Source organism: Bubalus bubalis, chromosome 8 (genome assembly GCF_019923935.1).
Source record: "Bubalus bubalis isolate 160015118507 breed Murrah chromosome 8, NDDB_SH_1, whole genome shotgun sequence".
In the NCBI taxonomy this organism is placed as follows: Eukaryota; Metazoa; Chordata; class Mammalia; order Artiodactyla; family Bovidae; genus Bubalus; species Bubalus bubalis.
Window position 1 is genome coordinate 87,299,346 of NC_059164.1, and position 137,668 is coordinate 87,437,013.

At 38.8% G+C, this 137,668-nt stretch overlaps 2 protein-coding genes and 1 non-coding gene across 5 annotated transcripts; 1 reads left to right on the forward strand and 2 right to left on the reverse strand.

Moving 5' to 3' along the window:
* Positions 1-16,863: 16,863 nt before the first annotated feature.
* IQUB (IQ motif and ubiquitin domain containing) lies at positions 16,864-92,750 on the reverse strand. 2 transcript variants are annotated; one of them, XM_025291448.3, is made up of 13 exons: positions 92,479-92,749; positions 85,602-86,014; positions 81,948-82,082; positions 77,461-77,622; positions 77,200-77,372; positions 76,842-76,997; positions 65,323-65,533; positions 46,960-47,135; positions 35,975-36,145; positions 31,040-31,216; positions 23,662-23,910; positions 22,202-22,387; positions 16,864-17,246 (listed from the first exon to the last, which is right to left on the reverse strand). In XM_025291448.3, the coding sequence occupies exons 2-13, from the start codon at positions 86,008-86,010 to the stop codon at positions 17,064-17,066; spliced, it is 2,388 nt and encodes a 795-aa protein (XP_025147233.3). In that variant the 5' UTR covers positions 86,011-86,014; positions 92,479-92,749; the 3' UTR covers positions 16,864-17,063. The 2 variants fall into 2 exon arrangements, with proteins under 2 accessions (XP_025147233.3, XP_044802769.2); XM_044946834.2 differs by lacking the exon at positions 31,040-31,216 and having other exon boundaries at positions 92,479-92,750.
* LOC112586684 lies at positions 67,207-67,269 on the forward strand. The gene has a single exon (XR_003111177.1). It is a non-coding gene; the product is annotated as a U7 small nuclear RNA (small nuclear RNA).
* A 7,975-nt stretch (positions 92,751-100,725) lies between the features above and the next one.
* NDUFA5 (NADH:ubiquinone oxidoreductase subunit A5) lies at positions 100,726-119,295 on the reverse strand. 2 transcript variants are annotated; one of them, XM_006060576.3, is made up of 5 exons: positions 119,185-119,295; positions 118,835-118,879; positions 113,921-114,037; positions 106,597-106,662; positions 100,726-100,895 (listed from the first exon to the last, which is right to left on the reverse strand). In XM_006060576.3, the coding sequence occupies exons 1-5, from the start codon at positions 119,203-119,205 to the stop codon at positions 100,794-100,796; spliced, it is 351 nt and encodes a 116-aa protein (XP_006060638.1). In that variant the 5' UTR covers positions 119,206-119,295; the 3' UTR covers positions 100,726-100,793. The 2 variants fall into 2 exon arrangements, with proteins under 2 accessions (XP_006060638.1, XP_025147239.1); XM_025291454.2 differs by lacking the exons at positions 118,835-118,879; positions 119,185-119,295 and adding an exon at positions 118,693-118,820.
* Between the last annotated feature and the right edge of the window lie 18,373 nt (positions 119,296-137,668).

The window sequence follows — 137,668 nt, forward strand, 5'->3', positions numbered from 1 at the left end:
CAAAACAACTTCTGAATGCTGGCAGAGGACATCAGGCACCCAGAAAAGCAGCCCATTGTCTTCTAAAGGAGGTAGGAAAAAATATAAAAGATAAAAAGAGAGACAAAAGAGGTAGGGATGGAGATCTGTCCCGGGGAAGGGAGTCTTAAAAAAAAGAGAATTTTCCAAACACCAGGAAACACTGTCACTGGCAAGTCTGTGGTGAGCCTTGGAACCTCAGAGGGCAACATGACTGGGAGGAAAAATAAAGAAATAATTAAAACCCACAGATTACGTGCCCAAGGGTAACTCCCAGAGGAGAAGCAGCGCAGACGCCCACATCTGCCACTAGCAAGCAGGGGCTGGGCAGGGAGGCGCAGGCTGCATTGCTAAGAGTAAGGACTGGGCCTGAATGCCCCGAGGGCAATCTGAGGGAACTAACTTGAGATAGCAAACCAGACTGTGGGACAGCTACCCTGCAAAAAGCCCTAACCTAAGACACTGCCAGGCCCGCTCACAGAACAAAGGACTGACTAGAGCTATGCGAAAAGCCCTAACCTAAGACACCATCAGGACCACTCATAGAACAGAGGACTGAGCAGAGCTAGCTGGCTGCGGATTGGCCCATCCCCCGCTGGAGACAGGCAGGCAAGGGCAGCCAGAGATGGAAGGGGCCAATTACAGCCCCAGAGAGGCATCATTTACCAAACTGCAAGCAGGCTTCATTGCTAACCAAGACTTCCTGGGATTCTGGACGGTCAACATGCACCTGAAAAGGTGCACCGGTTGTACACCCAGAAAATCGAACGGCAGGGACAGAGGAGTAGATAGGTCCCAGCGACTGTGCTCACCAAACACCTGGCCACCTAAGCTGCTCGAACCTGGGAAGGGCACAAAACGTAGACCCAACCGAGTTTGCACCTTTGAGGACTACTCGAGTACCTGAACCTGAGCGGCTTAGACCTGGGAAGTGCATACAACCCAGGGTCAGCCTCAGACAGTTCCCAGCAGAGCAACCTAGAGCCTAAGAAGTGTAGACAGGGAAAGCACACACGCCGTGAGCGGGGACAAACCCAGTGTGGCCAAGACACTGCGAGCACTCCCCATACATGCCAGTGTTATTTGTTTGCAGTGTTTCTCCCTCCCCACAGCACGACTGAACAAGTGAGCCTAAAAAACTGTCCACCACCGCCCCCTTGTGTCAGGGTGGAAATTAGACACTGAAAAGACCAGCAAACAGAAGCTAAAACAGAGGGAACCGCCTTGGAAGTGACAGATGAAGAAGTCTTGAGGCTACTGTAAGAATAAGACTGAAAACTAGAGGCAGGAGGCTTAAGTCCAAATCCTGAGAACACCAGAGAACTCCTGACTCCAGGGAACATTAATCGATAGGAGCTCATCAAACGCCTCCGTACCTACACTGAAACCAAGCACCACCCAAGGGCCAACAAGTTCCAGAGCAAGACACACCATGCAAATGCTCGGGCAACACAGGAACATAGCCCTGAGCTTCAATATACAGGCTGCCCAAAGTCACTCCAAACCCATTGACATCTCATAACTCAGTATTGGACACTTCATTGCACTCCAGAGAGAAGAAATCCAGCTCCACCCACCAGAACACCAACACAAGCTTCCCTAACCAGGAAACCTTGACAAGCCACCTGTCCAACCCCACCCACAGCAAGGAAACTCCACAATAAAGAGAACTCCACAAACTGCCAGAATACAGAAAGGCCACCCCAAACACAGCAATATAAACAAGATGAAGAGGCAGAGAAATACCAAGCAGGTAAAGGAACAGGATAAATGCCCACCAAACCAAACAAAAGAGGAAGAGATAGAAAATCTACCTGATAAAGAATTCTGAATAATGATAGTGAAAATGATCCAAAATATTGAAAACAAAATGGAGTTACAGATAAATAGCCTGGAGACAAGGATTGAAAAGATGCAAGAAAGGTTTAACAAGGACCTAGAAGGAATAAAAAAGAGTCAATATATAATGAATAGTGCAATAAATGAGATCTACTCTGCAGGGAACCAACAGTAGATTAACGGAGGCAGAAGACAGGATGAGTGAGGTAGAAGATAGAATGGTAGAAATAAATGAAACAGAGAGGAAAAAAAGAAAAATGAATTAAAAGAAATGAGGACAATCTCAGAGACCTCTGGGACAATGTTAAACCCCCCAACATTCGAATCATAGGAGTCCCAGAAGAAGAAGACAAAAAGAAAGACCATGAGAAAATACTTGAGGAGATAATAGTTGAAAACTTCCCTAAAATGGGGAAGGAAATAATCACCCAAGTCCAAGAAACCAGAGAGTCCCAACAGGATCAACCCAAGGCCAAACACCCCAAGACGCATATTAATCAAATTAACAAAGATTAAACACAAAGAACAAATATTAAAAGCAGCAAGGGAAAAACAACAAATAACACACAAGGGGATTCCCATAAGGATAACAGCTGATCTTTCAATAGAAACTCTTCAGGCCAGGAGGGAATGGCTGCTGCTGCTGCTGCTAAGTCGCTTCAGTCGTGTCCGACTCTGTGCGACCCCATAGACGGCAGCCCACCAGGCTCCACCGTCCCTGGGATTCTCCAGACAAGAACACTGGAGTGGGTTGCCATTTCCTTCTCCAATGCATGAAAGTGAAAAGTGAAAGTGAAGTCGCTGAGTCTTGTCCGACTCTTAGTGACCCCATGGACTGCGGCCCACCAAGCTCCTCCGTCCATGGGATTTTCCAGGCAAGAGTGCTGGAGTGGGGTGCCATTGCCTTCTCCAGGAGGGAATAGCAGGACATACTTAAAGTGATGAAAGAAAATAACCTACAGCCCAGATTACTGTACCCAGCAAGGATCTCATTCAAATATGAAGGAGAAATCAAAAGCTTTACAGACAAGCAAAAGCTGAGAGAATTCAGCACCACCAAACCAGCTCTCCAACAAATACTAAAGGATCTTCTCTAGACAGGAAACACAGAAAGGGTGTATAAACTTGAACCCAAAATAATAAAGTAAAGTAAATGACAACAGGATCATACTTATCAATAATTACCTTAAATGTAAATGGGTTGAATGCCCCAACCAAAAGACAAAGACTGGCTGAATGGATACAAAAACAAGACCCTTATATATGTTGTCTACAAGAGACCCACTTCAAAACAGGGGACACATACAGTCTGAAAGTGAAGGGCTGGAAAAAGATATTCCATGCAAATAGAGAGCAAAAGAAAGCAGGAGTAGCAATACTCATATCAGATAAAATAGACTTTAAAACAAAGGCTGTGAAAAGAGACAAAGAAGGACACTACATGATGATCAAAGGATCAATCCAAGAAGAAGATATAACAATTATAAATATATATGCACCCAACATAGGAGCACCACAATATGTAAGACAAATGCTAACAAGTATGAAAGGTGAAATTAACAGTAACACAACAATAGTGGGAGACTTTAATACCCCACTCACACCTATGGATAGATCAACTAAACAGAAAATTAACAAGGAAACACAAACTTTAAATGATACAATGGACCAGTTAGACCTAATTGATATCCATATGACATTTCACCCCACAAATAATGAATTTCACCTTTTTCTCAAATATGCACGGAACCTTCTCCAGGATAGATCACATCCGGGGCCATAAATCTAGCCTTGGTAAATTCAAAAAAATTGAAATCATCCCAAGCATCTTTTGTGACCACAATGCAGTAAGATTAGTGCTCAGGAGAAAAATAGGAGAAAAACTATTAAAAATTCCAACATAGGACGCTGAACAACATGCTGCTGAATAACCAACAAAGCACAGAAGAAATCAAAAAAGAAATCAAAATATGCATAGAAATGAATGAAAACGAAAACACAACAACCCAAAACCTGTGGGATACTGTAAAAGCAGTGCTAAGGGGAAGGTTCATAGCAATACAGGCATACCTCAAGAAACAAGAAAAAGGTCAAATAAATAACCTAACTCTACACCTAAAGCAACTAGAAAAGGAAGAAATGAAGAACCCCAGGGTTAGTAGAAGGGAAGAAATCTTAAAAATTAGGGCAGAAATAAATGCAAAAGAAACAAAAAAGACCATAGCAAAAATCAACAAAGCCAAAAGCTGGTTCTTTGAGAGGATAAATAAAATTGACAAACCATTAGCCAGACTCATCAAGAAACAAAGGGAGAAAAATCAAATCAATAAAATTAGAAATGAAAATGGAGAGATCACAACAGACAACACAGAAGTACAAAGGATCATAAGAGACTACTCAGCAATTATATGCCAATAAAATGGACAACTTGGAAGAAATGGACAAAGTCTTAGAAAAGTACAACTGTCCAAAACTGAACCAGGGAGAAATAGAGAATCTTAACAGATCCATCACAAGCACAGAAATTGAAACTGTAATCAGAAATCTTTCAGCAAACAAAAGCCCAGGTCCAGATGGCTTCACAGCTGAATTCTACCAAAAATTTAGAGAAGAGCTAACACCTATCCTACTCAAACTCTTCCAGAAAATTGCAGAGGAAGGTAAACTTCCAAATTCATTCTATGAGGCCACCATCACCCTGATACCCAAACTGACAAGGATGCCACAAAAAAAAGAAAACTACAGGCCAATATCACTGATGAACATAGATGCAAAAATCCTTAACAAAATTCTAGCAAACAGCATCCAACAAGACATTAAAAAGATCATATATCATGACCAAATGAGCTTTATCCCAGGGATGCAAGGAGTCTTCAATATCTGCAAATCAATCAATGTAATACACCATATTAACAAATTGAAAAATAAAAACCATATGATTATCTCAATAGATGCAGAGAAAGCCTTTGACAAGATTCAACATCCATTTATGATTTAAAAAAAAAAAAAAACCCTCCAGAAAACAGGAATAGAAGGAACATGCCTCAACATAATAAAAGCTATATATGACAAACCCACAGCAAACATTATCCTCAATGGTGAAAAATTGAAAGCATTTCCCCTAAAGTCAGAAACAAGGCAAGGGTGCCCACTCTCACCACTACTATTCAATATAGTTTGGAAGTTTTGGCCACAGCAATCAGAGCAGAAAAAGAAATAAAAGGAATCCAAATTTTAAAAGAAGTAAAACTCTCACTGTTTGCAGATGACATGATCCTCTACATAGAAAACCCTAAAGACTCCACCAGAAAATTACTAGAGCTAATCAATGAATATAATAAAGTTGCAGGATATAAAATCAACACACAGAAATCCCTTGCATTCCTATACACTAATAATGAGAAAATAGAAAGAGAAATTAAGGAAACAATCCCATTCACCATTGCAATGAAAAGAATAAAATACTTAGGAATATATCTACCTAAAGAAACTAAAGACCTATATATAGAAAACTATAAAACACTGGTGAAAGAAATCAAAGAGGACACTAACGGATGGAGAAATATACCATGTTCATGGATCAGAAGAATCAATATAGTGAAAATGAGTATACTACCCAAAGTAATCTATAGATTCAATGCAATCCCTATCAAGCTACCAACGGTATTTTTTACAGAGCTAGAACACATAATTTCACAATTTGTATGGAAATACAAAAAACCTCAAATAGCCAAAGCAATCTTGAGAAAGAAGAATGGAACTGGAGGAATCAACCTACCTGACTTCAGGCTCTACTACAAAGCCACAGTCATCAAGACAGTATGGTACTGGCACAAAGACAGAAATATAGATCAATGGAACAAAATAGAAAGCCCAGAGATAAATCCAGGCACCTATGGACATCTTATCTTTGACAAAGGAGGCAAGAATATAAAATGGAGAAAAGACAATCTCTTTAACAAGTGGTGCTGGGAAAACTGGTCAACCACTTGTAAAAGAATGAAACTAGAACACTTTCTAACACCATGCACAAAAGTAAACTCAAAATGTATTAAAGATCTAAACATAAGACCAGAAACTATAAAACTCCTAGAGGAGAACATAGGCAAAACACTCTCCGACATAAATCACAGCAGGATCCTCTATGATCCATCTCCCAGAATATTGGAAATGAAAGCAAAAATAAGCAAATGGGACCTAATTAAAATTAAAAGCTTCTGCACAACAAAGGGAACTATAAGCAAGGTAAAAAGACAGCCTTCAGAATGGGAGTAAATAATAGCAAATGAAGCAACTGACAAAGAATTAATCTCAAAAATATACAAGCAACTCCTGCAGCTCAATTCCAGAAAAATAAATGACCCAATCAAAAAGTGGGCCAAAGAACTAAACAGACATTTCTCCAAGGAAGACATACAGATAGCTAACAAACACATGAAAAGATGCTCAACATCACTCATTATCAGAGAAATGCAAATCAAAACCACAATAAGGTATCATTTCATGCCAGTCAGAATGGCTGCTATCCAAAAGTCTACAAGCAATAAATGCTGGAGAGGGTATGGAGAAAAGGGAACCCTCTTACACTGTTGGTGGGAATGCAAACTAGTACAGCCACTATGGAGAACAGTGTGGAGATTCCTTAAAAAAACTGGAAATAGAACTGCCATACGACCCAGCAATCCCACTTCTGGGCATACACACCGAGGAAACCAGAATTGAAAGAGACACCTGTACCCCAATGTTTATCGCAGCACTGTTTATAATAGCCAGGACATGGAAGCAACCTAGATGTCCATCAGCAGAAGAATGGATAAGAAGACTGTGGTACATATACACAATGGAGTATTACTCAGCCATTAAAAAGAATACATTTGAATCAGTTCTAATGAGGTGGATGAAACTGGAGCCTATTATACAGAATGAAGTAAGCCAGAAAGAAAAACACCAATACAGTATACTAATGCATATATATGGAATTTAGAAAATGGTAATGATAACCCTGTATGCAAGACAGCAAAAGAGACACAGATGTATAGAACAGTCTTTTGGACTCTGGGAAAGGGCAAGGGTGGGATGATTTGGGAGAATGGTATTGAAACATGTATATTATCATATGTGAAATGAATTGCCAGTCCAGGTTTGATGCATGATACAGGATGCTCGGGGCTGGTGCACTGGAATGATCCAGAAGGATGGTATGGAGAGGGGGGTGGGAGGGGGGTTCAGGATGGGGAACACATGTACACCTGTGGCGTATTCAGGTCAATGTATGGCAAAATCAATACAATATTTTAAAGTAAAGAAAAAAAAAAGAAAATTCATGGGACCAAATCATCAGAGATATCCACATTTTTGTTAAGTTTTATTTCCTGGAGCTTTACAAGATTCTCACAATGAACACCAGAGAAAAATCCCCTCATGCTTCTAGAAAGCTGCATGGAGAAATAAATCATTTCACAATATGCCAGATTATTCTGTTCTTCTGAACATAGTCTGCCCTGTGGAGAAACTGAGACAGACCTACTAGGACTTTATCAGAGCCTAACTGACCGGGGAGAAGGGAAATGTCCAATTTCGTCTCACTCTAGTCCATCCTGTCCCACAAAGTGAAAAAGTAAAACAGAAACCAGTGAGTACCTGTGAAGTCACAAACCAAACTCACTAAAAGATTGGCACTCAATCGTGGAACTAGAGAATACTTCCCCTCCCCCCACACCTTATCACCACATTACTGAAGTCTTACATTACAGCAGTTCTTTTTACCCAATTAGTGCCCCATTACTAAAAAAAAAAAAAAAAAATTACAACACACACTAAAAGACAAAAAACCCAGTTTGAAGAGATACAGCAAGCATCAAGACCAGACCCAGATATGGCAGGGATATTGAAATTATGAGACCAGGAACCTAACACAGCTCTAAATAATATGCTAAGGGCTCTAGTGGATAAAGTAGACAATATGCACAAATAGATGGGCAATGTAAGGAGAGAGATGGAAATCCTAAGAGAGAACCAAAACAAAATGCTAGAGGTAAAAACACTATAATAAGTGCAGATAAAATCAAAACTTGTTTTTCTTGTTCTTAATCTAACAGATAAATTTGTTAGATTAGTTAAGATTAATTAATTAGCAAAATGTATTGACTATACACACATATATATATGCTTATGTATACTTATATACATAATACCTACTACTTATATACATAATACCTAGATACATTATATCTACTACTGTGGGCAGGAATCCCTTGAAGAAATGGAGTAGCCATCATGGTTAACAAAAGAGTCTGAAATGCAGTACTTGGATGCAGTCTCAAAAACAACAGAATGATCTTTGCTCATTTCCAAGGCAAACCATTCAATATCACAGTAATCCAAGCCTATGCCCCAACCAGTAATGCTGAAGAAGCGGAAGTTGAACAGTTCTATGAAGATCTATAAGACCTTTTAGAACTAACACCCAAAAAAGGATGTCCTTTTCATTATAGGGGACTGGAATGCAAAAGCAGGAAGTCAAGAAACACCTGGAGTAATAGGCAAATTTGGCCTTGGAGTACGGAATGAAGCAGGGCAAAGACTTACAGAGTTTTGCCAAGAAAATGCACTGGTCATAGCAAACACCCTCTTCCAACAACACAAGAGAAGACTCTACACATGGATATCACCAGACGGTCAACAATGAAATCAGATTGATTATATTCTTTGCAGCCAAACATGGAGAATCTCTATACAGTCAGCAAAACAAGACCGGGAGCTGGCTGTGGCTCAGATCATGAACTCCTTATTACAAAATTTAGACTTAAATTGAAGAAAGTAGGAGAAACCACTAGACCATTCAGGTATGACCTAAATCAAATCCCTTATGATTATACAGTGGAAGTGAGAAATAGATTTAAGGGACTAGATATGATAGACAGAGTGCCTGATGAACTACGGACGGAAGTTCATGACATTGTACAGGAGACAGGGATCAAGAGCATCCCCATGGAAAAGAAATGCAAAAAAGCAAAATGGCTGTCTGGGAAGGCCTTACAAATAGCTGTGAAAAGAAGAGAAGCAAAAAGCAAAGGAGAAAAGGAAAGATATAAGCATCTGAATGCAGAGTTCCTAAGAATAGCAAGAAGAGATAAGAAAGCCTTCTTCAGCGATCAATGCAAAGAAATAGAGGAAAACAACAGAATGGGAAAGACTAGAGATCTCTTCAAGAAAATTAGAGATACCAAGGGAACATTTCATGCAAAGATGGGCTCAATAAAGGACAGAAATGGTATGGACCTAAGAGAAGCAGAAGATATTAAGAAGATGTGGCAAGAATACACAGAAGAACTGTACAAAAAAGAGCTTCATGACCCAGATAATCATGATGGTGTGATCACTCACCTAGAGCCAGACATCTTGGAATGTGAAGTCAAGTGGGCCTTAGAAAGCATCACTATGAACAAAGCTAGTAGAGGTGATGGAATTCCAGTTGAGCTATTTCAAATCCTGAAAGATGATGCTGTGAAAGTGCTGCACTCAATATGCCAGCACATTTGGAAAACTCAGCAGTGGCCACAGGGCTGGAAAAGGTCAGTTTTCATTCCAATCCCAAAGGAAGGCAATGCCAAAGAATGCTCAAACTACTGCACAATTGGACTCATCACACATGATAGTAAAGTTATGCTCAAAATTCTCTAAGCCAGGCTTCAGCAATGCATGAACTGTGGACTTCCAGATGTTGAAGCTGGTTTTAGAAAAGGCAGAGGAACCAGAGATCAAATTGCCAACATCCGCTGGATCATCATAAAAGCAAGAGAGTTCCAGAAAAGCATCTATTTCTGCTTTATTGACTATGCCAAAGCCTTTGACTGTCTGGAAAATTCTTCAAGAGATGGGACTACCAGACCACCTGACCTGCCTCTTGAGAAACCTATATGCAGGTCAGAAAGCAATAGTTAGAACTGGACATGAAACAACAGACTGGTTCCAAATAGGAAAAGGAGTACATCAAGGCTGTATATTGTCACTCTGCTTATTTAACTTATATGCAGAGTACATCATGAGAAACGCTGGACTGGAAGAAGCACAAGCTGGAATCAAGACTGCCGGGAGAAATATCAATAACCTCATATATGCAGATGACACCACCCTTATGGCAGAAAGTGAAGAGGAAATAAAGAGCCTCTTGATGAAACTGAAAGAGGAGAGTGAAAAAGTTGGCCTAAAGCTCAACATTCAGAAAACGAAGATCATGGTATCCTGTCCCATCACATTATGGCAAATAGATGGGGAAACAATGGACACAGGGGCTGACTTTGTTTTTCTGGGTTCCAAAATCACTGCAGATGGTGATTTCAGCCATGAAATTGAAAGACGCGTACTTCTTGGAAGGAAAGTTATGACCAACCTAGATAGCATATTAAAAAGTAGAGACATTACTTTGCCCACAAAGATCCATCTAATCAAGGCTATGGTATTTGCAGTGGTCATGTATGGATGTGAGAGTTGGACTATGAAGAAAGCCGAGCGCCGAAGAATTAATGCTTTTGAACTGTTGTGTTGGAGAAGACTCTTGAGAGTCCCTTGGACTGCAAGGAGATCCAACCGGTCCATTCTAAAGGAGATCAGTCCTGGGTGTTCATTGGAAGGACTGATGCTAAGGCTGAAACTCCAATACTTTAGCCACCTCATGCGAAGAGTTGACTCATTGGAAAAGACCCTGATTCTGGGAGGGATTCGGGGCAGGAGGAAAAGGGGACGACAGAGGATGAGATGGCTGGATGGCATCACCAGCTTGATGGACATGGGTTTGGGTAGACTCTGGGAGTTGGTGATGGACAGGGAGGCCTGGCATGCTGCGATTCATGGGGTTGCAAAGAGTCGGACACAACTGAGCGACTGAACTGATACTTATATAAGGGAAACAAATGACAGCTGCAATACATGGGATGGAAGGGAGGAAATAGGATTATTTTGTTGTTATAAGTCACTACGACTACCTGTGAAGTGGTACAGTGGTATTTGAAAGTGGCCTCTAATTAGTTGTAAAGATATATTGCTAACTCTAGGGTAATCACTAAAGTGTGAAAAGGTTAGTTACTCAGTCATGTCTGACTCTTTGCAGTCCCATGGAATGTAGCCCGTCCAGCTCCTCTTGTACATGAAATATTCCAGGCAGGAATACTGGAGTGGGTAGCCTTTCCCTTCTCCAGGGGATCTTCCCAATCCAGGGATCAAACCTGGGTTCCCTGCATTGAAGGCAGAATCTTTGCTGCTAAATAGGGAAATCAACAACTAAATAATATGGAAACTATGAGAAAATTTAAAAAACAAGTATATCTGATGAGGCCATAAGAATATTAGAGTAAATATAACTAAGAAAGGAGAGACAATAGATTCATATAAAATACTAAATTAAAACCAAAAATAGCAGAAAAAGAACAGAAAACAGAGTAAGAACAAAGAACTTATGTAACAGAAAGAAGGTAGTAACAAACATGAAAGATATTAAAATTATTCCAGTTATATTAACCATCACTTTGAAAGTCACTGTTTTAAATGCACCAATTAAAAAACAGAGATTGTCAATGTGTATCATCAAACAATACCTACCTATATGTTGCCTCCATAAAGTGAAAGTGAAAGCTGCTCATTTATGTCCAACTCTTTGCAACCCCATGGACTGGCTCCTCTGTCCCTAGAATTCTCTAGTCCAGAATACTGGAGTTGGTAGCCATTCCCTTCTCCAGAGGATCTTCCCAACACAGGGATTGCAGGTCTCCCGCATTGCAGGTAGATTCATAAAACTCACCTCCATAAAACTCACTTTAAATACAAAGACAATTTTAATACAGATGAAAAGTAAATGAGTGGAAAGAGATACTCTATGCTAATACTAATCAAAAGAGAGCATGAGTAGCTACATTAATTTCAGATCAAGCAGACATCAGAACAAGGAAAGCTCAGGGATAAAGAGCGGAATTGTGTGTGTGTGCGTGCATACATATATGCTCAGTTGTGTCTGACTCTTTGCGACCATATGGACTGCAGCCTTCCAGGCTCTTCTGTCCATGGGTTTCAGGCAAGAATACTGGAGTGGGTTGCCGTTTCCTACTTCAAGGGATCTTCCCGGCCCAAGGATAGAACCCTTGTCTGCCTGCATCTCCTGCGTTGCAGGCAGATTCTTTAGCACTGCACCACCTGGGAAGCCCCATAACGAGTGGCATTACATAATGATAAAGGGGTCAATATCCAAGAGGACATAACAGTCCTTAACTTGTATGCACCTAACAACAGAGCCTCAAATTGCATGAGTCAAAAACTGATAGAACTGCAAGAAATAGATGAATCCACTTTCACAGTTGAAGACTTCAATACCCCTCTATTATAAATAGATCCAGTAGGCAGCAATTCAGTAAAGGACGTAATTGAATTCAACAACACCCTCAATCACCTGAATATAATGGATATCTACAGACTATATTCTCCAACAGGATATACATTTTTCTCAAGCCAAGAGCATCCACTACATTATTTTCTTTTCTTTTCTTTTTTTTTTTTTTTTTTGCTAAACTCTTAAAATTTTTAATATGCTTCTTTAACTGTGAAATAGTTTAAGTCTGAGAACTCTGTAAGAGTCCATGATGCCTCAGTACTGTACCTTAAATAAATTTTTTTCTGCCCTTCAGAAGTAGAATTTTTCTGCTTGTATATGTCAAATGGAACCATAGTAGGCTGCTATAGTGGATTGAATGGTGGTTCCTAAAACCAAGTAAATGTGACTTTATTTGAGCAAAGAATATTTCCAGATGTGATCATGTGCTGATGTGAAGGATCTTGAGATAAGATCATCCCAGATTAGCCAGGTAGGATCTTAATCCAATGACAGGTGTCCTGATAAGAGACAGAAGAGAAGACAGAGACACACAAAGAGGAGAAGACATAGTGACAACAGAGGTATAAATTGGAATTATGTGGTCAAAACAGCCGAAGAATGCCTGGAGCCAGCAGAAGCCAGAGGAATTCTCCCATAGGACATAGAGAGAGAAAGAGGCTCAGCTTACACCTTGATTTCAGGCCTCTGGCCTCCAGAACTATGAGAAAAGAAATCCCTGTTGCTTTAAACCACCTAATTCATGGTAATTTGTTACAGACTCCCTAAGAAACTATTCAATAATACAGCTGTCCATTTCATGCCTGTAGATCTGACTGATTACCAATTAACCATTGTTATAAATCCTTGCAGGGACTCTGCCCCTAGGGTTCTTATTATAACTCTGCCCACTGTTTTCCTGATGGTTAAGTTTCAACCTGGCTTCTAGCCCTGGGGATTGCATTATTCCCTTTCAATCAGGCTGTCAGATGTCACTGCAGCCACCACTGTCATCTCCAGTTTTCATGGAACAGCCACCACAAATTTTTCAAGGGGCTAGTAATCCACTTATGCTCGTATTTGTTAAAGCCTTGGTGAAGGTCCTCTTTTTGTGCAGTGTAGACACCTTTAAGACGTGTCTGAGACAGCTGCACGTAACACTGCAACAACTCATCTTCCTGAGTAATGTTTTCCAGTGAAGTTCAGGCATTTCAAACTCACTGATATAGGCTGAGTTTTGAGTTTGCTGCCACTGCTGCTAAGTCACTTCAGTCGTGTCCAACTCTGTGCGACCCCACAGAGGACAGCCCACCAGGCTCCGCCGTCCCTGGGATTCTGCAGGCAAGAATGCTGGAGTGGGTTGCCATTGAGTTTAGGCTCCAGGTAACATATCCAGCAATTCTCACGGCTTCAAGCCAACACATTAAATCCTGAATTCTAGGCAAGAACTTCAATTTGGCTTGATACGATCTTGTGTTTTACCCCTTTTAAGTCTCATACCCTTACAAAAATTCTTGTATGGACACCCCTGGCTCTAAGTAAGAATTGACACAATCCTGCAACTCTTTCGGTATACAGTACAGCCTAACTCATACCACACCATACCTTTTTCTTCCTCACTAGTACACTTACCTTAGCAGGAAATCTAACCTAGGTGCACATCTAAGTGACAACTCTACACACCTTACAGTTAGGTTCCAGGCTTAATCCTTAACCATCTCTTCTCCCTATAAACAGGAGATAATTTCTTTAAAGTTTTCTTAAGGGCTTTCCAAACTTCTGTCTGGGTCTGTGTTGGACATTCAAGATTTTCAATATATCCTTTTCTTTATGGATTCTCTCTACTGTAAGAAAGACCATCTTATGACACAATCTGTCATCAAACTAATTGCCTCAGCCCTTTGACCTCCCTAAGTTTATCTTCCATCTTCACCCCATTCCATGCCTCCACTGGTGATGCACTGAGAAATCATGATGTCATTGCACTCTCCATATTCAGTTCAGTTCAGTCGCTCAGTCGTGTCCGACTCTTTGCGACCCCATGAATCGTAGCACGCCAAGCCTCCCTGTCCATCACCAACTCCTGGAGTTCACTCAAACTCACGTCCATCAAGCTGGTGATGCCATCCAGCCATCTCATCTTCTGTGGTCCCCTTCTCCTCCTGCCCCCAATCCCTCCCAGCATTAGGGTCTTTTCCAATGAGTCAACTCTTCGCATGAAGTGGCCAGAGTATTGGAGTTGCAGCTTTAGCATCAGTCCTTCCAGTGAACACCTAGGACTGGAGTTATAGGAGGTGTCTATTTGCATATGATGGATATAGTGTTGCTAAATATCCTTAAATGTCATTTTATTGGGGATACATATCTGGCACACAGCTTGTAATTCACTCCTTTGATACCACATGAGAATAACTGTCCTTTACTAGAATTTTAAACCATTCAAATTTATGCACTGTGATATTTTTAATCTTGTTTTTCTCTCATGTATACCTCCTTCCTCTTAACCTAAAAGACAAACATACACACAAAACCTCTTTATTTCACAATAGTTCTCCTGTTTGCTGCTGTCCCCTTGTCTCTCTAGAAATGTGGGGTTTATAATTCCATTTCATTCTGCTAGGAGTTGCCTTTAAATTTTTTAACTACATATTTGAGTATCTTCTTTCCTACCTACTTATCCATTTGCTCATCTCCCCTTGAAAAGATCTGGAACACTTTATCCCCCTGGATCTTCCTACAACAGAATTTAGTTAGAACACTCAGGGTATTTTTGTTGTTTTTGATTCAGATTTTTGTTTTTTGCAGTAGAGACATTTTTTGAAAAATTATTTGTGTTCATTACTTTGTTCCATAACCATTCAAGTGATGATCCTTTAGAAAGAATCTTGAAATTTTAATGCTCACCACCATTTCTCAAACAGACTATCAAGCCCAGGTCATTCCTCCACAGTGTCGAGGTCAGCTGGAGTACAGAATGAGTCCACACAGACTGATGATATGCCTCTTGCCTAACAATGTCTTTCTGTTGTTTTCATCCTCCCGCCCCCCCCAAAAAAAATTGCCTGAAAGTAAAACTCTCAATTCATTTTTTTACACTCAAAAAATTCAAAATTCTTCAATAGAAATATTCCTCCTTTACTTTTTGGTATTTAGCACTGGGGAAGATAAATCTAATGCTATTGTTACTGACTTTGTGTGTGTGTCTGTGATTTTTCCTCTCCAACTTGAATGTTTATAGAACTTGTCCAAAATTTTTGAAATCCAGAAATGTCATGAAGTTGTGTCTATGTGTGTCTCTATATCAATTTTCCCAGTTCTTGGTAGACACTTTATACAGCTAAGGATATTTGTCTTTTTAGTTAGGGAAATCAGTTTTAAATCTTCATTAATTGCTTCTCCTTCTATATTCCATTTTAGGCTTATGCTATTTCTGGGGTGGACAAAAAAAAAAAATCCGTTAAACTTATTGTTTTGCTCATTTCTCGAAATTTTCCTCTGAATTTCAGGGGACTATCTTATGGTGAATCACCCAATCTCCGTGTTAGTTTTAGCTTTCAAGTACCAGATCTGTTCTTAAATGCCATCAGTGTGTTTTTGTGATTCAGCAACTATTTATTTATTATTTAAATAAATAATAAATATTTATCTATTTGTTATTATAATTATTTAAGTAATAGTAATTTTTCCTAGTATTTTTCCCAAAGGATGAAAAATGCTATTAAATGTCCTTAACATAGTTATGAGATTTGTTAAATAAATATGTATTTTCACTCCTCAAAAGGATCTCTTTGATTTTTGAATCTTTGCGTATATGGTGACTCTCCTTTCTTTATCAGCTTGTTTTGTGATACTGGGATATACCACTTTGCTCTGTTCTGTTGTTTAGGCGTATATGGTGACTCTCCTTTCTTTATCAGCTTGTTTTTGTGATACTGGGATATAACACTTTGCTCTGTTCTGTTGTTTAGGCCTTTATCCATATAATACAGTCCTCCTAAAGGAGAAGGAAGGAAACCCCTTCTGTGGTTTTTCATTTGTTAGTGGGCTAGGGGAGGCATGCTCATCAGGTAATAAACTAGAGGAATGCAGATACTTTACTTCAAAGGCAGGGGGAATTAACTTCTTAGCTGGTTGCTTTCAGGTATCCTGAGACCAGGGTTCTGTAATAGCAGGCCACAAGTGAACTTCTTCCCTGCTGATTGCCCTCCAGCCTGACGCCATCTCTCGCCCCTTCTGCTGTGGATATTCGGAGATTTGTATAAAAAGACAGCTGTAGTTTCAGCGAGATGAAAAAGAATTTACCAGAAGACCTGACTTTATTAAGGAAAGTCTCTCTGCTGTTGAGCCTATCTTTTTCACTCTTTGTGGTTATTTTCCTAGCCCTAAATTGAGGTGCAGCCCTTTCTCATGTATGATCCAACAGCTCTGGTTGCTCCCCCACCTCAGTTGTACTCCTCCAGTCTCCCATCACTGTGAGCAAGTGCTATATAGTCAGATGCCTTACTCCAGGGCAACAGAGGAATGCTCACAGTCTTGTACTTGCCCTTCTCTGATTGTTTGTACATTGATTTTACCTCTAATATGATGTACATGAAACTTTAAATACATTAATGTAGAAAAAGTAAAAATAAAATGTTCTCTTTGAAATATTAATTTCAGTAACAAAATTATATTTAAATTTCACAGTAACAGTAGAGCAATGGGGATGTTTTCTCCATAAAACTTACGACAGTATAACAATTAAAATCAATAAAAGGATAAAATTCTACTTCTGTATTGTGTGACCTCTGTATTACTCTATTAGCAGTGGACAAAAATTCTGATCATCAAACAAAGAGTCCTGGATCTTCTAAGGACCAGGCCTGTGGACTTCTAAAATCTTAGTTGTTGGTTCTGACTGATGCTTCTTTCTGATTTCCTCTACTTCACCATCATCAAGTAAAAATGAAGCCAGTAGTGGAATTTGAGAAAAATAGTTCTTAGCCAGGAAGTGTTTGTGTTTGATCTTGTGAATAAACAAGGGTTCATATCCCTGAAAAGAAAAAAAGTCAGATTGTATTAAATGTCACAGATAAATCTTGCCAAACAAAAACACTTTTATGCCTCAGTGCCTTTGCTTGTCAGTTCTTTCAGCTCAGGAAACTTTTTTTCCCCTCACTTTGTCCATCATTTTACAGGGCTCAGCTTTTGATACTTAAACCTGGAAGTATTTCTAGATTTTCTCTCTGACCTGAGTCCAAATTAACCCCTCCTTCTTCCATACCTGCAAGAACTTTCATATATTTTTAAATGTAATATTTAATTCATTCTGCCTTGGACTTCACTATCTACTTGCAAGTCTCTTCCATGATAATAAAGTTGGGAAGGTTCCCTGGACAAGGGAAAGGCTACCCACTCCAGTATTCTGGCCTAGAGAATGGTGCAAAGAGTCGGACATGGCTGAGTGACTTTCACTTTCATATATGTGTGTGTGTGTATATATATATATATATATATACACATATATATGCATATATACATACACACATATATGCACACATATATATATACATGGCAGAAATATATATATGTGAATATATATACACACACATATGTATATGTGTATATTTTTTAAAAAGAAGTCACTGGATAAAGCTTACAGGGAAGCTCTTTGGGAGTGGGAAGCCTCACCTGTCAAGTACCTTTAGGCTTTTGCTGTATCTAGGAGGTGGGTATATTGCAGGAGATAAAGTAGCTATCTATCTCTAAGAGTACACAATCATTAGGATTAAAGCCAAAGTTTAAATATGGTTGTGGAAGAAGTTAGAGGGCCTGGATTTTTGAGAACATTGTAGAGCTACCATACAACCACCCTGTCATTGCCAAACTCTGGATTCCTGTTATATAAGAAAAGCAGCCCCATATTTGGTTAATTTGTTAAATTAACTTTCTTGCAAATTGCTTAATTTGTTATTTACAGCTAAGCTCAAATGCAACTGAGATGGTCAAGAATTGTGTCTATTAGATTTCTCTGTTTTTCCTCAAGCACTCATCATAGTAACCCTCAGATTCAAAAGCAAATTATGGTTGAATTAACAAACACCATTTATTTTCTTTATTAATTTTACCTGACTCTTCTTTTCAACCAAATCACAAAGACTACCTGTGCCTCCTCCTAAAATTTGTTTTCTGAAAGGTCAGATTATTTCCTTCCTAAAGATGCTTCCACAGTGTTAGGGTAAAGAAAGCCCTGGAGAAAAGGAGCCAGAGGACATAGCATTCTTACAGAAAGCATTACATAGAAGTATCCTGGGCTTATTTTAAGGTTTCCTCTCTAGGGTATATATACATATACACAATGGAATAATACTCAATTAAAAAAGAAAGAAAAGCCACCATTAGCAACACAGATGGACCTAGAAAATATTATGCTTAGGGAAATAAGTCAAAAAGAGAAAGACAAATACTTTATATTATCACTTACATGTGAAATCCAAAAAATAAAGCAAATATATATAACAAAACAAAACAGAAACAAGTCATAGATACAGAGAACAAACTAGTAACTACTAGTGGGAAAAAGGAAGGTGTGGGGGCAAGATAAGATTAAGCAACACAAACTACTTTGTATAAATAGATAAGCAACAAGAATATATCATACAGCATAGGTAAATATAGCCATTGTTTTATAATGACTTTAAATAGAATATAATCTATAAAACTATTGAAACATGTTTTACACTTGAAACTAACTACAATGTTATAAATCAACTATACTTTAATAAAAAAAATTTTTTCTCTACAGACAAATTCACCTAGGGAGTTCACTGGCATTCCAAGGGGGCATGGGTTCAATCCCTGGTCAGGAAACTAAGATCTCACATGCTGCACAGTGTGACAAAAAAAAGAAAACAAAAAAAACCTCATCTAACCTCCTCCCAGCACTTCTTAGTCCATATTTCATTCAAGGAATACTGACACATTTATGTTATATTAATATTAATACAACATTAAACAATACACATAGATAACTTTATAGATTTTCAAAGTGCATAAACAAAGCCAATCATTAAAGATGAGAATATCACATTATGTTACATACAATAAAAGGAACAATAAGTAACTCTTAAAGAATAATATATGGAAAAATATCCAATATTCATTATCCCCATGTTATATATGCGAAAACTGTGGTATTGAGACAGTAACAAACTTGCCCAACTTCTTGCAACTCATAAGTGATAGAGTCAGAATTCAGGCTAAGGCTACTCTTACCCTCTGTGACTTGCCTGGTGGCTTAGACAGTAAAGAGTCCACCTGCAATGAGGGAGACCTGGGTTCGATCCCTGGGTTAGGAAAATCCCCTGGAGGAGGAAATGGCAATCCACTCCAGCATTCTTGCCTGGAGAATCCCATGGATAGAGGAACCTGGCAGGCTACAGTCCATGGGGTCACAAAGAGTCAGACCCGACTGAGCAATTAAGCATAGCACTCTAATCCTCTATACCAGATTCATGTTTTTAGCTAACGTTTATAAAATTTTACAAAGCAAAGAAGGTAGGTCCTAATGTCCTGTGGATCCTCAGTGACAGATGGGGAAATACTGGGTCAGGTCTCCTGACTTTAAATCCACCATTTTCCTACTTTGGCTAGTGTACACACTGTGAGAAACTGATCTGCCTCATATACAGTTCAGAGAACAGAAGCCTTTCTCCATGCTTTCCCTACAATTTGTGTCATGACTGACTGTAGGAGTCAAGATTATTTTAATTGTTAAGTATTTTTTTTCTCAATGAGATAGCAAATGTGTGTTAAGCCACTTCAGTAGTGTCCGGCTCTTTGCGACCCTATGGACTGTAGCTCACCAGGCTCTATCCATGGGATTCTCCAGGCAGGAATACTGGAGTGGGTTGCCATTTTCTCCTGCAGAGGACTTTCCCAACCCAGGGATCAAACCTGCCTTTCCTATGTCTCCTGGACTGGCAGGCGGGTTCTTTACCACTAGTGCCACCTGGGAAGCCCTTTGATAGCAAATAGCTCTGTGTATCTAGGAAATTCTGGAAATGCTTTATTTTGCCACAAGACATAAACTGTTCTTTAACTAGGATGAATATTAATACTTAAAAGATTACACCAGTCCCAAACCATAAAACAGCAATTTATTTTAGTTTGTCTGAAATAACAACTATGTTTGAAGTCACTTCTTTATTTACACTAGGCTTACTTAGTGTAAATGGAGCTCTATTTACAGAAATTCAATAAGATCCTGAAATTAGAAATGCATGTGAATAAAACATTTAATTTGATACTGCAGTAACTTGATTAAATACACAAAGGGAGCTTGCGCATTAATTGTAGAAGCAGTGGAATATCACCTTGGGGAATGAACTTCAATTCCACTATGGTTCCTATATGAAATGATTCTGCTAGCATTGGCTAGGCTTCCAGTGATTGAATATTTATGGGGCAGCTTAGTTCACTAAATATAATATTTAACACAGCTTCAGTTTGTTACCCTTCACTCCAGTCCCTAGAGTGAAATTTTTCTTATCCTGGCATCTACTGGAAAATTATTCAAAAAAGTGAACAATTTAATTACTTCCTCCTCTTTATACCTTCCCCCTCCCCAGTAAAAACACCTACAGGGAAGAGCACGATTCAAAATGACTATTATGTTTGAAGTCATTTCTTTATTTTCCCCTTAGCTGACATCTTGCATCAAATAAGTACAGCAATTTAATAAGTGGGAAGCAGAGATTCAGTATCAGCTGTTGGGATCATAGGTTTACTTAGTGCAAATGGAGCTTTCTGAGAACTCATCAGGGACCCATCAATTCTGTTCATCAAAATGTTTTACAGATTGCATCTTGTAAGTTACTGAAATTAAATGGTGTTTAATTTTTATAGCACTTTCCCCACTCCTAGATAGTTGGAAGCAAATGAAAAATTAAGCCTCAGAACTACACCCCATCAGTAGGATTGCCATTTAGGACACAAAATTATGAACAGAATTTATCTGAGAAGTTAGTATGCTTTTAGGCAGACCTGTGAAGAATAATCAAAGGACAGATTCTAGGTTCCATAATACCTATCTGGTGATAGTATTCATCTATTCACTCAACAAATACATATTAATTATCTACTCTGTGACACTGTTATAAGTATTAGAGATATAGACACCAAAAAACTAAACAATATCCCTGGATCTTGTGAAATTTACTGTGGTACTAATGTGCTTGAACTTGCTATTATTAGGAGGGAGTGGTTTCATGTTAGGTACTTGTAAGACTTCCAGATGTCTTATCTTTATCTCTTATGTGCCTTGCTGCCAAGCTGCTGCCAAGTCACTTCAGTCGTGTCCGACTCTGTGTGACCCCATAGACGGCAGCCCACCAGGCTCCCCCGTCCCTGGGATTCTCCAGGCAAGAATAGTGGAGTGGGTTGCCATTTCCTTCTCCAATGAATGAAAGTGAAAAGTGAAAGTGAAGTCGCTCAGTCATGTCTGACTCCCAGCAACCCCATGGACTGCAGCCCACCAGGCTCCCCCATCCATGGGATTCTCCAGGCAAGAGCACTGGAGTGGGGTGCCATTGCCTTCTCCCTTATGTTCCTTAACCTCCTTTAAATTTCAATCTCTGCCATACATACCATCCAGGTATTTGTTACTGTTATCCATGGGTTCTCTGTTGCTTAATCCAATGAAACTATTCAAATTATGCATGGAATGTAGTAAAAGGCAGTCAAGTGAAAGTGAAAGTTGCTCAGTCATGTCCAACCCTTTGCGACCCCATGGACTATACAGTTTATGAAATTCTCCAGGCCAGAATAGTGGAGTGGGTAACCTTTCCCTTCTCCAGGGGATCTTCCCAACCGAGGAATCAAACCCAGATCTCCTGCATTGTGGGTAGATTCTTTACCAGCTAAGCTATCAGGGAAACCCTAAAAGGCAGTCAAGTTACTTCTAATAATTTCAGTGATCAAACTAAGGTCACAAATTGATTTTCTTACCTCTTCAATACTCTTTAGCTTGAGATGAGTCACACCTTCATCTTTGGTAAGAAGAATGCAGTTCCAGGGAGACCATTCCACAGACTTATCCCATCTAACCATGACCAGATCATTGAGATCCTTCCAAGCACTGAGCACAGACTGGGATGCCCAGATATTCTCTGTCAGGTACTGTATATCTTGTAGCTGCATGTCAAGACATATTTTTAAAATAAAAATATTCTAAACATAAAATTTTATTCTAACCATAAAATTTCTTTAAGATTATTATATTCCTTGAAAAAACAAATTGAGTGTATTTTTTAAAGGGAAACATTATTCATGAGGTTTTCAGCACACATGGTGGTGGTTGTGGTTTAGTCACTAAGTTGTGTCTAACTCCTGGGACTCCATGGACTTAGCCCACCAAGCTCCTCTGTCCACGAAAATTTTCAGGCAACAGTACTAGAGTGGGTCACCATTTCCTTCTCCAGGGGATCTTCCTGATCCAGGGATCAAACCTGGGTCTGCTGCATTGCAGGAGATCTTCTGCATTGTAGGCAGATTCTGTACCAACTGAGCCACCAGGGAAGCCTTTCAGTCCCCATGTGTGTGTGCTGTGCTTAGTCGCTCAGTTGTGTCTGGCTCTTTGTGACCTCATGGACTGTAGCCCACCAGGATCCTCTGTCCATGGGGATTCTCCAGGCAAGAATACTGGAGTAGGTTGCCATGCCCTCCTCCAGGGGATCTTCCCAACCCAGGGATCGAACCCAGGCCTCCCGCATTGCAGGCGGATTACTTACCAGCTGAGCCACCAAGGAAGCCCAAGAATACTAGAGTGGGTAGCCTATCCTTTCTCCAGGGGATCTTCCCAACCAGAGAATTGAACCAGGGTATCCAGCAATGCAGATGGATTCTTTACCAACTGAGCTACCTGGGAAGCCCAATCTCTGCTCACTCTGCCCAAACTATGTTACCAATCTCACAGTCATGACTGCATCCAGAGAAAGCAGTGTGTATTTCTTCCAACATGCTAATTTTACCTTACATTTATATGGTATTAAGTACTTTCTAAAATTCATTAGTAACTTTCAGCTTATCCTCAGGGTTATTTGCAGATCATTTTATTCCCATTTTAGAAATTAGGAAATTAAGATGTGAAAAAGAATAAGCAATTCAGTTAGTGTTATTAAAAACATCATTGTTTTAGTGAAAAAAAAAAAGAGGGAAAGGGGGGAAATGAAATAACTGCTTATAAACTTTTTAAAAATTTAAAGCATATTAGCTACACCTCTTGAAATGACTTTTTATCAAGAGGATTGCATATATAAACTTAGGACTGCCAGAGGGGCAAGCTTCAGAAAGAATAAACACAGGAAGAAGAACCATTATTTTAAAGGCTTGGATGGGAAAGAAGAAATCTTTTCTGTAAAATCAATGAACAGGTTTCATCCATGATTGGCAACATTTACTCATCATACCTGTATCAGGAAAGCAATTTCAGAACCATCTTCATAATCAGCTTCTGAACAGTAGAGCCGTTGAAGTAAACATTTGTACTTCAGATATGATTCTCGTTTTCGACTCTCATTGTCAAGGTTAATGCACTGACGACATTGGTAAATGCGGTGTGAGGTGGATGATACAAGAAACTCTGCAGAAGGCAAATACAGCTGGCAACTGTGGCAAAAGTAAATTTTCTTATAGAACTTCAATGGGTCCTGAGGGACCTAAACAAAAAAAAAAGAAAGAAAAGTTTAATAGCCAGGCCAAATGTTAAGGGCTAACTTATCTTCAGTTCAGTTCAGTCGCTCAGTCGTGCCCGACTCTTTGCAACCCCATGAATTGCAGCACGCCAGGCCTCCCTATCCATCACCAACTCCTGGAGTTCACTCAGACTCATGTCCATCAAGTCAGTGATGCCATCCAGCCATCTCATCCTCTGTCATCCCCTTCTCCTCCTGCCCCCAATCCCTCCCAGCATCAGAGTCTTTTCCAATGAGTCAACTCTTCCCATCAGGTGGCCAAAGTACTGGAGTTTCAGCTTTAGCATCATTCTTTCCAAAGAAATCCCAGGGCTGATCTCCTTCAGAATGGACTGGTTGGATCTCCTTGCAGTCCAAGGGACTCTCAAGAGTCTTCTCCAACACCACAGTTCAAAAGCATCAATTCTTCGGCGCTCAGCCTTCTTCACAGTCCAACTCTCACATCCATACATGACCACAGGAAAAACCATAGCCTTGACTAGATGAACATTTGTTGGCAAAGTAGTCTCTGCTTTTGAATATGCTATCTAGGTTGGTCATAACTTTCCTTCCAAGGAGTAAGCATCTTTTAATTTCATGTCTGCAATCACCATCTGAAGTGATTTTGGAGCCCAGAAAAATAAAGTCTGACACTGTTTCCACTGTTTCCCCATCTATTTCCCATGAAGTGATGGGACCGGATGCCATGATCTTCGTTTTCTAAATGTTGAGCTTTAAGCCAACTTTTTCACTCTCCACTTTCACTTTCATCAAGAGGCTCTTTAGTTCCTTCACTTTCTGCCATAAGGGTGGTGTCATCTGCATATCTGAGCTTATTGATATTTCTCCCAGCAATCTTGATTCCAGCTTGTGCTTCTTCCAGTCCAGCGTTTCTCAGAATGTACTCTGCATATAAATTAAATAAACAGGGTGACAATATACAGCCTTGACATACTCCTTTCCCTATTTGGAACCAGTCTGTTGTTACATGTCCAGTTCTAACTGTTGCTTCCTGATCTGCATACAAATTTCTCAAAAGGCAGGTCAGGTGGTCTGGTATTCCCATCTCTTTCAGAATTTTCCACAGTTGATTGTGATCCACACAGTCAAAGGCTTTGGCATAGTCAATAAAGCAGAAATAGATGTTTTTCTGGAACTCTCTTGCTTTTTCCATGATCCAGCGGATGTTGGCAATTTGATCTCTGGTTCCTCTGCCTTTTCTAAAACCAGATTGAACATCAGGAAGTTCACGGTTCACATATTACTGAAGCCTGACTTGGAGAATTTTGAGCATTACTTTACTAGCGTGTGAGATGAGTGCCTCATGTGTGAGACCACCTGACCTGCCTCTTGAGAAATTTGTATGCAGGTCAGGAAGGTCTTGTATTTATTATATTTTTTAAGTATCGAAATATATAGTTGATGTACAATATTATGTTAGTTTCATATGTTCTACACAATGATTTGACAAAATGATTTGGTGAGAACTGCCAATACCATGTTGAATAAAAGTGGCAAGAGTGGGCATCCTTTTCTTGTTCCTGATCATAGAGAAAATGCTTTCAGCTTTCTACTATTGAGTATCCTGTTGGCTGTAGGTTTGTCATATATGGCCTTTATTATGTTGAGGTGTGTTCCCTCTATACCCACTTTGTTGAGAAATTTTAATCACAAATAAACATTGAAGACTGTCAAAACTTTTCCTGCATCTATTGAAATGATCATATAATTTTCATTCTTCAATTTGTTAATGTGGTATATGATACTGAATTGCAGTGTTGAAACATTCTTGCATCCCAGAGATGTCTCTCTTGATCATGATGCATGATCCTTTTAGTGTGTTGTTGAATTCAGTTTGCTGACCTTTTGTTGAGGACTTAAGCATGTATGTTCATCCGTGATATTTGTGTGTAATTTTCTGTGTTGTCTTTGGTTTCAGTATCATGGTGATGCTGTCCTCAAAGAGTGAGTTTGGAAATATTCTTTCCCCTTCAGCTTTTTGGAGTAGTTTGGGAAGGATAAATGCTAATTCTTCTTTAAATGTTTAATACCATTTCCTGTGAAGCAGTCTGGTCATGAGCTTTTGTTTGTTGGGAATTTTTGATTACTGATTCAATTTCATTACTGGTAACTGGTCTGTTCACTATTTCTATTTCTTCCAGATTCATTCTTGGGAGACTGTATATTTGTAATATTTTATCTATCTCTTGTAGTTTGTCTACTTTATTGGTGTATAAACTGTTCATAGTAAAATCTCTTATAATCCTCTGTATTTCTGTAGTGTTGGTTGTAACTTTATTTCCTTTTTTATTTCTGATTTTATTGACTTGGTACCTCTATTTTTCTTGATGAGTCTGTCTAATTTTATTTATCTTTTCAAAGAACCAGCTCTTAGATTTATTATTAATCTCTATTTTATTTATTTCTGCTATGATTTGTATTATTTCTTTTCTTCTACTAATTTTGTGTTTTGTTTGTTCTTCTTTTTCTAGTTTGCATAGGTGTAATGTTAGGTGGCTTATTCTTTTCTTATTTCCTGAAGTAGGTTTGTATCACTGTCAACTGTCCTCTTAGAACTGCTTTTACTGCATCTCATTAATTTTGGATCATTATCTTTTCATTTTTATTTGTCACCAGGTATTTTTTTAAATTTTATGTTTGATTTATTCAGTGAACCATTGGTCATTTAGTGCACATTGCTTAACCTCCCAATGTTTGTGTTTTTTGCAGGTTTTTTTTTTTCTTGTAGCTGATTTCTATTATCATACGGTTTGAAAAGATGATTGATAGATTTCAGTCTTCTTAAATTTATTGAGACTTGTTTTGTGGCCTAGCATGAGATCTATACTGGAGAATGTTCCATGAACACTTGAAAGGATTGTGTATTTCACTGCTTTTGGAGGGGATGTTTCATATACATATATCTATTAAGTCATTTGGTCTACAATGTCATTTAAGGCCACTGTTTCCTTATTGATTTTCTGTTTCAATGATCTGTCCATTGATGGAAGTGGGGTGTTAAAATTCCCTACTATTATTGTGTTACTGTCAATTTTTTCCCTAATGTTTGTTGCATTTCCTTTATATATTTAGCTAATCCTGGTTTGATACATATATATTCACAGTTGTTATCTTCTTGTTGGATTGATCACTTTATAATTATGTAATGTCCTTCTTTGTCTTAGCACAGTCTTTGTTTTAAAGTCTATCTTTTCCCTGGTGGTTCAGACATTAAAGAATCCACCTGCAATGGAGGAGACCTGGGTTTGATCCCTGGGTTGGGAAGATCCCCTGGAGGAGGGCATGGCAACACACTCCAGTATTCTTGCCTGGAGAATCCCCATGGACAGAGGAGCCTGGCGGGCTACAGTCCATGGAGTCACAAAGAGTCAGACATGACTGAGCAAATGAGCACAACTAAGCATGCACTCCAGTTTTCTTTTTGCTTTCATTTGCATGGAATACCCTTTTCCATCCCTTCACTCTCAGTCTGTCTGTTTCTTTAGATCTGAAGAAAGTCTCCTGTAGGCAACATATACATCGCTCTTGTATTTTTTTATCCATTCAGCCATTCTATATCTTTTATTTGGAGCATTTAGTCCATTTACATTTAAAGAAATTATTGATAGGGATGTACTTATAACCATTTTGTTTATTGTTTTCTGGTTGGTTTATGGTTTTTTATTATTGTTTTTGTTGCTCCTTTCTTCTTTTGTTCTCTTCCTCTTATAATTTGATGACTTTATTTAGTGTTATGTTTGGATTTTCTCTTTTGTGTGTATATCTATTACAGGTTTTGGCTTGTGGTTACCAGGAGGTTAATATACAACAACATATATTATTTTTAAGTTGATGTTCCCTTAAGTTCAAACATGTTCTAATATCCCTGTATCTTAATTCCACCAGCCACCAATGCCATTTTTAATATTTCTGACATTATATTTTACATCTTTTGTTTTTTGTATCCTTCAATTACTTATTGTGGATAGATGATTTTACTACTTTTGTCTTTTAACCTTCCTACTAGTTGTCTAAGTGGTTGATCTACTATCTTTACTGTATGTTTGCCTTTACTAATAAGATCTTTGCTTTCATAATTTTCTTATTTCTAGCTATAGTCTTTTCTGCTTAGAGTAGTCCTTTAAAATTTCTTGTACAGGTGGTTTAGTGATGCTGAATTATTTAAGCTTTGGTTGTTAGTAAAATTCTATCTCTCTTTCAAATCTGAATGATAGCCTTGCCAGGTAGAATATTCTTGATGGTAGGTTTTTTTTCCCCTTTTCTCACTTTGAATATATTATGCCAAACCTTTTCGGCCTGCAAAGTTTCTGTTGAAAAGTCAGCTGATAGTCTTAAGAGTTTCCTTGTACGCTACTAGTTGCTTTTCTCTTTTTGTTTTGAATGGAATCTTTTTTTTTTTTTTTTTCTTTTTTGAGCAGTAAGTCTCAACAGTGTGCTTAAAATATTAACATTAACTAAACCATGGTTGGAAAAAGATGTGCTGTTATATAAACTTTTGTTGTTCCATTTACAGAGCACAAGCAGAACAGCTTGGTAATAAATCTTAAGGGCCCCTAGTATTTTCAGAATAGTAAATGAGCACTGGCTTAAACTTAAAGTCACCAGCTGCATTAGCTGAGAGAGTCAGTCTGTCCTTTAAGGCTTTGAAGCTAGGAATTTGACTTCTCTCTAGCTATGAAAGTCCTAGATATCATCTTCTTCCAGTATAAGGCCATTTCATCTATGCTAAAAATCTATTGTGTAGTGTAGCCATCTTCATTAATTATCTTGGCAAGATCTTCTGGATAACTTGTTGCTTCTACGTTTATGTTATGGAGAGCTCTTTTCCCTAAATCTCATGAACCAACTGCTGTGAGCTTCAAACTTTTCTACTGCAGCTTTCTTACCTCTCTCAGCCTTCAAGAAAATGAAGAGCATTAGGGCCTTGCTCTGGACCAGGCTTTGGCTTATGGAAATGTTATGGTAGGTCTGATCTTCTATCCAGACGACTCAAACTCTCTCCACACCAGCAACAGGGCTGTTTCAATTTCTTATCACTCATGTGTTCACTGGAGAAGCACTTTTAATTTCCTTCAAGAACTTGTCCTTTGCATTCACAAGTTGGCTAACTGGTGCAAGAGGCTTAGCTTTTGGCCTATTCTCATTAAGTTTAATCATTTCCAGCTTTTGATTTAAAGGTAAAGGTGTGCAACTCTTCTTTTCACTTAAACCATAAAAGGCTTTTCTAAGGTTATTAACTTGCCTAATTTTCAATAATGTTGTGTCTCAAGGAATAGGGGTTGTCTGAGGAGGAGGCCTGGTGTGCTGCAATTCATGGGGTCGCAAAGAATTGGACACGACTGAGCAACTGAACTGAACTGAGAAGAGGAAGAGAGAAGGAAGCACCACCAGTTGGTACAGCAATCAGAATACACACATCAGTTAAATTTTCTGTCTTATATGGGCAAGGTTTATGATGTCCCAAAACAATTACAATAGCAACATCAAAGATCAACAACCACAAATCACTGTAACAAACTTAATAAACATGAGAAAGTGTGAAACATTCTAAGAATTACCAAAATGTGACACAGAGACACAAAGTGAGCAAAAGCTGTTGGAAAAATTGTGCCAATAGATTTGCTCAATGAAGGGTTGCCACAATCTTCAATTTATTTTTAAAAAAGGAAGAAAGAAAAACAGCATCTGCAAAGTTCAATAAAGTGAAGTGCAATAAAACATGGTATGCTTGTACATATCATACGATTCCATTTATAGGACAGGGTTAGGTATAACTACAGAAATAAAATGCTGAACAGTGTTTGCCAAGGGTTAGGCATCCTGGGGGACTGATTATAAAGTAGCATAATGAGGGAATTTCAGGGAGGTGAAAAGACTATTTTATCTTGATTGTGCTATTGGCTGTTGATTACACAACACTGTATTTGTCAAAACTTATCAAAAACATTGGATTTTACCAAAGATAAATTTAAAAAGTGAATAAAATGGTATAATGTTATGTGAATGTATAGAACACTGAATTCTATTATACTGCCGTGAGCATATGAAAATTGTGTTAGTCCATAGAAGACTAAAAAGTAGTTTGGAAAAATAGAACAATGATAAATAATTTGATGGTCAACTTTTCTCTTGGACTTTTGTTATATTTTAAAGTTCTCCTGAAATATAATTAAGTTTCAAAAATTCATTAAAAGAAACAATATAAAAATCAAACAATTTTACTTTTTCTAAAAGATTCTACTGAGATTTTTGCTTATGTTAAGAAAAATAGATGTTTGGTCAGCTTCTCAAATTATTAGAGATTATTACTCTAAAAATACTCATTGGAACAACACTATTAATATTTCAAACTCTTTAACAAGCCCCTCAAAAAATTTACTAAAGGTGTTTTAAATAGTCTTGCAAAGTAAGACAGCAAAGCTTTGAGAAAGAAAAATCTCCAAAGATGGCTAAGCATATTGGAGTTGGAAAAAGTAATTTAATTCAAATAAATATTACATTTGAAGTTCTTGCAGGATATCTATGTGAATCACTTCAGTAATAATTATAACTATGTGGTAAGTATTATAAAGGAACACAAAGGTGCATGTAGAATCTCAGAAATGAAGAGTTTAACTCTCTCTGAGGCCTAATGAAGAAGAGTACATGTGAACTGAGTCCTAAAAAATAAAGAGGAGCTGGCTGGGTAAAGTCAGGGACAACATTCCAGGTGGAAGCAACAGAATGTGCAAAAGCTGGAAGGTGTGTGAGATTGTGAGGTATTCAATATAGTACAGTATTCAACTGGACACTTGATCCAGAGAGTAAGAGAGAATTCAAGGTTGGAAATACAAACAGAAAACGTTAAATGGTTCATTTATCAACATAAAAAATATCATTCAAAGAAAATTTCATCAATAAGATGATCTTCCACATGGACCCCTAGTAAAGTACTAAAGAAAATTTGAATATACCTCATTTTACTATAGCATGAAAAGTGAAGTCGCTCAGTCATATCTGACTCTTTGCTACCCCATGGACAGTAGCCTGCACCAGGCTCCTCCAAGCATAGAATTCTAATAAAGGAATACAGGGGGGAAAAAAGGTAGAGTACCTTAAGGTGTCTTGCAACTTCTGGATTAAACAGAGGTGTTTTGATGTAATGAAAAAAGAGTGTTGCAATCCTTTTTCTGAGTCCTTCAAGATTCTGATGTTTGACTCCTCTCATCATAAGGTCAACCTCCCTGTCAATCAATTCCAGGATTTCCTGAGTCAGTTTACATTCATGTTCCTGTGTAAAATACACACACATATTTTGTATAGAACATTAAATATCATCAAGTTAGCTTTTAAAGTTATCACCCAAACAAGCTAAATCTAGATTCCAAAAGTAATGAACGATTGCTAATGTAAGTATAGATGAAAGTGAAAGTGAAAGTCACTCAATCATGTCCAACTCTTTGCAACCCCATGGATACTCCATGGAATTCTCCAGGCCAGAATACTGGAGTGGGTAGCTGTTCGCTTCTCCAGGGGATCTTTCCAATCCAGGGATTGAGCCCAGGTCTCTCACATTGCAGGTGGATTCTTTATCAGCTGAACCACCAGGAAATCCCATAAGTATAGATGGATACCACTAATTTGGAAAAGAAATTGACATTATCTACTGGAATTTAAGATATCCATAATCTACAACCCAGCAATTCTACTAAAGTGCTTTAAAGAAATGTGCACGGAGTCATTGTTCAAACCAGTTCAAAATCAGAAATAACCAAATATCCATAAATAAATTGATCACATAAATAAGTGAAAAAGTAGGTGGCTCAGATAGTAAAGAATCCACTACAACACAGGAGACCCAGGTTCAATCCTTGGGTCAGGAAGATCGCACGGAGAAGGGAATGGCTACCCATTCCAGTTTTTCTGCATGGAGAATTACATGAATAGAGAAGCCTGATGGGCTACAGTCCATGGGTTCGCAAAGACTCAGACACAACTGAGTGACTGTGAGTAATTAACACTTTTGGCTCATACAATAAAGTATTATCTAATATACAGAAATGAATTAACCAGAGTTATATACAATAACAAATTTAAATCTTACCAATTAATGTTTAGCAAATGAAGCAAGGCACAAAATAATACTTACTGTCTCATTGCATTTAAATAAAATTCAAAAATAAGCAACACTACAGTATATTACTTAGAGATGTATCAGTTCAGTTTAGTCGCTAGTCGTGTCTGACTCTTTGCGATCCCATGAATCACAGCACACTGGGCCTCCCTGTCCATCACCAACTCCCGGACTTTACCCAAACTCATGTCCATTGAGTTGATGATGGCATCCAACCATCTCATCCTCTGTCATCCCCTTCTCCTCCTGCCCTCAATCTTTCCCAGCATCAGGGTCTTTTCAAATGAGTCAGTTCTTCGCATTAGGTGGCCAAAGTACTGGAGTTTCAGTTTCAACATCAGTTCTTCCAATGAACACCCAGGATTGATCTCCTTTAGGATGGACTGGTTGGATCTCCTTGCAGTCCAAGGGACTCTCAAGAGTCTTCTCAAAAACTACAGTTCAAAAGCATCAATTATTTGGCGCTCAGCTTTCTTTATAATCCAACTCTCACATCCATACATGACTACTGGAAAAACCACAGCTTTGACTAGATGGACCTTTATTGACAAAGTAATGTCTCTGCTTCTTAATATGCTGTCTAAATTGGTCATAGCTTTTCTTCCAAGGAGCAAGCATCTTTTAATTTCATGGCTGCAATCACCATCTGCAGTGATTTTGGAGCCCCAAAAAATAAAGTCAGCCACTGTTTCCCCTTCTATTTGCCATGCAGTGATGGGACTGGATGCCATGGTCTTAGTTTTCTGAATGTTGACCTTTAAGCCAACTTTTTCACTCTCCTCTTTCACTTTCATCAAGAGGCTCTTTAGTTCTTCACTTTCTGCCATAAGAGTGGTGTCATCTGCATATTCACTTTCTGCCATAAGAGTGGTGTCATCTGCATATCTGAGGTTATTGATATTTCTCCCGGCAATCTTGATTCCAGCTTGTGCTTCTTCCAGGCCAGCATTTCTCTTGATGTACTCTGCATATCAGTTAAATAAGCAGGGTGACAATATACAGCCTTGATGTACTCCTTTTCCTATTTGGAACCAGTCTGTTGTTCCATGTCCAGTTCTAACTGTTGCTTCCTGACCTGCATACAGGTTTCTCAAAAGGCAGGTCAGGTGGTCTGGTAGTCCCATCTCTTTCAGAATTTTCCACATTTATTATGATCCACACAGTCAAAAGCTTTGGCATAGTCAATAAAGCAGAAATAGATGTTTTTCTGGAACTCTCTTGCTTTTTCAATGATCTAGCCGATGTTGGCAATTTGATCTCTGGTTCTGCCTTTTCTAAAACCAGCTTGAACATCTGGAAGTTCAAAGTTCATGTATTGCTGAAGCCTGGCTTGGAGAATTTTGAGCATTACTTTACTAGCGTGTGAGATGAGTGCAATTGTGTGGTAGTTTGAACATTCTTTGCATTGCCTTTCTTTGGGATTGGAATGAAAACTGACCTTTTCCAGTCCTGTGGCCACTGCTGAGTTTTCCAAATTTGCTGGCATATTGTGTGCAGCACTTTCACAGAATCATCTTTCAGGATTTGAAATAGCTCAACTGGAATTCCATAACCTCCACTAGTTTTGTTCCTAGTGATGCTTCCTAAGGCCCACTTGACTTCACATTCCAGGATGTCTGGCTCTAGGTCAGTGATCACACCATTGTGATTATCTGGGTCATGAAGACCTTTTTTGTACAGTTCTTCTGTGTATTCTTGCCACCTCTTCTTAATATCTTCTGCTTCTGTTAAGTCCATACTATTTCTGTCCTTTACTGTATCCATCTTTGCATGAAATGTTCCCTTGGTATCTCTAATTTTCTTGAAAAGATCTCTAGTCTTTCCCATTCTACTGTTTGGTAACTATGAAGAAAAATCAAGGAAATGACTACCATGAAAAGTAAGTATGGGATTTCTCTGGTTGTCCAGTAGTTGAGAATCTGCCTGCCAATTCAGGGGACACTGGCTTGATCCTTGGTCCAGATGGATTCCACAAATTGCAGGGCAAGTACGCCCACACACTTAGAGCTTATGTTCCTCAACAAAAGAAGTCACCGTAATGAGAAGCCTGCACACCTCAACTAGAGTGTATCTCCCACTTGCCGCAACTAAAGAAAGCCTACATGTAGCAACAAAGATCCAGAGCAACTATAAATAAATAAATAAACAACATTTTTTTAAAAAAATGAAAAAGAAAGCATGGTAATTATTTTTAGAGGATGAGAAGGTAAATTGAAAATATGAAGAGAAAGGAAGATGCTGACAAAGTCCTGTTTTGGGCCCAGGGGGGTGGCAACAGGGTTGGTAGTTTTACATTTGCAGATATATACTTGATATGTTTATTTCTGTACATTTATATAATTCACAATCATTTTAAATAAAATACTTGAAATCATTGAATAAGAAAGGCCAAATAAGAGTTAAGTGATTAAAGTAGAAGTATTTAGAAGTAATCAAATAGAATTAAGTTGCTCCAACTTCCCAAGAGGGACTACAAGAAACATAGTTTGAAGGCAGGAATCAGAAGGTAAAGTCAGCAATTATAAAATAATGTTCTTCTTTTTTAATGCATACTTGGTATGGCTAATAAAAGAATCTGCATTGGTGGTCTTTGAGAGCACATTATAATGACCTGGAATGATTTTAAAAAATCTTAACATTGCTATCACACTTGAGGATCTGATTGACCTGTTCTGAAATGGGGTCTAGATATCATTCCTATTAATTTATTCTCATATTCTCTCTCCCCATTTCTCTGTATAACTCTTTATCTCTTTCAAGCTGTCCAGATGATTCTAATGTATATTCAAGTTCAAGATTCACTGGTCTGTATGAGCAATTGTCATCAAAATAATACCTCTTATTTATTGAGGGCTCCCTATTTGTAAATATTGAGACATACAAATTATATATTTTATATTGTATATACAGATGTATGTACAAGTATATACACAGGTATATATTTATATCCTCAAAGCAACTAATTTTACAGATAACAATAGTTTCAGAAATATTCAATAACTTATCTAAGGTTGTACAGCCACAATAAATAGAATCAGAATTTGAGTTATGCTTAAAGGCCTTGATCCCTCATCAAATATCATTCAGTAAATATGTGTGTGGTTATGTTAGGTTAAATGTATTAAGATATGCACAACTTATCTTTTATGAGTCTATCCTCTGACACTCTTAATTAACCAGCTAATGGTCCTAATTACATCAGGTAAGAGGATTTCTACTGTACTCCCTACCAGAACTTTCTTTTTTCCAGTCTGGTCATTTTATTGCGCTCTAGAGATATCATGTTTATTTCCTACCTCTGAACCTACTGCTTCTCCCTCTCCTCCTAACCATCTCTAACTTCAAAGACATAGTTACGAGACATACATCTTTGAAAACGCAGCCAATACCTACTTGAGTTCATGCCTTTGCTTTCAAGATGGGCAGTAATGTGAAAGAACTATGGAGACTGACCTTCCAATCAGAACCATTTACTCAACTACTTAATGTGCCTTAAGTCAATAACTGATAAGGAAAAAGAAATAAAAATACTTATACAAATGCTGCTTTAAAATGGATAAAAATAAAATTTTCATCACGTGTCAAAATATATAGACAATAATTTCTGTTTTATTGAGTGTTAATCTCATGTTATATATATCTGCATTCATTAGAGAGACATTTATATTTAGACTATTCACTGTGTGATATTTACATTAGTATGTACCATAATACATAGTTTGAGAACTTTAAGATAAATACTAATGCATAAACTATATCCTCCCCAAATTGTACCCAAATGATATATTGCTGACAAAATAAAATTAATAATTTATTATCTTTATAATTACTTAATAGAAAACATCTTATTTATATTAGTATTCAATATTTTTACTGATGATGTGACACCCAAAAACTAAGAGAAAGTTAATGTACCTTTACTGTATGTTTAAGCGTTAAGAGTACATCCAGCCTTTCATCTTGAGAGACATTCTTCAGCATGATGCAGTTATAGATGTTTTGCAGCTCTCTGGCTCTGATGGTAAATTGTGTATCCATGTCAATTATTTTGCCATCAAATCTTCTCCATGTCTTTGGAGCTGAACACTTAAAAAATAATATTATGTTTATAACTATCAGTAAATTAAAGTTTCAAAAATAATTTTATTCTGTCTACTGTAAGTTAACCTTATTATTGGGTGCTTTATGAATAAAAATATCACTAAAACTTTGTTGTTCAGTCACTAAGTCGGCTCTAATTAGAAAATTAATTAAAGAATTTGTAGACCACGGGAAAGTAAAACAATTTAGGGGAAAAAATATCAGAGAGCTTCAGTCTATAGAAGTGCAAATATTTTCTCAAGATTCAGAATTTGCTACTAATTTGTACTAACTAGTATGATCACTGGGTTTCCCTGGTAGCTCAGTGGTAAAGAATCCGCCTGCTAACATAGGAGACACAGGAGGCTCAGGTTCGATCCCTGGGTCTGGAAGATGCCCTGGAGGAGGAAATGGCAACCCACACTAGTACTCATGCCTAGGAAATGCCATAGATGGAGCAGCCTGGTGGGCTACAGTCCATAGGGTTGCAAAAGTGTTGGACGCAACTGAGTGACTAAACAACAACAAAGCATGATGGTTAGCTTGATGGATTTGTGAAATAACTCATTAGCCCCTTGGGAAAAACATGCTGTTTAGAATGCTAAAAAGATAATCTACTTGGTTCAATTATATTGAATTGGATGAATGTGCCTCGACAATTGAGAAAAACCTTTGTGGAACAATTGTTACAATCCTCAGTGTGTCAGACCTACAACTATAGTGAAATGGAACTCAGTTATAGTTCTGTTTCCCATAAAAATAAATCCATAACAAGTTCACAGCTCTTTACAAAGCAGATGTCCACAGTAAAACATCTGTATTTAGCTATCTTAGCAGTGCTTTGGCCCCTGCCTTCCTGATGATCAGTAAGATTCTCAGTTTCTATTTCCAGATCTGGCTTGGTGCATCTCAACCTAGCCCACCTCCTGAACTGAGGGTCAAAGATGGAGTTAATTTGTCCTGAAGCTCATATAGGGAGTCCCACTCTAAGAATTCAGAGGCAGGAAATAGTGAGTCCTAGCTGACTCGGGACGCCAACAGAATATTTAAAGGCTATGTTTGCCAGTGCCATTGTTCCCTCCTGCCGAGACTCCCAAAACTTTAAGAGAAGATTTGCTGACCTAGAAAGAGCACAGTGAAAACTCAGCGACTCTTCTACTTTAAGGTATAAAGCTGCTGGGTTTCTCTCCCTGATTATAATTTATCAAAAAGGTGACTACGTTGATCAGGACTTCTAATCATTCAATGCTGTATTTTTTGTAGACTAATAATTTGAGGCTTGGGAGACCTGTAGTTCAATTTATGCCATACTTGCAAGCATTTCAATCTCAAATTTGATACAGTTTAAAGCTTAAAGAGAAGCCCACATATTGGAACAAATCATCAGGAATGTAGAATAGCCAGATAGAGAAACTATACAAGCCTATATTTATTTAGTATGACAACAGTATGAGGAATTTTTAGTTACAGCCTCAATTTACCTTTTTTTTACATTTCATATTATCTCAACTACAGTGAAAACTACCAAACTACTATTTAACAACAAATGTATTTCATATGTTTTCAAAGTAATGGCATCATTTTCTGATCAAAGATAAAGTGGATGTTGAACAGAGCTAGGAATCTTCATTAGAAACTTTAGATCCTCAGTTCTAGTTTTAATCTAGCAAATGAAAAGCTGCAGCTCTCTGATTAATTTCTATTTTTAGAGCATAAATATAATATTAAATAGTGTAAAGTTAATTAGCAGACTGATAGAATTAATAAGATTTATTAAGATTATAAGAGGGAAATAGCTCAATAAAAATATTTTATGATTTAATTATTATCACTTGGAAATTTTAAAATATATTGTTTTCATGGATATACTCTTGTTTGGGGTAGATCTCAGAGTGTTATTGAAATGTAATATTTATTGCAAAGCTCTTTTTGAAACTTCTAAGGAATAAGCAATCTTAGGCTACATTTCATATAGCAATCTTCTAAAGTCTAAAACCTTAATCTGCAGAGTTTTCCTCAGGGAAATGCTATTAAATGTAATTTCTTTTCTTTTCTTCCAGAAATGTGAACAATACCTTCAGCTCTGCAGGCTGATAAGTTATTTCATTTGTAATAATCCAAGTGCAATAACCTTTTAATGAAATGCTTAGTTCATCTACTCTATTGTGGTTCTTCTAAGCTGTGGTGTTGGTTTAATTCTACCTTTCCTCCAAGTTTTTGGTCCCATTTAAGATACTACAATATAGTAATACCTTGTATTTTTTCCAAATATATTCAACATCAAATCCTTTCTACCCTTCAATTTTTAACTTAAATCCTAACTTTTTTGTAAAGATTCTTAACCATGGTGGTATGAAACCACTGAAATCACTACTACCCAAAGTTCTATTGTATTCGTTAAAAACAAACACACAAACACACACACAGAACATGCAGTATCTATATTTCAATAACTCCAGGAAATGCAATTTGGGTCCAAATAGTTCTATAATTATTTTGCTTGCTAATTCTATTTCTCCTTACAGACTATAAGAAATAAATTTCTTATGTAGTTGTATGTATTTCACAGGGCCTACAATATTCACTCATTCATTCAAGAAATATTTACTGTGTTTACTGTATATTATTCCATGTACTAGGTAGCAAGTAGATAAATTCCAATTTCATGAACTCCAGTCTAAGGGCATAGAAAAATTTTAAAATAATTGAAATAAAAGTTGATTATGCTTCTGATGCAGGTAAACAGGTAACTTCAAGTTGATATGAAGCACTTAACTGGTGAAAAGAAAATAATATCTAAGATAATACTGAAGAATAACTAAGAATTAGCCAGATTAAAAGTAAACTGAGTGATACAATCAAAGAGTTCTAGATTCAGAGTTTGAGTTCCCTAGTGTCAACACTGAAAAGATATTAAAAAAAAAAAATCTGTTTGGCAAAGTTGTTTTGCTACTTGGATATATTACTGTCAACACGGATAACGTGGTCTTCAAGTCTAAGCTTTTTTGATTTCAGTCTTTAAGGTATTTTTTTGTATTACTCTGATGCAGGAAAATGTCAACTTTGCTTACTTCTCTTTTCTATTTTTTTCTTCCTTTGAATGTTGTGGCTGTAATAACAGATGTACAATAGTCATGTTCTTAAATTGCTTCAGAAAACAAGAACATAATAAATTCCATTTAGGTGCCAACAGATGAGACAGCATAGATTCTGGAGGAGAGAAACGGAAGAACAGCAGGAAGACACACTTTGAGGACGGGCAGGTGGTGAGATAACAAAAACCCTGAGAGCAGCAAGCTTCCACCAAAGAGAAGAAATGGCTACACTATGAGAGGAGGCCTTTATTTTTCCCTAAATTAATACTCTAGTCCCTCAGGGCACACATTAAGAATAACACTAACCCCCAGAGCTACTGGGTAGTGATCAACTTTGCTTTTACACAGCCAAGGGATTTTGTTCATCCACGGTGGACACCCCTGTGTACTGTGGTGCTGAGAGAGAGGCAAGAGCGGGTTGCATTTTTCCATCCCATTAGCTGCTGGCCACCTGAGTAAGGAGAAAAACAAAACTAAATGACACAGCTAACACAGACTGCAGCTTTTTAGCTTGTGATTGTGAGACACGGTATGTGAATCAAAGAGATTCAAAGAAATAAATGGCCTTGACCCCAGGGAAAACCTCTTGCAGAAATTCAAATTCAAATTGTCTCTTTACACAGTTTGGATAAGCAGCACCCAAGATATATTAGAAACTAGTTGATGATTTTTCTTTAAAATTTCTTGATCTGAATTTCTTCACCTCTGTCAATTTGTGAGTTTTTAACATTTGACAACCTGTGGCTGTCATGTTTGATAGGATAAAATTAGACTGTTTAAATAATGCTTCAAAAATCTTAAAGGGCTAAATAGATTAACCCTTTTATGGAGAATATAGGCTTAGTATAGAACCCCTAATAACTGATTAGTTCAGTGCTTTTATTGGACTAATTCAAAACAACAATCATTCATTACTCAAGAGAAATTCTGTGTCCTTGACAAAATATAACTATTAATTCAATATACTATATAACACTTAGACACATTGAAATTAAACTACAACCAAACCATGATATTTTATTTTCCAAAGTTATTTCCAACTTATAGGAAAGTAAATATTCTCTTTATATATCCATATGTTATGGCACTAAATGTGGATCTTAAAATCCACATCATGGCCCTGGTTGTTAGTATTCACATTTCAAAATGGTCTAGCCTTAAGGATTAATTCAAGCTATTTTTTTCTTAGCAATCAAAAACACCTATAGAATAAGTTACTTCAAATTTTATGAAATCAGTGCTGACTCCTCCTGAATACTTATTAGAGACATTGCCAGGCATGAGTAGGGTCAGGTGGGAAGAGACAGGCATGAAAAGGAAGAGAACTGGTATTAGAATTTATAACAAAAAAAAAGAATTTATAACAAAGGACTAACTATAAAATCTACCTTAACTGTTTTCTACGATGTTCATTACGGCACCATATACAAAAAGGTTATTTAAATTAATTTTGTGTTAGAATAACAAAGATTTCACAATTTACTATAGGAGGTTAAAAGCAGGCCAAAAGCCACCATTAGTCAATATTTTTAGAGAGTGGATGAATTATATTATCTCATCGAATGAGGATTGACTTCAAGTGTAGTTGTTCCAGTCCATGGTTGTGTTCTTCTTGCCCTGTGTAACATTTTGGTCAAAACTGAGGCAAAATTCTCTTATATCAGCTAAAACGTCCATTTCTTCTGAATCTTAGCCTGGAGATTGGTGAGATTAAGTGGTTTATCAGCTGGGGTAACCATAGGTTCAGGACCCCAATTCTAAAACCTCCAATCCACAAAAAACCTTTTTCGTGATTTCTACAGGTTCTTGTGGCCAACTTTTTCATCCCTTTTGCAATCTTCTGATCTTGCACCTTTGTGTGTTGCCCTGAAGCAGTCTGGATGTTAAGGCCTAGTCATTTCTCTTGTTCCTTTTCCTCTTACATTAAAAAAAAAAAGAATCCTCTTGCACTAAATACTTCTGTTAGTGATATAATTAATGAAATTACAGAAGCCACACTGTGCCCCACTGACTTCTAACTGTGTTCTCCCCTTCCTATCTCTCCAGCAACACTCAAAGACCTCCATGTTTCTGGCACAATTATCTAGCAATTCTTCCTATACTCAGGATCATTGAGGGTCTCAGATGTTACACTCAAACTAATCAACATATTTACCAAACAACAACAACAAAAAAAAAACGACAACAAAATAACATCTTCTTCACAGGAATTCTCATGAACAAAATGTCCCCATCTCATCTTTTTTGGAGAAATTTAAAGAATTTCTTAGCTATACTTGACAACAGGAGTAACCATCATCAACTGGCTCCAGAAGCTCAGATCATGAACTCCTTGTTGCCAAATTCAGAATTAAATTGAAGAAAGTAGGGAAAACCACTAGACCATTCAGGTATGACCTAAATCAAATCCCTTATGATAATACAGTGGAAGTGAGAAATAGATTTAAGGGACTAGATCTGATAGACAGAGTGCCTGATGAACTATGGACAGAGGTTTGTGACATTGTACAGGAGAGAGAGATTAAGACCATCCCCATGGAAAAGAAATGCAAAAAAGCAAAATGGCTATCTGAGGAGGCCTTACAAATAGCTGTGAAAAGAAGAGAAGGAAAAGCAAAGGAGAAAAGGAAAGATATTCCCATTTGAATGCAGAGTTCCAAAGAATAGCAAGAAGAGATAAGAAAGCCTTCCTCAGCAATCAATGCAAAGAAATAGAGGAAAACAACAGAATGGGAAAGACTAGAGATCTCTTCAAGAAAATTAGAGATACCAAGGGAACATTTCATGCAAAGATAGGCTCAATAAAGGACAGAAATGCTATGGACCTAACAGAAGCAGACTATACTAAGAAGAGGTGGCAAGAGTACACAGAAGAACTGTACAAATAAGATCTTCATGACTCAGATAATCACAATGGTGTGATCACTCACCTACAGCCAGACATCCTGGAATGTGAAGTCAAGTGGGCCTTAGAAAGCATCACTACGAACAAAGCTAGTGGAGGTGATGGAATTCCAGTTGAGCTATTTCAAATCCTGAAAGATGATGCTGTCAAAGTGCTGCACTCAATATGCCAGCAAATTTGGAAAACTCAGCAGTGGCCACAGGACTGGAAAAGGTCAGTTTTCATTCCAATCCCAAAGAAAGGCAATGCCAAAGAATGCTCAAACTACCGTACAATTGCACTCATCTCACACGCCAGTAAAGACATGCTCAAAATTCTCCAAGCCAGGCTTCAGCAATATGTGAACCGTGAACTTCCAGATGTTGAAGCTGGTTTTAGAAAAGGCAGAGGAACCAGAGATCAAATTGCCAACATTTGCTGGATCACTGAAAAAGCAAGAGAGTTCCAGAAAAACATCTATTTCTGCTTTATTGACTATGCCAAAGCCTTTGACTGTGTGGATCACAATAAACTGTGGAAAATTCTTCAAGAGATGGGAATACCACACCACCTGACCTGCCTCTTGAGAAACCTATATGCAGGTCAGGAAGCAACAGGTAGAACTGGACATGGAACAACAGACTGGTTCCAAATAGGAAAAGGAGTACATCAAGGCTGTATATTGTCACCCTGCTTATTTAACTTCTATGCAGAGTACTTCATGAGAAATCCTGGGTTGGAGGAAGCACAAGCTGGAATCAAGATTGCCAGGAGAAATATCAATAACCTCAGATATGCAGATGACACCACCCTTATGGCAGAAAGTGAAGAGGAACTAAAAAGCCTCTTGATGAAAGTGAAAGAGGAGAGTGAAAAAGCTGGCTTAAAGCTCAACATTCAGAAAACGAAGATCATGGCATCTGGTCCCATCACTTCATGGGAAACAGATGAGGAAACAGTGTCAGACTTTATTTTGGGGGGCTCCAAAATCACTGCAGATGGTGAGTGCAGCCATGAAATTAAAAGACGCTTACTGCTTGGAAGGAAAGTTATGACCAACCTAGATAGCATATTAAAAAGCAGAGACATTACTTTGCCAACAAAGCTTCGTCTAGTCAAGGCTATGGTTTTTCCAGTGGTCAGTATGGATGTGAGAGTTGGACTGTGAAGAAGGCTGAGCACCGAAGAACTGATGCTTTTGAACTGTGGTGTTGGAGAAGACTCTTGGGAGTTCCTTGGACTGCAAGGAGGTCCAATCAGTCCATCCTAAAGGAGATCAGTCCTGGGTGTTCATTGGAAGGACTAATGCTAAAGCTGAAACTCCAATACTTTGGCCACCTCATGTGAAGAGTTGACTCATTGGAAAAGACCCGGATGCTGGGAGGGATTGGGGGCAGGAGGAGAAGGGGACGCCGGAGGATGAGATGGCTGGATGGCATCACCAACTCGATGAACATGAGTTTGAGTAAACTCCAGGAGTTGGTGATGGACAGGGAGGCCTGGTGTGCTGTGATTCATGGGGTCACAAAGAGTCGGACATGAGTGAGTGACTGAACTGAACTGAACTGAAAGGAAACAAAGCAGCAGATAAAGCACAAGCAGGAAATCCTGCACAAGGGTCAGTCTTAAACAAGGCAGGTAAGTGTCACCCTCTTCCCAGTCCACTGGCACTTCAGAGGCCTCCAGCTCCTTCTTGAGCCCTGGTTTCATGCTGTCTTCTTACAGTTAACAATCAGATACATAAGGAACACAGTGCCCAGTGATGAAGTTGGTTTCAACAAAAGCAACATGCTAAAAGGAATTATGCTTAGTTCAAAATATGACTCAGCAGAAGTGTGAATATTATGGCTTCCATACAACAGGATTTATCGTTTCTAGAATGAAGATATTTAAGCATTTGAAACGATAGCATCTACATTGTGTATTTTCTTATAGTATCTGAAATATAAAATTACAAAAGGATCATTTCTGTTCCTTATTTTCCCTCCCTACCTTCCTCCACAAGCACTTATTGATACTCTGATGAACACTGAGCAAGGATATGAGGATATGGAGATAAAAGATAGCTCTTGCCTTAAGAAGCTCAGATCCAGGAGGATTCAGACATAATCCTGATGATAAAACTGACCACTATGCACTAAGACAGAAGTGAAACGAAGTCTTATGAAGGTATATGCATGCAAGTGTGCTAAGTCGCTTCAGTCATACCTGACTCTTTGCAACTCTATGGACTGTAGCCTGCCAGGCTCCTCTGTCCATGGGATTCTCCAGGCAAGAATACTGGAGTGGGTTGTGATTTCCTTCTCCAGGGCATCTTCCCAACCCCAGGCTGGAACATGCGTCTCTTATGTCTGCTGCCTTGGCAGATGGATTTGTCACCACTAGCGCCACCGGGGAAGCCCATGAAGGTATACAGTACAGGCTAAGGGAGGAGGGTCAGTAGTCCTTTTTGGAAGAAGGGGTATCTGAGCTTGTTTTATAGGGTGAGTAGCTGGTTACTGAGGAAGGAAGGAAAGGATGCTACATGCAGAGCCCACAGAAGAAGCAAAAGCACCGAGAGCACGTGGTTTTTCCATGAATGTGCAACTGAGTGTAACTGGAACAGTCTGGCTGTGGTGTGTGAGCAGGGATGATGGGATGGGTCAAGTGTGCCAAGAATGGACTATAAAAGTTCTTGTTCCCGGAGGGCAGGGGAGGAGCTGTGTGGGATGAGGTCCCTATGGCAGCAATATGGAGGATGGGGGAGGGAATTAAGAAGTGAACCTAGATGTTGAAAGCCTCGTTTGGGGACATAAAGGAATCCAGATGGGAAGGAAACCCAGATCCAATTAAATCAGTGTCCAGCTCTCACAGCCAAGGTGAGACCTTCTCATGACAGCCTCCTAGGGAGAGAGAGGGAAGCAGGAAAGCCGAGGTGCTCCATAACATCTCAGAAGCTTCCCACCCTCTCGAGTTCCAGCAGGAGCACAAGGCATTCCACTAAGACTCATGTTAGCTGTGGTTCAAGTCTATTTGGCCTATTTGAAGACATGTAAGGTCCTCAATGTGTCATGGCAGAGCCACCTCCCTGTAGGCAGTGGTAGGCAGTTTGTAAGGAAGAAGTAAAGAACTGAGGCAATGATTAAACTAATAGAACAGAGAGGATGGTGGCTAAGTAGGACATCAAGAATAATGCCCAGGTTTCTGCCTGAAGCAACTTAAGTGCATGATGAAACATTCATGGAGATAAACTATGTGAGTGCTACAGAATAGGAGCCTCAGTTTGGAGGTGAGAGGACAAGGAATGGTAAGACAAGATGAAGTAGGGTTTGACATGTCAGCTTGAGTTGTACTATGGGACATCCAAGGAGCAAGAGAGTAGGCAATTCAGTACATGATTTGCAAGCTCCTAAAAAGGATGCTTACTCCTTGGAACGAAAGTTATGACCAACCTAGATAGCATATTCAAAAGCAGAGACATTACTTTGCCAACAAAGGTCCATCTAGTCAAGGCTATGGTTCTTCCAGTGGTCATGTATGGATGTGAGAGTTCGACTGTGAAGAAAGGTGAGCGCCGAAGAATTGATGCTTTTGAACTGTGGTGTTGGAGAAGACTCTTGAGAGTTCACTGGACTGCAAGGAGATCCAACCAATCCATCCTAAAGGAGATCAGTCCTGGGTGTTCATTGGAAGAACTGATGCTAAAGCTGAAACTCCAATACTTTGGCTACCTCAAGGGAAGAGTTGACTCATTGGAAAAGACCCTGATGCTGGGAGGGATTGGGGGCAGGAGGAGAAGGGGACGCCAGAGGATGAGATGGCTGGATGGCATCACTGACTCGATAGACTTGAGTCTAAGTGAACTCCGGGAGTTGGTGATGGACAGGGAGGCCTGGTGTGCTGCGATTCATAGGGTCTCAAAGAGTCGGACACGACTGAGCGACTGAACTGAACTTAACTGAAGAGAGTTCTGGCCTGAAACTGTAGGGAGCTCCAGGATGCAGGTAGGAGTTAAAGCCACAAGAAAAACTGAGATCAAAGAAGAGAGCATACAAGATGAGTAGGAGGCATTTATAATATCAAAAAGTATGGTTTTTAAAAATAAATGCTCTCAAATAACAAGAATCACATAACTATTAGAATCATTACCAGCAAATATTTCAAAGAACTCCATCCCTTTTCTTCTTGTGGCTGGATAGGCTTTTAATTGTTTGGAGAGATCAAGTTTATAAAAGGAAATTGGTCACTATGGAAACAGGCTATCCAATATCAAACAGGCAGTTTTACCACAAAAGGGTAATTACTTTAGTTTTTCCCTTAATTGTATGTTTTCATGGTTTTCAATAATCACATATCCTTTTGGTTAGAAATTTTCAGTCAGTTAATGACCTGATAAGCAAAAGCAGAAACACTAATCCACAGCTCTTTGCCCAGGTTGCTTACTATGGGCACCATGGACCCATACAGTCAGAGATGACTGCTATAGTCTACATTTCAGTGGCGTGTGCAATTCACCTAATTTCTGTAGGCAGCCTAAGTCTAAATGAACAGAGTCACAAGGATGGTGTCTCCATGTTCTCCTTCACGGCCAAAGCTCTTTTGTTAACAACATGTTAATTTCATGTTACTTATCAATCATTATTCTAGGCTGCAGTGAAAATCTAAAGCTGTATAAGAAAAGAAGAAAAATTATACAAAATTTCAATAATTTCAAAACTATACAAAATTTCAAAAATTACGTCACCAAAAATACTAAACAAAACTCATGAGAATTCTTACAATGTAATTGTCTTCTTTACTTCATTTGTCTATATTTTTAAACTCAGGACACATTCATATTTAAATAATGTTACTTCACTAACCTTATCCAAAAAACTTTGTATCTCTGCTTCCTGGTTCTCTGTGTAAGTGATATATCTATGTCTCCCAATGGAAGCAATTATCTGCGTCTCTTTTTCCAGAAGTTCACACAAAGCAGCTTTCCTTTCAGCTCCAGTGAAAAACTGGTTAATGCGTGTGAGTTCTTCTTGCCGCCAGACTAGAGGAATAACATGAAAGACTCTTGAGTTTTTAAACACCCACATCTTTACAGAGCATTTTTTACTATCACATCCTCACAAGCAGTATTTTATTTTTATATCAATTTAAATAAAATTATACATGAATAGCATCACCCATATTGTACACTTGATACATGAAAAAACAGGATGAGATGGAAGCTGAGACACAGCAATAAAAACAGAGTCAAGCAAACACAAGTCATAAGACATCAGTACAGATGATGTCAAATTATGCCTCCAGGTAAGCATACACACACCCCCAGTATTGGGAAAAATACGGCCTGGATTTAAAGCAGCCATGAACGTGTCCTGCTCAGCTTCCCTCTAAGAGAGTGACTGTAGCTAAGAGGCCAGGTGGCTGACAGTACCAGCTACAGCATTTCAGATCTGCAACCTTGTTGGAGGAGAGACCACACTCTTCTCACTAAGCTGTCAGTCAAAAAAGTAAGAACCATGGGAGGAGGGCCTGGCCATGGCTGCCCAACAGTGGCATCTTCTGAGGCCAGTTATTACATCAGAGCTGACCATCTGGCTGGCTCAGATTGCCTCAGAGTTCTGTCTGTCTGAGGATCTCCATCCCGCATCCTTTTTCGTTCCCTTTCTCAACTTTCACAGGTGTCAACTCCTATCTCAATCTGAAGACTCTCTGTCTTTCCCTGCTTTCTCTTCCGTTTATCTTTACTTCAAACTCCATCCTGGTGTCTGCTTCTGCCAGTACCCAAATTGACAGTTTTACGTAGAATTGTTGACTTCAATTGTTTTCTTCATTACTAGCACTTTTAGTACCATTTTCCATCTCTTTACAAAATCCTAATTGTATCAGCAAATGTTATAAAATAATTACATTTACACTTAACTCAAACCAATGAATTAAGTTAAAATAATATTTACAACATTTTAAAGTGCGGGTTTGAGGACTTCTCTGGTGGCTCACTCAATAAAAAGCAAACCTGCAAAGCAGGGTTTGATCCCTGGGTTAGAAAGATCCCCTGGAGAAGGAAATGGCAACCCACTGCAGTATTCTTGCCTGGGAAATCCCATGGGCAGATACCTTGGTGGGGTACAGTTCATGCGGACACAAGAGTTGGACATGACTTAGTGTTGGACACCACCAAGTGTTGTTGTTGTTATCCACTCCCTCAGTTGTGTACAATTTTTTGCAACCACATGGACTGCAGCACGCCAGGATTCCCTGTCCTTCACCATCTCCCAGAGTTTGCTCAAACTCATGTTCTTTGAGTTGGTGGTGATACCATCCAGTCATCTCATCCTCTGTTGTCCCCTTCTCCTTCCACCTTCAATCTTTCCCAGCATCAGGATCTTTTCAAATGAGTCAGCTCTTCACATCAGGTAACCGAAGTATTGGAGCTTCAGCTTCAGCATGTCCTTCCAATGAATATTCAGAGTTGATTTCCTTTAGGATTGACTGGTTTGATCTCCTTGCAGTCCAAGGGACTCCAAGAGTATTTTCCAATACCACAGTTCAAAGGCATCAATTCTTCAGCATTCTGCTTCTTTATGGTCCACCTCTCATATCCATACATGACTAATGGAAAAACCATAGCTTTGACTATACTTTGTTGGCAAAATGATGTCTCTACATTTTAATACACTGTCTAGGTTTGTCATAGCTTTTCTTCCAAGGAGCAAGCATCTTTTAATTTCATGGCTGCAGTCACCATCTACAGTGATTTTATAGCCCCCCAAAATAAAGTCTCTCACTGTTTCCATCGTTTCCCCATCTATTTGCCATGAAGTGATGGGACCAGATGCCATGATCTTAGTTTTCTGAATATTGAGTTTTAAGCCAGCTTCTTCACTCTCCTCTTTCATCTTCATCAAGAGGCTCTTTCATTCCTTTTTGCTTTCTGCCAAAGGATGGTGTCATCTGCATATCTGAGGTTATTAATATTTCTCCCCGCAATCTTAATTCCAGCTTGTGCTTCATCCAGCCCAGCATTTCACGTGATGTACTCTTCACAGAAGTTAAATTAGTAGGGTGACAATATACAGCCTTGACATACTCCGTTCCCAGTTTGGAACCAGTCTGTTGTTCCACATCTGGTTCTAACTGTGGTTTCTTTACCTGCATACAGGTTTCTCAGGAGGCAGGTAAGGTGGTCTGGTATTCCCATCTCTTTAAGAATTTTCCACAGCTTGTTATGATCCACACATTTAAAGTCTTTAGCTTAGGCAGTGAAGCAGAAGTAGATGTTTTTCTGGAATTCTCTTGCTTTCTCTATGATCCAGTGGATGTTGGCAATTTGATCTCTGGTTCCTCTGCCTTGTCTAAATCCAGCTTGTACATTGGGAAGTTCTTGGTGCACATGCTGTTGAAGCCTAGCTTGAAGGATTTTGAGCATTACCCTGCTAGCATGTGAAAACAGTGCAATTGTAAAGTAGTTTGAACATTGCTTGGCATTGCCCTTCTTTGGTATTGGAATGAAAACTGACCTTTTCTAGTCCTGTGGCCACTGCTCAGTTTTCCAAATTTGCTGGCATATTGAGTGCAGCACTTTAACAGCATCATCTTTTCTAATTTAAAATGACTCAACTAGAATTCCATAACCTCCACCAGCTTTGTGCATAATGATGGTTACTATCAATAAAAAATATGTCGCACACTACAAAGTGTTGATTATTATCAACAAAGAATGTGTTGCACACTACAATATATAAAATAGATAATCAACAAGGACCTACTGCATAGCAGAGGTAATTGAACTCAGTACTCTATAATAACCTATAGGGGAAAAGAATCTGAAAAAGAATATATATATATATCTGTGTGTGTGTGTGTGTGTATAAATCACTTTGCTGTATACCTGAAACTCACACAGCATTGCTTCCCTGATAGCTCAGTTGGTAAAGAATCCACCTGCAATGCAGGAGACCCTGGTTCAATTCCTGGGTTGGGAAGGTCCCCTGGAGAAGGGAGAGGCTACCCACTCCAGTATTCTTGGGCCTCCCTTGTGGTTCAGCTGGTAAAGAATATGCCTGCAATGTGAGAGACCTGGGTTTGATCCCTGGGTTGGGAAGATCCCCTGGAGAAGGGAAAGGCTACCCACTCAGACACGACTGAGCGACTTTCACACAACATTGTGAATCAATTATACTCCAATATAAAAAAATTTTTAAAAAGAATGTGTTACATGAAATACACTCTAAAAGCAAATCATAAAATGCCAAAGAATAGCATTTTTATAAACAATTTACCTAAAGATTATGCTATATTCTTAAAATTAACCTGAGAAAATAGAGAGTACTAGATCCTACCCCAAACTTAAACAAATCAAAACTTCTGGCCTCAGATATACTTATTTTAACAAACACTACATTCATTTCTTATAGATGCTAAATTTGGGGAAGAAAACTGTTTTATATCCAACATTGCAAAAAATGTCAAACTTACATTAAAGGAAAAGCAGTGTTGAAAAGAACCTTAGAAATCAAACAGTTCAACACTCGTCCCCACTTAAGATGGACTCTCCTCCTAGCAGTGTGGAGGAGACCTGGCTCACCCTGGTCCTAGTCCTAGCCTGTAAGGCAAAACAGTCAGTCTACTCTGCACGACATGGCACCAAAGATAACTGTCACAGTCCACTTAGATTTTCTCCTGTCCAGACAAAAACACTTCCCTTTATTAAACTGTATATAATATGACATAATTTCATGTCCCATCCAGGTCTAGTTACTTTTTAATATATGACATGCCAAGTTTCTGACAAGATGAAGGTTTGTATACAGGCTGCTAGCTGCCCTCTCCTACGTTCTTCTAGAAATGATACAAGAAATACGAAATAGGGGGAGGAGAAGGAGAGACTGGAAGCAATACTACAAATCAGAGAGAGGTGTGATCCATGTGGTAGAAACTTTCAGGCAAGTTCTTTAAGACATAGTTGCAGCTACCACTGGAAGACACTAAGGAGGCACAAGCGTCGTCCCTCAAACAGCTGCTGTCTCATCTCAGAACGTGAACGCTCTAGCAGAAGGTAGTAAACCTTAATTCAAGGACTCAGAACTAGAGAAAAGGGTGGGCTATAAATCCATCTCATAGTTTACCTCTTTTAAGAACATCTTTGACAAACTTTAAGAAGGAATAAAAAAAGAATGCTTACATTTCAAATCATTGCAGAAAATATCAACAATCATAAATGTTTATGCAGAAAAAGACCAAAAAATTAGAAACAAAATGCATAGAGCAAGACGAGAGAAGCAAAATCAGGCATAATGATTACATTTAAAAATATGAAATGGCTCAATTTTTGACTGAGAATAAAATGTTATATTTTTTTAAAAATCCAATGACATAATATTTTCCAAAGGTACACTTAAAGTGATGCCAAAGACTAAGCTTAAGCACAAAAGGATGATAAATATGAACAACAACAACAACAAAATAGATGCAGCTATATTAATATTTTGAAAATAGGAGGGAAAAGACTAAATATTCAAGCCTTGGAGTAGAAGATAATTTTATGATGAAAGGTATGACTTTCATCAATTTTATGATGACTGTCATGAATATTTATACTGAAAATCACAGCCCATCAAGCCATATAAAGCAAAACTTCTATCAGTTATAAACACTACTGTGGTGAGTATGTTTTATTTTATATAAACAGAATACAAATGAGTTAATCTATGAGAGTCAAAAAAAGAGTTAAAAATCAAATTGCCACAGTATGATTAACAAGTTGAAATTAAGATACATCAAGCTCTAAACATCAAAGATGAAAGCATATCTTATTTTCAAAGCTCTATGAAGCATTTATATAAATTTATATAAATTCTATAAATTTAACTAAATTTAAAGAAAATCAACCTTGAATATTCACTGGAAGGACTGATGGCTGAAGCTCCAATACTTTGGCCACCTGTGTGAAGAGCCAACTCACTGGAAAAGACCCTGATGCTGGAAAAGACTGATGTCAGGAGAAGAAGGGGCAATAGAGGATGAGATGGTTGGGTGACATCATCAACACAATGGATATGAGTCTGAGCAAACTCCGGGAGATAGTGAAGGACAGGGAAGCCTGGTGTGCTGCAGTCCATGGGGTCACAGAGAGTCAGACACGACTCTGAACAACAAGAAGAAATAAATTCTAGGAGTAGGAATGGAAGAAAACATAAACCCCCCAAATCAGAAGTGACAAAGACTGCATTTTTTTGGACACAGTGCAATTCAACTACAACTAATAACAAAGTTTAAAAAAAGAAATATATTCCTTTCTGCTTAGAAATGTAAGACATTCTATCAAAAATAATACTTAATCAAAAAAGGTATGATTATCAACCATTTTGGAAATAAAGGGGCTTCTCTGGTGGCTTAGACGGTAAAGAATCTGCCTACAAAACAGGAGACCCAGGTTGGATCCTTGGGTCAGGAATATTCCCTGGAGAAGGGATGGCTACCCTTTCAGTATTCTTGCCTGGAGAATTCTAAGGCGATAATTAAAACAAAACAAAACAAAAAACACTACATATCACAATGCATGGGATGAAACAAAAATTGCAGTAAGGCCAATTTGAGGGGATTTTATATAATTAAGCCTCAAATTTAAATCGGGCTTCCCCAGTGGTTCAGATAATAAAGAATCCACCTGAAATGTGGAAGATCCCCTGGAGGAGGGCATGGCAACCCACTCCAGTATTCTTGCCTGGAGAATCCCATGGACAGAAGTACCTGGTGGGCTACAGTCCATGGGGTTTCAAAGAGTTGGACATGACTGAGCAACTAAGCACAGCACAGAACAAATTTAAGTCAGGCACCTGAACATTGTGTATTAGGACAGGGAGGATGGTGAGAGACTCAATTCCTAGCCAGGCTGATAAGAAGTCTGGGGGTCCGCAAGGAGAGAGGGGTCTGGGGTTCTCAAGGAGAAGATAGGGGTCTGGAATTCACAAGCAGGAGGAAAGGACAAACTTTTTTTTTTATCTCTACATTCCTTAGTCTTAGTCACATAAAACTTCTTTCTTTAAACCCTGAACTGATGATTACACAACAAACAACTCAGTTTAAACTTTGTACTAAGGATTATATGTTAGGTCCATGTTAGGCCCATGAATATTAGGTCCATGAATCAAGGCAAATTGGAAGTGGTCAAACAGGAGATGGCAAGAGTGAACATTGACATTCTATGAATCCGTGAACTAAAATGGACTGGAATGGTTGAATTTAACTCAGATGACCATTATATCTACTACTGTGGCCAGGAATCCCTTAGAAGAAATGGAGTGGCCATCATGGTCAACAAAAGAGTCCAAAATGCAGTACTTGGATGCGATCTCAAAAACAACAGAATGATCTCTGTTTGTTTTCAAGGTACACTATTCAATATCACAGTAATCCAAGCCTATGGGCCTCCCTGGTGGCTCAGCTGGTAAAGATTCCGCCTGCAATGTGGGAGACCTGGGTTCGATCCCTGGGTTGGGAAGATCCCGTGGAGAAGGGAAAGGCTACCCACCCAGGTGGCTCAGAGGTTAAAGCATCTGGCTGCAATGCGGGACACCTGGGTTTGATCCCTGGGTCGGGAAGATCCCCTGGAGAAGGAAATGGCAACCCACTCCAGTATTCTTGCCTGGAGAATCCCATGGATGGACAAGCCTGGTAGGCTACAGTCCACGGGTCGCAGAGTCGGACAAAGCTACTTCACTTTTACTTTCCAAGTCTATGCCCCAACAAGTAACACTGAAGAAGCTGAAGTTGAAAGGTTCTATGAAGACCTACAAGACCTTTTAGAACTAATGCCCAAAAAAGATGTCCTTTTCATTATAGGGGACTGGAATGCAAAAGTAGGAAGTCTAGAAACACCTGGAATAACAGGCAAATTAGGCCTTGGAGTACAGAATGAAGCAGGGCAAAGGCTAACAGAGTTTTGCCAAGAGAATGCACTGGTCGTAGCAAACACTCTCTTCCAACAACACAAGAGAAGACTCTACATATGGACATCACCAGATGGTCAACACAGATATCAGATTGATTATATTCTTTGCAGCCAAAGATGGAGAAGCACTATACAGTCAGCAAAAACAAGACCGGGAGCTGACTGTGACTCAGATCGTGAACTCCTTATTGCCAAATTCAGACTTAAAATGAAGAAAGTAGGTTCAGGTATGACCTAAATCAAATCCCTTATGATTATACAGTGGAAGGGAGAAATAGATTTAAGGGCCTAGATCTGATAGATAGAGTGCCTGATAAACTACAGACAGAGGTTTGTGGCAGTGTAGAATAGACAGGGATCAAGCCCATCCCCATGGAAAAGAAATGCAAAAAAGCAAAATGGCTGTCTGAGGAGGGCTTACAAATAGCTGTGAAAAGAAGAGAAGCGAAAGGCAAAGGAGAAAAGGAAAGATATTCCCATTTGAATGCAAAGTTCCAAAGAATTGCAAGGAGAGATAAGAAAGCCTTCCTCAGTGATCAATGCAAAGAAATAGAGGAAAACAACAGAATGGGAAAGACTAGAGATCTCTTCAAGAAAATTAGAGATACCAAGGGAACATTTCATGCAAAGATGGGCTCAATAAAGGACAGAAATAGTATGGACCTAAAAGAAGCAGAAGATATTAAGAAGAGGTGGCAAGAATACACAAAACTGTACAAAAAAATCTTCATGACCAAGATAATTATGATGGTGTGATCACTCACCTACAGCCAGACATCCTGGAATGTAAAGTCAAGTGGGCCTTAGAAAGCATCACTACAAACAAAGCTAGTGGAGGTGATGGAATTCCAGTTGAGCTATTTCAAATCCTGAAAGATGATGCTGTGAAAGTGCTGCACTCAATATGCCAGCAAATTTGGAAAACTCAGCAGTGGCCACAGGACTGGAAAAGGTGAGTTTTCATTCCAATCCCAAAGAAAGGCAATGCCAAAGAATGCTCAAAGTACTGCACAACTGCACTCATCTCACACACTAGTAAAGTAATGCTCAAAATTCTTGAAGCAGGCTTCAGTAATACATGAACCGTGAACTTCCAGATGTTGAAGCTGGTTTTAGAAAAGGCAGAGGAACCAGAGATCAAATTGCCAACATCCACCGGATCATCGAAAAAGCAAGAGAGTTCCAGAAAAACATCTATTTCTGCTTTATTGACTATGCCAAAGCCTTTATTGTGTAGATCACAATAAACTGTGGAAAATTCTTCAAGAGATGGGACTACCAGACCACCTGACCTGCCTTTGAGAAACCTATATGCAGGTCAGGAAGCAACAATTAGAACTGGACATGGAACAACAGACTGGTTCCAAATAGGAAAAGGAGTATGTCAAGGCTGTATATTGTCACCCTGCTTATTTAACCGATATGCAGAGTACACCATGAGAAACGCTGGGCTGGAAGAAGCACAAGCTGGAATCAAGATTGCCGGGAGAAATATCAATAACCTCAGATATGCAGATGACACCACCCTTATGGCAGAAAGTGAAGAGTAACTAAAAAGCCTCTTGATGAAAGTGAAAGAGGAAAGTGAAAAAGTTGGCATAAAGCTCAACATTAGGAAAACTAAGATCATGGCATCTAGTTCCATCACTTCATGGGAAATAGATGGGGAAACAGTGTCAGACTTTATTTTGGGGGGCTCCAAAATCACTAAAGATGGTGATTGCAGCCATGAAATTAAAAGATGCTTACTCCTTGGAAGGAAGGTTATGACCAACCTAGATAGCATATTCAAAAGCAGAGACATTACTTTGCCCACAAAGGTCCGTCTAGTCAAGGCTATGGTTTTTCCAGTGATCATATATGGATGTGAGAGTTGGAATGTGAAGAAAGCTGAGTGCTGAAGAATTGATGATTTTGAATTGTGGTGTTGGAGAAGACTCTTGAGAGTCCCTTGGACTGCAAGGAGATCCAACCAGTCCATTCTAAAGAAGATCAGTCCTGGGTGTTCTTTGGAAGGACTGATGCTGAAGCTGAAACTCCAATACTTCGGCCACCTGAAGTGAAGAGTTGGCTCATTGGAAAAGACTCGGATGCTGGGAGGGATTGGGGGCAGGAGAAGGGGACGACAGCGGATGAGATGGCTGGATGGCATTACCAACTCAATGGACATGAGTTTTGATAAACTCCGGGAGTTGGTGATGGACAGGGAGGCCCAGCATGCTGCGATTCATGGGGTCGCAAAGAGTCGGACATGACTGCGAGACTGTACTGAATTGAAGGATTATATACCAACAGTGTATCCTGCTTGAGGACATTTTCTCCTTCCTGAAAACCTTCTGGCTAATCCTGTTATCTTAAAATGTAAATTATGGGAGTGGTTCTAGTAAGATCTTTAGGACCTCCAGACATTCTTTTGATTTATTATAATAACTAATTTAAAAAGTATATAATCTCCCTGCTAACATGCAATTCTTTTCATTTACATACAGATGATTTATTACTTTATTGTCAAAATTATGAAGCTTCAGAATCTCATGAACTGCACTCTGGCCATAGAGTCAAACTTATTTTTTCTCTGAATTTCAAAAACCTAGTTCCCTGGATCTGGTATTATACTTGCCAAAATCCTATCATTTCCTTGCCAATTCAAAATACTCAACAGTAATTTTTGAACAATTATTATCTGAAAGGAACCATATACGGTTTGATGGTACATACAAAAGTGAGAAAGGCATAATGCCTTCTCAAAGAAGTGAACATGTCTCTTTGCCTGTCCCTCGTTGGACAGACCATAAAATCCTTCCACTGGGACAGAATTTTTGCTTTTCATTTCAGTTACCTTTACCCAAAAGCCTATCATTTTTCATCCTTAGGTTTAAAGACTTCCTTTGGGTAAATATCGTTTGACATAAAGTTACTTACTCTTACATTCTATTACATATAATTCAATCAAGTAAAATGTACTCTCAGTTGTTACATTCCAAGCATGATTATTACTCACTTGTTACATTGCAGGGTTATTTCAGAATACATTACATTTATATATAACTTACATAATTAGAATTTACACTTTCCTTTCATTAAAATTTTAGGTTTACTTTTAACACTAGTCTCTGCATCAAAAGGTTAAGTATCTGAAGCCATAAGTGTTGTTTGTGGCCCTCTTCTGTTATAACCACTAACTTTCATGATATCCAGTTTACAGTTTTGTCAGATTATTTCTTCCTCCTCTCAAATTTCAATTTGAAATCATCCTGCTAAGGTCAAAGACTTGTCAGTCATGCTCTTTATAAGAATCCATTCTGTCCTTTACCAGGAATACATTATTCAGATACTGTACAGCTTGGTCTATTTGTGAATTTAAAAGCTAAATTGTATTCAGCAAAAGGGTTGTAAATTTAAGAACTAAATTATGTTATGAAAGTCCAGAAAATCCATGATTGATGAGTATACCATTTAAGAGTAGTTTTACTAACCAAAAAATTTTAAAATTTGACAATATCCATATACTAAAAGGCAGTATATGAATAAAGATGAAAATTGCTTGCTTGTGGAAATAATAACTGAGAATATTTACCTCATGGGATTATATGGATGTTCCCAGAAAGCAAATAAAAATTGAATTATATTAGTAAGCATATTTCATTCAATTTTTATTTGCTTTCCAGGAACATCCATATAATCCCATGAGGTAAATATTCTCAGTTATTATTTCCACAAGCAAGCAATTTTCATCTTTATTCATATACTGCCTTTTAGTATATAGATATTAGTAAGCATATTTTCCAGAGAAGGCAATGACAACCCACTCCAGTACTCTTGTCTGGAAAATCCCATGGACGGAGGAGCCTGGTAGGCCTCAGTCCATTGAATCGCTAAGAGTCGGACACGACTGAGCGACTTCACTTTCACTTTCACTTTTCACTTTCATGCATTGGAGAAGGAAATGGCAACCAACTCCAGTGTTCTTGCCAGGAGAATCCCAGGGATGGGGAAGCCTGGTGGGCTGCCGTCTATGGGGTCACACAGAGTCAGACACGACTGAAGTGACTTAGCAGTAGCAGTAAGCATATTTTACTTCCTAGTTTTACATTAGAAATTTTTGGTACTGGTAATAAATTTAAGCCACTAGAATATTATTTAAACTATTTTGCCAACCTCAAAAAGCAATATACTGGTTGGTTAGATTAACTAGGTGAATCTATACCTATATATAGTGTTTTCAAATACTTTTATCAGGTTTTACATTTTGTTTAAATTATTAGTATGGCTTTAAAAAAAGAAACAACCCAATGAGGCTAATTAGAACTATGAAAATAATGGACCTTATTTCCAATAAAATTCTCTATTAGATGAAGAACCTCCATGTAAAGGTTAAAACATGGCATAAGGAAAATACTATCACTCAACTACCAATAAGGAACAGAAAAACACAGGAACCAGGAACAGCTTTAAAAAGCTGATTTTATAACTGATTTGACAGTTTCTAGAACTATACACAGAAGACAATGAAAAGATGAGAGAGGCTTCCTACTCTCATAAAATATATCCTCCCTGGGAATGATAAGAAAAGCAAACAACAAAAAAAACCTGGAATCCTGCATTAGTTTGCTAGGGCTGTCATAATAAAGTACCACAGTCTGGGTGGCTTAAAGAACAGAAATTTATTTTCTCACAGTTCTGAGGGATAGGAGTTCAGGATCAAGGTGACAGCAGAATCAGTCTCTCCTGAGGGCCTCGCTCCCGGGCTCGTAAAGGGGCACCTCCCTCCAGTGGTTCCACACGGTCATCCCTCTGTGCAAGTGCGTACTTATGGCCTCTTCTTAAAGTCATACTGGATCCAGGTCCCATATGACCCCACATTTTCTTCATTAGTTCTTTAAAGAACCTATTTCCAAATATTGTCACATTCTGAGGACTGAAGTTAGCTTCAACATTTGAATTTGAGGGGAACACAATGCAGCCCATAACCGATGTCAGTAACCTCCAGTATTCTTAAAGAAAAAGATATTAAAGCAACTGGTTCACTTGAAAGAATACAATTATTTTCCTGGGCCTCAAGTTCAACTATAAAATGAAAGGGCAGTAATAAAATATAAAGTCAATACACATTCTAAAATTTCTGATATAGAATAAACTTGCTATTTCCAAGCAAGAAACAGCAGAACATACAATATTGTCCCCATCACCAGAAATTTCTATGCATTTGCTTTTAAAATTCTCATGACAGACTGGAACCCTGAATGGAAAGAACCAAGAAAGAGTCATACTGAATCCAAGGGTCAGATCTGTCAAGGGATGGAGCCCATGGAGTCGCCAGAGGCTAGAAGTCAAGGGACCTTTAGATCAAGAGGTAATAATTAAAAAGAGAACACCATTAGCACAAGTTCAAGCAAAACAAAGGGTCACTTCAGTTCAGTTCAGGCCCTCAGTTGTGTCCAACTCTTTGCAACCCCATGGAGTGCAGCACACCAGAGGCCTTCCTGTCCATCACCAGCTCCCGGAGTTTACCCAAATTCATGTCCACTGAGTCAGTGATACCATCCAACCATATCGTTCCTATTGTCCCCTTCTCCTCCTGCCCTCAATCTTTCCCAGCATCACAGTCTTTTAAAATGAGTCAACACTTTGCAGCAGGTGGCCAAGGTACTGGAGTTCCAGTTTCAACATCAGTCCTTCCAATGAACAATCAGGACTGATCTCCTTTAGGATGGACTGGGTGGATCCCTTGCAGTCCAAGGCACTCTCAAGAGTCTTCTCCAACACCACAGTTCAAAAGCATCAATTCTTTTGCACTCAGCTTTCTTTATATGCCAACTCACATCCGTACATGACTATTGGAAAAACCATAGCCTTGACTAGACGGACCTTTGTTGACAAAGTAATGTCTCTGCTTCTTAATATGCTGTCTAGGTTGGTCATAACTTTCCCTCCAAGGAGTAAGTGTCTTTTAATTGCATGGCTGCAATCACCATCTGCAGTGATTTTGGTGCCCAAAAAGACAAAGTCATCCACTATTTCCACTGTGTCCCCATCTATTTGCCATGAAGTGATGGGACCAGATGCCATGATCTTAGTTTTCTGAATGTTGAGCTTTATGCCACTTTTTCACTCTCCTCTTTCACTTTCATCAAGAGGCTCTTTAGTTCTTCTTCACTTTCTGCCATAAGGTTGGTGTCATCTGTATATCTGAGGTAACTGATATTTTTCCCAGCAATCTTGATTCCAACTTGTGCTACATCCAGCCCGAAGTTTCTCATGATGTACTCTGTATAGAAGTTAAATAAGCAAGGTGACAACATACAGCTGCTCTCCCTATTTGGAACCAGTCTGTTTTTCCACGTCCAGTTCTAACTGTTGCTTCCTGACCTGTATACAGATTTCTCAAGAGGCAGGTCAGGTGGTCTGGTAGTCCCATCTCTTGAAGAATTTTCCACAGTTTGTTGTGATCCACATCATCAAAGGCTTTAGCATAGTCAATAAAGCAGAAATAGATGCTTTTCTGGAACTCTCTTGCTTTTTCCATGATCTGGTGGATGGTGGCAATTTGATCTCTGGTTCCTCTGCCTTTTCTAAAACCAGCTTGAACATCTGGAAGTTCACAGTTCACATATTGCTGAAGCCTGGCTTGGAGAATTTTGAGCATTACTTTACTAGCATGTGAGATGAGTGCAATTGTGCAGCAGTTTGAGCATTCTTTGGCATTGCCTTTCCTTGGGATTGGAATGAAAACTCACCTTTTCCAGTCCTGTGGCCACTGCTGAGTTTTCCAAATTTGCTGGCATATTGACTGCAGCACTTTCACAGCATCATCTTTCAGGGTTTGAAATGGCTCAACTGGAATTCCATCACCTCCCCTAGCTTTGTTCGTAGTGATGCTTTCTAAGGCCCACTTGACTTCACATTCCAGGGTGTCTGGCTCTAGGTGAGTGATCACACCATCGTGATTATCTTGGTCATGAAGATCTTTTTTGCACAGTTCTTCTGTGTATTCTTGCCATGTCTTCTTAATATCTTCTGCTTCTGTAGGTCCATACGATTTCTGTCCTTTATCGGGCCCATCTTTGCATGAAATGTTCCCTTGGTATCTCTAATTTTCTTGAAGAGATCTCTAGTCTTTCCCATTCTGTTGTTTTCCTCTATTTCTTTGCATTGATCGCTGAGGAAGGCTTTCTTATCTCTTCTTGCAATTCTTTGGAACTCTGCATTCAGATGCTTATATCTTTCCTTTTCTCCTTTGCTTTTCATTTCTCTTCTTTTCACAGCTATTTGTAAGGCCTCCTCAGACAGCTGTTTTGCTTTTTTGCATTTCTTTTCCATGGGGATGGTCTTGATCCCTGTCTCCTGTACAATGTCACAAACCTCTGTCCATAGTTCATCAGGCACTCTATCTATCAGATCTAGTCCCTTAAATCTATTTCTCCCTTCCACTGTATAATCATAAGGGATTTGTTTAGGTCATACCTGAATGGTCTAGTGGTTTTCCCCACTTTCTTCAATTTCAGTCTGAATTTGGCAATAAGGAGTTCATGATCTGAGCCACAGTCAGCTCCCAGTCTTGTTTTTGCTGACTGTATAGAGCTTCTCCATCTTTGATTGCAAAGAATATCATCAACCTGATTTTGGTGTTGGCCATCTAGGGATGTCCATGTGTAGAGTCTTCTCTTGTGTTGTTGGAAGAGCATGTTTGCTACAACCAGTGAATTCTCTTGGCAAAACTCTATTAGCCTTTTCCCTGCTTCATTCCATACTCCAAGGCCAAATCTGCCTGTTACTCCAGGTGTTTCTTGACTTCCTACTTTTGCATTCCAGTCCCCTATAATGAAAAGGACATCTTTTTTTGGGTGTTAGTTCTAAAAGGTCTTGTAGGTCTTCATAGAACCATTCAATTTCAGCTTCTTCAGCATTACTGGTTGGGGCATAGACTTGGATTACCCTGATACTGAATGGTTTGCCTTGGAAACAAACAGAGATCATCTGTCATTTTTGAGATTGCATCCAAGTACTGCATTTTGGACTCTTTTGTTGACTATGATGGCTACTCCATTTCTTCTAGGGGATTCCTGCCCACAGTAGTAAATATAATGGTCATTCTGAGTTAATTCAGCCATTCCAGTCCATTTTAGTTCGCGGGTTTTTAGAATGTCAACGTTCACTCTTGCCACTTGTATTTGACCACTTCCAATTTGCCTTGATTCATGGACCTGACATTCCAGGTTCCTATGCAATATTGCTCTTTACAGCTTCGGACCTTTCTTCTATCACCAAAGGGTAGAAAAGTCAATTCAACAAACATTGCCTAGACCTAATGAGCAAGGTCCTATCTGGCGCCCTAAAGTATGGACATGGACAGTTAAGAGAACAGTATGTACAGAGAATCACGGGGCAAGGAAAAGATCTCAGCACAAGCCACGCTGTTAATTTCCTCAGGATGATGTCTACAAGTCTGAGCTGACAGTGACAGTTCAGATAACAAAAGAAGTCACCCGCAACACACTGCTATATAAAAGAAATAAAATCAAACGTTGCCTGAAGATAGTCTTGTCTTTGATATAGCATATTATCTTACATAGTTAAAATCATTCTCCTATATTGACTTATTTTGCTTTTATTACTGAGGAGCAGGTTATCTGGAGAAAAAGTTAAACTTTATTATCAGTTTTACAAAACTATGCAATTGTTACTATGAACCACAAGAGGGCAACAGTTTCAAAGACCGGAGTAAAGAATATAGAATGAAAATTATTATTATAAATTACTTAGCTTGTGAACCAGAATTTTAATTCCCCCCCAAAAGCAGAACTTTAACAATATTATTCTTGAAGTTCTTATTCAGAATTTTAGGCCTAGAAGAAAACTAAAAGATGTCTCTTTTTGTGTAAGAAATTCCATTTTCATTTTCTTCCATATAAATCATCTAAGTCGTGTCCAACTCTTGCAAACCCATTGACTATAGCCCGCCAGGCTCCTCTATCCATGGAATTCTCCAGGCAAGAATACTGGCGTGGGTTGCCATTTTAGCCATATAAAATATCTCTGTTCTTCTTTAATTTAGAAAATTTATATAAAATTATTTACTGTATAACAGTAACTTACACATGTATATATCTTTGTATTTTTAAGTACTCTCATAAATGTAATATTTTGTATTTTTCATTTATAAAGCCCTCTGAAGTATATATGCCAGAAATTATTAAGTCCTTTTATAGATAAAGAAACTGAGGCTTAAGAGAAAGGAGTAACTTGACCAAGTAAATACCATTAATAAGTAGAAAAGGTAGAATCTCATTAAGCATATTTTCCACTAGTTTACACAGTTGCCTGTTAACCAAACAAGATAACAATGATACTTTTGGTCTATCCATATAAATTTAGAATATTATTTAAATAGAGCTCTGCTATAATCCAACTTTACTTCTGTACTTGTCAATAAGACCTTTACAGACAACTTGCAAGCAATGCTCACTATTTAACTATTAACACTAAGAAACAAACTTTGCTTTCATCTGAGACAAGATGGAAATAGAAGTGACATTTAAAATAAAACAGTATTTGCAGAGGTCAGTGATTAGGAGAAGGGGAAAGCAGACACAGAAACCTCAGTAGCAAGTTTAACTGTTACCTCCAAATACTGTCACATTCCCAAAGCCATTCAATTTTGCACGTTATAAAAGAGACAGATGTATTAATACTATTGCTTTTTTAAACCTGGTGTTTAATTGTTTCATCTTCAGGAAATAGCACAGTACCATAGAGCTACTTAAATAGACTCAACATCTGACACCTAAAATTGTATTCGATTAGAAAGGAAAGGATGACATGAGTAACAGAACACATAATAACATCCACAAACACACAATATATAAAGAAACAAAGTGACAGTATGAAAATTTTCTTGAAGTTGGTATTATGAGCAATTACAGACATGTCAAACTATTATTTCTTTAGATAAAAAGGTTGTGTTCAACTAAAAAAAAAAAAAAACGCAGCTATTTTTAATTTTTTTAATTCTTATCTATTATCCCAAGAGCACAACTTTACTTTCCAGTATCTAAGGTAATAAATAACTCTTCTGGTTACTTCCATTTTAGAGGTACTCCTGGGAAAGCAGAAGCTAGAGACAGCTGAATTGCTACATCCATGGGTTCCCCCTCATTCATTCATTTAATCATTCTACCAATATTTGTTGAGGTAAGTACAAAAAAAGAGATCATCAAAAAAAAAAAAAATGAGTCATTTGCTTATGGAGCTGACAATCCAGTGGTAAAAATTAACATTAAAAAATGTATTGTTACAAATTGTGGTATTATAAAGTAAAATTGGGGGTGCAATGAGAACCATGATATGATAATTTGGATATCCAAGATCTATTGTCTGTCACAGAAGCCTTTGTGTAGGTGACATTTAAGATGAGATTAGAAGCTGGGCACTGAGAAAAGGCTTCAAGAAAAATAGTGTATCCTGCCCAAAGTAGGGAGCGATTGGCTTGTACAAATAACTGAGGCTTTTTAACTGTGTCAAGACTAGCACACATCCTGTGGAAGAAATAAGCCATAAAAATCCAACGTGCAGACAATACATATGTGTGTGTGTGTGTGTGTGTGTGTGTGTGTGTGTGTGCTGAGTCACCAGTTGTGTCCAACTCTCTGCAGCCTTATGGACTGTTACCCACCAGGCTCTTCGGTCCATGGGATTCTCCAGGCAAGAATACTGGAGTGGGTTGTCATGCCCTCCTCCAGGACTTCTTCACACACAGGAATCAAACCCGTGTCTCTTACATCTCCTTCATTGCAGGTGGTTTCTTTACTGTTAGTGCCACCTAGGAAGCCCTATGTATGTGTATACACACATACATATTAATATTTATATTCATTGTAGAGGGGAATAAAAAAGGTATCTCCTCTAAAGAGGAGAATCAGAGGCAGGGTGCTGGACTGAGGGCTTCAAGACAGGTCAACTCTGAGTTCACAGATTTCTAAGACCATTAAGAGAATCAGACTGGATAATACTTTCTCTTTTTGTCTCACAGGGATAAGGATCAAATGAGATAATACACTAAAACTAAATAGGTTTATCTTTTGTTAATATAAAAGCATTTTCAATTTTACTCCGACCTTAATTCCTGTCCCAAATCTAAGACACTATTCATATTTTAAAATTTTCTAGTCCAGATTCCCCAACTTCTTAAAATAACAAGGTCTTCCTTTTGTCTTTAGTAAACTCGTTTTTCCTACTAATGAAAAATTAATATTTTATGCAAAGCCTATTTCAAACTTACGTTCTAGTGCATTATAAAGAAGTTCAAAATCTTCTTTTGTTTGAGGATTATGCCTCCGGTAATAATCCAGTTTCATCCACTCTTCTTTTTCTCTTATCTTCCTGTGTTCTTCCTCTGCTTCCCACTGCAACCTGAACATTTTCTGTCTCCTTAAATCCTCTACCACAACTTTAGCATGCCATCGTCTGTAGTAAGTCTGTATCACAATTATCTATAGTTAAATTAAAGAAAATAAAATATGGTCAACCTTATTAGACAAGGAAAAGAAACAGTGATTATTTCTATTGCAATTCAACAACTACTAAAAAATACTGAGTGTCCAGCTTTAGCTCTATGCCATAAATTCTCACATACATTCTAACAGAAATACAACAGCTATCTGACTTTGAAATCTAGTAGCAGGTATACCTTCATAGGAGATAGTTAGTATGATGTTAAGTACACAGACTCTGGAACAAAAATTAGTTTAAATCTTCCCTCTTCCTACTACTCACTAGTTAGTTAATTTTTGGTAAGTTACCTGCCATCTCTGATTTAGTACCCTCATCTGCAAAAGAGTAATAATAACAGTATTATGCATATAAGTGCTTAGCTCAAGCCTGGTACACCACAGGTCCTCAATAAATACTACTCTTGTTATGAATATTAATTTATCTCTAGTTTTTCTTGTTATTAGCTTAGACTCATATCTTTTAAAAATGGAGCAATCCTAAAGGAAATCAATCCTGGATCTTCACTGGAAGGACTGATGCTGAAGCTGACACTCCAATACTTTGGCCACCTGATGCAAAGAACTGACTCATTGGAAAAAACCCTGATGCTAGGAAATATTGAGGGCACGAGGAGAAGGGGATGACCGAGGACAAGATCGTTGGATGGCATCACCAACTCAATGGACATGAGTTTGAGCAAGCTCTGGAAGGTGGTGAGGGACAGGAAGACCTGGTGTGCTACAGTCCATGGGGTCACAAAGAGTCAGACATGACTGAGCGACTGAACAACAACCACATAGCAGGGCTTCCTAGGTGGCGCTAGTGGTAAAGAAACCACCTGTCAATACAGGCGACCTGAGAGACATGCATTCAATTCCTGGGTCAGGAAGATCCCCTGGGGAGGGCAGGGCAACCCACTCCAGTATTCTTGCCTGGAGAATCCCATGGACAGAGGAGCCTGGCAAGCTACAGTCCACGCAGTTGCAAAGAGTCAGACACGACTGAAGTGACTTAGCACACAGCCACACAGCACATAAGTTACACGTGGAAACCACCAAAGCAAACATGTATTTATTAAACTGTGAGAAAAATATATATGTCTGGAGATACAGTATAGTACTAGAGTCTAAAACACTTGTGACATAAGTGAGAGTTTTTGTTTTTTATTTACTGCTGCTACTGCTAAGTCACTTCAGTCGTGTCCGACTCTGTGCAACCCCATAGACGGCAGCCCACCAGGCTCCCCTGTCCCTGGGATTCTCCAGGCAAGAACACTGGAGTGGGTTGCCATTTCCTCCTCCAATGCATGAAAGTGAAAAGTGAAAGTGAAGTCGCTCAGTCGTGTCCGACTCTTCAAGACCCCATGGACTGCAGCCCACCAGGCTCCTCTGTCCATGGGATTTTCCAGGCAAGAGTACAGGAGTGGGGTGCCATTGCCTTAAACTCATTAAAAAAAAAGTAAAATATAGAGAGGCTAGATCAAGACTGAGGGTAGAGAATAGGCTGACACATCCTTTCCCCTCATCCTAATCCCTAATAATTACATAAAAATTATAGAAGCAGAAATCAGTAAAGACACTGGATCATACTGAAGGAGTCCTCCAACAGAACAGAAACTGTGAAAAAAATCCCTTTAAGAAAGGAGACAAGTGGAATAAATTGAAGAAGGAATTAGTGTTATGGCTCTTTTAGAATTTTTCTAACAGGATTTCCAATCTGTACTGGAAAATCCCCCACGGAGAGAAAACACTGAAGGTATCTACAGCCTAATTATGTACTGGAGAGGCTAGCTACAAAAAGTGTCTCTAAAATGTTTCAATCCCAGAACTGGTGGATCCTGTGAGGAGAAGGGCAACTAAAAAGATGACTGCTTGATAAATGCAAAAGAGACAGGCTCCTCTAAAGCAACTCAGACAAAGATCACCAGAGGTATTTGCCTCTAAGTTAAGAAAGAGTGGGCTTCTTGGTGGCTCGGATGGTAAAGACTCTACCTGCAATGAAGGAGATGTGAGTTCGATCCCTGAGTCTGGAAGATCGCCTGGAGAAGGGAATGGCTACCCACTCCAGTATTCTTGAGAATTCCATGGACAGAGGAGCCTGGTGGGATACCGTCAACGGGGTTGTGACGAGTTGAACACAACCAAGTGACCAGCACACACAAGAGTGGTTAGTATCCCAGAAGGCTGGTGACACCCAGGATGAATACAAGCCTCCTCTCCGGAAAACTAGATGCCTTCCAGAATTAAGCCTTGCCAATCCCCTAAACCCACTGGGGTTAGTTAGGCTACAGTAAAGAAATATGTTATAACACACTGGACATCAGGAATTTCAAATACTCTGTAGTACACCTCCAAGAATAGACAAAGATTTGAAAGGAAACAACAAAATAAAAGGTTCTTCATTTAATGTAGAAGATATTACATTTGTGTGCAAGAGAATCACTAAAACGAAGGTTCTCAAAGTATGGTGACCAGAGTACCAGCAGCAGCAGAAACTGGAAAATTGTTAGAAAAAAAAATTCTCGGGCCCCACCCCAGAGTTACTGAATAGGAAACTCTGGGGTAGGCATGGATTCTGTATATTCACACATTTTCCAGATGTTCTGATGCCTGCTAAAGGTTTAGAACCATCCTTAAAGAGTAAAATGAAACAAAAAACAAGACCAGACTAGACAGAGTTAACATTTTCAGAGGGAAAGGAAAGGCCATTGAATCAACAAAAAGGAAGTAACAAAAAACTGTGACCAAAGTTTATTTTTTGAAATTAAAAAAAGAAAAATCAGTATAGTGAGTTCAGGTTGGGGGCTATTAAACTTATTGAACTTATTAAAAATACTAAGACCCAGTTGTTTAACAGCAGTTTTTCCCTTCTCATGTGATAATCTAGGGATTGGGCCTAGATTGGCAAACGGTTTAGGGCCAGTAGGAAGCTCTGTGTTAATATTACAGGTGGCTTCCTCCTTGAATATCTTAGGGGTTGGTCAACTTATCCTCATCTTCTAGCCTGTCGAAAGGGGGAAAAGACAAAAGGACTGCAACCCAATCACTTCAAGAGCAGTATCCAGAAGGGGCACACATCATTTCCACTCCCATTTCTTTCCCCAGGCCTCATCAACATAGAAAAGAGGTTGTAAAATGTAGTTTTCAATGTTATGGCCTCTTTTGTGCTGTGCTGTGCTGTGCTCAGTCGTGTCCAATTCTTTGTGACCCCATGGACTACAGCCTGCCAGGCTCCTCTGTCCATGGGATTCTCCAGGCAAGAATACTGGAGTGGGTTGCCATTTCCTCCTCCAGGGGATCTTCCCAACCCAGCAACTGAATCTGCATATCTTGTGTCTCCTACACTGGCAGGTGGATTCTTTATCATTAGCTTCAAATGGGAAGCCTGTTCTAGTCTCATGCCCAGCTAAAGATTTACTACAATGAGAAGAATGAGTATCAGCCAATAACTATTAATAGAAGTTTATTCTGCTAATCTGCAGAATATGTGGAGTCTAAGAGGGAATCAGTAAGCAAGAAACTTAGGCAAGAAAATCTTTTAGAACACAGGGTGAAAGACTGCAAAAATTAGAAAGAATGGAGGAAAATTGAGAAACATGGAAGATAAATGCAGACGTTCCAAAATATGTCTGATACAAGTTTCAGACAGAACAAGAAAAGTTGTATTAGAGAAAGAGTTCAAAATATAATAGAAGAATATTTCACCAAACTAAAGAAAGACCCAGACAGAAAGGAACCATCACCAGATCAAAAGCATATCGCAATAAGATTACTTCGTGCTCATTCAGTCATATCCAACTCTTTGCGACCCCATAGACTGTAGCCCTCCAAGTTCCTCTGTCCATGGGATTCTTCAGGCAAGAATACTGGAATGGGTTGCCATTTCCTTTTCTGGGGGTTCTTCCTAACCCAGGAATCAAACCTGTGTCTCCTGCATCACAGGCGAATACTTTACCCACTGAGCCATGGGGAGGCCTACAGATTAAAATCCTAAAAGCTTCCACAAAGAGGAAACAAAGAACTGAGAATCCCATTTCCATCAAATACACTATCTTTGTACCTGTTTTAATCAAAAACTGCTACAAAGGTATAAAAGAAAATAATTCTGAAAATGAGTTTGAATCTAACCTACTATACCCACTCAAACTAAAACCCAAAATGAGGTTAATTCAATAGGACTTACATGGTTCACCTCAAATGCATAATAATCTCTGAAATAATTACTAGAGAATATGCACTAAGAAGAACAATAAGTTGAAGATGAAAAATTAAAGAAGTGAACAAAAACTTTCAAAAAAGTTTTAAGCTATAACCTTTATTATTTGAAAAAATCATATATAATAGCAATGTAAATATATAAGAATAATCTGAAGTCATAATTATACAGTAAATTATAATGATATATATAATTGTAATTCCAATATCAACCCTCACTGAATGGGAAGAGTGAAGGAGGAGGATAAAGAAATGAAAAAAAGTCAGCTAGGGTCCTTGACTTATTCATGGAAAAAAATATACAGCCCAATTAAGTATGCATTTGGTATAAAAAATCAGGGCTTCCCTGGTGGCTCAGATAGTAAAGAATCTGCCTGTAATGCAGGAGACCTGGGTTTGATCTTGTGTTGGAAAGATCGACTAGAGAAGGGAATGGCTATCCACTCCAGTATTCTTGCCTGGAGAATTCCATGGACAGAGGACCCAGGCAGGCTACAGTCCATGGGGTTGCAACAAGTTAGACACGACTGAGCGACCAACACTTTCACTTTTCATAAAAATTTTAAGTGCATTAAAAAATTTTATGAATAGCCACTAAAAAAATAGAAACAAAATACCTATTTCTAAACTATTAAAGAACAAAAACATGAAAAGTTTAGTCAAATCAAAAAAGTTAGTAAACTAAGTCACTAAGTCAAATCAAAAAAGGTAATAAACAATCAAGAATAAATAAATAAAAAGCAAAATGATATGAATGGAAGGAATGACTAGAGAAATATCAGTAGTCACACATAATATAATCTTATTCACAACAAGAAAGATTTAAAATAAATACTAAGCATTTACCTTAGTATTAGAAGTTCAAGAATAAAATAAACATGACAAAAAATAGAAAGGAATCAATCAAGATGGTAGAATTTATTAAATGGAAATTTACTCCTTACACTGGCTTTTAACCAATCCCTCTGTCTACAGCTCACATCTCAATTCTCTCTTGCACAGAACCTCCAATTCACTTTCAAGATTCTATGGGACAAATTAATTTGGTTTTTGATGCCATCCCCTTGGCAGGCATTTAGATTTTCACTTTCTCTGCTCAAGTAAGTCAAGTTAACACTTCTCCATCTGCTTTATATAACTTTAAAAAATCGACTGACATTTACTGTTCTCTCTTCTATTCTTTGTTCCTGTATGTTTATAATTTTCTTATTCCTTTAATACCACTTTATCGGAGTCTGAAAAGTGTTGGAGTGAAAACCCGTAGAGAAAGCCTAACAGCTTTTCTCTCCTATTTCCATATAAACCTCAATCTTACTCAGGAGCAACAACCTAAATCTTTAAAAATGTAATTATCACATTCTCCCAACATGGTCAGTCACATGACCCAGTTCAGGCCAATGAGCTATAACTTGAATCACTGGCTTTCAGAGGAAAATTGCTGAATGGCCTCCATGAGACATGCTCCATGACTTTTCCCTTCTTCTTGCAGATGCAGACATTATGCTGAAGGTTGATAAATAATTTTATCATCACAATAGTAACAAGCTCATGATAATAAGGTGTGTGTGTGTGTGTGTGCATGCACACGTGCGCATGCATTCCATTGTGTCTGACTCTTTGTGACCCCATGGACTGGGGCCTCCAAGCTCCTCTGTCCATGGAATCTTCCAGGCAAGAATACTTGAATGGGTTGCCATTTCCTACTCCAGAGGACCTTCCCAACCCAGGGATCAAACCCATGTCTCTTGCATCTCCTACATCGGCAGGTGGATTTTTTACCACTGTGCTGTCTGGGAAGCAATAATAGGATTAATGGAGTGGAAAGGTAACAGGAGTTCAGGTTCCTAATGACATCACAGAGCCACCAGCCAGGCCTCATACAGCCAAAAATTAATAATTAGTTCGGACTGAGAAAATAAGAATCTATCGAGCTCAAATACCAAGCACATGTAAAGTCAGCTACAAAGTTAATAGGAAATAATATTTCTCCCAAGGACACTCTGCAGTTATAAAATGTCATAACAAACCCCTTCTTTGAGTGACTATGATTTTCTTATTCTGAGAAACTTTGTTTCCTAAAATCATACTCTATCACAAACTTTGCTGTCTGAAATTAGATCACTAAGGATGAAACATCCCACTCTTGCCTGGGGGATCTACATTATTTTGACAGAAAGAAGCAGCCTTGATTCACAACCAACGTGCTGAACTTCAGAGAAGAAACAACATCCCATATCTCCCTCCTAACTTTGTTATGAAAGCAACAGGACTCTGGTCCATGTCTCAGTCCAGACGTGACATTGATCCATCTACACACAACTTTGTTTTATACCAAAACACTATATCAAAATACTGTATCACTTAAATTTCACCAAAACGTCACTCCTCCCCAAAACTCTAAAATAGCTCCATCTTCTCCTTTTGTGAAAATTAGTTTCGACTGAAAAAATAAAAATTATTCAGGCTGAAATAACTTCAGGCACTGATAAAGTCAGCTACAAAGTTAGCCCCGTGGTCCCCCTGGTGAGCAGTCTCCCTCAGTGCAATGAGTCAACAGACACAGTAAAAGCTCATCTCTCAAGGTCATGGGCTAATTGGGCTAGAATAGCAGTCTAGATCCAGGCTTCTTGTCACACAAAAAACAAAATCACTGCTTTCAATTCTTTTTACTGAAGCAAAATGATGCTAGGAGGTAACACAGATAAAATGTATCTGCTTCATATGTCATGTTTAACTGAAATTCCAAATGTTTAATAGGGTAAAGATGTCAATTTTTAAAAATACAGATACACTAATTTGTGTGTACACAAATACACACAAACTTTAAAACAAAGTTATATTTATGACTATTGGGTGATGCAGCCTTCTATAACAATATATAAAATGCAAAAACCATAAAAGGGAATATTATTAATAATAAATTTTACAATAAAGACATCATAAAGTAAGTATGATTGATAGGTTGAGATAAAATATAAAAACATATGTAATATCTATAAGGAGACAAAAAATTTTAAATGTTATGTGCTACTATGAAGGGTACTCCAGTACCCTTGCCTGGAAAATCCCATGGACAGAGGAGTGTGATAGACTCCTCCATGGGGTCGCAAAGAGTTGGACACAACTGAGCAACTTCACTTCACTTCACTATGAAGTCAGCACGGAATGGTTTCTGGTCATATAATTTGGTACAATATTTCTGAAAAACACTGGAAATATCTTAAGACTTTAAAAAAGTCATCATTTTTCTCCTAGTAATTCAACTTCTAACATCTCTAAGTATTTTTTAAATGCACACTACAATTTGTAGAGCATTAAAACATGTCTATATGTCCTACAAAACAAAGTAATTACACTGTTTATATTGTGGCATAATATAATGCCATTAAATCATTTATAATAAAAAAGAAAAGGTAGAGAAATGTTTATGATATAGTGCTATGTGTGCAAGAAACTTCTTTAAAATTCCATGCATAATTATCTCCCAATTGAAAGTAAGAAAAAGAAAAATCTGAGTGAGAAATTTTCTGCTTCTTTTTTTTAATAATTAATGCCATTTGCAAGGCTTCCCAGGTGGCGCAAGTGGTAAAGAACTGCCTGCCATCGCAGGAGACATGAGATGCAGGTTTGACCCCTGGGTCAGGAATATTCTTGCCTGGAGAATCCCATGGATAAAGGAGCCTGGCAGGCTACAGTTCATAGGGCTGCAAAGAGTCAGACACAACTTAGCATGCAATGCCATTTGGAAAAACCATCAACTAAACCAGTGTACTTAAATATACAGGAAAGTCTTCAAACTGAAAGAAAATGATATAAAATGTTAATTTTAACTCAAGTGAGATGCAGGTGATTGCTATTTGCTTTTCTTATTTTTAATAAGCATGTTTAAACAAATATATACATTTAAAACTTAAAAAATAAAAGTCAACTGCATAAAAACAATAATTATAAAAGGAATTATAAGACTTTGAACATACAAAGAATATACATGTTTGTATGATGATAGCACAGATAGAACAAAGAAGGGATAAACAGAGTTCTATTGAAGCAAAGTTTCAATTTTTATTGAATTTCAGTTAGTATTAATATGAAGTATGTTGCTATAAAATGAGATATATATTCTAATGCCTAAATTACACTTGGAGCAACCACTTAGCAAATGATTTTTTTAAATTCTTAAACAATAAAGCAGTAATGAAAAAAACTTAATTAAAATTGGGCAAAGTATCTGAATATACATTTCTCCTAAAAGTATATATGCAAGTTGCTTATAAGTACATGAAAAATATTCTGTATCATTAGCCACAGGGTATGCAAATCAAAACCACAATGAGATACCACTTTAAACTCACTAGGATGGCAATAATCCAAAAGTGTTGATAAGGATATGGAGAAACTAGAATCCTTACACACTGATGGTGGGACATAAATATGGTGAAACTGCTTTGGAAAACAGCCTGGAAGTTCCTCAAAAAGTTACAGGGAATTACCAATTGATCTAGCAGTTACATTCCTAGGCATATACCCAGGAGAAATGAAAATACATATCCGTATAAAAATTTTTATGTGAATGATTATAGCAGTTTTATTCCTAATAGCCAAAAGGTGGAAAAAAATCAAATGTCCATCAACTGAAAAATGGATAAACAAAATGTGGTATATATATATTGACCTACCTACAGTAGGTATATACAATTGGGTACATATGTGCGTGTGTTAGTCTCTAGTCATGTCTGAATCTTTGCGACCCCATGGACTGTAGCCCACCAAGCTCCTCTATCCATGGCAAGAATACGGGAGTGGATTGCCATTTTCTTCTCCAGGGGATTTTCCTGACCCAGGATTGAACCCGGGTCTCCTGTATTGCCGGCAGATTCTTTACCATCTGAGCTATACGTGTTGCAACATGGAGACTATACATTGTATGATTACATGCATATGAAATATCCAGAATGGGCAAATCAACAGAGGCAGAGAGTATATGAGTGGTTGTCTAAAGCAGAAAGGACTGGGGAAACAGGGTCTGGCTACTGTTAGATGTGGTCTTTCTTTCTAGGATGATGGGCTGTTTAGTCACTAAGTTGTGTCTGACTCTTTTGCAACCCCATGGACTATAGCCCACCAGTCTCCTCTGTTCATGGGATTCTCCAGGCAAGAATATTGGAGTGGGTTGCCATTTCCTTCTCCTGGGGATGTTCCCAACCCATGGATCAAAGTCGCATCTCCTGCATTGGCAGGTGGATTCTTTACCACTGAGTCACCAGGGAAGCTCTCTAGGATGATGAGAATATTCTAAAATTGATGTGGTAATGGTTGCATAACTCTATTTCCATAGTAAAAAAAATTTTTTAATCACTGAATTGTACACTTTTTTAAAAAGTACACATTGTATGGAAAATGAAAATTTTAATTAAAAAAAAAAGAATTAAGATAGTACTAGAAAACACTTATTTAACATAAAAGAAGGCACTAAATGAACAGGGGAACCAGAGAGCCACACAGCATATAGAAAACAAATACCAAAATGGCTGATATACTCTAGTCTTATCAATAGTCACATTATAAATATAAATTTATTAAACAGTCCAATCAAAAGGCAGAGACTTTCAGATTGGATAAAGAAACATGATCCAATTATATGCTCTCTAAAAGAAATATACTCTAGATTCAAAGCCTCAAATAGATTGAATGCAAAAGGATAAAAAAAGAAAAACAGATCATATAAACAATAATATAAAAGTGATTGGAGTGACTTTATTAATATCAGATAAAATTGATTTTCATATCCAATTGATCTATTAGTTTGGAAAGTTCCATATAGGTGATTCAAATGTCAGAGGGTTCAGGCCAAAGGACAGAAGATTGAAGCCAAGCGACAGAGAGAACAAAGCTAATAAAAAGAAAAGGGATTTACCAAAGGAAAGGGAAGGATTAGGAACATTTAGGATTCTGGTTCCTTATCTCGGGGTGTGACTGGAGACAGTGACTGCTTTTTAGTAGCAATAAAACTTGACTCACACTGGGCTTTCCAGGTGGCGCTAGTGGTAAGAAAAAAAAAAAAACACTCTCCAACACAGGTGGTTTTAAGACGGGAGTTCAATCCCTGGGTTGGGAAGACAGGAGGAGCCAGTATTCTGGATCAACCCACTCCAGTATTCTTGCCTGGAGAATCCCATGGACAGAGAAGCCTGGCAGACTATAGTCCATAGGGTCATAAAGAGTTGGACAACACTGAAGCAACTTAGCGTGCATGTACACACACACACACACACACACACACACACTGACAAACTTTCTCTTCTTGATCTAATTCTAATTAAGTTCCTTTGAGCTTTTTTTCCAACTAGGCCTTGACTTTTGGGCTTCTCTGTTCATCAATGAATTGTCCAGTTTTAGAAAGAGCCCAGCTAAATCGGGCTTCCCAGGTGGCGCTAGTGGTAAAGAACCCGCCTGCCAATGCAGGACACATAAGATATGTGAGTTCGACCCCTAGGTCAGGAAGATTCCCCTGGAGGAGGGCATGACAACACACTCCAGTATTTTTGCCTGAAGAATCCCTTGGACAGAAGAGCCTGGCAAGCTACAGTCCACAGGGTCTCAAAAGAGTCAGACACAATGAAGCCGACTTAGTATGCACACAGGTACCAACTAAATCACTTTAACCAGAAATCCCACCTTTGACATCTGATTATCCTTAATTGACTAATCACTCTGGCCTGCCTTTACCACAAACGCTGTTAGACTGGTTTATCCAGGACTCCCCCATACCCCAGATGTTTTCTCTTTGTAATTTTCCATTCACTGACCCCCTCCTACCCTGTTCCTTGATTATATTTTCCCCCTTTTCCTTATTGCATTCAAAGTTGAGCTTAATCTCTCTTCCCTATTTCAAAACTCCATTGTGGTATTCCCTTTTGAATTGTCTGCTTACCATCGTGAACAAGTGTTTAGAATAATTTTTTCTTGAACAACAACAACACTCATGTGAGTTCTGTAAGCAAGTGTGCTTAGGGAAATACACACAGAGACACACAAAGAACAATTGGCTGATAAATGTACTTTTTAGTATTTCCCTTTTAACAAGTTATCTTACCGCCTGTAATCTCTTAGCATGGTATTCTGCTGCTGAAAAATATTTTCCTGGTTTTACCAGTTTATCAGTAATATTTGACACATACACACCAATTTTAGTCATCTGTGTGGATGTTGTATTTGTAGTTTGCTGGAGCTTTCCTTTCTGAAAAACTGTCTAAAATAAAAACAAAAAAATTAAGTATACACTACACATAAATTGAGTAAAGAGCATATTTTGTACATATTTAATGTACTATTTTTCATTATTTTAATCACCATATAATTCCTTAGAAGATTTTAATTTTAGAGAGCTACACAATATAACCTGTGCTGATTCTGCAGCTTCAAAAATGTATATGGAAAAATTAAAAGATTACCTGCGTATCCCTACAAAATGCATTCGGTTTTTCAGGAATCTTTTTAGGTACAGTTTGTGTTCCAGCATTGTGATATTCTATTCCTGTTATTTTATGTCTGAATCCACCAAGAAATGGTTTGTGAAAATCAGATTTTATCATCTCAACAGCTACTTCCTGGTACTGATCAATGCCTGAGGAGATAAAACCAAGTTTAAATGGAAGTTCAACTACAAACAGACTCTAAAATTATTTATCTAAAAGATATATCAAATAACAAACCAGTTTGTACTCTGACTGTTATGACCTGAGAGGCTTCAGCTGGTCTAGCAATTCTTCTGACTGGGTATAGATCTGGATGTAAAGAAAACATTTCCACTTGCACAACATCCTGGGGCTTAATTCCATGTTGTAGTAGCGTCTCATGATTTTTAAGAACTGTTCCTAAAAATGAGATAAAATTATAAGAAATATTATAAAGAAACAATTATATGTACTCATTTTAAGGAATGTTAAACATCAAAGGTGCCTACATGAATGTATATTGTTTAATTAACAAATAAAAATATTGATGATGTCCATCTCTTGCTGTATTGTTAGCATGGAAAACTCCGCAATGGAAAAAATTAAGGTGGTATTCCTGACCAAGAATTCAGCATTAAAAGGAAAGTAAAATTACAACTCTCAAATCATCAGAAATACAAATATACAATAACCATGCAACTATAAACATTTAAAAATTAAAAACACATTCTATAATATGAGAAAAATCATATTCTAAGCAATGATTCTCTAAAAAGAATCACAATGTGTTATACATTAGGCGGATCATATCCATATCAGGGAAAGGCTGATTAGTTTAATATATACCCCTCTCTTGAATGCAGAAAAGTATACACTCAGAGTCTAAAGAATCCCTTCCTTTCTGTTTCTATTATCAGAAATTCATATAAATTAATTCATGCCAAGGTGGAGCTAAGCCTGTTTCTTGCTGAAAAAAAAAAGGGGGTACGTGATCACTTTATTTTTATGTTTATTGCTTGAACTTATACCTTCAATCCACTGGTTTAGTTCATAAATTCACTGTAAATTTATTTCTATATTTTAAGGCATACAGAAATACATACAATGTTACTGGCTGCTGCTTTGTATAATGACAGAATCTATATCTATCTTTCCAATGTATGTTCATCCCAAATTACAATTAGGAATTTAACATAGCAAAGGGTTGTTTTACTCATTCTTAGAAATATGTCAGATACCACTAGTCTATTTTAGCTATGTTCAAGAAAGCACATTCAAAAATTTTTGAGTTTCAATTTCACCTTAAATTCTTAATTTAATAAAATTAACATTATAGGGATTTTGCGATAGGTTGAATAATGGCCCTAAAATATATCCATGTACTAATTCCCAGAATTTATGAAGGGTAGATTATCCTGAGATGATGATATGACAAGTAGAGAGAGATTTAAATATGCTATGCTGCCAGGTTTGAAAATGAGGAAACTCAAGAATGCAAGAAGTACAACTCTAGAAGATGGAAAAGGCAAGGAAACAGACTCTCCCCAGAACCTCCAAAGAGAGAAAAGCACTGCTGACACCTTGACTTTATCCAGGCAAAATTGATTTAGGATATTTAGACCCCAGAACTGTAACCAAAATTAATGTGTTGCTTTAAGCCAATAATTTTGTCAATTGTTACAACAGCCATAGAAAACTAATAGAGAATCCTCTTCAAACTAATACAGAGCTCTCTTCATTCTTCTCATTGTTTCTAGAATAGGCTTAGCCCCACCAAACCTGAACTTCAGTTCTAGTACTAGAAGAAAGTACCCATCTTAGAGTATGGTTGGCACAGAATCAAGCTCTTTTTTTATTGCTGCTGACATAAGTCTGTTATCCAGTGGCGATGTGCAGTGCTATGCTGAGCTTAATCGCTCAGTCATGTCTTACTCTTTGCAACCCAATGGACTGTAGCCCGCCAGACTGCTCTGTCTATGAGGACTTTTCAAGCAAGAATACTGGATGGGTTGTCATGACTTCCTCCGAGGGATTTTCCTAACCCAGGGATCGAAGCCTGGTGTCCCGCATTGTAGGCAGATTCTTTACCATCTAAGCCACCAGGAAAGCCCAGTGATGCATGGTACTTACACATAAAGACAAAAGGTCATGAAATGCAAAGAAAGATCCTTAGGTATCAGTGGCCAGCTACTCCTGTCTCAAAACACTTTCTCTTCTCCAGTTTTGAATTTCACCTTATAGTTAATGCCAAGCAGTTCCAGATTCCCTTTTTGGAATCATGCCTACAAATTAAGTTCAGACTCTGACATTCATAAGCTGTGGGAATTTGTACAAGTTCCTTAAGCTTTAGCTTCCATCTCCTTTCAAAAAGTTAACAGTAATACCTACCTCAAGGGATTGTTGTGTAGATTGAATGATAGTGTGATAATGTAGATAGAACATTTTGTAAAAGGACTAGCACATGCTGCTGCTGCTGCTGCTAAGTCACTTCAGTCGTGTCCGACTCTGTGCAACCCCATAGATGGCAGCCCACCAGGCTCCGCCATCCCTGGGATTCTCCAGGCAAGAACGGTGGAGTGGGTTGCCATTTCCTTCTCCAATGCATGAAAGTGAAAAGTGAAAGTGAAGTCGCTCAGTCATGTCCGACTCTTCGCAACCCCATGAACCACAACATGCCAGGCCTTCCTGTCCATCACCAACTCCCAGAGTCCATCCAAACCCATGTCCATTGAGTCGATGATGCCATCCAACCATCTCATCCTCTGTCGTCCCCGTCTCCTCCTGCCCTCAATCTTTTCCAGCATCACAGTCTTTTCAAATGAGTCAGCTCTCTGCATCAGGTGGCCAAAGTACTGGAGTTTCAGCTTCAGCATCAGTCCTTCCAATGAATACTCAGGACTGATTTCCTTTAGGATGGAATGGTTGGATCTCCTTGCAGTCCAAGGGACTCTCAAGAGTCTTCTCCAACACCATAGTTCAAAAGCATCACTTCTGCGGTGCTCAGCTTTCTTTATAGTCCAACTCTCACATCCATACATGACTACTGGAAAAACCATAGCTTTGACTAGACAGACCTTTGTTGACAAAGTAATGTCTCTGCTTTTTAATATGCTGTCTAGGTTTGTCATAACTTTCTTTCCAAGGAGTAAGCATCTTTTAATTTCATGACTGCAATCACCATCTGCAGTAATTTTGGAGCCCAGAAAAATAAAGTCAGCCACTGTTTCCACTGTTTCCCCATCTATTTGCCATGAAGTGATGGGACCAGATGCCATGATCTTCGTTTTCTGAATGCTGAGCTTCAAGCCAACTTTTTCACTCTCATCTTTCATTTTCATCAAGAGGCTCTTTAGTTCTTCTTCACTTTCTGCCATAAGGGTGGTGTCATCTGCATATCTGAGGTTATTGATATTTCTCCCAGAAATCTTGATTCCAGCTTGTGCTTCCTCCAGCCCAGAGTTTCTCATGATGTACTCTGCATATAAGTTAAATAAGCAGGGTGACAATATACAGCCTTGACGTACTCCTTTTCTTATTTGGAACCAGTCTGTGTTCCATGTCCAGTTTTAACAGTTGCTTCCTGACCTGCACACAGGTTTCTCAAGAGGCAGGTCAGGTGGTCTGGTATTCCCATCTCTTTCAGAATTTTCCACAGTTTATTGTGATCCAAAGCTCATTAAATTAGCCATCATCATCAGTATCATCTTCATCAGTATCATCGTTATAGTAACTATTTAAATTTTAGCTTTGTTTCCTCTGTCAAATTTTAATAACCAGTTGTTTGAATATACTGACATCTTACTATTGGAGCACATTCATTATAATAGTTTTCTAAAAATAATCTTGAAATTTCTCTGATTTGGCAAGGAGGAAGAACTTAATAGGTATGGCTTATTCCTATTTAGCACTTAGAATTTCCCCAAAAAAATGTTCTTATTTTTGCCCTAGAAACTTTGTGGCATCTTTGTAAGTTAATATGAAAACTTTTAAAAAACAAAATGTCATGATCTGTGTAGGCATAATCTACAGAAACATTTACTGAGCTATGCCAGTCTATTTAATTCTATCACAGTTATTAAGACTACAGCCTGTAAGGCTAATATAAGGTGTGGTACTCCATATTGCCCACAAAATATAAATAAATTTGAACATCATCAGAACCTGAATTGACCTTAATGTATAGAAGACTGATTAGATAAGCCATTTTCAGTCTTCTTCTCTTTCTATACATGCTCATTCATCATTTATTTTTCTAACCTCATTTCCTCCTACTCTCCAAAAATAATTTACTTCTAGTACCTCTAAACTTCTTACCATTTCCTCAAAGACCCAGGTTTTCTCACTTCTTTGGACTTAACACAAGTATTATCACTGTAATTAGATGAAGCTTTCTAGAATCTCCCAGTTTTTTTCTTCCTTGTTCTCACAGATTTTTTTGAGCACATCTCCATTAAAACATTTGCACAATGTGTAGTAACCACTGCATATGTCTTCTTCCTTCCTAGTCTACGAGCAACTTGAAAATAGGGATTTTATTTCATGTTTCTTTCTATCTTTGGTTCTTAGCAAAGTATTTAGAACTTTGTCCTCAGTAATAATTCATTGAATGAAAGAATGTATATAACAGCAGTATAATGTTCAAACAGTAAACATTGAGATATTTAGTTTTACAAATCTAAGATCTTGCTTATTTACATGTTAAGACTAAAGAAGTCTTTGTAAGTTTTATTAGCCTCCAAGCTTACCTGCACATCTTATCTGCAGGACAAAAGCTGGGACACCTAGCAGGGGTGAAAAATGATCCTTCAGGCATCTTAGAACAGTGTCAACTCTAAAGGGAATTACAATTTCCTGGCCCACAGGAAGAAGTATGACTTTTACTGTAGATAAAAAGAGAAAAGAAAGAGTAGTAGTTAAATGCAAGGGTCAGCATCATATAGTATACACGCAGATAGAGAATTATGGGACAATTTGTTATCAAAGGAATGCAAGTTGCTTCCGCATGTATCCCATCATGCCGCCACGATAAGAGTTAGTTTTCATTTTCTAAGAGGAGAAGTGACAAACATTCATTTGCAACATTTTTGCTTTGAAAATCAATTCATTATCTCAAGAAATAGCATCAATGGTCAATGCCTGCTCCCCCAGCTCCAGCTCAAAGTTCAGCTCTCTCTTCCACTGCCTACTATGAGGATCTGTGCATGTTTGAGATTACCTCCTCACCCAGAATACCATGAGAAATAGGAAATGAGACTAAAATGCTTTTAAAGATTCTTTTAAAATCATTTAAAATTTTTAAAAATTCCCAATATCTGCTACATACTATTCAGATATCAACATAGAGAATATCTCAGAAAAATCAAGCGTTTTTGTGTGGTATTACAAAGGGAGAACCTGAGACCTGAACTTAGAAATGTACATGCTTTGATTACACATTGATGACAGGCATCAGGAAATCAATGCGTATTCATGAAGTTAAGAAAAACCAATAGGGAAATTTTCAGAGAAAATGTTCTTTGACCTTGCAATGACAAAAGATCATCTAAGTCCATTCTTCTTTCCATAATTGATCTATGTCTGTAGCTGGCAGAATGCAAAACAGAAAATCACTGTTTATTATAAATATCTGGAATAACTATGCACAAATCTACTTGTCACAAAAAAATAGACATTATGTGGTTTACTTCTGACTCTAAAATAAAAATCAAGCCACTTACGTGTCAAAAATTGAGAAAAACTGTTACTATAAAATGATTATCTGTTCACAAATTGTAGGAAGGAAATAAAGTACAGAAATTATTATGATGTAAACTGTTTATTTTTTACATCTACAAACTTTATATGTTAATAGGGAAAATGTAATAAGTAAGATGGAATGAAGACTACACATTTCAAACCAAAACAGTTTTGTATATTTCTAGATGCCTGATATGACAGTTTTCATAAAGGTCTATGAGACATTTATCTGTAATACTAGCATGAAATGTAACAAGGTATTGTTGATGCTAAGGTTCTTTAAGCTTATTTTCACAGCTCTTTCTCAAGAACACTCTTACAGATGTTAAATTATCAGAAGGCTATTTTAATTGTTTCCTGGGTTCAAAGTTCTACAATTAATATATGTATATATGTTAAACTTTTATTTCCAGATGTTCAAGCTGATTTTAGAAAAGGCAAAGGAACCAGAGATCAAATTGCCAACATCCGCCGGATATCAAAAGAGCAAGAAAGTTCCAGAAAAACATCTATTTCCGCTTTATTGACTATGCCAAAGCCTTTGACTGTGTGGATCACAATAAACTGTGGAAAATTCTTCAAGAGATGGGACTACCACACCACCTGACCTGCCTCTTGAGAAACCTATATGCAGGTCAGGAAGCAACACTTAGAACTGGACATGGAACAACAGACAGGTCAGGAAGCAACACTTAGAACTGGACATGGAACAACAGACTGGTTCCAAATAGGAAAACGAGTATGTCAAGGCTGTATATTGTCACCCTGCTTATTTAACTGATATGCAGAATACATCATGAGTAACGCTGGGCTGGAAGAAGCACTAGCTGGAATCAAGATTGCTGCGAGAAATATCAATAACCTCAGATATGCAGATGACACCACCCTTATGGCAGAAAGTCAAGAGGAACTAAAAACCCTCTTGATGAAAGTGAAAGAGGAGAGTGAAACACTTGGCTTAAAGCTCAACATTCAGAAAACAAAGATCATGGCATCTGGTCCCATCACTTCATGGGAAACAGATGGGGAAACAGTGTCAGACTTTATTGTTTGGGGCTCCAAAATCACTGCAGATGGTGACTGCAGCCATAAAATTAAAAGATGCTTACTCCTTGGAAGAAAAGTTATGACCAACCTAGATAGCATATTGAAAAGCAGAGACATTACTTTGCCAACAAAGGTCCGTCTAGTCAAGGCTATGGTTTTTCCAGTGGTCATGTATGGATGTGAGAGTTGGACTGTGAAGAAAGCTGAGTGCCGAAGAATTGATGCTTTTGAACTGTGGTGTTGGAGAAGACTCTTGAGAGTCCCTTGGACTGCAAGGAGATCCAACCAGTCCATTTTAAAGGAGATCAGCCCTGGGTGTTCTTTGAAAGAAATGATGCTAAAGCTGAAACTCCAGTACTTTGGCCACCTCATGCGAAGAGTTGACTCATTGGTAAAGACTCTGATGCTGGGAGGGATTGGGGGCAGGAGGAAGAGGGGACGACAGAGGATGAGATGGCTGGATGGCATCACCAACTCAATGGACGTGTTTGAGTGAACTTCGGGAGATGGTGATGGACAGGGAAGCCTGGCGTGCTGTGACTCATGGGGTCGCAAAGAGTCGGACACGACTGGGCGTCTGAACTGAACTGAACCGAACCGAAACTTTTCATGGCAGTGATTTCCTAAGCTTTGGGAAGGGAAACTGTGTTCAGGAATCTATGAGCCTCAGAAAGTACAGGACCAAGACCACTTCTTTAAAGCACCACGTGTTTGTTATAAACTATAATCATAATTGAAGTAATAGCAAGAAATGATGCCCAAATTTATACCAAATAATGAAATTGGGGGATAACAGCATCAATTAGGTATAAATGAGCTTGATTACTTTCTCCTCCTCCTCCTTTATATTCTTTACTTGAGGGATACACCACCCAAGAGCTAATACTTCCCTGGAAGCCACATTTTACCAGCCAGACTAAGCTGCTGTTATTGTTAAGTGATGGCCCATATTCTCCACTCTATGGATGGAAACTTTCTCAAAACTTATGAACAACGAGGAGAAGGAGATGTCAGTTGTACCACCCAAGCAGAATTCTCTGTGTAACCCACCTTCTTGCTGCTCCCCTTCTGCTGTGCTACCAGCAGTGTAGTAATAACTTCTAAATGCCATGCCATCAACACTACGTCTTTAATATTAATCCATAATGAAAGACAACAATAACTTTTCTGAAGCTGAATATAAAGTTAACACTAAGAAATATGGAAATACATAAGAGCAACAAGATATGTGGAATGAGCACTATAGAATAAACTAGAAAAATACGGGGTCAAGTTCCCATCCCACCTGTTGCTAGCTATGTAGAACGAATTCCAAAATGGCACACAAAAGAATTACAATTATACTCAAAAATTTCTCCCTAAACATTTAAAGAATCTATTTTATTTGGGAAAAACAGATTAACGATTACTTTACAATTTATTGATTTTCCTTTATTTAAGGAAAGTAAATACTGCAGCATAGAGGAGAAGCTTCACACAAAATTAAAAGATTCATGTGGCTCAGCCACAGAATAGGATAAGGGAGTGGAAAAGTAATATCAAGTATAAAATAAATCGACAAGCAAAAAACAAAAATCAAGGCAAAAAAAAAATAGTCTGTCTTCCCTAGGTAATACCTGTTGCTAAAGAATCTTTCGTTGATATTCTCAGAGATTCCTTCACAGCCTTTACTTTTTCCATAAATGTCAGAGACGCTTGTGAATATGGTCTGGCTGACTGCACTGCACTCCCAGATTTCGCTAGAGAGCCTCCACCATCTTCAGCTTGTTTAGCTGTCATAACGTCATCCGTGAGTTGCCCGACATCGTTCAGTTCCAGGCTTGAAACGCTCTGGTCACTCAGGTCAACGAGTTTTCCACGGCCTCCGCTAGATGGATCTAGTTCAGATCCATAGTCTTCAGTTCGATCTGACTCCGGAACCTCTTCCAAGGGAACTGGAATATTGATAGACCCCAGAGCATCCTCTCTTTCTTCTGATGAGTCAACAGCATTCTGAGAATCAGCTTCTTCCTCCTGGTCAGACATTGTCCTGAATTGAAAAAATAAATAAATATATTCACTACACACAAAACTTCTACACCAAATATAAAATTAATTGCTGGTATACAGTAATGCTTATAATATACTATAATGTGGCTCATTATATATTTAAATATTCTCTTAGTAATGGCATTAGGTAAAAAACATTGGTGAATTTTTAATTAAAACACCACAGAAAGTAAACATGTATACCAAAAAGAGAACCTCAAAACAATAAATTTGAGAGAAATCTTCTGTGAAGAAAATAATTTTAAAACATTCTAAAATATACTGTCATCTCTTATTCAATGACCAATCAATTCTTGTGAAAAATTTTTTCAATAACTTTTTCTAAAATATTTATTTATATATTTGGCAGCACTGGGTCTTAGTTGTGGCATGTGGGATCTTTTAGCTGTGGCATTCGAACTCTTAGTTGTAGCATGCAGGATCTAGGTCCCTGACCAGGCATCAGACCCAGGCCCTGTGCACTGGGGGCATAGAGTCTCCGCCACTGGATCACCAGGGAGGTCTCTATAACCTTTTTTTTTTTAACACAAAACTAACATAGGACTTATGCTTCTGCCTTACAATTGAATAGAAGCATCAAGAAACCTGTTATCTCCATATCAACTATATGCTGGAAAGTATACACTGGGCTTCCCTGGTAGCTCATATGGTAAGGAATCTGCTTGCAATGCGGGAGACCTGGGTTCGATCCCTGGGTTGGGAAGACCCCTGGAGAAGGGAATGGTAACCCACTCCAGTATTCCTGCCTAGAGAATTCCATGGACAGACCATGGGGTCGCAAAGAATTGGACACAACCGAGCGACTAACACACACACACACACTCTATACAGCTTTGTTCTCACAAACTCTAGCAGAGGTATCCAGTGACCTCTGCCCACAAAACACACATCAACAAACAAATGTGGGTTGATCTTGGAGCTCACTAAGGCCTTAGCCACAGCCACCAAGGGCTTTGGCTTGGGGGTCAGTGTGACAGTATACAGAAGGTTGGGCCAGGGTGGGCCAGAGCCTCCCAGAGCCAGGCTTCAGAGGCAGGAGCTGAGCACTGAGGCCCCAGGGTGGCCAGGAGCCTGCCTATAGACGCTGCCAGGAAGAGGGGATGGGAAGGTGGACTTGAGGCTGATTGCTCTGGCAGCAGCACAGGGAAGATTACAACTTGAAACGGTAGTGAGATGGGAAAGCTGTGTTTGGAACTTCTACTTTAAACATAGATCCTTATGCAGATAAAATTTTTTAAAAAAGAAAAATTAAAAAAACAAAAGAATACCTAGAATAAAAATGTATACTTGTTGAATTTAATGAATACAGCATTAAAGCTGAAGAGAGAATCAGTAAACTGGAAGATAAATGAAAAGATTTTATGTAGAATGTTGCAAAGAGATATGATATGAAAAATATGAGAGATTAAGGGCCATGAAAAAAAGAAAGAAACAAAGTCTAGCATATATTTTTAAGCATTTATTAATATCTTGCTTTGAGCTAAGAATAGCTTTGTACTGTTAAAATAAAAAACAAAAAAGAGTGTAAAACAGAGACTGCCTGTGCCCTGTGAAGCCCTTTTCAGAAAAAGTCTGCCAGCCTCTGATCTGGCATATGGAAAACTGGAGTCCTAGAAGAAAACAAAGAAAGAAAATATTTTAAAAGCTAATGGCTGAAAAAATTTTAAAACTAATTAAAAATATGAATCTTCAGGTCCAGGAAGCACAATATAAAAATATACCTAACAAGATAAATAGAAATAATTCATATCTATAAATTATAGCAATGTTATATAACATTGCCATAATTATGTATATAGTTATGTGTTATAACTAAATTACAGAATAACAAAGATAAGATCTGAAAAACAAACAGTGATAAAGGACATAGCATCTTTTTTTCGACTCATATTAATCTGGTGGCATTAATGAAAAGGAAAGAAAAATGAAATCATTACAAATTTCTCATCAGAAAAATAGAAGTCAAGGCAATAATGGACTAATTAAAGAAGGCAACTATCAACCCAGAATTGTACACCCAGCAAAACTACCTTTAAAGGAGAAAAACAGAAACATTTACAAGCAAGTTATCACCAAGATATCTGCTCTAAAGGAACTTTTAAAGGATATGCTTGAGGAGGAGTCAAATGGGCCAAGTGTAAGTCTAAAGTGCAAGAAGGAAAGGCAAACAAATAAATCATAAACCTAAAAATAAACCCGGGCTTCCCTGGTGGCTCAGAGGTTAAAGCGTCTGCCCCCAATCCGGGAGACCCGGGTTCGATCCCCAGGTCGGGAAGATCCTCTGGAGAAGGAAATGGTAATCCACTCCAGTATTCTTGCCCGGAAATTCCCATGGACGAAGGACCCTGGTAGGCTACAGTCCACGGGTCGCAAAGAGTTGGACACGACTCAGCGACTTCACCACTACTATGGGTGAAAGAGAACTCGCTCAGTCGTGTCTGACTCTGCGACCCGTGGACTGTAGCCTACCAGGCTCCTCCGTCCATGGGATTTTCCAGGCAAGAGTACTGGAGTGGATTACCATTTCCTTCTCCAGAGGATCTTCCAGACCCAGGAATTGAACCCATGTCTCCGGCATTGCGGGCAGACGCTTTATCATCTGAGCCACCAGGGAAGTCCAAGTAAATCCTGTCAATACAAAATAAAAATAGCAGAAAATTAAAATATGAGACAATAATAACAGTTAACTGGGAAGGGAAAGATGAGAATAAACTATTATCAATTCCTTATACTGTTTACAAAATTGAGATATGCTAGTCTTAATCCTAGATACTGTTAAATTAAATATGCATAGTTAAATTTCAAGAACCAATAAAAGAACTGAAATAAAGTTTTAAAATTCCAGAAAATTAAGGAGAAAACAAATGAAATGAGACAAAGTTGAACAAGTTTTTAAGAAGTTCAAGAAAACTCTTCAGGCTGTCACCCACCCACACACACAAAATCTTCCTTTGGATTTTTTTTTTTCTCCTATAACAAAGTTTAGTTCCCTGATTAGAAAAAAGGCAGCATAAAGAAGGCTTAACTCCTAGCAACGTAATTATCTGCCTTTTTTGGAGAATCTGAGGTAATGCTTTCTATCTGGTGGGTCATTCTCCCTACAAAAAATGGCCAAGATGGCATCTTCTAAATGGCAATAGTAACAAATCAATAACTTCTGCTATTCAAAAAAGACAACTAGAAGAATCAAGTCAAACCATACACTCAGATGTAATTTTTTGCAAAACTCATATTTCATAAAAGACTCATATCCAGAATATATGGGGGCATCCCTCATGGCTCGGATGGTGAAGAATCCACCTGCAGTGCAGGAGACACGCACTGGGTCAGGAAGATCCCCTGGGGAAGGGAATGGCTACCCACTCTAGCATTCTTGCCTGGGAAATCCCATGGACAGAGGAGATACAGTCCATGGAGTCACAAAGAGTCGGACATGACTAAGCAACTAACCACAGCATGACCCAGAACAAATACAGAATTCTCAAAACTCAATAGTAAGGAAAAAAAAAAAAAAAAACAGTGAAAAAACATGAGTAAAAGATTTAAACAGATCCGTCACAAAAGAATATACACAAAAACACAAAGAAGCAGGGCCAGGACAAGACTGAGACAAATGAGGCATCTGCTCTGCCCCATATGTATTTTTGTGCCTGAGAATAAATGCCACCTAAAATTTTCAATCTAATTGCCTCAGTTTCCTCACTCTAATCCTGACCCCAAGGACAATCACATGAAAAGATGCTCCATATCATTAGTCAGTGGAGAAATGAAACTTCAAAACACAATGAGATTCCAAATTATTCCAAAAATAATTTCAGCCCAACAATAACCAGTGAGTATAAATATGAGTGGAAAACTCTTGTATCTTGATAGTGAAAATGAAAATGGATATAGCATATGAGGTAACTGTCAGCTTTCTTGTAAAATTAAACACATATTAATCATATGACCCAGCAATTCTGTATCTTTTACTCAAGTGGAATGAAAAACTACAATCACTCAAAACCTCCACAAGCGTGTGTGCTCAGTCGTGTCCGACTCTTTGCGACCCCATGGACTGTAGCCCGCCAGGCTCCTCTGTCCATGGGATTCTCCAGGCAAAAATACTGGAGTGCGTTGCCATGCCCTCCTCCAGAGGATCTTCTCCACCCCGGGATCAGCTGAACTCTGATCTCCAGCAGCTCCTGCATTGAGGCCGATTCTTTACCCCTGAGGCACCAAGGAAGCGCCAACACAAAAGTTATTAAAGGTTTTATTTTTAATTACCAAAGACAGGAAACAACACAAACATTCCTTAGCTGAGGAATGAATAAACATACTATGATGCATTCATAAAATGGAATACCCCATCAATAAAAAGGAATAAACCACTGATACAACAACATGGGTGACTCTCCAATGAATTATGCTAAATGAAGAAGCCAGTTCTAATGGCTACTTACTGTATGGTTCCCTTAGGTGGAAAAAACAAAGCTCTTGGTTCGAAAGCTCTAGAATTCTCTGGGTAAAGTAGAAAGTGAGCCCGGTACACAGCAGGTAAGGATAACTGAAGAAAGAGGCAGACCACTTCAGACTATTAAGTGGCAAGGAAACTTATATAGAGGATTGACTTGGACAGCCTAAAGAGAGTAAATCTCAACATCCATCGCCAAAATTCTAAGAGTTTATGAGACCTTAACTGGGTTCAGCCATAGTATACACTTTCGTTGGTCTCAATAACACATCCCTCATTGAGGAGCAATGGGGGAAGGTACATTCCAAGGACTGGAGGGGGAAAGAGTCTCCAACTGCCCACTTGGGTAGTGAGTAAACCCGCAGTCATGTCCTTTCAATGACTTCCAACAAAAGCACATTCCACTATATACAATGTTACAGACACAACTACATATTTGTATATGCTCAGAATACTCTGGAAGGTGAACTGGAGGGCAGGGAGTTGGGGAACATATGTGGAAGGCAGATTTTCACTGTTCATTCTCTTCACTGTTTAAACTTTTAATCATTCTCTTTACTCTTTGAACTTTCTCTTTACTGTATTATTATGTATTCAAGCGTAAATGTTATCATCTTTTAAAAACTGTTTAAAAAGAATAAATACTCTGACTGCATACAAAAACGTTCCCCTTTCACCTACAATGTATATTTCGTTGCTATAGCTAAGCTTAAGTAGTAAGACAAGGATCCAGCTTTCAGTTCAGTTCAGTCGCTCAGTAGTGTCCAACTCTTTGCGACCCCATGAATTGCAACATGCCAGGCCTCCCTGTTCATCACCAACTCCCAGAGTTCACCCAAACCCACGTCCATCTAGTTGGTGATGCCATCCAGCCATCTTATCCTCCATCGTCCCCTCTTCCTCCTGCCCCCAATCCCTCCCAGCATCAGAGTCTTTTCCAATGAGTCAACTCTTCGCATGAGGTGGCCAAAGTACTGGAGTTTCAGCCATAGCATCATTCCTTCCAAAGAACACCCAGGACTGATCTCCTTTAGAATGGACAGGTTGGATCTCCTTGCAGTCCAAGGGACTCTCAAGAGTTTTCTCCAACACCACAGTTCAAAAGCATCAATTCTTCCGCGCTCAGCTTTCTTCACAGTCCAACTCTCACATCCATACATGACTACTGGAAAATAGCCTTGACTAGATGGACCTTTGTTGGCGAAGTAATGTCTCTGCTTTTGAATATGCTATCTAGGTTGGTCATAACCTTCTACCAAATAGCTTTGTTGCGTTTTTAAATTTTTTAAGAAGTGCAGCAAAGACCTTAGGTGGAGAGAAGTGAAAGAGGAGAGTCTGGAAGCGCTGCTGCTGCTGCTAAGTCGCTTCAGCCTTGTCCGACTCTGTGCGACCCCATAGACGACAGCCCACCAGGCTCCCCCGTCCCTGGGATTCTCCAGGCAAGAGTACTGGAGTGGGTTGCCATTTCCTTCTCCAATGCATGAAAGTGAAGTTGCTCAGTCGTATCCGACTCTTAGCGAACCCATGGACTGCAACCTACCAGGCTCCTCCGTCCATTGGATTTTCCAGGCAAGAGTACTGGAGTGGGGTGCCATTGCCTTCTCCGTCTGGAAGCGCTCTACTTACTAAAAACTGTAAATGGCCACAAAGATGGCTAAACGGTTTCTAATACGAAACCTGGGTTTTACACACGTCTTGCTTCTCTATTACTAACCATGATAAGCACTTGGGGTTGGAGGTGAGGTAACCTCCTAGATTGATGCTGCTACTTCCATTCCCAAATTATAGATCCGGAGCCAGAAAAGGAACCAAGTGATGGGATGCTTTGCACAGTTTTTTAGGCAAAGGTGGAACATTCCGGACTGGCCAGTCCCCATGGACCAGTCTGCTTCACCCTTCACAGAGCCCTCAGAGTCCGGCGCCTTAGCCACCCGCTCAGAGTTGGTCTAGGGATCGGGCCAGTAGAGAGCAGCCAGAACCTATCCTCCTACCTGACCAACAAACGCAGTTACTCGAGTGGAAGCGGTTCCCCCGGCTCCTAGAAAGCAGAGTCCACACCTGCCGAATTCTGTTACCGGCCGTTTCCTAGCAACGGTCCTGGTACCACCCCCCTCCCACTAGGACACAGTTCCCGCGAGAAGAGGCGGTGCCCGCGCTGGAAGGGTGGGGGTTTGGGAGAAGACCGAGAGGAGGGGTGGAGCCAGGGAGAGAAGGGGCGGAGAGAGGGACTGAGGCCGAGGGAGGGGCGGGGTGAGGGAGCGAAGGGGTTTGTTACCTGCTCATACTTTCAGGCATTGGAGAAGGAAATGGCAACCCACTCCAGTGTTCTTGCCTGGAGAATCCCAGGGACGGAGGAGCCTGGTGGGCTGCCATCTATGGAGACACACAGAGTCGGACACGACTGAAGTGACAGCAGCAGCAGCATTACCTAGATACTAAACTGGTTCTGACAGTAACCACTCTCTAAGATGTCTTTTTATACTTGTGATATGACACGATTCTCCAAAATAAATACTGACATCAATCTGCCCTTTATGAAAAATCAAGGTTAGAGGAAATATAACTATGAAATGAAGTGAAGACCTAGGCAGGTACAACAGCAGGTGCCTACTTGCTTTTGTTAAACTTGGAACTTGGCTCTTGCTTCCCTGGCAGCCAAAGACAAAAGGGAGATAGGCGCTATTAAATAATTCCTCTTTTAAGTCTGAAGAAGCAAAGCTATTGTTAATCACTGGATTATAAAAGAATTATTTTCTATCACTATAAATTCCTTTGATTGAATTTATAGGTTCTTAAAGAAGCACATATCATTGAGGGAAAGGATCAATTTTATTTCTAATGTAAATTTAGCAAAAAATACCTCATGTGCTTCATAATAGCTAGCATTTATTGTGTTATTTGTTGCTAAGTACTTCACCTATACTTCTAATTTAATTTTTACAAAGATTTTATTAAGGAAGAACTGCAATCAGCTTCCTTTTTCTAAGAAGGAAACTAAGGCCCAGAGATGTTTGCTGGAGGAGCCAGAAATAAACCCAAGCAGTCTGACAGCACAACCTCCATTTTAAACCACTATTCTATGCTGCCTTTGACCTAACACTCTTTGACATTTAAAAAGGATGTAAGATTACATATGACCCAGATAATCACAATGGTGTGATCACTCACCTAGAGCCAGATATCCTGGTTTGTGAAGTCAAGTGGGCCTTAGGAAGCATCACTATGAACAAAACTAGTGGAGGTGATGGAATTCCATTGAGCTATTTCAAATCCTAAATGATGATGCTGTGAAAGTGCTGCCTCAATATACCAGCAAATTTGGAAAACTCAGCAGTGGCCACAGGACTAAAAAAGGTCAGTTTTAGTTCCAATCCCAAAGAAAGGCAATGCCAAAGAATGCTCAAACTACTGCACAATTGCACTCATCTCACACGCTAGTAAAGTAATGCTTAAAATTCTCCAAGCCAGGCTTCAGCAATAGGTGAACTGTGAACTTTCAGACATGCAAGTTGGTTTTAGAAAAGGCAGAGGAACCAGAAATCAAATTGCCAACATCCACTGGATCATTGAAAAAGCAAGAGAGTTCCAGAAAAACATCTATTTCTGATTTATTGACTATGCTAAAGCCTTTGACTGTGTGGATCACAATAAACTGTGGAAAATTCTGAAAGAGATGGGAATACCAGACCACCTGACCTGCCTCTTGAGAAACCTGTATAACTGGACATGGAACAACAGACTGGTTCCAAATAGGAAAAGGAATACGTCAAGGCTGAATATTGTCACCCTGCTTATTTAACTTATATGCAGAGTACATCATGAGAAACACTGGGCTGGATGAAACACAAGCTGGAATTAAGATTGCCGGGAGAAATATCAATAAGCTCAGATATGCAGATGACACCACCCTTATGGCAGAAAGTGAAGAACTAAAGAGCCTCTTGATGAAAGTGACAGAGGAGAGTGAAAAAGTTGGCTTAAAACTCAACATTCATAAAAGTAAGATCATGGCATCTGGTCCCATCACTTCATGGCAAATAGATGGGGAAACAGTAGCTGACTTTATTTTTGAGGGCTCCAAAATCACTGCAGATGGTGATTGCAGCCATGAAATTAAAAGATGCTTACTCCTTGGAAGGAAAGTTATGACCAATCTAGACAGCATATTAAAAAGCAGAGACATTACTTTGTCAACAAAGGTCCGTCTAATCAAGGCTATGGTTTTTCCAGTGATCATGTATGGATGTGAGAGCTGGACTCTAAAGAAAGCTGAGCACCGAAGAATTGATGCTTTTGAACTGTGGTGTTGGAGAAGACTCTTGAGAGTCCCTTGGACTACAAGCAGATCCAACTAGTCCATCCTAAAGGAGATCAGTTCTGGGTGTTCATTGGTAGGGCTGATGTTGAAGTTTAAACTCCAATACTTGGGCCACCTGATGTGAAGAGCTGACTCATCTGAAAAGACCCGGATGCTGGGAAAGATTGGGGGCAAGAGGAGAAGGGGATGACAGAGGATGAGATGGTTGGATGGCATCACTGACTCAATGGACATGGGTTTGAAAGGACTCCAAGAGTTGGTGATGGACAGAGGGGCCTGGCGAGCTGCGGTTCATGGGGTCACAAAGAGTCGGACACGATTGAGCAACTGAACTGAACTGATGGAGGCAATCTTATACAACTCAGTTTTACAATATAAGCCTAACTTAATTGGTAGGCTTCCCAGGTAGTCTACATAGGTTGCAAAGCACATCAAAATCACACACATACACATACATATATTTGTGTGTGTGTGTATATGTATGTGTGTGTGTGTGTGTGTGTGTGTGTGTGTGTGTGTATATATATATATAATGAGCTTCCCTGGTGGCTCAGATGGTAAAGCGTCTGCCTGCAGTGCAGGAGACCCAGGTTCGATCCTTGGGTTGGGATGATCCCCTGGAGAAGGAAATAGCAACCCACTCCAGTACTCTTGCCTAGAAAATTCCATGGACTGAGGAGCCTGGTAAGCTACAGTCCATGGGATCGCAAAGAGTCAGACAGGACTGAGCGACTTCACTTACACTTTCATGTATATATATACACACATAGATACACAAGTATATGATTGTTTGGTTATACAAAATAAATGTAAATGCAAGCTGAAAATAACCAATCAGAAAAAAGACCCTCAGTTCTGGAGATGGAAAGGTAATTCAAAATACCATTTTCCATTTTACTTTTCACAATAAATCTATGCAGTTTTCTCAGGATTTATTGCCCAAAATAACTTACCACTGTTTCTAGTGAAATAGGAATCTGCTTTTATCTCAGCCTTTATTTATTCAATAAACATTTCTTTTAGTTTTACAAAGATGCCATCTAGTGGCTTTATGAAATCAAGCATTTCAAAATATTCCCATTGTTATGTCAGGCTAAAATACATTTTGATGTAAATGATTGAATTAGAGAAAAAAAGCATTAGAAGAATTTAGGCCAAGGACCTGAAAATTATCCTTTGGAAATAATCATTATGAACTGAATTTGGATCATAATACCTTCATGAGCTTAAGAGGCTAGAAATACATAGTCCCTTTTCTGAAAACTTAAGGGACAAATGTGTTTGAAATCTGGTTCTTTCAGATTTTTGGTGTGCTCAGTTGTGTCTGATTCTTTGGGGCCCTATGGACTGCAGCCCGCCAGGCTCCTCTGCCAATGGAATTTTCCAGGCAAGAATACTGGAGTGGGGATCCATTTCCTATTCTATTTTGAATGGTAATATGAATATATACTGGGCTTCCCTGGTGGCTCAGATGGAAAAGAATCTGCCTGCCATGCAGGATACCCAGATTCGATCCCTGGGTCGGGAAGATCCTCTGGAGAAGGGAATGGCAACACACTCCAGTATTCTTGACTGAAATATTCCATGGACAGAGGAGCCTGGTGGCAGGCTACAGTCCACAGGGTAGCAAAGAATCAGACACAACTGAGTGACTAAAACACACACGGATATATACTGTATATTCTGTAAAACGTTCAACAGGTCTGGGGAAATACTCCCGAATCAAATATATTAATACTTCTGTGGCAAAATATATTCATAATCACATTAAAGTGGCATAAAGACCATAAACAGCCTCCTATCAATGCAATCAGGTTGTACTTGCAAATGAGTTGTGAAAAAACTTTCCATTTAAAAAAATTTTTGGAGTTTATAATTTAGACAGGGAATTTACCCTAAGAAAATGAATTAAGCCTCCTTTTCTTATTGAAGAAGTTAAATGAAATGTTCTATCATAAAATAGTAATGTTTATCTTTAAAAATGGCTAAAATGTTCACTTGAAAAAGAAACCAACATATTTGAAGATTATGAGAAATCCCTAAGATACTTTTCAGCTAGTTGTGTATAGAAGGAAGCTAATCCACTATACATTTCATGTAAGCACACAACAAAAATTGAGCAGCTAATGTAAGCTGAAAGACCATTTAGAAAATTCATTAGTAGTGCATAGCAAGCTAAACTTGAGCTTTATAATATGTTCCAAATTTTTTTAATTTTTTTCTATCTCACGTTTCTATATGTGCTTTGCATGTTCCTGTCCCTCTGTCTCTGTGTTTATAAAAAGCATGTGTTGAAATGTCCTTATTTTCAGCCTGGTCCCTTGTGTGACTCTCGAGCACTGCCATTCCATGTCATGTTATTTTAAGTCTTAGACCAGTCAGAAGAACCTAGAAGACTAGAGGAAAATGTCTTCCTCCTTGACAAAGTCAAAGTGGGAATGTAATACAGGAATTGAATTATTGATGGGGACTGGAGAAATTTATTTGTATGTTTTTATTTAGAAGTTATTAGCCACTTCTTATTGGAGAAGGAAATGGCAACCCACTCCAGTGTTCTTGCCTGGAGAATCCCAGGCATCGGGGAGCCTGGTGGGCGGCCGTCTATGGGGTCACACAGAGTTGGACACGACTGAAGCGACTCAGCAGCAGCAGCCACTTCTTAGTGAAGGAAATCATGAGAAAAATAGTGAATTGGAATAGGCTTTCCTTAAATCCTAATTGTCTTAATACAATGTTTGTTTTCTTATGGGGTGGCAGTGCTCAAGAGACACACAAGGGATTCAGGCTGAAAATAATGACATTTCAACACATGCTTTTATAAACACAGAGGCAGGGGAACGGGAACATGGCTGGCTTAAAACATTCAAAAAACAAAGATCATGGAATCCAGTCCTATCACTTCACAGCAAATAGATCGGGAAGCAATGGAAGCAGTGTCAAACTTTATTTTCTTGGGCTCCAAAATAACTGCAGATGGTGACTGCAGCCATGAAATTAAAAGATGCTTGCTACTTGGAAGAAAAGCTATGACAAACCTAGACAGCATATTAAAAAGCAGAGACATTACTTTGCCAACAAAGGTCTGTCTAGTCAAAGCTATGGTTTTTCCAGTAGTTATGTATGGATGTGAGAGTTGGACTATAAAGAAAGCTGAGTGCCAAAGAATTGATGTTTTTGAACTGTGGCATTGGAGAATAATCTTGAGAGTCCCTTGGACAGCAAGATCAAACCAGTCAATCCTAAAGGAAATCAGTCCTGAATATCCATTGGAAGGACTGATGCTGAAACTGAAACTCCAATACTTTGGCCACCTGATGCAAAGAACTGACTCACTGGAAAAGACCCTGATGCTGGGAAAGACTGAAGGCAGGAGGAGAAAGGGACAACAGAAGATGAGATGGTTGGATGGCATCACTGACTCAATGGACATGAGTCTGAGCAGGCTCCAGGAGTTGGTGAGGGACAGGGAAGCCTGGCCTGCTGCAGTCCATGGGCTTGCAGAGTCAGACACAACTGAGCTACTAAATTGACTAAAGACACAAAAGAAAACTCAGATACATTTTAATAATATGTATTCATGGAAATGACCCAGAAACACCTAAGTAACTCAACCAAAATGGCTAAAAACCTGACATTGCATACCATCTTCACCTAAAGACAAAAGAGAATACAGCAGGTGTGGGTTGGGAATTCATGGGGAAGACAGCATTTCACAAGTATATAGAAAAATGTTTGGTAAATGTTTGTTAGGCCATGCAGAGTAGGACACTGGAATTTTAACAGACTTTGCTAGGTTCCTCCCTGTCTGCACACCTAGTTTGTATTATAGTTATGTATGGTGATAGCTTCCTTCAAAATTTCTTCCTGAGTCTTTAGGCCTTGTTTTCAGCTCAAAATAATCGGCATACCAAAGAGACTTAGTGGGGTAGCATGTTTTACTCCTCTACAATTTGTGACTTCTATTTAAAATAAACCTCTTGATCCTCCTCTAAACCAACTCTTACCTTCTCATTTACTTTTGTCTCATAAAATTACTGTAATTGTATTTTAGGCTGTAATCCCACTGAGTACTGAGCTTCAAAGGAAATTCTGCCCTCAAATGCAAAATACTCATGGTATGTTCAATGATTTGCTGTTCTACCCTAGACCCCAGAACATGCTTGCACCGGTGGTTTCTTTAACTTCTATTTGTTGATATAACCATAGAAGCTGGAAGAAAAAGAAAAGGCTGATATTAGCCTACATGTGGGAATTTTCTTCTATGGAGCACTGTTGATATTCTCCCTTAGAAGAATAAAAAAAAAAAAAAAGTGAGACTAGCAACTACCTTCCAGTGATTGAGGTCTGATATATTAATAGATAACTGGGGAATTGGCAAGGGTTTAAGATCTAATGTCCTCTTTCTGCAGTTAAAGAACATTAAGTCCTGCAAGACCTAAAGATTTTGGCCTCTTGAGAATAATGAAAATGATCTTCAATTTATGGAAGAGTACCTTGTGAAACAGGACACAGACTCTCCGGAATACCACCTTGCTTGTCAGAAGGCATTAGAGGAGCTGGTCCTGTGGGAAGGCTCATTTGAAAAGCCTGCTGAAGCACCAGGTAAAGGACCTTAACATCTGAAGGCAACCCAACAAGTCTTGCCCTTGTAGTATAGGTCCCCAAATCTGCTACAGGAAGAATCTGGTGACAAGACCAAGGTGGATCTGAAGGAGCAGCCTGGAGCAAGTGAGAGGCAGGCCCACAGCTGGGTTGACCACAGAGAAGACGGTCAACTTCTTGTTGACCCACTTGTACCCCACTTTGCAAATGTGGACCAGGAAGCCCTCAGGGAAGCCAGCTCAGACATGGAGGCCAACAGGTTGCTCACTCCTGGCCCCATCAGCAGCACAGAATAATGTTAGTTGCCTTCGATGGTGAAATAAATAAAAAATAAAAATACTACCTTTGAAGGTAAGAACTACCAAATTTAAGTATTTACAAATGAGAGGCAGCTATTAACAAAAACAAAAGGTGAGGACAAATGAAAAGTCATTTTATTTTTAACCTTAAACTTACCAAACTGCTTCTTTCTTTGAACAGCAGTTATCTTCTGTTTGATATCCAACTGCACTTACACTGAAAAGTAGTGAAAACTACTTAACGATTCCACTTTGAAGTTATAAGCATACAACTAAGATGTTTTGAATATAAGCTTATCTGTATGTCATTTCCTTGGAGAAGGAAATGGCAACCCACTCCAGTGTTTTTGCCTGAAGAATCCCAGGGACGGGGGAGCCTGGTGGGCTGCCGTCTATGGGGTCGCACAGAGTCGGACACGACTGAAGCAACTTAGCAGTAGCAGTAGCAGTATGTCAGATAAACTTTAGGAACTCTTAGTGTCTCTTCTTTTACAGAAATTCTCTATCCTGATATATTTTGGTTATCAAGAAAACTAAAGACTAAGGGTCAGAAAACTAATTTCCTTAAATGAGACAAAAGGAAAAGTTTTTCCAACTACTACTATAAATAAAAATCTTTCTTTCAAATACCAAATCAATTTTCCCAAGTGTACGATGAATTCTAATTTGATGGTTTCTTCCTTACTACTTCACTTTAAACAGTGACCTATTAATTTGTTTAAACAATAATAATTATCTATTCTGTTTTTCCAGAATAAAAAATTAAATCATCTGTTGAAGATACTACTAAAAATACTTCACCTTTCAAATACGGCCCCTACACTGATGATCTATAGGAATTTTTCCAATTAAGTTTCAATCTTCCCACAACCTGTTTTTTTTTTTTTTAATTACCTTTGAAATAACTTGAATGCTTTACAAATCAAAAACTGAATTCACAAATTACCATCATCAACTTTAACAAGTCACTTAAATGTGTTTTGTATCAGTTATCTTGATGATAAGATAATAAGGAAACATTTTTTAACATATAACAGAATATTTAATTACATCAGTCTCCTATCAACAGTAAGTTAGTTAATGCTGTTTATATTGGCCATTTCCATTGGCTGGCTGGAGGCTCTTCCACTAAAGGCTCCCATGGTTTCCACTGGATCATTTTTCTTGCCAGACTTAGTTCATTTTCAGCCTGTTAATAAAAGATTTTTATAAGATCATTTGATTATATTGTTTAGAAGGTATTTACCATAGCTAATAACTGAAATATAACTATTTAGAACTACTTCATACATGTTAATACCTAATAAGCTGTTTCATCATCAAATGTGGAACATACTTAAATAAATTACCTTCATCATCATGAGTGAGAAAGGATGGCATTTGATTTTTCTGTTTGATTAAAATTTGCTTTTAGAGTGTTCAAAATTTAGTTGGTGAGTAAAGGATCCATGACATACACATATAACTAAAACAAAACTAAAAACATCATTACCTTTACTAGCTGTCATACTCAATTTTCTCATGAAGGTAAAAAAATTAGCCACAGTCTACCTAATTGATTTCATGATCCATAATAACTTTAGACCAACAATATGTAAAGCAGAGATCTACAGAATAATAGAACAGTTATATTTTTATTCATCAATTGAATCAGTTTCCTTAATCAGATTATGCTACATTTATTTTCCTTTTAAACACAATTATAACATATTTAACAAATATATTTTAGCTATCTTTTTGCTTCACATTATTTTCTATAGCAAAAGATCTATGACAACTCTGGCCACTAGAAGAACACTGGAGAAGGCAATGGCACCCCACTCCAGTACTCTTGCCTGGAAAATCCCATGGATGGAGGAGCCTGGAAGGCTGCAGTCCATGGGGTTGCTGAGGGTCGGACACGACTGAGCAACTTCACTTTCACTTTTCACTTTCATGGATTGGAGAAGGAAATGGCAACCCACTCCAGTGTTCTTGGCTGGAGAATCCCAGGGACGGGGGAGCCTGGTGGGCTGCCGTCTATGGGGTCACACAGAGTTGGACACGTCTGAAGTGACTTAGCAGCAGCAGCAGAACACTGCTGAACACTTGTCAGAATATCAGAGAAGGAATTCAAACACAGAATGAGTGCTTAGTTTCTATGCCAGTGATGTAGAACAGACAAATACATATAGTGTTAACAGTCTAAAATGTATACAAACAATGAGTTAAAGAATCAGTTCAGCTCAGTCACTCAGTCGTGTCCAAATCTTTTCAACCCCATGGAGTGCAGCACACCCGGCCTCCCTGTCCTTCACCAACTCCTGCAGTTTACTCAAACTCATGTCCATCAAGTCGGTGATGCCATCCAATCATCTCATCCTCTGTCGTCCCCTTCTCGTCCTGCCCTCAATCTTTCCCTTCATCTTTTCCAGTGAGTCAGTTCTTCGCATCAGGTGGCCAAAGTAGCGGAGTTTCAGCTTCAGTATCAGTCCTTCCAATGAATATTCAGGTATTGATTTCCTTTAGGATGGATGATTCAATCTCCTTGGAGTCCAAGGAGTCTTCCCCAACACCAAAGTTCAAAAGCATCAATTCTTCAGCACTCAGCTTTCTTTATACTCCAACTCTCACCTCCATACAGGACTGGTGGAAAAATCATAGCTTTGACTAGACGGACCTTTGTCGGCAAGGTCATGTCTCTGCTTTTTAATATACTGTCTAGGTTTGTCATAGCTTTTCTTCCAAGGAGCAAGCGTCTTTTAATTTCATGACTGCAGTCACCATCTGTGTGATTTTGGAGCTGCTGCTGCTGCTGCTAAGTCGCTTCAGTCGTGTCCGACTCTGTGCAACCCCACAGATGGCAGCCCACCAGGCTCCGCCATCCCTGGGATTCTCCAGGCAAGAACATTGGAGTGGGTTGCCATTTACTTTTCCAATGCATGAAAGTGAAAAGTGAAAGTGAAGTCGTTCAGTAAGTGTCTGACTCTTCGTGACCCCGTGGACTGCAGCCTATTAGGCTCCTCCCTCCGTGGGATTTTCCAGGCACGAGTATTGGAACGGGTTGCCATTGCCTTCTCCAATTTTGGAGCACCCCACCCCACAAAAAAATAAATTTTCTCATTGTTTCCATTGTTTCCCCTCTATTTTCCATGAAGTAATGGGACTGGATGCAATTATCTTTTTCTGAATGTTGAGTTTTAAGCCAGATTTTTCACTCCCCTCTTTCACTTTCAAGAGGCTCTTTAGTTCCTCTTCACTTTCTGCCATAAGAATGGTGTCATCTGCATATCTGAGGTTATTGATATTTCTCCTGGCAATCTTGATTCCAGTTTGCACTTCATGTAGCCTGATATTATGCATGATGTACTCTGCATAAGAGTTAAACAAGCAGGGTGACAACATACAGCCTTGGCGTACTCCTTTCCCGATTTAGAACCAGTCTGTTGTTCCATGTCTGGCTCTACCTGTTGGTTCCTGACCTGCATACAGATTTCTCAGGAGGCAGGTCAGGTGGTCTGGTATTCCCTTCTCTTTAATAATTTTCCACAGTTGTGGAATTTCCCACAGTTGTGATTCACACAGTCAAAGGCTTTGGCATAGTCAATAAAGCAGAAGTAGATGTTTTTCTGGAATTCTGCTTTTTCAATGATCCAACAGATGTTGGCAATTTGATCTCTGGTTCCTCTGCCTTTTCTAAATCCAGCTTGAACATCTGGAAGTTAATGGTTCAGATACTGTTGAAGCCTGGCTTGGAGAATTTTAAGCATTACTTAACTAGTGAGTAAAATGATTGCAACTGTGCAGTGGTTGAACATTCTCTGGTATTGCCCTTCTTTGGGACTGGAATGATAACTGACCTTTTCCAGTCCTGTGGCCACTGCTGAGTTTTCCAAATTTGCTGGCATATTGAGTGCAGCACTTTCACAGCATCATCTTTCAGGATTTGAAATAGCTCACCTGGAATTCTATCACCTCCACTAACTTTGTTCATAGTGATGTTCCCTAAGGCCCACTTGACTTCACATTCCAGGATGTCTGGCTCTAGGTGAGTGGTCACACCATCATGATTATCTGGGTCATGAAGATCTTTTCTGTATAGTTCTTCTGTGTATTCTTGCCACCTCTTCTTAATACCTTCTGCTTCTATTAGGTCCATACCATTTCTGTCCTTTATTGAGCCCATCTTTGCATAAAATGTTCCCTTAGTATCTCTAATTTTCTTGAAGAGATCTCTAGTCTTTCCCATTCTATTGTTTTCCTCTATTTCTTTGCATTGATTGCTGAGGAAGGCTTTCTTATCTCTCCTTGCTATTCTTGGAACTCTGCATTCAAATGGGTATATCTTTCCTTTTCTCCTTTGCTTTTCACTTCTCTTCTTTTCTCAGCTATTTGTAAGGCCTCCTCAAACAACCATTTTACCTTTTTACATTTCTTTTTCTTGGGGATGATTTTGATCACTGCTTCCTATACAATGTCAGAAACCTCCATCCATAGTTCTTCAGGCACTCTGTCTATCAGATCTGATCCCTTGAATCTATTTGTCATTTCCACTGTATAATCATAAGGGGTTTGATTTAGGTCATACCTTAATGGTCTAGTGGTTTTCCTGACTTTCTTCAATTTAAGTCTGAATTTGGCAATAAGAAGCTCATGATCTGAGCCACAGTCAACTCGCAGTGTTGTTTTTTGACTGTATAGAGCTTCTCCATCTTTGGCCACAAAGAATATAATCAATCTGATTTCAGTATTAACCATCTGGTGATGTTCATGTGTAGTTTTCTCTTATGTTGTTGGAAGAGGGTGTTTGCTATGAGCAGTGTGTTCTCTTGGCAAAATCTGTTAGCCTTTGCCCTGCTTCATTTTGTACTCCAAGGCCAAATTTGTCTATTACTCCAGGTATCTTTTGAGTTCCTCCTTCTGCATTCCAGTCCCCTATGATGAAAAGGACATCTTTCTTGGGTGTTAGTTCTAGAACGTCTTATAGGTCTTCACAGCACTCCAGAGTTATCTGGGGTCAGAGGTATTTATTGCTGAAATTGGGAAAATACTGATTAAAAATATCCCTTATTAAAAATATCCTTTATTAAAAATAAAAGAGTGCTCTTTTTCTGACTGCCCTGTGACCTGTTTCTCTTGAACACTCATCTTTCTCTATTTCCCCAAGTGACAGCAGGCTGGGGAGGGTTGTTGTTGATTAGTAGAGAAGTTGTCTCCAATTCTGTTGCAACCCCATGCGCTGTGGCCCACCACGCTCCTCTGTCCATGGGATTTTCCAGGCAAGAATATGGAGTGGGTTGCCATTTCCTTCTTCAGGGGACCTTCCCAAGCCAGGGATCGAACCTGTGTTTCCTACATTGGCAGGTGGTTTCTTTGCCACCGAGCCACGTGGGAAGCCCAGGCTGGGGAAGGTCCATATCCTTGAATATCACTGAGGTCAGCCCTATCTCATGGAGCTCAACTCAGCTACATGTAACTCCACTCCCTCCCTCTTCTCCGGCCTTCTCATTTTTCTCATACTGGCCCTCTAGAAATGGGCTGTCCAATAACATAGCCCTTCCTACCTATGACTATTGAGAGAGCACTAAAAATATAGCTAGTTCAAATTCAGATGTGCTGAGAGTATAAAATACATCCCAGATTTTAAACACTTAGTATTCAAAAAACTTTTTCAGTGTCTTACTTTCTATATTGATGATATGTTTCAATGATATTTTAGATCTCTTAGGTTAAATAAAACATTATTAAAATTAATTTGACCCTAATATTGCCCATGAAGATGTAAGAATTATACAGCTAACTTAAAAATACTTAGTGTACCCTAAGACTTTAATTGCATGATAAATTAACGTATCAACTAAACTAAAGTCAAGATCCAAGTGAAATCAGGTGTAAAAGAGGAACAGGAGGAAAATAATAAGTGTGCAGCAAGTTCCCACAATACTGTATCTAGTACCATATCCACCCAGCAAAGGAATAGAAAGGCCAAGAAGACAGACCTTTGAGTGACTGAAACAGTCTACATTTATAGAAAGCTATCTGAATGCTCCATTCCTCTTTTAGGAGAGACCTCCAACAATTCTTTTGAATTTGTGTATCATTGGTATATCATTGTATATCACGTATATCACTGTACAATTGTATATATGTCATTGGTAATATACTTTGATAAAAAGGAAGAAAAAATAAGAAATGGTTACAGTTTTTAAAAATATTAAATAAAACATACTTGAATGTTTATTAGATTCTTATAAGGGGAAGACATTCTAAACCTATAATATTGGAAAAGAGGGCAGATTGTAGGGGAGGTGAGAAAGGGGAAGGTGATTTTACCAAATAAAAAATTTAAAAATCTCTACATATGGGAGAAAATATTCAACTAAAGTCAAAAGGCAAAGACAAACTTAAAAAAAAAAAAAAAAAAAAAAAAAAAAACAGATAATATAGCAAAAATTAAAGGCTAATATTTTATTAAAAAAAAAAAAAAGCTTGGGACTTCCCTGGCCTTCCAGTGATTGGGATTTCATGCTTCTACTGCATGGGGTGCAGGTTTGATCCCTGGTTGGGGAATTAAGATACCTTCATGCCATGCAACACAGTCAAAAAAAAAACTCAAAAAGAAAATATAAACACAGTAAAAACATTAAAGATATAATTTACAAAATATGAAATACAAAACAAAGACATGCACTATAAAAATTTAACCTTCAAAAGTCAAAATAATAAATATTTAACTGACAAGCATGTCAGAAGGATGTATTTGCTTATGTGACTAGTCTTATATTTGATGAATTGATATAAATTAAAAATTTTAGTTGTCCTTTCTTTCTGGAAAGTCAGTTTTATACCTCTATACATTGTGCCTTTGAACACTTAAAGCCAAATATCTGAATGCTCAATTTTTTCTTTACCTGAAGAATCACCTCTTCTATTTGGCCACCCTGCAGTCGCTCTTCTAGTTTTTTAACATCTGGTTCCTATAATTTAAGGAGAAAAGAGAAAAACATATTTAAACAAAGCAGCACAAAAAGCAATTAATGTGACAGACATAATTAACTTTTCTTTCACTGTACCGTTGCTACTTTTTACCAAATATCTGGTGAAAAGCCATTTTGTCTCTCTACTATTTTATTGCTTTTCTGTCTTAATATTAAAAGGGTTAAACATTTAATGATATGCTTATCAAGGGTAAGAATATGATGTTTAATTCAGTTTTTCTGAAATAGAGATTTTAAATAATGCTTTATTCTCTGAGTATTTCCTATCCCTTAAACATTAGCATTAAAATAAATGCTACCCTATGACCCAGAACTCTACTCCTGGATAGATATCAAACAGAAATGCATAGTACATTAATCAAATGACAGGTTCAACAATGTTCAAAGTAGCACAAATTACAGCTCCAAACTAAAAACAATCCAAATGACCATAAATAATAGAATAAATTATTATATTTGAATATAATACCATAGAGCAAGAGGATAAACAAAGACTGTACACAACACAGATAATTCTCTCAAACATAATATTAAGCAAAAGAAACCAAATACATATTGATGATTCCACTAATAAAAAGTTCAAAACCAGGCAAAATGAATTTGTGGTATTAGAGGTAAGAAGAGTAGCTATCTTTAGGAGGGTAATAACCTTGAGGGTAAAGAAAGGGTTTGGGCATTCTGGAATTGTTCTCTTTTTTGATTTGGTGTTGACACGTGGATTGCTTTGTGAAAATACATCAAGTTCTATACTTATGACTTCTGCACATTTATTTCTGTGTATTATTCAATAAAAGGTTTTGTAAAGAGAGATGTTAATATAGTAACTAGAACATTCAGTAATATATATTTATTTTCTAGTAGACTACACTTTTTGAGAGTCAGAAACCATGTCCTATATATACATGTGCAAATGTAAACAGGGTATTTTCTTGGCTTAATAAATAGAATGAAAAGAGGGAGGGAAAAAAAAGTTATTTTCTATAGGAATTGGCATCTGTCTCAGGGCGTCTGCTGACTGACCCAAGGCATCTGTATGCCATGTTCCTCGCCTTTCATCAAAGTCTTCACTCATACATCTTCTTAATGGGGAGTACTCTGATAATATATACAGTGGTAGGCTGGAACAATGCCACACAAAATGCACATGAACTAGTCCCTGGAATCTGTGAATGTTACCTTATATGGCAAATACTTTGCAGATGTGAGTACAGATCTTGGAATGGGGAGATTATCCTAGATTATCTGAATGGGCCCTAAATATGAATACAATCATATGTGTCCTTGTAAGATAGAGGCAGAGAAGAAAGTAACGTGGCCACAAAGGCAAAGACTGGAATGACTTAGTCATAAGGAATACCAAAAGTCCACCACTCCTTAAAGAGGCAAGGAATGAATTCTATCCTAGAACCTCCAAAGGGAGTGCAGGCCTGCTGACACCTTGACTTGGGCCCTAATACTACTCATTTTAGACTTCTGGCTTCCAGAAATGCAAGACAATAAATTTCTGTTGTTTTAACTCATCAAGGTTGTTGTAATTTGTTATAGCAGTCATAGGAAACTAATACATACTGTAACACCCCTCATCACCCTAGTACCTCCTATACATCATTCTTCCTTCCTTAATTTCCTTCACTTTATACTACATTCTAACATACTATGTATGCAATGTACTTCTTTATTCACTTATTTATTTATTTGCCTCCCATCATTAGTGTATAATCTCCAAGGCAGGAGTTTTTATGTTTTGTTCATTGCCATGTAGGCACTAGCTTCCATGCCCAGAACCATGTGGTATGTGACAGACATGCAGTAAGTGTCTCCTGAACACATACAAAATAGAAAAGGAAAAAGAAAGCAGATGAATGGTTTGATTAAGACTGTTTTAACTCAAAATGACTGAGCTATGAAGCCTAAAAAGGGAAGCTGGTCATTACTGTAAAGACCCAAGGGGAAGAATATAAAGAAAAGGAATATTCAACATTATTTTCAACTCAGGAAAAACCTGTGTTGGAAAAACAATTGAAAATTTGTCTTCCTTGAGTCAATAATGTGATTTTTATTTACTAACAGTGTAATGCCACCAAGCTTAATAAGGTACCATGGACTGAATGCTCCCTATATGCTTGCAACTGTGTTAAGCAACTGTACATATATCACCCATTCAGTGCTAACAAGTGATGAATGAAGGTATTATTATACCCATGTTATAAATGAAATTGAGACAGAATATGGGCCATATGCCAACTCACCAAGTAAGTATTAGATCTGAGATGAAAATTTTGCAAAGGCCACAAACCAATGCTTTTCACCAATATGCTATTACTATATCCCTAGTATAATCTGGGTGGAAAAAATTATTTTTATTTCCATTTTAAATTTAGTAAATATAAACTTTATAATCATTATAACAGTCAGTGAAGATTCTATGACTCTATTGGGGGGTGTAAAATCTGTGCTGATTTTATCAAACAGGATTCAGCAATACAGATATTAATAATACAATGCTTGATGTTCTTAAAAACTATTTGTAATAGGCACTTTGGATAAACAAACATTTCTAAGAAACTTATTAAATGTCAGGCACTAAGCTAGATTTTTGAGATAAAAAGAAAAATGCAATCTACAAGTAGCTTATAGACTACTACTGCTGCTGCTAAGTCACTTCAATTGTGTCAGACTCTGTGCGACCCCACAGACGGCAGCCCACCAGGCTCCGCCGTCCCTGGGATTCTCCAGGCAAGACCACTGGAGTGGGTTGCCATTTCCTTCTCCAATGCATGAAAGTGAAAAGTGAAAGGGAAGTTGCTCAGTCGTGTCCGACTCTTGGCGACCCCATGGACTGCAGCCTACCAGGCTCCTCCGTCCATGGGATTTGCCAGGCAAGAGTACTGGAGTAAGGTGCCATCGCTACTGACGTTATAAAAAGCTTCACAGAGAAAGCAACAGATCTTGAGAGCTGAGTAAGAACTGCCTGGCAGAGAAAGCAAGGGTATTACAGGAAGGAGGAACAGAAAATACAAAGAAACCAAAAATAAAATCACATGGAATTCATATAACTGTCAACAGGCTTGCATTAGTGAAGCATAGTGTACAAAACAGGAAATGACAAGGTAAGATTGAGAAGATAACTGACAGCCAGATCTTAGGGGGCTTCCAAACGATGATAAGGGCTTTATCTTCTACACCACTGGTCCCCAAACCTGGCTGTACAGCAACATCATGCAGATAAAGGTAGCTAGATGGTTAACCAGCCAAGCATAAATTCTTAAACTCAGCCTTTGAGAAAACACCAAACAGGAAACCAAAATAAAATATGATGGAACTATACACAGCCAATTTAGTTATAAGACAACTGAAATAAGACAACAGGTCAGAGGAAAGAATTTTAGAACTAAGTGAAAGCAATAACAGAGAACTATTCTTTGTCTGACACTGGCAAAAGCAAAGGAAACATAAGGATAAGTTTTCTTTTAAGGTAAGAAAAAGCTAAATACATTTTGAGGTTAATTGAAAGATGATGATAAAATGGGAGACTAAAAGAAAAACAAAGAAATAATTAAAGGGAAAAAAGTTACAGAGAAAAACAAAAGATAAGACTCTACACATGGACATCACCAGACAGTCAACACCGAAATCAGATCAATTATGTTCTTTGCGGCCAAAGATGGAGCTCTATACAGTCAACAAAAACAAGACTGTGAGCTGACTGTGGCTCAGATCATGAACTCCTTATTGCCAGATTCAGACTTAAATTGAAGAAAGTCAGGAAAACCACTAGTCCATTCAGGTATGACCTAAATCAAACCCCTTATGATTATAATACAGTGGAAATGACAAATAGATTCAAGGGACTAGATCTGATAGACAGAGTGCCTGAAGAACTATGGATGGAGGTTTCTGACACTGTACAGGAGTCAGTAATCAAAACCATTCCCAAGAAAAAGAAATGCAAAAAGGCAAAACGGTTGTGTGAGGAGGCCTTACAAATAGCTGAGAAAAGAAGAGAAGTGAAAGGCAAAGGAGAAAAGGAAAGATATACCCATTTGAATGCAGAGTTCCAAGAATAGCAAGGAGAGATAAGAAAGTGTTCCTCAGCAATCAATGCAAAGAAACAGAGGAAAACAATAGAATGGGAAAGACTAGAGATCTCTTCAAGAAAATTAGAGATACTAAGGGAACATTTCATGTAAAGATGGGCTCAATAAAGGACAGAAATGGTATGGACCTAATAGAAGCAGAAGGTATTAAGAAGAGGTAGCAAGAATACACAGAAGAACTATACAAAAAAGATCTTCACGACCCAGATAATCACGATGGTGTGACCACTCACCTAGAGCCAGACATCCTGGAATGTGAAGTCAAGTGGGCCTTAGAAAGCATCACTACGAACAAAGCTAGTGGAGGTGATGGAATTCCAGTTGAGCTATTCCAAATCCTGAAAGATGATGCTGTGAAAGTGCTGCACTCAATATGCCAGCAAATTTGGAAAACTCAGCAGTGGCCGCAGGACTGGAAAAGGTCAGTTATCATTCCAATCCCAAAGAAAGGCAATACCAAAGAATGCTCAAACTACCGCACAATTGCACTCATCTCACACGCCAGTAAAGAGATGCTCAAAATTCTCCAAGCCAGGCTTCCACAATGCATGAACCGTGAACTTCCAACTGCTCAACCTGGTTTTAGAAAAGGCAGAGGAACCAGAGATCAAATTGCCAAATCCATTGGATCATCAAAAAAGCAAGAGAGTTTCAGAAAAACATCTACTTCTGCTTTATTGACTATGCCAAAGTCTTTGACTGTGTGGATCACAATAAACTGTGGAAAATTCTGAAAGAGATGGGAATGCCAGACCACCTGGCCTGCCTCCTGAGAAATCTGTATGCAGGTCAAGAAGCAATAGTTAGAACTGGATATGGAACAACAGACTGGTTCCAAATAGGAAAAGGAGTATGTCAAGGCTGTATATTGTCACCCTGCTTATTTAACTTATATGCAGAGTATATCATGAGAAACGCTGGGCTGGATGAAGCACAGCTGGAATCAAGACTGCTGGGAGAAATAACAATAACCTCAGATATGACACCACCCTTATAGCAGAAAGCGAAGAAGAACTAAAGAGCCTCTTGATGAAAGTGAAAGAGGAGAGTGAAAAAGTTGGCTTAAAAGTCAACATTCAGAAAACTAAGATCATGGCATCTGGCCCCATCACTTCATGGCAAATAGATGGGGAAACAATGGAAAAAGTGACTTATTTTTTTTTGGCTCCAAAATCACTGCAGATGATGACTGTAGCCATGAAATTAAAAGATGCTTGCTCCTTGAAAGAAAAGCTATGACCAACTTAGACAGCATATTAAAAAGCAGAGACATTTCTTTACTAACAAAGCTCTGTCTAGTCAAAACTATGGTTTTTCCAGTAGTCATGTACAGATGTGAGAGTTGGACCATAAAGAAAGCTGAGTGCCAAGAACTGATGCTTTTGAACTGTGGTGTTGAAGAAGACTCTTGAGAATCCCTTGGACTGCAAGAAGATCCAACCAGTCCATTCTAAAGGAAATCAGTCCTGAATACTCATTGGAAGGACTGATGTTGAAGCTGAAACTCTAATACTTTGGCCACCTGATGCAAAGAACTGACTCATTGGAAAAGACCCTGATGATGGGAAAGACTGAAAGCGGGAAGAGAAGGGGAGACAGAGGATGAGATGGTTGGATGACATCACCAACTCAATGAACCTGAGTTTGAGTAAATTCCGGGAGTTCGTGATTGACAGGGAGGCCTGAGGTGCTGCAGGCCATGGGGTCGCAAAGAGTCAGACACAACTGAGCAACTGAACTGAACTGAACTGAAGGTTATGGAGAAGGAAAGGCAGAGACAGAGTAGAATACACAGATGAAGAGGTTCACCTCATGAAAAAAAAAAAGTGAAATTTCTTATTTAGAGATGGGAGAAAATGCATCAGCCAATTTTCCTTAAGGAGGATTGAAAAGAAATGTTAATATCTCCCTTAGATACATAAAATCTGCAAACTACTTCCAGATCTGCCAAGATAAGAACAGAAGTTCCAAATCAAATTGCACTGTTTTGCCATATACCTGCAGAAAATATAAGAATTTCCTCTGGACTACAGAGGTTGGTGATTTAATAATAAGAAAACTTTATTAGAGCCACTTACTACATGCATGTAAATTACTTTGGGGATTTATGGACATTACTTTGGATAATAACAAAAGTCCATGAAGTAACTGCTAGTGTGGAAATTTACTAAGAATGCAATATAGTTTGTTATAAAAGAAGTGGCAGCAGTCTATTGTGTGCCTGTCTAGGGTCTATGATTCCGAAGCTGTAAAATGCTTCTATTAGTCTACCTGGGCTGCCATAACGAAATACCATACATAGACTGGATGGCTCCAATGAGAAAAATTTATTTTCTCACAATTCTGGAGACTGGAGTCCAAGGCCAAGGTACAACAGAGCCAGCTTCTGGTGGGAGCTCTCTTCCTGGCTTATACACATTGACCTTCTTGCTGTGTCCTTACATGGAAAAGAATGCCAACTCTCTGGTGTCTCTTCTTCAAACAAGAACTCTCTGGTGTCTCTTCTTATAAGGACATTAATCCTATTGGATCAGGTACCACTCTTATGCTCTCATTAATTTTAATTACTCCTCACTGGAGGTTGGGGCTTCAAAATATGAATCTGGGAGGACACATTCAGTCCATAACAATGCTCAATATAATTTCTGGCAGTTAAGAAACTAACTTGGTCCTCTTTTTTTTTTTTTTTTTGGTAACGAAGCACTTTTTAAAATAGCTAGTCCTGACAGGTGTTAAAACAACATACATTTTTTCAGTTTTACTTTCATTCTTCTCTACTCTAAAACTAGAAAAATTAAATAAAGATTGATGTATCGATAGATAAGAGGTAAAAGATCAATAAAGGACTCGACAGGTAACAGAGGTAAAATAAAGTTATAATGTTAATGTAAGGAAGGGACTTGATCTTATTCTTTCAATGCTGTGTTTAGTAGTGCTTGTGATATAAAAAGTATTCAGGTAGACAGGAGTCTGAAGAATGAAAGGGAGAAACAATGGAAGAAATACATGAATGAAAGGAGAATAGAAATGAGAGAGGTAAGTATACAGAATATGCAAAAACTAATCAAGTTAATTTGCTTTGTTAAATGTTGCACTGCATACCAAAAATCCTAGAAAAACAAACCAAGTTAGCTACTTACCGCTTTAACCATACTCAGCTTCTCATTTGTAATCTGTTCTGTATATTTTCTATACGCTGCATTTTTAGGGATGTGTCCAAGAACATCAAGAATTTTTGTATACAATATTTTTAGCCTCTGAAAAGACAACATACATATTTCCAGTTTAAAATATCACCAAAGATTTAAAAGTTTCACACATGATATTTAAAAAAAAAATTCACATCTGTTTTTAAAGAAAGCATTTAATTATTCCTTGCTGCAATTTCTTCTTGTTTATGCTTATCTACCCCCTTTTGCTGCTGCCACTCAGTCACTCAGGTGTGTCCAACTCCTTGTGACCCTTTGGACTGTAGCCCACAGGCTGCTGAGTCCATGGGATTTCCCAAGTAAGAATACTGGGGTGGGTTGCCATTTACTCCTCCAGGGGATCTTCCCCATCCAGGGATCAAACCCTGGTCTCCTGCATTGGCAGGTGGATTCTTTATCACTGAGCCACAGGAAAGTTAATTTAGCAGATTCGAATTCACAACAGTACATTAATAGTAAGTATAATGTTTGCTGTGGGTTTGTCATATATAGCTTTTATTATGTTGAGTTATGTTCCTTCTGTTCCTGCTTTCTGGAGAGTTTTTATCATAAATGGATGTTGAATTTTGTCAAAGGCTTTCTCTGCATCTATTGAGATTATCCTCAATGGTGAAAAATTGAAAGCATTTCCTCTAAAGTCAGGAACAAGACAAGGGTGCCCACTTTCACCATTACTATTCAACATAGTTTTGGAAGTTTTGGCCACAGCAATCAGAGCAGAAAAAGAAATAAAAGGAATCCAAATTGGAAAAGAAGAAGTAAAGCTCTCACTGTTTGCAGATGACATGATCCTCTACATAGAAAACCCTAAAGACTCCACCAGAAAATTACTAGAACTAATCAATGACTATAGTAAAGTTGCAGGATATAAAATCAACACACAGAAATCCCTTCCATTCCTATACACTAATAATGAGAAAACAGAAAGAAATTAAGGAAACAATTCCATTCACCATTGCAATGGAAAGAATAAAATACTTAGGAATATATCTACCTAAAGAAACTAAAGACCTATATATAGAAAACTATAAAACACTGGTGAAAGAAATCAAAGAGGACACTAACAGATGGAGAAATATACCATGTTCATGGATTGGAAGAATCAATATAGTGAAAATGAGTATACTACCCAAAGCAATCTATAGATTCAATGCAATTCCTATCAAGCTACCAACAGCATTCTTCGCAGAGCTAGAACAAATAACTTCACAATTTGTATGGAAATACAAAAAACCTCGAATAGCCAAAGTGATCTTGAGAAAGAAGAACGGAACTGGAGGAATCAACCTACCTGACTTCAGGCTCTACTACAAAGCCACAGTTATCAAGACAGTATGGTACTGGCACAAAGACAGAAATATAGATCAATGGAACAAATAGAAAGCCCAGAGATAAATCCACGCACATATGGACACCTTATCTTTGACAAAGGAGGCAAGAATAGACAATGGATTAAAGACAATCTCTTTAACAAGTGGTGCTGGGAAATCTGGTCAACCACTTGTAAAAGAATGAAACTAGAACACTTTCTAACACCATACACAAAAATAAACTCAAAATGGATTAAAGATCTAAACGTAAGACCAGAAACTATAAAACTCCTAGAGGAGAACATAGGCAAAACACTCTCCGACATACATCACAGCAGGATCCTCTATGACCCACCTCCCAGAATATTGGAAATAAAAGCAAAAATAAACAAATGGGACCTAATTAACCTTAAAAGCTTCTGCACATCAAAGGAAACTATTAGCAAGGTGAAAAGACAGCCTTCAGAATGGGAGAAGATAATAGCAAATGAAGCAACTGACAAACAACTAATCTCGAGAATATACAAGCAACTCCTACAGCTCAACTCCAGAAAAATAAATGACCCAATCAAAAAATGGGCCAAAGAACTAAATAGACATTTCTCCAAAGAAGACATACAGATGGCTAACAAACACATGAAAAGATGCTCAACATCACTCATTATCAGAGAAATGCAAATCAAAACCACTATGAGGTACCATTTCACACCAGTCAGAATGGCTGCGATCCAAAAGTCTACAAGTAATAAATGCTGGAGAGGGTGTGGAGAAAAGGGAACCCTCTTACACTGTTGGTGGGAATGCAAACTAGTACAGCCACTATGGAGAACAGTGTGGAGATTCCTTAAAAAACTGGAAATAGAACTGCCTTATGATCCAGCAATCCCACTGCTGGGCATACACACTGAGGAAACCAGAAGGGAAAGAGACACGTGTACCCCAATGTTCATCGCAGCACTGTTAATAATAGCCAGGACATGGAAGCAACCTAGATGCCCATCAGCAGATGAATGGATAAGAAAGCTATGGTACATATACACAATGGAGTATTACTCAGCCATTAAAAAGAACACATTTGAATCAGTTCTAATGAGGTGGATGAAACTGGAGCCTATTATACAGAGTGAAGTAAGCCAGAAAGAAAAACACCAATACAGTATACTAACGCATATATATGGAATTTTGAAAGATGGTAACAATAACCCAGTGTACGAGACAGCAAAAGAGACACTGATGTATAGAACAGTCTTATGGACTCTGTGAGAGAGGGAGAGGGTGGGAAGATTTGGGAGAATGGCATTGAAACATGTAAAATATCATGTATGAAACGAGTTGCCAGTCCAGGTTCAACGCACGATACTGGATGCTTGGGGCTGGTGCACTGGGACGACCCAGAGGGATGGAATGGGGAGGGAGGAGGGAGGAGGGTTCGGGATGGGGAACACATGTATACCTGTGGCGGATTCATTTTGATATTTGGCAAAACTAATACAATTATGTAAAGTTTAAAAATAAAATAAAATTTAAAAAAAATAGTAAGTATAATCATAAACATACCAAGTAATGAAAAATTTTTCTTTATTATTTCTTTGTATTTGAAATTTGTTTTAGTTTAATTGTGTAACACCATAGGTGAAATACCTAATTTCATTCATATATATTCACCATATATATGAATAAACAAAACCAACCTTGAGGGCCTCTAAGAATCATTTTTATTAAAAAGTACTCTGCATATTTAGACTTTATACTTGACTATGATGTTCCATAATAGAGAGTATTTTACTATACTAATATAGAGCTTGTCAGATAACATACAATCTGAATTGTGTGTGGGGGGGGTGGTTTAGCCTCATTTTTTAATTTAAGGGTATGACAATACAAGGTCTTGTAAGAGACTTAGGTTCTAAAATGGGGGTGTTAATATCATCAATTTCAAAGGATACTGTATAACTTAGAGCAGTACCTGGCACACATTAAGTTTCAATAAATAACAGCATTATTATTCTATTGGGGAAAGAGAGTCCATTAGCAGATATCAGAGGTTTCCTAGAAAAGGCAGCAAATGAGACAGACATGGAGGGATGGCAGAACTGAGACACTTGAAGATGTTAGAAAAGGCAATCTTACACACAACATACATACAGAAGACTGAATGGCAGAAAATATAGGGAGCATTAAGTAATTAGTACATAGTTCTACTTCCCTACAACTGTGTTGTCCAATATAGCACCCACTAACTAAATTTGGCCATTAAGCACTTGAAATGTGACGATTCTGAACTAATATGTGCTGTTAACTACACACTAGATTTTGAACATTTAGTATGAAAAGAAGACTATAAATATTAATTTTTTATATTGATTATATATTAAAATGGGCTTCCGTGGTGGCTTATACAGTAAAGAATCTGCCTGCAAAGCTGGAGACCCAGGTCTGATCCCTGGGTGGGGAAGATTCCCTGGAGAAGGAAGTGGCTACCCACTCCAGTATTCTGGCCTGGAGAATTCCATGGACAGAGGAGCCTGACAGGTCCTGGGTGGCATAAAGAGTTGGACATGACTGTGCAAATAACACACACACACACATATTGAAATGGTAATATTTTGATATGTTGGTTAAAATATATATATATATATTAATCCTTTCTTTATTAAAAAAGTAATTCCTAGAAAATTTTGAACTATTAATACAAACATAGTTTACATTTATGACTCGCATTATATTTTCATTGGACAGCATGAGGCTAGAGTTTAGTACACATAGGAAAATGCTTAGGAGATAAGGTTAGAGAAAAAGCAAATCAGGTTGTATGTGGGTTCTGCATGTCCAAGAAAGCTTTACTCTGGGGCTTTATTCTGTGGGCAATTAAAAGATTTATGGAAATTCTGATTAGATGTGTGCCTCAGAAAAATTAATATGGCACTAGTGAGTTAAAATAAAATGATAAAAGAGCAACAGAGAAGACCAGTAACAAAGTTGTTGCAATTCTCTAAACAAGAACAAGGGACTAAACTGTAGTAATGACAGCAGGAAGAGGAAAAAAAGAGGAGAGAAATGGCGTGATTATGGAGGGAGGAAAAAGATCAAGGGAGGTTTTTTGTTTTTTATGGAAGCATGACAATATTAGCGGGAAAGTCCCACTAGAAGGGAAAACTGATGACAAAAGGGTGCAACTCCTAGAGAGCTATCTTAGGTAATCGAAAGTGTATAGAATCTAAGGCACTTAAAAAAAGTGAGGCAGGGGAGAAAGGTGGGAAAATGGGGAGAACACTCACAGAAGTACAAGTGACAACACGAGAATGCAACGGAAAAAATCAACAAGAAAAGTGATTTGAGAACGAGACCATGGCAACAAAAACAATAAAAAGTGGCACCAAATCAACGACGTACTAAATACCGCTGTCTTAAAGAGTTCATGCCGACTTGAAATCCGGAGCCGGAAACATCCGTATTCCGTTAACCACTCAAAAAACAAGGTCGCGGGGCTCTAGGCTTCCTTGGAAATTCAGGAAGGAAGGAAAGAGGTACATACCTCATGTGGAGTTTCACAAACAGCCAGTCCCACCAGGCCAGTGGTCTGTTCAAAAACCAAACAAGATTCAAGCTGTTAACTACAATTCCGAGGGTTCCCACGCTAAGAAAAGCAAAACCATTACTGTCTTGGCTAAAACTGGCCTAAAACCAGCTACCGGTGTCTCAGAACCTCTGGTTCGGAGTTTTTTCCTGCCTCTCCAATCGAGGCCGCTAAACTGGTCACCCCTAGGGGCACAGCAAAATGAGTCTCCAAGAAGTATCGCTAGCCCGCACCAGTTCAGGCCACCACCCGCGGACTGACTCCATTCCCGCAGTCTAAACTCCAGCAGTGACCTCCACCCGTCTCACCTTCTTCAGGAAGCCCGCCATGACAGCGCCGAGAAGCCGGGACGCGCAGCCCTCTGGGAACCTCTCTCAGACCCGCTCAATCCACCGCCGAGGCCGCCGCTCCGTCACCTTGGAAACAGCTTGGCCCCGCCCGCTGAGGCTTTGCCGGGGAGCAAAAGGCGTTGCACCGCCCACTCCTATGAGGAAAACTGATGCCTGAGCAAGGAGTGCACAAGTCTCTCAATCAAGCACAATCAGGGAAAGAGTTCTCTTAGATGTCTCTTGTCTCAGTTCCTGTACCTTTACAAAGATCTATTGAACATCCATTGTGTGTTAGTTTCTGGGACAGAATTTGTACGACAGGATCTCACATCCCGGAATTCACAGAACAATGACCGAAACACGCGTTAATAAGTAATGGGGTAAGTGTTCCAAATGGGGAAACAGTGGAAACAGTGTCAGACTTTATTTTTCTGGGCTCCAAAATCACTACAGATGGTGACTGCAGCCATGAAATTAAAAGACGCTTACTCCTTGGAAGGAAAGTTATGACCAACCTAGATAGCATATTCAAAAGCAGAGACATTACTTTGCCAACAAAGGTCCATCTAGTCAAGGCTATGGTTTTTCCACTGGTCATGTATGGATGTGAGAGTTGGACTGTGAAGAAGGCGCCGAAGAATCGATGCTTTTGAACTGTGGTGTTGGAGAAGACTCTTGAGGGTCCCTTAGACTGCAAGGAGATCCAACCAGTCCATTCTGAAGGAGATCAGCCCTGGGATTTCTTTGGAAGGAATGATGCTAAAGCTGAAACTCCAGTACTTTGGCCACCTCATGCAAAGAGTTGACTCATTGGAAAAGACTCTGATGCTGGGAGGGATTGGGGGCAGGAGGAGAAGGGGACAACAGAGGATGAGATGGCTGGATGGCATCACTGACTCGATGGACGTGAGTCTGAGTGAACTCTGGGAGTTGGTGAGGGACAGGGAGGCCTGGCGTGCTGCAATTCACTGGGTTGCAAAGAGTCGGACACACTGAGCAACTGATCTGAAGTGTTCCAAAAGAGGTTTGTGCCAAGTGCAGTGGTAGCAGATAAGAGGAAATGACTAAAAATCGTGAGGCTACTGTTGTTAAAAAGGGGAATTTGCTTAAAAAGTCAATGAGAGAAGAGCACAAAAAAATTGAGACTACATATAGCTTAAGCATCAATAATAAAACAGCCCACAGAATGGGAGAAGATATTTGCAACCACATATAATCACCAAAAGATAAGTGGTGCCTAGAATATATAAGGAATTTTCTTCAATCAGTAAGAAAAGAACTAATAACCAGAACAAGTCTTCCTGCTTCAGTTCTTGCCTCTCTCTCTGAAATATATCAAATGAGTTTGTAAATATGTAAAGGGCCTGGCTCAATGCATGGCACATAGCAACACACAGGTGACTGTGTTATTTTTTATTTTGCTGTTATTATTCTCAACCCAGTAGCTAGACTAATCCTTTCAGAAAGTATTTTGCTCTTCTGTGATTTTTCACTCAAAGTGTAGAAACCAAAGTCTTCGCATCTGCCTACATTGTCCAGTACTGTTGCTCCCTTTGCCCTCTCCCCTCAGACCTAACCTCCTATTCCCCTCTCCCTACCCAGATAGCTGCTCTCCTAACCCTTTTCTTGGGAAACTCTTCCACCAGATGGGTGCCTGGTTCATTCTCTCATCTCTTTCAAATATTTGCACACTGTTACCTTCCCAGTGTGTCCTGCCCTGGCTTTGAGATTTAAAATTGCAAATCATCACAAAGACACTCTTTACCCTCTTCTCTGTTGCAGTTTTCTTCGTAGCCCTTGTCACCCTCTAATATGCTGTCTAGTTATCTTATATTGTTTTTATGTATCATCATTTTCTAAAATATAAGCCATGTATGGGTGGAAATTTTTTTTCCTATCATATCTCAAGGGCCTGAAATAGTACCAAATAGACACCCAGTTAATACAGGTTTAGTGAATACAATAGAAAAGCAGGCAAGAGAAATAAATAAACCATTGGCAGAAATGGAAACAGGAACAGTCAATAAACATGAAAAGGAATCAACCTCCCTATTAAGAAAAGAAATGCAAAGTAATAATTTTACTGCTGTCTTATGGGCAAAAGTTAAGGACTGACAATACCAATTGTTAACTAGGATGTGGAGCAACAGGAATACTCATACACTGCCGATGGGAGTGAATTAGTATAATCACTTTGGGGAATAATTTTGCAGGAGTTAGTTGAAGATATGCAAAACCTATGATTGAGAGCTATTGGTGAATCTGAACTGTGTCCCCTCAAAATTCTGTTGGAAGTCCTAACCCCCACAACATCAGAATGTGACCTTACATGGAAATAGGGTCAATGAAGACGTAAATTAATTAAGCTGAGGTCGTGGGAGTGGGCCCTGGTCCCATATGACTGGTGTCTTTATTAAAAGGGGGAATTTGGACATAAGTGATACACACAGGGAGAACATCATGCAAAGATGAAAGCAAAGACTGAGATGATGTTTATACAAGCCAAGGAACACCAAAGATTTCCAGAAAACCACTAGAAGTTAGGGGAGAGGCCAGGAATGAATTCTCTCTCTTAGCCCTTGGAGGAAACTAACCCTGCTGACTCCTTGATCTTGGACTTCAGCCTCCAGTTCAGTTCAGTTCAGTCGCTCAGTCATGTCTGACTCTGCGACCTCACGGACTGCAGCACACCAGGCCTCCCTGTCCATTACCAACTCCCGCAGTTTACTCAAACTTATGTCCATTGAGTCAGTGATGCCATCCAACCATCTAATCCTCTGTCTCCCCTTCTCCTCCAACCTTCAATCTTTCCCAGCATCAGGGTCTTTTCCAATGAGTCATTTCTTCACATTAGGTGGCCAAAGTATTGGAGTTTCAGCTTCAACATCAGTCCTTCCAATGAACACTCAGGACTAATTTCCTTTAGGATGGACTGGTTGGATCTCCTTGCAGTGCAAGGGACTCTCAAGAATCTTCTCCAACACCATAGTTCAAAAGCATCAATTCTTCGATGCTCAGCTTTCTTTATAGTCCAACTCTCACATCCATACATGACTACTGGAAAAACCATAGCCTTGACTAGACCAACCTTTGTTGGCAAAGTAATGTCTCTGCTTTTTAATATGTTACTTAGGTTGGTCATAACTTTCCTTCCAAGGAGCCTCCAGATGGCTGAGCAAATAATTTTTATTCTGTTTAAGCCACTCAGTTTGTGGTATTTTGTTACAGCAACCCTACAATCTGAGTAATAGATTAGTTTAATCATATGTTCCTCTCTTCTCTTAAAGGATAGCTGCTCCTAGACACATGAGCTATGGGGATATCATCTTTCCAGTTAAGATTACCCAAGAATTTGTTATTTTGTTGTTTGATTGCTAAATTGTATCCAGCTCTTTTGCATCCCCATGGACTGTAGCCCACCAGGCTCCTCTGTCCATGAGTTTTCCCAGGCAAGAATACTGGAGTGGGTTGCCATTTCCTTCTCCAGGGGATCTTCCGGACCCAGGGATCAAACTCGCATCTCCTGCATTGTGGGTGATTTCTTTGCCACTGAGCCACCAGGGAAGCACCCAAGAATTAGGCTTTACCATAACTTCCATCATAATTTCCAACTTTGGGGAGGCCCACTCCCATGACCTCAGCTTAACTAATTACATCTTCCGTGACCCTATTTCCATATAAGGTCCCATTATGATGTTGTGGGGGTTAGGACTTCCAACAGAATTTTGACGGGACACAATTCAGATTCACCGATAGCTCTCAATCATAGGTTCTGCATATCTTTTAGTATTTAAATCATCCATAGTTACCGTTCAGGACAGAGGAAATATGTAGTAACAAATATGCATGAATAATGGCATTTTAAAGATACACAGACACGTGTGCATGGATATACACACATACATAAATATAAAGAAACTGTTGATTTGGAACAAACCATCTTATGTACACATTTGCTTCTACAAAGGTGACATATATATCTGGACATACTAGATTAGATTCAGGAAACAGCATTAGGACTAAGAGGAAATGTCCTTTTTCAAACCAGATAATGCTGAAAGAGTGACTGGAACTTAGATGAATAGAAGTTTATGAGGTCACAGTCTTTGTTCCCTGTCCCTCCAGATTCTAAGAATTTTCACCATTGTAGGGTGTGTTCTAGAATGTAGAATCATGTAATTATAAAAGATGCATGTGTTTTCATTGGTTGTAACTTTGACTTTGGGCTTCTGCTGTATCTCCTTTGCTAAAGACACCACAGCTAAACAGACCTAGCTGATCCTGGCTAAGGTACTGCACAGCTAATCAGTTCTATGTGGTGGGAAAATGTGTAGGTTTTCGGAACTAACCCCTTTGCAGAGGTGCCAGGCTATGTCTGGAGGGGTTTGATAGTGGTGTCCCATGGCTGGTGGCAGTAGATTTAGCTACAGAGGGAAATCAACCTTGGCATCTATGATATCAGAAGGGGATTTGGGAATATCTTATTGTGAGTATCAAGAGCATCAAATGCACTATATTCTCAGGTAAGAGTTCCCAGAGGGGTAAATATTGGAGATAGATGTTGGGGAGTTATTTGGCAAATAAAGTTAGCAGGCCAGGTGACTTAGAGCTAAAATCCGTAATACAATTTGCTCTGCAGGACCTCTAGCCTAGCCAATAAAGTGAAAGTGAAGTCGCTCAGTTATGTCTGAAGGTCTTATTTCTCTAAAAGTAATTAACTGGGAGAGTTAGAACCTCCTACACTGCTTCTTGGGCTTCCCAGGTGGCGGTAGTGGTAAAGAACCTGCCTGCTGATGTAGGAGATATAAGAGATACAGGTTCGATCCCTGGGTAGGGAAGATCCCCTGGAGGAGGGCATGGCAACCCACTCCAGTATTCTTGCCTGGAGAATCCCATGGACAGAGGAACCCGACAGGTTACAGCCCATGGGGTCACAAACAGTCAGACACAACTGAAGCAACTTAGCACGCATGCATGCACACTGCTTCTTAATGACTCAGAACGCTTGTGTGAAGTGCTGGATCTTACCAAAGTTAGACAGAGTATTTCCTTAGAAGGTATGGCTCAGGGACCTCTTACCTGAGAGAGGCATGAGACCAAATGACTGAAAAAGAAGAAAACACCTCAATTTTCAGAGCAGGAGGAGTTCATTCTACAAAATCTAGAGATGATGAGTCCTATCTTGGTCACACTCACCTTAGTTTTCATGTCAGGAGCAGGGGTGAAAATAATTGCCATTTAGGGAGTGTTCTTTTCTCTTCTAACTTTGTAACCAAAAAAAAGTTCATTTTTCTCAAGTTAGTTCTTAGAACAGACTGACATATTAAAATTCTAATAGTTTGGATACTATCCATCTCTAATGCTTCCATCCATAACAAGTTGGATTTCTTCTTGTCTTCTTCTCTATCTGTGCTATGGATACTTCTATAAAGTGTTTGTAACCAGATAATTAGGTGTTTCTGGTATGGTGGGTTTTAGAACCTCATTCTAAATTGGACTGTAAGTCAAATAAAGGCCATTACCCAGTTTTATCTGACTGGCTATTGGCTTCCAGATGTTTGGGTTATCTAACATGTCAGAATGGGACTATCCAACACTCCCACCTGGGCTTCCCTGGTGGCTCAGGCAGTGAAGAATCTGCCTGCAGTGCAGGAGACCCAAGTTCAGTGCCTGCATCGGGAAGATCCCGTGGAGAAGGGAATGGCTACCCACTCCAGTATTCTTGCCTAGAGAATTCCGAGGACAGAGGGGCCAGGCAGGCTACAGTCCATGGGGTTGTAAAGAGTCAGACATGACTGAATGACTAACACAGCATTCCCACCCAGATTTGAATTAAGCTTAACAACAGAGGTTAAACATAGTCATCTCCATTGAAAAACAGAGAGAACCTACAGGAGGAAGGAATAATAAAGATGTCTGAGGGGGCATATCTGTGTACTTAAGTCTGTCACTTCTTATTTAAAACCAGGAAAGAAAGTAAAGAAGTGATGAAAAACAGGATTTTTTTTTAAGGAGATAAAAAGCTATTTTATGAGACTAAGTATTTATTAATATAAAAGGTAATAATATACTAAAATGGTAATAAAACTAATTTTTTAATAAATTTCTTAACAGAATTTAGAAATAGGAAGATAAAATGAGGTATAAGAAAAAAGTTGAAAATGGTGAAAAGATAATCAACACTGTATTTTTTAACTAGTTCTTCCAAAGTAAAAGGACAAATCAAGTGAAATAAAATAACCAAGATAAAATGGGGGGAGGGAGGCAGTAGCTAAAGCAAAGAAAGAACTTCAGAAATGTGAGAGGAAGCATATGACTGCTTTTAAAAAATGGATAAGTAACAAAAAAATAAAATAATCATTCATTCAGTTCAGTTCAGTTCAGTCCCTCAGTCATGTCCGACTCTTTGCGACCCCGTGAATCGCAGCACGCCAGGCCTCCCTATCCATCACCAACTCCCGGAGTTCACTCAGACTCACGTCCATCAAGTCAGTGATGCCATCCAGCCATCTCATCCTCTGTTGTCCCCTTCTCCTCCTGCCCCCAATCCCTCCCAGCATCAGAGTCTTTTCCAATGAGTCAACTCTTCGCATCAGGTGGCCAAAGTACTGGAGTTTCAGCTTTAGCATCATTCCTTCCAAAGAAATCCCAGGGCTGATCTCCTTCAGAATGGACTGGTTGGATCTCCTTGCAGTCCAAGGGACTCTCAAGAGTCTTCTCCAACACCACAGTTCAAAAGCATCAATTCCTCGGCGCTCAGCCTTCTTCACAGTCCAACTCTCACATCCATACATGACCAGTGGAAAAACCATAGCCTTGACTAGATGGACCTTTGTTGGCAAAGTAATGTCTCTGCTTTTGAATATGCTATCTAGGTTGGTCATAACTTTTCTTCCAAGGAGTAAATGTTTTTTAACTTCATGGCTGCAGTCACCATCTGCAGTGATTTTGGAGCCCCCAAAAATAAAGTCTGACACTGTTTCCCCATCTATTTCCCATGAAGTGATGGGACCGGATGCCATGATCTTCGTTTTCTGAATGTTGAGCTTTAAGCCAACTTTTTCACTCTCCACTTTCACTTTCATCAAGAGGCTTTTGAGTTCCTCTTCACTTTCTGCCATAAGGGTGGTGTCATCTGCATATCTGAGGTTATTGATATTTCTCCTGGCAATCTTGATTCCAGCTTGTGCTTCTTCCAGCCCAGCGTTTCTCATGATGTACTCTGCATAGAAGTTAACTAAGCGGGGTGACAATATACAGCCTTGACGTACTCCGTTTCCTATTTGGAACAAACAAATGTATATTGATTGCTTACTTTGTATCAGAAGCTACCATGGGTCCTAGAGTCTGTCAGTGTACCAGATGGTCAGGTCTCAGTCATCAAGGAGATTTGTTCTAGTGGCTGGACATACGGTAAACACATAAATTGATTCATAAATAGAATTACCAAATGTGAATATTTTCAAAAGGGAATGAAAATAATTATTTGCATGATCTCTATCCTCGACCTCCAGACTGTCCCCCTTCCACAGAGACCTGTCAGGACTACTGCTGGCACAGAACACATGGCCGCAGTCACGTGATGCCTTCTTGACTGACCTTTATTTGGAGGATATTCTAGGCATGGGAAAGGAAAGCTGAATATATTAAGAAACTGGGTTTCCATGTACTCATTTACTTCAGTAGGCATGCCTGCTCATCTTTACCTGTAGGCTTGAACTAATACACCTCGACAAATTATGGTCTGAGCAGATTGACCCAAGAGTCCTTCAGTTAACTAGCTATTAAGTCTGCAAGGGACACAATACAAGAGAGTTACTAAGAAATTTCTCTCTCCCTATCTTAATTTGGAAGAATCAAGTAAGCTATATATCTTACTTCTTCAGCCCTGTCTATTCCCCATTCCCACTCAAATTTATATGTTCCTTCTGAATCATATAACCTACCCATTTACTCAAAATAATTATGAACTGAAAGGAACTCTAAGCAGGAATATTGGCTACACTGTTTACCAGCTCTATGACTTGTGTGCGTTGCATGCTCAGTCACTTCAGTTGTGTCTGACTCTGCGACCCCATGGACTGTAGCCTGACAGGCTCCTCTGTCCATGTGATTCTCCAGGCAAGAATACCAGAGTGGGTTCCTGTGCCCTTCTCCAGGGGATCTTCCTGACCCAGACATCGAACCCAAGTCTCCCACGTTGCAGGCAGATTATTTACCACCAAGCCACCAGGGAAGCCCAGCTCTATAATTTAGGGAGGTCCTTTCACTTCTCTGGATCCAGACGAGTATCTCCATCTATAAAGCTCATGATGGTTGGTCTTGGGCTTCATTTCCTAGCAAGTAGTTGTAGAATCCCTAGCTGTTCCAGATTGTGTTCCAGGGCATTCCAGTCAATATATGTTATGATGATATTTGTTTCAATATATATTTTCAAGTAATAAAAATTCTTTTAAGTTTCTCATTAAAATGGAAATATTTGAGCTCCTCCAATAGCACAGCAGGTGACTATGTGCTGTGGTTTGTGAAAGTCAGATTATTAGGGAACAGTTCATTGCTCCTATACAGAGAAACTCTGAATAATTTTGAATGTTATTCAGTATTGTTTTTTTTTTTTAATTGTGGAAGGGATGTTAACATTTATACAAGCTGTTGACATTTATACAGTTAAGATATGGAGCTTCCATTATTGTAAGGATCTCTCAGGTTGCCTTTTTAGTAACTACTCCTAATTCTCTCTCATTCACCGACACCCATCTCCCCACGCCCCACCCTGCCTCCGCCTAGCCCTTTAGCTCCTGGCAACCATTAATCCTTCCTTCATTTGGAGAAAGTTCTGTAAATGAAATCATACAATATGTAACCATTTGGAATTCACTTTTTTCACTCAGAATATTCCTCTAAAGATTCATCCAGAGTGTTACTGTATCAACAATCCTTTCCTTTTTATTGCTGAGTAGTATGGCACCCCACTCCAGTACTCTTGCCTGGAAAATCCCATGGACAGAGGAGTCTGGTGGGATGTAGTCCATGGGGTCGCTAAGAGTCAGACATGACTGAGCGACTTCACTTTCACTTTTCACTTTCATTGTTGAAGAAGAAAATGGCAACCCACTCCAGTGTTCTTGCCTGGAGAATCCCAGGGATGGGGGAGCCTGGTGGGCTGCCATCTATGGGGTCGCACAGAGTCGGACACGACTGAAGCGACTTAGCAGCAGCAGCAGCAGTATCCCACATTATGGATATACAGTGTTTGTTTAACCATTTGCCTATCAAAGGATATCCAGCTTGTTTCCAGTTTTGGGCCATTACAAACAAAGCTGCTATGAACATTTGTATTCAGATATTTGAGTCAGCATAAATTTTCATGGTTCTGCTATAAATGTTCAGAAGTGCATGTGCTGGGTTGAATGATAGCTATATATTTAAGTTTTTAAGAAGCTATCAAACTATTTTCCGGAGTGGCTATATTATTCTACATTTCTCCCAACCATGCATGAATGATCCAGTTTTCTACATTTTTGCCAGTATTTGGTGTTGTTACTGTTTTTTGGTTTTGTTTTGTTTTTTTTTGTCATTCTGATAGATGTGTAATTATATTTCATTGTGGCTATAATTTGCATTTCCCTAATGGTTTATTGATGTTGAACATCTTTTCATGCATTTTATCATTTCTATAGGCTCTTCTCACTCAAAAAATAAAAAGGTAGCTGTATGAGTGATCAGTAATGGGTATGTTAACTAGCTTATGGCAGTCATTTTACAGTATATACGTTCATCAAATCATCACACTGTACACTTTAAATATATACAGTTTTGTCAATTATACATCAATAAAACAAAAAAAAATTACCAGCACACCACTAACTTTATTTTAACTTGCTAATTTCTCACTTCTTTGATTTCCTTTGTACTCTTAAGTTAGTACCACGCAGCTTAAAAATAGCTTGATTTCTGCTTTCTTTCCTAATTTTGAGAGCAGAAAGCATGATTTTTACTACTTGCACTTTCCCGTTACATTTTTCTACAGAGCTAGTCAGAAAGTAGGTGTGCCTAGCAAATATACCTAAATCAATGAATAGATTGCTGAAGCCTTGAGGGAGTCCTCAGCAATTATAAGTGATGGAAGAAACTGGGATTTGAGAACCATTGTTTTACCATCAGTATTTTGTTTTTACTTTTAGTATTTCAGACTTAACGATGCTGAAGGAAAATATTCATCCAGGTTCTAAAGAAGTGTTCCAGAGCTTGTGCATAAGCTGTTCTCTATTCTTCACAAACACATCTTTGACCTGAGGCTGCACTATTTAATTTTTATTTATTTATTTTTTAGTAATTTCTATTTACTCTAGCAGTTCATTCAGACAGCTAGACAGTTGATTCCTTCACCTACTGTGTTCAGAAGACCTTGTACCTTGTACCTCTTCAATATTTTTTTCTTGAAGAGTGAATTCATTTCTTATCCAGGAACAGGCTATATATAACGTGTTTAAATTCTTACAGTCTCCTTTTCCTCCATAGGACTCTTTTAGTTTACTTTGAAAGTATTAGTCACTCAGTCATGTCTAACTCTTTGTAACCCCATAGACTGTAGCCTACCCTGGCTCCCCTGACCATGGAATTCTCCAGGCAAGAATACTGGAGTGTGTGGCCATTCCCTTCTCCTGGGGATCCTTCTGACCCAGGAATTGAACCTGGATTTCTTGCATTGTAAGCAGATTCTTAATCGTTTGAGCTACCAGGGAAGCCCCTATTTTCGTTTACTTTTACTTTATTTTTCTGTTTCAGTCTTGAAGACTTGGTTGGATTTAGATCCGACTGTATTTGCTTCCTGCTCCCTTGGACTCTATTTAAGACACGTTAAAAAAATATGGAGAGAAAGGTAAGAACCCACCATAAATATGTCAAACTGATTCTTTTCCTTAATCAACGGTAAGCTCATTTTCATTTAATGAATAACAGATATGTTTGTTCTGGGTTTTGTAGTTTTTAAAATTATCTTTTCCTATGAATCTGTTTCTGTTTTTTATGTTGTTCTTCAGATATTTAGGAAGATGTTAGTTTTTGTTTCATGGTTATATTTATATTATTATGTATCTCTCTTGGTTTCCAATTTTCCTAGACAATTTCCTAGACAATTTTACTGTCAGTTTTCTACTAGGAAAAATTGATAAAATTATGAGGTTTCTTTTTTTGTCTCCTCTGCTCTGCATTTCCTCTCCTATTCAATTTTAGGGGAAAAAAAAATTACTTTTCTCAGTGTTCACCTTCACATGTTAAATATTTTTATACTTTGACATTTGGTATGTCAGATTTACTTTTTATTATTTTACTCCCAGCTACACCAGAGGAAGGAATCTCTGCTACTTACCTTCTTTTCCTTTCTGTCCCAAATTTATGTCCCAAATAATTGTGTCATATCTGTGTTGTCAGGGCATATAATATCAACACTCCATTCTGTCATCCTAATTCCTACATTTCTTTTTCTACAGTAAATATATTTTGTCAATATTCTCTGCCATCAAGGATGGGAAAATTTTCCTTACTCCTCTTGGTTATTTTGGCTGGTCTAATAATTAAATGGACATGAGGCAGATTAACAGTGGAAAGAAATAATTTTGTATGTACAGGAGTTCATACAAATAAAGACTCAAATAAGTGACCAAAGCAGGCCGCTTTTATACCTTTTGTACAAAGAAACAATAAATTTGTGAAGAATTGAAAAGAGGAAGAAGTTTGGACTTGAGGTAGTAAATTGGTAAAGAAGTAACACATTTTGTTTATACAGCCTTCTTGGCCCTGAACTTCCTTTGTATCTCTGGAGATCTTTGCCTTCTGGTTCAGAGAAGTTTCCTTTCACAGGGGAGATTTATTTCCTACTTTCAAGGGAGCAAAAGAGAGTCAGAAGGTCCTCCTCACACCAGCTGTTTCTTGAGTGACTTTAATTCAAAATAATCAACATGTCCTAGTGGCATATTTGGGGGCATCCTGCCCTGACCTCCATTACTGCTAATCCGTATGTCATGTTTGCCCCTGTCATGTATTGTTTGGCAGATTTAATCCTTTAGCCACTTCTTTTTTTCCCCTATAGGTTATTATCAAACCTCATCTGAATTTATGCTGGTTCATTATATGTGTCAGGAATTTCTGATGTTCAGCAGTGATTCAGTTATACATATGCCAAGCACATATAATTTGCACATAGAAACTGCTATTAAAATATTGAATGAAGAAATGGATATATAAATAGTAAAATAAAGTTCAAATGATAAAAGTTATTCATCCTGGATAATCTAGACCTAACTGCTCACAAACTATCTGCTTATATTTTTGCATCAGTTTAAAAAAATCCATGGCACTTTCCCTTCCAAAGCTTCCTGATGCCTTTTTCATTCTCTTGTCTTGTTCAGACTTTACTAAAAGTAGTTCTTTGATCAGAACTGACTGTTCTTCAGTCTACAGGAAATAACTTGCCTCAGCCTGGATACCTGTCATTTTAATATTCACCATTTTCCTAATTTGTGAACATAGGTTCAGTGGTAAAGAATCCGCCTGTCAATGCAGGAGATGTGGGTTCGAGTGCTGGGTTGTGAAGATCCCCTGGAGAAGGAAATGGCAACCCACTCCAGTATTCTTGCCTGGGAAATCCCATGGACAGAGGAGCCTGCCCGGCTACACAGTCCATGGGGTTGCAAAGAGTCGGACACCACTTAGCAACTAAACAACAACAAAACTGTGAACATACTATTCTTTCCTGCTTCTACTTCTTTCTCTTTAATAAACTGTTAAACTGTTAAAAAATTCTGTAGTTTTAGTACTTGTTCAATCATTCCTTCATTCATGCCATCTCAGTTAATTTGAGGCTTTAGCTTTTAACATTATTAGCACCAGTCTTTATATTTATCCATATTATAGGGGCCTTTGTCATCTTTTATACAGGCCCTTTTAATATCTGAGCTCGTTAAAGAGATCGCTGTGAAGCCCAGGAATTTCTTGCAGTGCCTCACCCTTTCCTTTCTTAGTCAAATTTGTTTGCCTGGTTAGAATTTACTATCCTATGATCTTCCCTCCTTCTTGTGGACAACTGAATCACTGTCACCTGGAAACTTTATGAATTCTAATTCTTATTTCCTTTCTGAAAAATACAATTTTTGTTTTCCTTAGTGTAAATCTATGGTAACACAATTTGTATATGATGTATTTTATATGTAAAGATTAAGAATCAAGTAACAGCGTTAATAGTAGATGTTATACAATATATAAAAATGTGGGTCGTGTTTATTTTACCAATTATATTTGAGTACATTGATTCCATAGTAACAGCATGTTTTCTTTGATAATTTCAAAGCTTAATTAGGAAAAATCTTAGATGAAAAATATCTTCTTAGCTAGGATTGAAGAATAAAGATCTTAAGTTTATTTTTTAAATGAATATCTACTGTTAAATTTCTACATTGCTATGTACTCACTGAAGAGGTTATAATAGTTATGTTCTCTGAATTCTTTTTTTATTACCAATTCATTTTTATGCAAAATAAATCCTCCATAAATATGTTCAAAAATATTCTGAATGGCTTTTCTGTTTGTTTTCTTCTATTTAACCCTACCTGGCTTTAGCCTGAGGGCCAAAAAGGTAATCGTAGTCAAAATAGAAGTTTAAAATCAATTCAGAACTGGTTTGTAACTTCCCTGATACCAAGGGCTTTGCAAATCTATAACTCATTCAGCTCTTGGAAGCTGAGTTAATTATGGCAAATCACACTAATTAAATTATTTACAAGGTCTTTATTAAAAACAAATCTATTATGTTTAGCAAGGCATTGTGGATTTGCCTTGAGACTCCCAGCTGTCTTTCCCGACAAATTTCGTAGTTAGACATTTAGTTTATGTGAGAACCGTAAGCATATGGTGAAGCTGCAGGTTTCTCTGGCTGTTGTTTAGGTCCCCAGGCCTTCAATTCAATTCAGATTTATTGAACACCCGTTTTGTTCAAATCCCATGTGTTATATTCTCTGTCCTCAGAGTTTCCAAATAACAGCTGATGTAAGAAATGTACATAAATGATTACAATTCAAGGCAAACAAAAAATACATCATCAGAAAATAAAAGAGAAAAACAGATGGGCTCTGACAGGGTTAGAACTTCATAGAAATGAAGAGCGAAGATTTAGGCTGGGTCTTAAAAGAGCAGAACCTCTGCTCTGCAGGCAGAAATCGGGAGTGGCACTGAGGGCCTTTGAGACAGGTCACGGAGTGAGTAGGACCCAGAGGGAAGAATGTGCAGAGCCTGATCAGAGAGCAAGCAAGTTGAGCTAGGGGAGCCAGGGAAGACTTGAGGGGCATGGCAACCCTCGGGTCTCCACTGCAGTGCTTGGTAAGAATTTGGTTTGGCTATTTGGTTGAGTTACTTGAATTACTGAACAAAGCAATTACAGTACAATCGAACTTGCTGGGATCGAACTTGCTGGGTACAGGGATAGCTCTGAGCTTGCCTCTGCTTTGGGCCACTTGAGCAGGGGCCACTCTAGTGCAGTCACTGAATGACATCTCTTGCTCCAGTATGGGAATGGAGAGGGCAGTGATTCCACATGAGAGCTTGGGTGCACACACTCACACACACCCTCAGTCACACTCCTGGGAGCCCTCTAGCACATGGGCCAGCCTGGCTGTGTTAAAACTGTAGCTCTGCCCCTAGTAGCCATGCAAACCTGGGCAATTTACTTAGCCCCCTAAGTCTTGCTTCCTCCTTGAAAGTCTTCCTTCCTCCTACATAGCAGGAATGTTGTGAGGATTTGTTGTTATTTGGTCACTAAGATGTGACCGGCTTTTTATGACCCCATAGACTGCAGCCCGTCAGGCTCCTCTGTCCATGGGATTTCCCAGGCAAGAATACTGGAGTGGGTTGCCATTTCCTTCTCTAGGGGATCTTCACAACCCAGCACTCGAACCCACATCTCCTGCATTGCAGGCAGATTCTTTACCATCTGAGCCAAAATACAGAATTTGAAAGCAAATCCCTGAGTAGCCTTCTTGTGTGACTCTCCTCCCACTAGGTGGCGCTGTCTTCCACACAGTTTCCGCTTCCGCTTGCTTTGTTGAAACTGACCTCCGTTTAGAAAATGGCCTTTATTCAATCAATAGCGACTTGGTATCTGTGACCCACAGGCTTCCTTCAACTCCTTGGAGGTGTTATGTCTCAAAGTGTGTACTTAAACAGCGCTTCAAGGAAAGAGTCTCACTAGACAGTGGAAAGCTGAAGGAAGGCTATCAGTTGTTGTGAAAAAAGGCTCCATTAATTTCCTAACTCTTTGGATTCAAAACCAGAATGTTGTGAATAATTTCGTTAACAAGTAACAGCACCACTTTACTATTTGACGACCTATGGCATTGCTAGAGTGTGAGTGTGGAGGCAGGACATGATAATTCAACTGTGTGGTTATAAAAAAGTCAATCTCCAACACCTAGTCTCAACACCAGAAGAAGATTCTGCTCAACTTAAGTCCTAAAACTGTGTTTTTGTTATTATTATCTTTATAATTTTTAAATGTTTTTGGCTCTAAAGAACTTGTGAGCTTCAGTACACATAAAATAATTTTTGGGGAACTCTTTCGGTTAAAGTTGTATACATCAAATTATGAAGATAACTTGCTACTTAAATTATTTAATAAATTACTTTATAAACTGAAAATTTCCTTTTATTGCTGTTTAAGTCTAGTTGTGAATACAACATGTATGTTTCATAGTTTCTGTCTTTTTCTCAATCCCATGTCTGACAGATTTGGAGAGAAAAATACAAGACTTTGTGGGTATTTTTCAAAAGATTACTGCAGACCACTTAAGATGAATGACATTTTTAAGTAAAGCAAATGGATTAACAAACTGTAAAGAGCCTTTTGACTGCTCCTGCCAGTCAGTCTGGGCAATGCTGAGGTGTATGTTGTGCTGCTGGTGCTCCAGGTCCATTTGCAAACAGAGCACCTCCTATTCATTTGGAACAAAATCTACATCTCAATTTTAGTGGTGAATATCTGCAAAATGAGAAAGATCAGATCAGATCAGTCGCTCAGTCGTGTCCAACTCTTTGCAACCCCATGAATCGCAGCATGCCAGGCCTCCCTGTCCATCACCAACTCCTGGAGTTCACTCAAACTCATGTTCATCGAGTCAGTGATGCCATCCAGCCATCTCATCCTCTGTCATCCCCTTCTCCTCCTGCCCCCAATCCCTCCCAGCATCAGAGTCTTTTCCAATGAGTCAACTCTTCGCATCAGGTGGCCAAAGTACTGGAGTTTCAGCTTTAGCATCATTCCTTCCAAAGAAATCCCAGGGCTGATCTCCTTCAGAATGGACTGGTTGGATCTCCTTGCAGTCCAAGGGACTCTCAAGAGTCTTCTCCAACACCACAGTTCAAAAGCATCAATTCTTCGGCGCTCAGCTTTCTTCACAATCCAACTCTCACATCCATACATGACCACAGGAAAAACCATAGCCTTGACTAGATGGACCTTTGTTGGCAAAGTAATGTCTCTGCTTTTCAATATGCTATCTAGGTTGGTCATAACTTTCCTTCCAAGGAGTAAGCGTCTTTTAATTTCATGGCTGCAGTCACCATCTGTAGTGATTTTGGAGCCCAGAAAAATAAAGTCTGACACTGTTTCCACTGTTTCCCCATCTATTTCCCATGAAGTGGTGGGACCGGATGCCATGATCTTTGTTTTCTGAATGTTGAGCTTTAAGCCAACTTTTTCACTCTCCACTTTCACTTTCATCAAGAGGCTTTTGAGTTCCTCTTGACTTTCTGCCATAAGGGTGGTGTCATCTGCATATCTGAGGTTATTGATATTTCTCCCGGCAATCTTGATTCCAGTTTGTGTTTCTTCCAGCCCAGCGTTTCTCATGATGTACTCTGCATATAAGTTAAATAAACAGGGTGACAATATATGGCCTTGACGAACTCCTTTTCCTATTTGGAACCAGGGGAAATTGTGAAATTAAATCAAGGCATTGTCCTGCCTGGAATGCTCCTGTAGCTTCTTCTTGCCGGGGCAGTTCTCAGACTCAAATGCTTGCAGGATAGACTCATTCCCCAGCATTTGAAGCTTACATCTTTGTGGAAGGAAGGATGAGAGACTAGGCTATATTAGAATATTCAAAGGGAGTGTATGTTCAAAATGTTCAGACCCTACACACAGCCTTTGAGATTCTGGTGAATAATACCACATACACTAGTTCACCCCAGAGAGAAAGCCCTTTCTCATCTCCACTGCCCTAGAAGAAGAAATAAAATCCTGAATTCCCCTAGTTCAGTATATAACATCCTACATATCATGACTCCTGCATAAGTCTGCTCGTCTACTGCAGGCTTCCTTCCCAGTGCATTCTGTGACCAGCAATTACCCATCAGTTCAGTTCAGTCGCTCAGTCGTGTCCGATTCTTTGCGACCCCATGAATTGCAGCACGCCAGGCCTCCCTGTCCATCACCAACTCCCGGAGTTCACCCAGACTCACATCCATCGAGTCAGTGATGCCATCCAGCCATCTCATCCTCTGTCGGCCCCTTCTCCTCCTGCCCCCAATCCCTCCCAGCATCAGAGTCTTTTCCAATGAGTCAACTCTTCGCATGAGGTGGCCAAAGTACTGGAGTTTCAGCTTCAGCATCATTCCCTCCAAATAAATCCCAGGGCTGATCTCCTTCAGAATGGACTGGTTGGGTCTTCTTGCAGTCCAAGGGACTCTCAAGAGTCTTCTCCAACACCACAGTTCAAAAGCATCAATTCTTCGGCGCTCAGCTTTCTTCACAGTCCAACTCTCACATCCATATATGACCACTGGAAAAACCGTAGCCTTGGCTAGACGGACCTTTTTGGCAAAGTAATGTCTCTGCTTTTCAATATGCTATCTAGGTTGGTCATAACTTTTCTTCCAAGGAGTAAATGTGTTTTAATTTCATGGCTGCAGTCACCATCTGCAGTGATTTTGGAGCCCCAAAAAATAAAGTCTGACACTGTTTCCACTGTTTCCCCATCTATTTCCCATGAAGTGTTGGGACCAGATGCCATGATCTTTGTTTTCTGAATGTTGAGCTTTAAGCCAACTTTTTCACTCTGCTCTTTCACTTTCTTCAAGAGGCTTTTGAGTTCCTCTTCACTTTCTGCCATAAGGGTGGTGTCATCTGCATATCTGAGGTTATTGATATTTCTCCTGGCAATCTTGATTCCAGCTTGTGCTTCTTCCAGCCCAGCATTTCTCATGATGTACTCTGCATAGAAGTTAGATAAGCAGGGTGACAATATACAGCCTTGACATACTCTGTTCCCTATTTGGAACCAGTCTGTTGTTCCACATCCAGTTCTAACTGTTTCTTCCTGACCTGCATATAGGTTTCTCAAGAGGCAGGTCAGGTGCTCCATTAACTGATACTAAAAATGGCCTTGTTTAATATTATCAATGTACCAGGCACATA

Excerpts from the sequence above, each read along its gene's own strand:
- IQUB (XM_025291448.3), bottom strand. The coding sequence starts at position 86,010 with ATGTCTGACCAGGAGGAAGAAGCTGATTCTCAGAATGCTGTTGACTCA. Across the intron at positions 82,083-85,601 it reads GAAAGATTCTTTAGCAACAG|TAAAAGTCATACTTCTTCCT; the intron begins GTATTACCTAGG and ends TTTTATCTACAG. Across the intron at positions 31,217-35,974 it reads CGCTTAAACATACAGTAAAG|GAACATGAATGTAAACTGAC; the intron begins GTACATTAACTT and ends TATTTTACACAG.
- NDUFA5 (XM_006060576.3), bottom strand. The coding sequence starts at position 119,205 with ATGGCGGGCTTCCTGAAGAAG. Across the intron at positions 118,880-119,184 it reads TGGCGGGCTTCCTGAAGAAG|ACCACTGGCCTGGTGGGACT; the intron begins GTGAGACGGGTG and ends GTTTTTGAACAG. Across the intron at positions 106,663-113,920 it reads AGCTGAGTATGGTTAAAGCG|GAACCAGATGTTAAAAAACT; the intron begins GTAAGTAGCTAA and ends CTTAAATTATAG.